At 39.7% G+C, this 144,179-nt stretch overlaps 9 protein-coding genes across 21 annotated transcripts in view; 4 read left to right on the top strand and 5 right to left on the bottom strand.

Moving 5' to 3' along the window:
* The window catches only part of LOC127007334 (heme oxygenase 1-like), a 7,482-nt gene extending 2,725 nt beyond the window's left edge, over positions 1-4,757 (bottom strand). The window contains exons 1-3 of the mRNA XM_050878156.1: positions 4,627-4,757; positions 2,236-2,339; positions 1,961-2,109 (exon numbers count right to left, since the gene is read on the bottom strand). Coding sequence (XP_050734113.1) covers positions 1,961-2,109; positions 2,236-2,338 — 252 coding nt within the window. The 5' untranslated portion in view covers position 2,339; positions 4,627-4,757. The remainder of the gene's footprint in view (positions 1-1,960; positions 2,110-2,235; positions 2,340-4,626) is intronic.
* A 145-nt stretch (positions 4,758-4,902) lies between these two features.
* Positions 4,903-11,525, top strand: LOC127007331 (uncharacterized). Of its 5 annotated transcripts, none has more exons than XM_050878150.1 (6): positions 4,903-5,112; positions 5,282-5,382; positions 7,819-8,066; positions 8,262-8,366; positions 8,732-8,901; positions 10,199-11,525. In XM_050878150.1, exons 3-6 carry the CDS (start codon positions 7,821-7,823, stop codon positions 10,905-10,907), a joined length of 1,230 nt encoding a protein of 409 aa, XP_050734107.1. In that variant the 5' UTR covers positions 4,903-5,112; positions 5,282-5,382; positions 7,819-7,820; the 3' UTR covers positions 10,908-11,525. The 5 variants fall into 5 exon arrangements, with proteins under 5 accessions (XP_050734107.1, XP_050734110.1, XP_050734109.1 ...); XM_050878153.1 differs by lacking the exon at positions 4,903-5,112 and adding an exon at positions 5,980-6,055 and having other exon boundaries at positions 5,289-5,382; XM_050878151.1 differs by lacking the exons at positions 4,903-5,112; positions 5,282-5,382 and adding exons at positions 5,732-6,048; positions 7,529-7,579.
* Positions 11,526-12,105: 580 nt separating this feature from the next.
* On the bottom strand, positions 12,106-17,464 carry LOC127007333 (cytosolic Fe-S cluster assembly factor NUBP2 homolog). Of its 2 annotated transcripts, none has more exons than XM_050878155.1 (6): positions 16,691-17,464; positions 15,696-15,900; positions 14,907-15,019; positions 14,441-14,549; positions 13,692-13,845; positions 12,106-12,748 (listed from the first exon to the last, which is right to left on the bottom strand). In XM_050878155.1, exons 1-6 carry the CDS (start codon positions 16,704-16,706, stop codon positions 12,524-12,526), a joined length of 822 nt encoding a protein of 273 aa, XP_050734112.1. In that variant the 5' UTR covers positions 16,707-17,464; the 3' UTR covers positions 12,106-12,523. The 2 variants fall into 2 exon arrangements, with proteins under 2 accessions (XP_050734112.1, XP_050734111.1); XM_050878154.1 differs by having other exon boundaries at positions 15,696-15,903; positions 16,691-17,459.
* Positions 17,465-19,795: 2,331 nt separating this feature from the next.
* Positions 19,796-37,676, bottom strand: LOC127007330 (uncharacterized). Of its 7 annotated transcripts, none has more exons than XM_050878148.1 (16): positions 37,518-37,676; positions 35,398-35,458; positions 34,809-34,979; positions 32,632-32,676; positions 32,351-32,508; positions 31,525-31,683; positions 30,980-31,150; positions 30,735-30,846; positions 30,323-30,546; positions 29,845-30,027; positions 29,008-29,176; positions 28,258-28,401; positions 27,132-27,235; positions 25,669-25,855; positions 21,215-23,295; positions 19,796-20,019 (listed from the first exon to the last, which is right to left on the bottom strand). In XM_050878148.1, exons 2-16 carry the CDS (start codon positions 35,447-35,449, stop codon positions 19,870-19,872), a joined length of 4,110 nt encoding a protein of 1,369 aa, XP_050734105.1. In that variant the 5' UTR covers positions 35,450-35,458; positions 37,518-37,676; the 3' UTR covers positions 19,796-19,869. The 7 variants fall into 7 exon arrangements, with proteins under 7 accessions (XP_050734105.1, XP_050734101.1, XP_050734099.1 ...); XM_050878144.1 differs by having other exon boundaries at positions 35,264-35,458; positions 37,518-37,624; XM_050878142.1 differs by lacking the exon at positions 37,518-37,676 and adding an exon at positions 37,240-37,448.
* A 2,071-nt stretch (positions 37,677-39,747) lies between these two features.
* Positions 39,748-43,649, bottom strand: LOC127007329 (ATP synthase subunit delta, mitochondrial-like). Its single transcript, XM_050878140.1, has 4 exons — positions 43,512-43,649; positions 42,289-42,396; positions 41,682-41,874; positions 39,748-40,666 (listed from the first exon to the last, which is right to left on the bottom strand). Exons 2-4 carry the CDS (start codon positions 42,391-42,393, stop codon positions 40,488-40,490), a joined length of 477 nt encoding a protein of 158 aa, XP_050734097.1. The 5' UTR covers positions 42,394-42,396; positions 43,512-43,649; the 3' UTR covers positions 39,748-40,487.
* Positions 43,650-44,887: 1,238 nt separating this feature from the next.
* Positions 44,888-49,000, top strand: LOC127007328 (proteasome subunit beta type-5-like). The gene is made up of 6 exons (XM_050878139.1): positions 44,888-45,126; positions 45,518-45,668; positions 47,442-47,568; positions 47,691-47,805; positions 47,973-48,177; positions 48,712-49,000. The coding sequence occupies exons 1-6, from the start codon at positions 44,995-44,997 to the stop codon at positions 48,795-48,797; spliced, it is 816 nt and encodes a 271-aa protein (XP_050734096.1). The 5' UTR covers positions 44,888-44,994; the 3' UTR covers positions 48,798-49,000.
* Positions 49,001-50,311: 1,311 nt separating this feature from the next.
* LOC127007549 (E3 ubiquitin-protein ligase MYCBP2-like) lies at positions 50,312-138,034 on the bottom strand. The gene is made up of 76 exons (XM_050878719.1): positions 137,870-138,034; positions 135,108-135,337; positions 134,178-134,250; positions 130,850-131,080; positions 129,730-129,883; positions 129,030-129,229; positions 128,774-128,909; positions 128,390-128,547; positions 126,903-127,073; positions 126,157-126,249; positions 125,625-125,735; positions 125,055-125,445; positions 124,335-124,502; positions 122,607-122,765; positions 121,730-121,943; positions 120,975-121,144; positions 120,234-120,353; positions 116,302-116,523; positions 115,315-115,443; positions 114,627-114,829; positions 113,857-114,091; positions 113,407-113,566; positions 113,023-113,179; positions 112,506-112,650; positions 111,946-112,073; positions 111,670-111,804; positions 110,476-110,567; positions 110,000-110,183; positions 109,330-109,398; positions 108,821-108,953; positions 108,558-108,695; positions 108,094-108,242; positions 107,080-107,304; positions 106,672-106,866; positions 105,884-106,249; positions 105,143-105,321; positions 103,978-104,215; positions 103,451-103,641; positions 103,236-103,320; positions 102,775-102,967; positions 102,375-102,587; positions 101,783-101,927; positions 84,044-84,266; positions 83,649-83,831; positions 82,438-82,614; positions 80,947-81,153; positions 80,564-80,722; positions 80,046-80,280; positions 79,178-79,324; positions 77,516-77,632; positions 76,800-77,005; positions 73,296-73,594; positions 72,528-72,796; positions 70,777-71,024; positions 68,991-70,379; positions 68,425-68,599; positions 67,951-68,154; positions 67,493-67,719; positions 66,778-66,954; positions 66,009-66,172; positions 65,455-65,605; positions 64,375-64,653; positions 64,028-64,142; positions 63,711-63,907; positions 63,105-63,278; positions 62,005-62,277; positions 61,384-61,529; positions 60,452-60,692; positions 59,796-60,035; positions 59,336-59,497; positions 57,648-57,857; positions 56,816-57,001; positions 55,870-55,977; positions 55,066-55,275; positions 54,405-54,678; positions 50,312-54,148 (listed from the first exon to the last, which is right to left on the bottom strand). Exons 2-76 carry the CDS (start codon positions 135,290-135,292, stop codon positions 54,033-54,035), a joined length of 14,931 nt encoding a protein of 4,976 aa, XP_050734676.1. The 5' UTR covers positions 135,293-135,337; positions 137,870-138,034; the 3' UTR covers positions 50,312-54,032.
* On the top strand, positions 85,697-94,000 carry LOC127007325 (uncharacterized). The gene is made up of 7 exons (XM_050878136.1): positions 85,697-86,445; positions 87,675-87,784; positions 88,128-88,327; positions 89,272-89,418; positions 90,425-90,500; positions 91,039-91,224; positions 91,352-94,000. The coding sequence occupies exons 1-7, from the start codon at positions 85,938-85,940 to the stop codon at positions 92,129-92,131; spliced, it is 2,007 nt and encodes a 668-aa protein (XP_050734093.1). The 5' UTR covers positions 85,697-85,937; the 3' UTR covers positions 92,132-94,000.
* On the top strand, positions 93,848-100,360 carry LOC127007327 (uncharacterized). 2 transcript variants are annotated; one of them, XM_050878137.1, is made up of 6 exons: positions 93,848-93,997; positions 94,271-94,823; positions 95,681-95,926; positions 96,183-96,370; positions 96,666-96,945; positions 98,154-100,360. In XM_050878137.1, exons 1-6 carry the CDS (start codon positions 93,848-93,850, stop codon positions 98,393-98,395), a joined length of 1,659 nt encoding a protein of 552 aa, XP_050734094.1. In that variant the 3' UTR covers positions 98,396-100,360. The 2 variants fall into 2 exon arrangements, with proteins under 2 accessions (XP_050734094.1, XP_050734095.1); XM_050878138.1 differs by lacking the exon at positions 94,271-94,823 and having other exon boundaries at positions 93,855-93,997; positions 95,685-95,926.
* Positions 138,035-144,179: the final 6,145 nt, after the last annotated feature.

Raw genomic sequence — 144,179 nt, 5'->3', positions numbered from 1 at the left:
TACTTATCTTTCTGGAAAAAGTTGTATTTTGATGTCTAGTGGTATTAAATGTAACTACTGTGAACTTAGAAAATGTTATGAATATATAAAACTTCCCAGTCATATGAACATAAAATATTTATATATGGATTTACGTACATAAATTGCAGAATTTCATTAAATATTTTATATACAGTCATACCTCGGTTAATTCGTTTCAGAATCTTGCTCGCACACCAAAACACTCGTAAACCAAAACGAACTTCGCCATTGAAATTAATGTAAATTCCATTAATGCGTCCCATATCTCAAAAGAAATATTCATATAAATATCATTTTATATGTTATTTTATACAGAATTAACCCCTTGACTGCAGATTTCCTACAAGAAGACCTCACCAAGCTACAGGAATGGAACAAAAAGTGGCTGCTACAATTCAATGAAGAAAAATGTAAAGTCATGCACCTTGGGAGGGGATATCCAACATACCAATACCACATGGGAAACACTCAACTATCCACCAAAGAGGCAGAGAATGACCTGGGAGTATATGTCACCAGGCTACCAGTGAAAGCCAAATCTGTGCCAGTCGCAGTGGACGTGTTAAAGTACTTTTACTAAGAAATAGCAATGATAAATAATATGAAACACAAATCAATGTGTTATGGTTGTTACAGAGACTCCTGCAACCACTAATTATGCTCGAGGTGTAGGCTTCGCACCGGGTATTAGCAGCAGCAGTTTCCCCATTCTCAAGGCTCCGGAACTACATTTGACCACCAACGTGAAGCTAATCCATCATATCGTCTGAGATGGAGGGTGAACGGGAGTCAGTCACGGCCAGGAGGGCATACAAGCTGCCGAGGCTCGCCCCCCCGTTCCTAGTGCGAGCATAATATCTGCCGTTCCTGTTTTCTTCTTTGCTGCATCATCCCTTTTAACCAACTTTCTGGGGGACATTGTTAAAGCACAAAGAACGCACACTGTAGTGCTGAAAACACACTGTAGTCCTGAAAATATGACGCGAGCGCACAGATGCTATTTCTACGGGTTGCAAACTTGCCGCCTTTTCCTTGAAATACTGAATACTATTTGTTCTGTATTTGGCTGTCTGAATGGTTAAGCAGATAAAATTCAGTACGTATTTTAAAACTGTAGTGAGCGCATTTTTCGGTGAACCACAAAATCACTCCATAAAGTTATGTTTGTTAAGGGTTGTCCTGAAATACATGTAAAATACGCATCATAACATCTCTCCCTTCTTCCTCAAGCCAGCAGCGGGCAGCGGCTGTCAGTCACAGCAGGCTAGAGAAATTTTATGTTTGCCATCCGTTCCTTAAAATATGGATTTGTTCTGTATTGGAAAGGGGATGTTGCTTTCCTTATTTTTTTAGATCAAGGTGTCAGCCCCAATTGAGACTCTATTCCCACTGTTTTCTACTTAGAGCACTCTCATCTTGCAGCGAAAAAAGGGAATCCACGCTCACGTCTTCGACTTGTACAAAGAGACACGCCAGTTCTCGTCGAAAGACTGACTTGGTCGACTAAGCGTAAGTCGATAGAGTTGGTCTATCGGCATCCTCCCCTCCCCTTCATGAGCCGTCACCCAGCAAGGGTTTGCGATCCCTCCTCAGAGTGACATACGCGCTTGACCCTGACAGCCTCCATATAGCCTGTGTCCGGGGGATGACGACAAAAAAAAAAAAAAAAAAAAAAAAAAAAAAAAAAAAAGGAAGGAACAAACAGGATGTTCGTTTAAATTCACTGCTCGTGAACCTAGGCATTTTTTGAGAGATTTTTTTGCTTGCAAATCAAAACGCTCGTAAACTATGGCAATTGTAAACCGAGGTTTGACTGTATAATGGAAGAATTTTCAACATAAAAATATGCTGAATGTATCATAATAAAATTTTAGCAACAAAAAATGATCATACAATGTAGACGTGTCAAAAGAATTCAACACAATAAAAAATGTCATACTTTCTCAAAAGCTTCTTTTCTCCTAATGCCAGCAATGTCCATTTCCCCGACTAGTGTGTGAGAATAGCGATCCAGGGCTCCCTCCAGGAACTGGAACACCTCATAGAAGACTAGGAGACCTTCTGCCCACACACTATCAGCTGTCATGGCTGATGGCAGGTAAATGAATACGGTTAATACATTTATATACATCTCCCTCTTCTTGTATTACACAAATGAAGATTTCATTCATACCATAGATATATACTAGAGAGGAGGAAATTAGCATCACTTACCAAAACCAATTTTAGCATTAATCAGTGCATCACTGACACCGTGAATTTCCCTGGTAGCATTTCGCATTCTTTTGGTGAAAAGAATTTCTTCTTTGCAATCCATTCTGGAAATAAAAATTGTTATCAGTCATGGAAATAACTTCACATCTAAGTATGTATCTTCAGATGCTAGGTGACACTGACGGTATGCAAATATTTCTCCCTCTCAAAAAGATACAATACTTTCATTCTTATCTTTTGACCAGTTTTAGTCAGATGAATATGACCATCCAAGAATGACGACTTATTGTTGAAAATGTTATGGTGAATATGTGTGAATATACATTTATCATGTGAAAAATGAAAATTTCTCAATGATTTAAAAGATAGTATTACAAATATGTAGGTCATTTAGAAACCTATCACAGTAAATTTCCTGCAAACGGTGTCCTCTAACTTTATAGAATTTTTTTCTAGTAAGCTTTGATGCATTTTGATTACATCTGTTGACCATTCCTGGGGCAAATCACTATTTCTTTTGTCTCCTCCTCCCACATCCTCATATCCAAAAATTTGTGATTTCCATGAAACAAATAACACAAATTAATAGTAAACAAATTAAAACAACTAAAATAAGACTCATTTGCACAATATACAGAAATGAAGAAAAATCAGCACTCAAGTTCTCCCCTCACAAGACAACGATGATGGTGGACTCTGCTGGCACCAGAGTTGAGCCACTGTCTCGACTGCATGACAATAACAAAACGGCATGATGTGAAGCATATGAGACGTCTAGTGCTCAAGGGGTGAACAAGCCAATTACGTTGTTTTGAGCTAAAGGCCTTCAAAGTCAAGCATAGCAAAAACAAAATGAAAAACACACTGAGAGTTTTCAGCTAGACAAATTTGATGGAATCAGTGTTTGTGTGAAATTGTGTTAATTATAAAAAAACACAAACACATATGGGTGTTTTTTATTAATGCATGTTTATTATCTGATTTAATTCAAACGGAAAATTAAGAGAACATGATGTAACTAACAGCCAGCTTAAATTTCAAAACAAAATTTCCATATTTATGTGTTTAAAGAAGTTTACTAGTGCTTTTCGCCCTTAGAGCCCTTATACAACCGACTACATACAATCTGCAGACAGGCAAAAACACGCCACCTCACCACCCTTCTACTGGGCCATAAAGACCGATTTCCCATTTTCACGTTCACAGAGGGTTGCATGATGCTTCCATCGAGCGGAAACAGTCGAAAACTCAAAATCCTCCATGTTGACTTGTTCGTCCCTCGAGTTCTAGACACCTATCACAGACTTATTGTAAACAGTTAAAAATCAACTAATCTAAACAATTTACATCTAACCTTGCCTGACTTAACAACTAAATCTAACTAAACCTGACCTGTGGCCAGCTGCCATAGTGTGGCAAGCAGAAATAAATCAAATTAAATTCAGAATGACAAAATCTACACTATAAGCCAGATTAGAATTATCTAGCTAAATAACACCCTAATCACAGCTAAATAAGCTATTCAAATCTCAGAAACTAGCAATTTGCGATGGAACTGATGACTGAGGTATGGGGGGACTCCCGTGGTCCCGTGGTAGCGTCTCAGCCTTCCGCTTCGGCAGGGTGCCTGCTGGTGCGTATGGGTTCAAGACCTATCAGTTACCATGGGGGTGGAAAGGTGGGCTCTTTCCGACACCCTCAGCCCCGTTGTTGGGCCTCCTCCTTGTAAGAATTGGGTATCTCTCTACCAGCTGTCTGGGTGGTTGCGCGGCATGCTCCGCCTTCCTCCATTGGGGTATATCCCCAACGAACTACCAAAAAAAAAAAAAAAAAAAAAAAAAAAAAAGACCAAGGTGATGATTCGCACATTAAAATCCATCATTAAAAAAATTTGTAAACCACCTGAGTTGTGTAATTCTGCAGAGATGCTTTTCATAATAACCCTAAAATATTCATCTGCAATATATGTGCTGGTTTTTAAAGGACAAAGACATACATATGTAATGCCCCGACGAGCTTATTTTCTATCCTTCCTATTTCTCAACACGGCCTCTGCGTGTATCGAAATAACACGAGAAATTAATCAAGATCAGGGTATTCGCCGGCTGCCAGGGATTGAACCCGCGACCAGCGTGACGGGAGAGCCACTCCTTATCGAGTCGGCCAAAGAGGTACCCCACTGGCTTAGTGGGTTATGGGAGGCTCGCTCATCAGGCCGTCGCCGCACAACACATATATTACGTAACACTAGTACGCACCGTCATCTCCCATAAAGAATTGTCTTATATTTTGGGAAATACGCGCCTTTCTGCCAATAGTCCATGAGCTTCAATAGTATTCTTAATTCTGTGAAGGTGCATACTATTATTACTGTCAATACTACTAAACTACCTGTTAATGCTTCAAGGTTGAGGTCGAGAGGATGAGTTTGCTCTGCTGCGGGTCGTCCCTTTGTTTGTTTACATCTGCCGAGCATTGACTTTGCAACGGCACTTTTTTTTTAGTCAATGTAGGACTATATATGACTTTAAGGAGGAAGCAGTGAAGTTAATACCTTTCACAAAAATTTTCTTGGCGTGTTGTTGGGAAAAGAGAACTGAACGATGAAAGTGGAGTGAAAAGAAAAGTGTAATAGTGGAAACTAACAAAAGGACATATAAAAGCAAAGTCAGGGGAAGAAAAGACCAGAAAAAACACCTCAGTTCAGGGTGAAGTGTATAAGTGTGCACTGTGAAGTAACTAAGTGCATGGTGTGAAGTATAGAAGTGTTGAGAAGAAGGCCCTAAGAAGCGTTATACAAAGCGGAACAGGTTAAGAAGAAGAAGAAGAAGAAACGATGCCAACTTTTATTTCCCGATGACTTTTATTGAAAATTTGGTAATGAAAAATAACACTAAGCTAGAAATAGAGACTGACAAAAAATAGATGGCTCTCTCGTACGTACTGAAAAAGAGTTTTGACTGACTGATATTGTTTCTATTTTGCTGATAGATTTAGATTTACACTTTCTCTATCCGTTTCTTGTATTTATTTGATTCATCATAAGACAAACGAAGTGGAGGAGGAGGAGAGGAAAGAAAAAGGACAAAACAGGACCCGTTGAAAATTGGAAAACTTCGACATTTTCAGCGGCTGAACTTCAAGGAGGTGAGGAATTTTTACCTCCCAGACACCACTTGTCGGCAACCATTAGCTAATTTACTAACATCAAACTACACTGAAGCATCTTGAAGTATTAGGCTTTCATGTTGTAGCTAAATAGGCAGCCAAGCGATGCACTGGTGACTATAAAAAGAAATTATACCGACTATAAGACATCTTCTATTTATCTCATATTTGCTCTTAGATTGTAGCTTGTGGTTGCAGCCCCTTGTGCCTGGCCCCTACCTTTGTACCTTTTTTATTTTTATTTTCAAGGTGCTACCTACATATATGTCTCACTAGTTGTGTAAGTATCCCACATTTACTCCTAGATTGTAGTTTCTGGGTGCAGTTGCACAATCACATTATGTACTGCCTGGGAGTTGAAATGGCAGGTTCCTCCTTTCTCCTTTGTTGTATACCTCCAACAATAAACAATCAATCAGCACTGGAGCCAACGTCTTCACAAAGTTGAGAGTTTATGTATCTATTTGTCTACTTGTCTCTAGGTAGGCATTCAAACCCTTTATTTCCGCGAAAGATATTAAAAGTTCTTCTAATCCTTATAGGGAAAACCCGCTACAATAATGGGTATTTATTCAGAATTCACCCAGTTCATGCTGTGGTGGACAGAAGCAACATACAGGAGCAGGGCCTGAAACCTCATCAATGGTAAATGGTTGGAGGCTTTTTTTGTTTTTTGCCCTTAAGCTGCTTCCTCTACTGTGGGAGTGAGTGAGTGGTCGTGATCGGATGTGTTGTGTCTTGCTCCACGTGCAAAGTGCTTTGTCGACATGGCTGACAGGGCCAAGGGCATGAGGGATTTGTGTTACGATTGTGAGGATTTCACAGGTGAGAAATGGATTGGATGCTGTCTGTGTTCTAAATGGTGTCATGTGAAGTGTGCTCATTTGTCTGGAATTAAGCAGGATAATATACCTAAAATTAATTGGATTTGCACCCCATGCCTCCATAAAGCATCTCTGGCTACCAAAATTGTGGATAAATTGGATAAATTCAAGCAAGAATTATCTAAAGAAATATCTGTGGTTAAAGATGAAGTTGAATCAAGGGCTGAGAAGGTGCAAGAGGAGCTGGGATCAGTTACTGATGTGGTTTGTGCAGACAATGCAAATCTTAGGTGGGCTGAGGTGGTGAAGAGAGACAGGAAAGCGAAGAAGAATCTCCTAGTTGTGAAAGCTTCTACCCAGGAAAATAAGGCAACAGATATGAAGGATGAAGTCTCCCAGGTATTGAATGGCATTCAAATAACTGATTCAAGATTCACAAATGGAGATAATATTGTCATGAGCTTTGATAATGAGAACATAAGGGCTGAGGCTGCTCAAAAATTGGAGTCTGTTGAGCAAATTAGTAACAAGAGTGTTGGAAAGATGAAACCAAAGATCATGATATGCAATGTGCATAAAGAGGAGACCAAGGAAAAAATAAAGGAGACCATCTTGGACCGCAATAAGTTCTTATGCACAATTCAGGGTGTTGAGCATAAGATTGAGCTGATTTTTAGTAAGCCTGCAGCTGGCGGCACAATGCACTACATGTTGAGGTGTGACCCAACTGTGAGAGAGCTGATTTACAAGAATCATGACAAGTTGAAATTATGTAGAATGGGGAATATACACAGTGAGAGACAGGTACCATGCATATATGTTACTATTGTCAGAGATATGGCCATCTTGAGGCCAACTGTACTGCCAAGACCAATGGAGAAGCCCCAAAATGTTTCAAATGCGCTAGCGATCATAAATCAAAGGAGTGCTCCGTGGCTGAGAAGAAATGCATAAATTATGTAAGGTACGAGAAGCCTGAAATCTACCACTCAGCGAATGACCAGTGTTGTGTAGTACTTTTGACTGAAATTGAAAGAATTCGTAACATTACCGATCATGGCTATTAATTGGTGTTTATACTCAAAGACAAAGTGTGTGTTTTATGTTCAGTGAGTTGGAAATAATTTAGTGCAGACCCAAACACGGCCAAGTGAGTATGATGATGCCAAGTTTATTAAAAGGACATCAGTAGGCTATTCATGAAAGCAATCAAGACTCACTCACTCAATACAACGTTTTGAATTAAGTACATCAAGGATTATTATCAAGGCTAACATCGTAATTGTTGATGGCCCTTGCAGAACGCTGCACTAGCAGTGGAGCGGGGCCTGAAACCTCATCAACATTAAATGGTAAAAAAATAATAAGGTTAATGGTCAGCAACCTCTTCAACACAATGAAGTTTCTTTTCATTTGTACATCCCTTCTGCTACTATAAGAGGAACACAATGAAGTTTTCTTTCGTTTGTACATCCTTTCAGCTACTATAAATTTTGTTATGCCAGTTACTGTCACACATGCAGATTATGATGTTTGAATAAGCCTCTGAAACTTGGAACACATCATAACCGAGCTGCCCTTGCTCCCCCAGACATGGAACCACCAACTGCAATGCCACAAAGGAGGAGGAAGACTAAGGAGCCTATTACTATAAATGTGAAAGCAGACACAGTTCTCTCAGTTTCATCATGCATGGGGATAATAGAGGACTTGATGAAGTATATTTTGTATCAGCGCTGTCAGATTCCTGTCCCCTTTGATGCTCTGGTGCGTGAGGTAAGGATGCAGAGCCAAGCCCACCAGGAAGAGGCTGCTGACACCCCACCACCCCAAGACATGGTAATCATCTGTATTTAAAACCTAAGCTGTTGTTGGCAAACAAGTTCAGACATGAGACATGGAGGAAATTTAATATATAACTGTTTTAAAACCTACAGATCAGTGTTTTTTAAACATGAATTTGGTATGCTTTTCCTCAGGTATACATTCCTACTCTTCTAAATATATGTAGCAGAACATTTTGCTCTTTTTCAGGTATCCAGAAAGAAAGAGATACTGAAACAAAAGTTACGGAGAAAGAGACAACAGTGGCTTAATAAAGCAGAAAAGTTTCTGCAGAATTTCAATTCTATAAAAGAGGTAAGTGACCATATACTTATTGCATACAACAGTTCTAAGTGGCACTTAATATGGATATATACTGTAGTCAAGAAGGATTTATCACTTTCATGTATCAAGGTAGAAATAGAATGTGATTTTATACTCATTATATCAGTTACAATTCTAATTTACAAACATGTAACATTTGTCTTCTCATCTGTCTGTAATAAGAAGCTAATTAGTGAGATATTACAAATGTATCTGGAGAGAGCAAACACTGAGTTGATTATGTAGCCAGTCAGTCCAGAAGTGCCACAAGCTCAGCTAGCCAGTTTGATGTGTGTTTTGGTGGTCCCCACAGGTTGATTATCTTATTCATTGCTGTCAATGTGGTATTGTTACAGAGTATATGCAATGAACTCAAAAGTGGTGCTGTTCAAGGGCTCAACATAATTCTTGGAAGCTCAGTGATGACAGGCCGAGAGATATTTTTCATCAGGCTACCTGATAGCTTCAGTACTCAGTCTAGTACACAGCTTCCCAGGGGACAACAGACTGGAGTACAACTTTTCAGGTAAGGCATTGCTGCATCTTCCCTCCAACTGGACTTGCCTACACATAATGTAACCCACACAAAAAATAAGCCCCATATTAGGTGTTGTCTTCAATACTGGGTATAAAATCCCAACCTCTACATTTTAAGGTTTAAGACTCCTTGGGGATGATGGAGAACACTGTCAAACAATCACCATTCCCCTTTAGTTTCCTTGAATATTTTTTCAAATAATTAAAATTACTGACCACAGCATCAGACAACTGATGTTCTATAATTTATATGATGGCAAGCAAAAAATATAATATATCTCCAGTTTCTGCAAGGGCATGAGAAAGGTGCGTAGGTAAGTGAGTGCATGGCACAATCAGCACCTTTAGTCTGAAAGCAACTAGTTTTGTTGCTTGCAAAAGGGCATAGTGCTAGGTTGCCAAATCTGAAACTTATCATGAGCTTTTAACCAAACATTAAAAGCTCTTTATCTCATCAACTCACCTCATACTGACAGTCTTCTGACTCTCAAATTCCACTGCAATGTTACCTCTCTATCTTCTAATGATATCATGCTGACTGCTCTTCTGAACTTGTTAACTGCATACTTCCACCACTCCTACGGTCCCATTGTACACAGCTCTCTACTCTAGCTCATCCCCATACTATATATCCAGTCTTAATGCAAGATTTAACCAATATCTTCATTCCTTCATCACTTTCACTAGTAAACTTTTGTCTGTATTTCCTCCTACCTATAACTTGAACTCTTTCAATAGGGGAGTATCAAGACACCTCTTCTTTCCAAAGCAAACCGTCCTACTCACTCCAATGGTAATGACTCTACTCTGCATTAATCAACATCTTTTAACAGAAGACCCTCCCAAAAGGAATTACAAGACTCTAGGCTACCCCCCTCCCCCCTGCACATATGTTCACTGTTAGTTAATTTTTTTTTTTTTTCCATCAAAGATAGCCTAAAAAAGTGGGGTGTATCTTATACAATCTTACACATCAAAATATACAGTTCTACCTTTGAAAGCCAGAGAAGCTGGTTAAAGGTAAAACTTAACCAAAAGCCTGTGTTACTGTGGCTGCAAGCTCAAAGTGACTCTCAGCCCACATTTCAAAGGGAATTTTTAGAGGTAATTTTATGTTATTCACCTTATAGGTTTATTGTATGCTGTAGTCCTTGAATATCTTATAGTCTTCTTTTATTAGTTTACAAAGAGTTGCCCATTTATTGTTTTATTTGGTTTACCTCTAGGCAGTTTACTGGTTTCACATAACAAAAGTAACTTCAGCCTTGTTTTTCCTCCCATTTCAGGACACTTGTTACAAATGAGGCCCTTTTAAAAGTTATGAATCGCCCTTGTGGTGTTCAGCGAATATGGGTGATGATGCAGAAATCTTGCAGTTCACAGCCTGACACCCAAACCACCACAGCAAGAGGAAATGATAGCCCTGCCACCAGCCTGATTCCCCGCCCTGAGTATTTTCAAAATCACAGAGCAACAGTAGTGGAAATAAATGTTCAGCACTCAAGATTAACTGCCTCAATGGACCTTACTCCCACTGTGGGTTCTGGTATTACATTACAGTGCAATACATTGCATAAGCTTGGAATAAAAAGGTCCTTGTACCTCAACTCTCCAAGCATACCCCAGTTTTATTCTGGTAACCAAGATTCAATGCATTCCACCTTCCAAGAGTACAAGGAATCTGATTCTGGAGTCATGGCATTAAAAGACTATGGCAAAAATAACATGTTTCCTATTAGTTTGATCAGGAATTCTGAGTCTGCTTATAACAGACCCATTTTAGAAACTCCTGTCAAAATATTCAAGGAAGATATAATTCCAATTGTTGAAACACCAGTACATTCCTCTGTCTTAAAGATGGAGTCTTTTACACCGAGTAAGCAATTAGCAAGTCAGCTTGGAACTTTTAATCTTTCAGACAGTCCCTCTGACACACACTGGTACCAGATTGATTGCATGATGAGTGGATTCAGAGATATCTGCATGAGATCCTAATATTAGGTGTGTAAGAGGTAGATTTTAGTAAGTAGGAGAGCATTATGATGTTGCACACAAAGGTACTACAGGAATACATGTAAAAAAATAGATGATGTTTCTATACTTTTAAACTATTGTTATTATCTAGATTGTAGGTGTAAATTAGACTGCATGAATGAATTGTGTAAGTGCATAATCTGTTAGCAAATTACTGTTGTTATTAATTCACTTCTGCTGCATACTCCAACCTGGGGTGGATCAGAGCTTATCATCTTGTCTATGTAGTGAAATGAGTGGATTGTTGAGTGGTTGAATGGATGAAACAGTACTCCTCAGATGGTTTGGACATGTGATAAAAATGAATGGAGATGACTTTGAAGAGTGTATAGGGGCAGGATAGAAAGAGAGCATATCAGGGAAGTGGATCAGTAGTGTACGAGTGTTGGAGAGAAAGATAGTTGGCAGGCAGGGGATTGAATGTGTTGAGAGGGAGTGCCAGAACTGGGAAAATTAGAGATACTTATGCTGTGGTCACCACTTTTGAGGAACGTTCTGGTGAGGGGACAAGGCATTGGAGATAAAGATAGGTTAAAATAAAGGTGGGGGCAAACACTACAGCTGTGCATTGCATTAGTGCTCATCTGTTTCATTGACCCTTGAGCCTATGGTGATTAAGAACCCATTGCCTACGAAGATATGGCAGATGTGACATCCAGGTTACCGCAGTTTTCCCTTCCCTAGGTACCCATAATCAACCGACCCAACAACTTGATACAGGACTTATAGACATAAGAATCACAACTGAGTCTAGGTCAAAGCAGCTGTCACCCTTCTCTCTCATCATTACAGGCTAGGGAGTTTAATAAATGTTTAATAATTTTTTGGAGAAATTAGTGGTGGAAGCTGAAATTTCATACATTTTGGGGAATTTTCAAAAATTCCCCAAATGCAGATTGTGGCACATTAATTTAGGACATATCCAGATAAATCACATTTAACAACCCCAAGGATGGTGTTCTCAGATGGTTCAGACATGTGATGAAAATGAATGAAGGCAGGATTGAGAGAGGTAGTGTCAGGGTGAAACCACCAGTGAATGGGTCAATAGAGTGAACTAGTATTGGAGAGTTGAAAGGCTAGGGGATGCTGAAACAGAGAAAATTGGAGACTGCCATGGCCACCCCTTTGGGGGAAAATTTATAAGAAAACGATCAGATTATAGATCATTTCATATTTTTATATTCAAATACCATAGCCACAATATAAGAGCTTGTAACAATAATCCATTATCTATAGAAAGCATCTTCAGCAGAACAACTTCTTGGCATGTACAATAAAAGCTCCAAACAATGGTGATGCCTACTCATGACAATTATTTCTCGGTGACTGAAAGTGGAAGTAAAAAGACCAATTTTCTAAGTACCTTCACAACACCAAGGATGCCTTAAACATCATAAGGATAAGGAGCTCAAGAAAAGATTTTTTTTTTATATGCATAATGATTTAAAGTATTCAGGCATGTGATAGACTGATTGCTAAATTTTCAAATAACATGAGTGATGAAAATATACATAAAAATATAAGCAAAAAGTAGATCACCTGATGGTCTCTTCTACAAAAGAAAATACTTCTTGTTATTTTTCCACCTCCATTTCTTCATCTGTTTGTCTTGTCAGTTTTGTGACAATAGTGTGATATATCTGGCTGATTGGAGAGTTTGCAAATTTATCAATGTAGTTTAATCCCTCCTCAGTGCAGCGAGAAAGTGTTGGGTCAATAGGGATGCTCCCCAAGAAGGTGATGCCAGACTTTTCAGCAAGCTGCTGCCCGCCCCCACTGGCCAGGATGTTACTGCACTCCTAGCCCAAAAGAATGATTCATTAGCCTATTTACATAAAGTCTGACAACTAAACACTGACTAAATATTTTCAAAGATTTCATATATCTATTTGCCTTTTCTGTTAACTCACAGCCTAAAAGAATTATTCATTAGCCTAGTTTAATACATTCTGACAAACACTGACTAAATATTTCCAAAGCTCTTGTATATCTATTTGCCTTTTCTTTTAACTCTCAAAGTCTATTCAGTAGCCTGTTTTAATGCATTCTGACAAGTAAATGAGTAAATATTTTTAAAACTTTCATATATCTTGTCTATACATTCGATCCCCTGCCTTTCTATAAACTCTCACAAGGGTGAAGACAAAATCGTTCTCCGTGTATCTCAGTCTAGGGATATGTTACTTATATTTAAGTGTTTATGATTAAAAGTTGTTTGATTTATTCCATGACTATCAGTTTTACTCTTCCTCTTGTGATCTTTATGAAATATGTGCATAATCTGAACCACAAATCATAAAGAAGCTAATCAGAAAGGTGAAAAGTAAACACAGTAAGAATCAGGCCATATAACATAGTCTCAGCACAGGTGACATTTTGTCACCTTCAATTTTTCTCCCTCATTGCTTGCTGCAAACACGACTTAACATGTAACTGATCCACCCCCTTCAATACAGTATATATAAGAAAAAATCATCCACCATAGTAAGAAGAGGGTAAAAAAGAGTAGCATGTAAAAAAAGAGATTCTACTAGAGTAATGACATGAGTCTGTAAAAATAAATTATATTTAAAAAGAAGAAAAAAAAAGTTAAAATAATCATACAGACAAAGGAAAGGTGTATGAGACTGGCAAGGAATTGTTAGGTTTTAATGCCCTCTCTGGAAGAAATTCCTGGATGAAGAAACAGGCAAAATTTGGTAATAAACATGCAGATAAATAAAAGGGCTGCAACCAACTCACAGAACAAGTAGGACAGATGAAGCCTGACATGTTTTCAATAATGCCAAGGACATTGATCCCTGTTCGTTTGCAGAAAGTGAGTTCCCTTGTGACATCATCCACTGCGACCATTTGAGGTGTAGTGATCAGCACAGCACCCATCACAGGTGCTTCCCTGTGGCAAGGACAGAGATGAACCTTCTTAACTCTTCCCAAAGGAAGAAATGCATGGTTTGAAAGATTAACAAAGATTGCATAGCAAAGAACCTAATATATGATCCAAACCAGGTGTTTTGCCTTTGAACCTGTAACAAATGCAAGTGGAGTAATTTCTAACAAGTGTATGTGTAACTGACGGTAATGACAACACAAATGACTGCTAAGGAATTGAGTCAAGTCCTTAAGAAACATCTTGCTGGAGGTGGAGGAATTTGTTTTAAATTACTCTATAGGACTATATACCAAACAATAGGAAGTGCAACCTTATTCCACTTTTATGATGCCACCAGTTGTAGTTACTTTCAGTAAATTACTTCTTCATAAGGCATCAGAGGAACAATTCATATACACTGACATACATAAGCCCCTTAAGGACTTTATAGTATTATATGTAAGCCCCTTAAATACAGTACTGTACAGCAGCTTCAAGCAAGGAGCATTCATGAGCTTAAGGATAAAATTGATAAATATGAATATAGAAGTGGGATACAATGTATATGATTCAAAGCCTGTACACTATGAATTATAATCACACACACACACACATTTACCTTATGTTCTCCATGAGTGAGATGTGCTCATCGGATGTGCCTGGGGGGGTGTCAATAATCAGGTAGTCGACATTCCAAGCAACACTTGTCAGCAACTGTTTGATCATAGCTGTTCAGGGTGAGGGAAGGGGAAGATTTCTCAGTACATGAGAGAAAAGAATTTACTACTTACTCAAAACTGGCTTGTGAAATAAGTGTATTTTTTTAATTGTAATAACAAGGAATAGATGAAAACATGAAAAGTGAAGACATAAAAAGCCACTGCTGTCTGGTAGGTGTTAATAGAATAACTAAAAAAAAAGAAAGAAAAGAAGAAAATAAAATGTATGAATATAATAATTATAAGAATAAATAAGTAAATATTTGGATAAGACTTTTTTTTCTTTTAACAGAGAAATAAATTTAAAAAATCTTGAACATGAAGACACATTTTTATTTATTCTGCACTAGGGTACAAATATCTCACCATTTTTCTTTGGTCCTCTCCAGATGATGGCATCACTCTTGGAGTCCAAAAAGAAAGCAATGGATATGACACTTAATCGTTTTTCTTCATCTATGGTCACTGGAATCCATTTTCTGAAATATTATGTTATGAAATATTATGCTTAATTGCCTACACAACATTTTCTGATTAATTTTTATAACACAAGGAATAAAAATACAATGTTAACAATTTCTTTTTAGTTTTCACAACAGTTACTTATCTCCAAGATATGGAGATTCAGTGTACATTTCTGTTTCTCACAAGAGGCAATCCAGATACATAGCTCCATTTATACATGAGGCTGAGTGTGAACTGGGACCTCCATCAACTATTTTTTGTATAGAATAAGTCATAATAGTCATATGGATGGAGTCAGTAATAGTAGGGATAACAAAAATGATGCCCACTAATAATGTCACAGTTTAATTACAGCTATTTTCCCTTTTAATGAGTGTTGATTTTCCTATCTCCTCACTTCTTCCTTCTATCATGGAAACATTTTTATCCTTTCATGAGGTGAACAGACATGGTAATTTCTTACATTCAGTATTTTTTATTTTTACTTTATGATCTCTTGCAATTTACCTCAAACATTCTCAAAGCCTTTCAAGACACTTTCTTTTACTGAACCTTTCAGTCACCTTCCATCTAAAATGTTTACCCACTTTCTCTACTTTACATTATCGATACTGAGGGTTAGTTAAGCATGAGTCATGTTATATAGCACTTTCATTTCCATCTCATAATTATTACCCAGCAATGTCTCACCCTTCAGGAGTGGTCAGCACATCCCGTCCCTCAGCACCCAGCATGCGGGGTATTGAGGGGCCGCACAGGTCAATGTCCAGCACCCCGACAGAGTGACCCTTTGCCCTGAGGGTGGCAGCAAGCTGAACTGTGGCTGTGCTCTTTCCAACACCACCTTTCCCAGATAGCACCAATATTGTGTGCCCCACACCAGCCAGCACAGGCTCTGCTGGAGTACAGGGAGAGTAAAGTAGCTTTTAAAATTAAAGGTATGCAGTTTTATAATCCAATTGATTGATTAATTAACAGCTTACTAAAGCATGGATGATTCATCAGAATGCTTATCTCTAGACTATTGATATTATTTATACTATTATGCCACAGAAGATAATGTTTTGTCTTTGAGTAAGAATTTTTCTTTAATTTTTTTTTGAGTAGATCATTGACATTGAGGCAGGCATTAGGATCAAGTTAGATCATTATGAAGCCCATGGAAGTCTATAGTACGGTAACTAATATATAGTGCTAAATTATATCAAACCTTTAATGAATTAAAGGATATTATGCAGCAGAAGTAGGCATGTTAGTATTATGACACTATTTTTTTTGGTATATTAGAAGCAGTAGTTAGCTAGATTAACCATAATTTTTTTGGGGGGTAATTATATTGGAAGTATAATCCCTGCGGCAGACCCTGCCCCCTTCAACCCCCCACACTTTGTAACAGGGGGCTCCACCCCCTTAACCCCCAGATAGTAGCCTATCACTTCTTAATATGGTGAATTATATCTTGGTAATTATGCAGCAGAATATTTGTGATACTGAGTGAATTTGCCTTAACACACTTCAAAAACCATGCCTACTCCTGCATATTAACTGGAATAACTAAGACTCTATATTAGTGCTGGTTGATGACATTGAAAGGATCAGATTGAGCGTGGCTTCAGCAGACACGATGTCAAGGGGCCTGTGAACATTTCCGTACAGCAAAGTAACTTAACCATAATCACACTAACCTGCTTGATTTGCCATCGTTCACGCAAATTGCACAATAAAAAAAAATATATAGTCGTGGGGGATATCGACGTAGGTAAGTTTTCTTGTGGGGTATATATTAGTTTTCCTTGATTCACGTAACTATGTGAAGTCCTTCTTCAGTGTTTTCGTGGGCTTGGCAGTCTACGGAACCGCGGCGGCGGTCTCTAGACCTAGACGATCTCTCTCTCTTCTGGAGTGTTTTAGAGGGCCAGTCAGACTGTGGGACCACGGACTCTGGAGCCCCGTCAGTGGTAGATGCTATCAGTTGTTTTGAGCTTGTCGTTCAGTCATCACGGTAGGGATTAGTTACGGCTGAGCGCCGTTGCAGCCACGGATGGTCATGATGATGAGGCAGTCGTTCGTAAACATTACAAATATCTGGAGATCGCAAGATAAATCTGGATCATCGACACAACATTCTGGGGTGTAGCAAAAAATGTTTGAATCTCTGGTCCATGCAGAGCCATAATTTCTGGAGGGGCTAGAGGAACTATACCTCCCCCCTTTTCTGTTGATTTCTCCGGTATTTTTGCTTGCCTTGTCAAAATACGCTAGCATAAATACCTATAGCAGCGATCGATCTGCTTTGTTCTCTAGCTGCCTCCTTGATTGTTGGTGGCACGATTGTTGTATGCAATATCATGCATTTGCATTTCATACCATTTCATGGGAAAATATAATGACATTAGAGGGAGTAGCAAGGGATGTTAATTTGGGGACGTCTTTGTTTCTCGTGTCATGCATTGATCTCTAACATAATCATATCTCTTAATAATTTGAGATCAATCTATGGTGTCAGCTCATCAATCACTCCCGTTTTGTGTGCATTTCGTGGATATACTAAGAAAACGGAAAACCTAAATCCGCGGGCAAGATCCATGAAAAGGCAGCAAGGGAAAGAAAGAATATATATATATATATATATATATATATATATATATATATATATATATATATATATATATATATATATATATATATATATATATATATATATATATATATATATATATATATATATATATATATATATATATATATATATATATATATATATATATATATATATATATATGCAACTGAGGTCGGAAAAAGTTATTTTCGTAAGTTACATCCTTTAAGGGAAAATATCAGAAACCATTCTTAACAATTAAATCTGATATGGATGATTATTTTGTTGATACTACACCTGTCTAATGACAAGAAAAAATAAAAGTTTTACTTATATATTCATAGATTTTACATTAAAACATGTAAAATTGATATAAGAATTCATTATAGTAATGAATCTTGCATTACCTTCAATTAGTCATACTTGTATTTTAATCCTTAACATAAGTATTGCACCACTAACATTAACTTTGCATAACCAAATGAATAAAAAGGGAAATTCATTAGCATTTCTCATGCTAACAAATAATCAGCTCATAAATGTGTAGAGCCACCAAATGTTAATTTTATATGCTCTGATGCCAGCACCACAACTTTCCTTTAGTATTCACGTTGTCTGTAGTTCTTGTGGCTGAAAGCAAATCTTCTCCCAAGGGTAAATTGTTAATCTTACATCATACACCAATAATGCAGTTCATTCTTTTGTTTCATTACTTGAGCAACCAGAATCTCATTCAAGATTTTACATAGTGTAACCTTTGCCTGTGGATTTCTCTAAAGTTCTTTCTTTCATGGATTTATTTGGACCTGGTTGTAAATATGAAATTATTTTGGTGATTCTTTCATTTTCTTCTATTTAATGCCTGGATCCTTTCTTAGAATAATGAAATTAGTGGTCTGATCGGCCAATTACCAACACATTATTTTAATACTAAAAACTGTGAGTGGTTTCCATACTGCTACTTAAATTATTTGTTACTCAACCCTGATTTTCATTATTTAAGAGTTCAGATTCTTTCTATGGTTGAAGAAGATTAGGCACCTACCCCTTCTTCTCAACATCAACATCAAGATCATATGAGTTTCAGGTGTATGGTAATGACCAAAATTTTTTCAGTAATACGTGATTTCCACAATGTATTAGCATTCACAGCCTTCATGTCAGATTGCCCAATTCACTCAATAGTCACATTGGAGGTAGTAGTGGTGGTAGTAGCAGTAGCCGAAGGAGGAGAAAGAGGAAGTAGTATCTGCCTTGTTCGCTTGGTGTAATGTGTTCTGATTCTAACTTCAATGTACCCCAGTTTCTCTATGTAGAAAATCTATGTACCCCAAATTTGGTAAAAAAATGATAAAAATAACATTGGCAAAATTCACAATCTAAAACATTCTATTTTACAATCTTAATCATATAAAAAATAGCAGTTTTCTCCTGAATATCTTTTAAGTCTGTCACAGCACTGCAAACAGTCTTGTTTGCACAATGGTATTTAATCATTCTGTATATGTCTGTGTGCTCTGCTGGTTAGTCTATTTTCACCTCTACGGTTCATTTACAAGGTCTTAACTTGTCATGGATTCCAGGCATCTTCAACAGAGTATGCACTGTAGGTAGGTGTCTTGATATTTCATACTCAACTATTTCACCATAGGATTTCACTGTTAGTCACCGTAGCGGGGTATTTGTTGCTTTTTGAAAGTCATGAGAAATTGGTTAGCTTTGGAGAAGCCAAAAGGGATTGAAATGATTTTACATTTGTAGGAACAACAACCTTAACTTGGGGAATTCAAACCTATGACTAGGGAAGTGGGAAGGCCAACGTTGACAATGAGCCAAAGAGACGTCCCCTTGGCCCAAAGGAATTTAGGGCCTTTTCAGCAACTGAATGGCCACTCCATTGCTACTGTTTCTTTTGTCTTTAGTCCTGTAGAATTATTCTATGAGCACAGGACCTACACAGTATTGTCATTGGAGTATCAATCTTTGTCTGTTCCTTACTCCATGAAACTAGCTCCATATCTCTCCATGTTACATTCAACTTTTTTCTTCAAAGTAAAAATGCATGTCATTAGTTGATGGATTAGAACTTAGTCACTCCTATTTTCTCACTGAGGTGAGTATTCTTTATATGCAATTTTACATCATGTGAGGTTTTTGCAGAATGTAACTTACATATAATAAGACCCTGATGTACTTAAATTATTTATATAAAAATACTGTACAAGGAACCCCTTTCAGTTGGAGTGCATAGCAGGTAGACTCTTGTTATGCCAACTGGTGCAGTCCAATGCGTTTGAGGAAGCTTTTAGCCCACGTTGGATTCAATCTGACCGGACCACCATGCTCCTCCAAGAGGCAAGGCTCATACTGCATCAACACTTGCTTGGCTGTGGCAATGGCCAAGAAGGACGAAACCTATGGTGATGGGTGAAAAAGAAAAAAAAGATGAGAATTTCAAGAATCATTACTACAATAAACTCAATTAATTGGAGTCTAAGTGAATTGATATGAGCAACCCCATTCCAATTAACAGAAATTTTCACTAAACTGAACTTCTGTTATTTACACTCAAATTTTGGAATATCAAACAAAATCAAATACAATTCCATTTTATGATTTTTCCATTATGATTCCTATTTCAGCAAGAGATAGGTAGGGGATAGGGGAGCTTAAAATGGTTAAAATGGGTAAGAGTCCTGAAGTGGCAGCACTAATAACCCTTTATAAAAAATCCTTGGCCACAACCAGGGCATTACTCTGACACCTACAAAATTAAGATGGTGACAAACAAACACTATCCAAGATGCTCCAAGATACTTCCTTGCAGTGTAATATCCATTATTCCAGAGAATCCACACATTATTGAGGAAACTTGGTATAAGTGATTTTTGCTATTTGTAGGGGTTTTGTAATGAATCCACCCTCAACTAAGGAAACTGCAAATAAGCCTAACATGCCTCCCCAAACCACTATTTCTACTTTTTAATTTATTCCTATTACAGACATGTCCTCTACAAGACAAGTACAGCACCCACCACAAAACAACTCTGGCCAACAACAGATCACATATATGGTGGTGATTCCATGTTGCACTAAACTGTGCAAAAATCCCCCCAAAAAAAAAAAAAAAAAAAAAAATCTGCTGATTTGAGAGTACAATAAATCTAGAGTTCATTGCACATGCAGCATGATGCTACCTTTAAAGCCTATAGAATAAGCACTAGTGGCATTAGGAAGTACAATCGTTTCCCAATTGTACTATACAGAATTACTAAATAAATTATTATATACAAACAATCTTAATAGTGAAGAAAATAGGAGTATTCAGCTGTAACTGCAAAAGATCCTCCTAATCCACACTATTTTCTTTATCTACTTTCCTCTATATTCAATTTCCATTAAGTAAGCAGAGGAAAGGAGACTAACGTTCTGATTGTGGTTAGCTAAGGGTTCAAACCTTGGACATCTTGACTGTGAGATAAACATCCTACTTAATACACCACCAATCTACTAAGAGATGATGCAAAAAATAAACAAATATCAATGTCATTCATGAATCAATGTCATTCATGAATAAATAAAATTTCTTATGAATAATTATATTCCTTACCTTCTCTCCATCTTTGATCAGTTGCCTTATGCAATCTTGAACAATTTCGTCATACTTTCCCAGCCTCATTGGACGGCCGCGTTGTGCAAACCCAATGGATACCACTTCTTTCTTGTTTCTTGCCTGCTTAATCAGGTACTTGTCCTTCAGGCCACGCACTGTACTCTCTGGAATTTCAAACCCAAGCTGCTCCTTGAAGTGTTGTACGGCTGCCAAGTTGCCATGTTTGGTTGCATACTTCCCAATCTCTGCTCGGAGCTCTGGACTGTATGAAGCATAGTTACCTCGCTTGCTCATACCCAAAATCCTTGTCTTGTTCTTGATACGGCCAGTTTTTCCTTTCTCTTTCATGGGAGTCAGGGGCTCAGTGAAGTCATCTTCATATTCCATGGCAAGAATAGGGTCCTGATGATTTGAGGTGCTAGGTTGCTCCCCTCCCATGTGGGGCAAGCCAGAATGTGTTGCACCACCATCCCCACTAGGGCCATGGAGACTGTCATCACCCTGGCCAAGTGCTACACCAGCTGGCTGTTCATGTGTCTCTTTCATGAGGCTAAGTGGCTCCCTGTTGACACTAGTCTGGCCATGGGCTGGAAGTGCAGTGCCCTCAAAGCTCAGTGAGCCAGCCAATGGCTGATGGAAGGAAGTGATGAGTTGGTGATGTGTAGGATGTTGTCCACCCCCACCACCACTCACTGTATGTGGTACAGTAGGTGCCTGGGCAAGATGGGCTTGACTGGCAGGAGTGGCAACACCATGGTGGCTCAGTTGAGATATATGAGTGGCTGGAGTTCCTGCCATGGTAAGAGGCAGAGGAGAGTGGGCCATAGTGGTCGCAGCAACACTTGCATGGGTCATAGCAAGAGGTGCTATCTGTCCTCCATGAGCCACTGAGCCTCCACCACCACTTCCCTGAGAGAAACCTCCCACATAGCCTTGCTGAAATCCTGTTGGGGTTTGGTGAGTAAAACTCTGGTTCATAATAACGGATGGACCAGGGGGGGCACCTGTTTGTTGGTAAGACAGAGAGGCTGTCATTCCCTGGTTAATCACACCACCCTGATGGAATGCAATGGAATTATGATTCATGGGAAGAACTGTGTTTGTCTGAGGTCCTGGAGCCATGTTTAGGTGATAAGGGTGCTGGTATACAAAATTATTTGCAGTACTAACATTGACCGTTCCAGAGACAGCTGGAGTGTTCAATACAGATAGTGATGGATGAAGAACGTCGATGGTTTGAGGAGCAGTGGCCTGATGATCTGTCAGTACAGTGGTGCCACTGCCCCCACCACCTGCACCTGCACCACCTCCCCCATCTACCACACCACTGTTTTCACTAGCACTGCTGGTCACAGTAACAACACTGTTTTCACTGTTACCTCGGTCAGTGTACTGCTTCTTGAATTTGCGCACAGTAGATTCCTTTACAGAGAACTGAAGCTTTTCAGTATAATGCTGGACGGCTGCATTGATGCCATACTGCATGGCATATCGCCCAATTTCATCTTTCATCTGCAGAGAGTATAATCGTTTTGGGCGAGCTGATGTGCTTGGCAAGTTAGCTCCACGTTTTCCAGAGGTTCCTCCTGGTAGCTCTCCTCCCATCTCACTAATGTCTGGAAACTTTTTCAGGTAATTCTTTTTAAATTTTCGCACCAATCCCTTTCTAACCTCATAGCCAAGTTTCTCAGAAAAGTGTTTGGAGGCTTCATCAATTCCATACTGAAATGCAAATTTACCTATCTCCTCTTTCACTTCTATAGTAAAGTTCTTGTAGGTCTTGATGAAGTTTCTTATGGTACTTTCACTGACGGTGCCACCTAAGCGATGTGACCAGTGGATGGTGGCCTCATGATTGCCGTGAGTCAAAGCATACTGGGCAATCTCATCCCTTAACTCAGGGGTGTACTTGATGTACTTCCCACGTTTGCTTCGCTCATCCTTGGTGGCATTGAGGAGTGCCTTTACTGCCATCACAGTATTTTGAGTCAGCTGTTGACGATTTTCATCATTTGGTACACTCTCTTTTTGCTGGTCTGACCAATCACACGAAGCAAGGGTTAGGAGACGCTCTGGACCTGAAAAGAGAGAAAAAAGAAGGTTCTGCATTGATGTGAAAAAATCATGGTGTAGGCATCATTACATTACTAGCCCTTTCAATTGAGAGAGAGAGAGAGAGAGAGAGAGAGAGAGAGAGAGAGAGAGAGAGAGAGAGAGAGAGAGAGAGAGAGAGAGAGAGAGAGAGAGAGAGAGAGAGAGAGAGAGAGAGAGAGAGAGAGAGAGAGAGAGAGAGAGAGAGAGATATTTACATAGATTTACACAGAAAATCAGACCACACAGACCCCATGGTCTAGACTTGGTGGTCTGTCCTTAAACCTAAGTGATTTTACATTAATCAGAAGACTCCAAAACGTTGCATTTCTACTCTAGTTGATATTAAGTTGAAGGAAGTGACGGTCGAGCTTGTTTTTGAAGGAGTCAATCGTGTTACACTGGACCACTGATGGTGGAAGCTTATTCCATTTTCGCACTACGTTGGTGAAGAAAAATTTGGTGCAGTCTGAATTTACTTGTCTACATCTGAGTTTTACGCCATTGTTCCTCGTGCGCAGAGTGTCATCGATCATAAACAATGTTGATCTGTCTACATTCGTGAAACCATTAAGTATTTTAAAACATTCGATCAGTTTTCCTCGGAGGCGACGTTTCTCAAGAGAGAACGTTAAGGGTAGAAAGCCTTTCTTCAGAGGATTTGTTGCGCAAGGAAGGGATCATTTTCGTGCCTGACGCTGAACACCTTCTAATTTAGCAATATCCTTTGCATGGTGGGGACCAAAACTGTACCGCATATTCCAAGTGGGGTCTGACTAAACTGTTGTAGAGCGAGTATTACATCTTTATTCTTGAATACAAAGTTTCTTTTAATGAAGCCCAACATTCTGTTCGCTTTATTTGCTGCATCGATGCATTGCTGTGAGAATTTGAGGTTTGACGCGATTTTGACCCCCAAGTCTTTGACGCATTGAACGCTTTTGAGTTTAACGCCGCGCATTTCGTATTCGAACTTCTTATTCCTCGTTCCAACTTGAAGGACCTGGCACTTGTCTTCGTTAAAGGGCATCTCCCATCTATCCGACCAAGCTGAAATTTTGTGCAAATCCTCGTGGAGGCTTTGCCTGTCTTCGTCAGTGAGAACCGAGTTACCAATCTTTGTGTCGTCTGCAAATTTACTAATGCGGTTATTGAGTCCAACATCCACGTCGTTGATGTAAATAATGAAGAGAGAGAGAGAGAGAGAGAGAGAGAGAGAGAGAGAGAGAGAGAGAGAGAGAGAGAGAGAGAGAGAGAGAGAGAGAGAGAGAGAGAGAGAGAGAGAGAAGAGAGAGGAGAGAGAGGAGAGAGGAGAGAGGAGAGGAGAGGAGAGAGAGAGGAGAGAGAGGAGAGAGAGAGAGAGAAAAAAAAATCAGCGATGTGAACCACACAGCTCTTCACACAAGCATGTAAATCTGTTTATCTATACTGAACTACAACAAGGCATGAGGTTTAACTTAAGAGTTTTCTGACATGATGTACAAATCAAAGCAGTGGAATAACCAACACTGCAAAGAAATAAGCAGTGCCCAAGAAAAACTTTCAAAATCAGAAATGAAAACTGCAATAACATCCCTTGCTTTGGGTAACTCACCAGCAATTGATGAAATACTTAAGGAGTTGGGTGACTTAATTGTCTCACCATCTGTGTCAGATTAACTTTGATGGAGATACAGTACTGAAAGACTGAACTCTAACAGAAATTTTAATGCTACTATGAATGGATGTTACTATAAATTATACAAAAGATTTTTTTTTTTAATTAGATGCTACAATGAATAAAGATCTACACATGGAGGAATATCAGCTGTGGGACAAATTGAGCCCTTGATGTGCTGCGAAGGGTTTTCAAATATTTATGAGGCACCTGTAACCTGTGTCACCTGTACCCTTGCAGGCTTGCACATTTCATTGCTATTTTTACATTTGTTTTTAGCTCTATGCTGCTCTCTACAGTTCCTAAAGAAGTTTCATGGTTAATAGAAGACATTATAACAGTAGAAGAGTAGTTAGTAAAGTAGGAAATGAGATACGTGTATGTTGAATAAATCTTTAACATGTTGGGTGGTAAATTTAATCTTGGCTGTGGGCCTGGAATTAATAATCATAAATATGAATCTCAATGTATGATACAATGGATAAATGCTATTACAAATTTCATTCTATGATTATATTAACTTTACTGCACTGAATAGTCTACCCTTCATACCATCCATACACAGTACCTTCACATAACTTTTCCATCTTAACTCTTTTACACTTTTTCAGGATCTGTGAATGCCAATAATAACTGTCTTTTTCTCTTTTACCTTTGTAAGACAATTCATACCAGCTCATAAAGTCTAGATGGACTTCCTCACCTCTTCCAAATGGCCGCCTTCTCTTGCGAGTGAGAATCTTACGTGGTTGAGACTTTTTCTCCTGAAGGATAGGCCGCAAGGGCTCCTCCCCATCCATTGTGCCTCTTTTACGTGCCTCTTCTGTGTGCTTGCGCTGGTGGATGCGGAAACTAATCTTGCTGGTAAAGGTCTCATGACAATGACGGCACTGAAAGAAAAGTAGAAATTTGACTCAAGGACTCATGAGTTCAAGGATATTTGATGCAATAAAGCTTTGACACCATATTGTGGCACCCTCTATTTGCTGTATAGAAGGTCTTATTAGTAAGGAAGCATATATGAATTTTCTGAGTTACGACATAGTAAGGTTTTGTTAGGTTAGGTTAAGTTAAGGGTATTTTCAAACACATGATAGGCAACACCTTATGGTATAAATAAACAAAAAATGACCTCACTTTGTTGTATAGAAAGTCTCATTAGTAAGGAAGCAACTGAGTCAAGACCTATACTCCTTATAGTAACAGTTTGGGGTTTTGTTAGGTTAGGTTAAGTTTAGGGTATCTTGAAACACATGATAGCCAGCACCTTATGGTGTAAATCAAAAAGGAATGACCTCACTTTGTTGCATAGAAAGTCTCATTAATAAGAAAGTATGGTATAGTCCGACAGATCTAAAGTGGCGTCTCTGACACAGACAGCCCTCTATACACTGTTGTCACGTCTCCAACTGACCTCGCTTACGGTGACCCTCATACCTTTCTCTCTCTCTCTCTCTCTCTCTCTCTCTCTCTCTCGTCCAAAAGCGGCCGTGAAAGAATTTTGACAGTCAGTACTCCGCCTACTTGACTTTCCCGAATTCGAGGGAAAGATTTAAACCGCTTTTAGCCCCATATTTTATCAAAATTATGCCATATGACAGACAGTGTATGGCAGATGGCAGACACACACCAAAATATGGCAGAAATGCTGTAACTAAGGCAGGCAGTGCAACTTTGGTGTGTTGGGTTGGGAGGAACATGACCCTGACCTTAGCTCACAACGCCGTGGAGGGAACGGTGCCAAGTGTTGTACAAATTTCTTTGTATTCACTCACAAATTGAGAATTATTCATAAAAAAACATCTTTTTTAGTATGAGAGAGAGAGAGAGAGACAGAGAGAGAGGGAAGGGTGTGAGGGGCCCAGTTCAGGAGGCGAGTTGGAGACATGACACCACTGTATGGGGAGCTACGCCAGAGGCGCCACTTCAGTTGTGTTGGACTATAGTGAGTATTGGGGTTACGATTTGACCCTCTACATGTGGACTGGTTTTCATGGAAAACTTCGGAGTATTTTGTTTAAATTATTAGTCTCCTATTGTAAACATGTTATAACATAAACAACAATGAATAAATAGAGCTTTAATTTACTGTAATTGCTAAATCATATATAATTTCACATCAGGATTCTGCTGAAACTGAGGAATCAGAATGAGGTGACTGTTAACCTGAAGTGTGGAGCTTTGCAGTGGCCTCCTTTTGGATGGTACTTCCAAGGCCTTCTCCTCTTCCAAGATATTGATGTTTTCCTTTTCCTCTTTGCTGACGTAACCTGGTGAGCACATATTTAGTTAGTTATTGGAACCAGTCTCAGCTCATTAATGTCTGAATGTATTAGAAAAAGCAAGAGCAAGTGTAGGTTTAACAGTGCAAAACTGAACATCACTGGAGTGAAGTTCTAAGTGGCAAGTTTGTTTGCAGATAACACTGTCATGCTGGCTGACAGTGAGTGATCAGCAAAAAAAAAAAAAAATAATAATAATAATAATAATAATAATAAATAAATAAATAAATAAAAAAAAAAAAAAAATAAATAAATAAATTAAATAAATAAATAAAAAAGACTTGAAAGTTGAAGAAGGAACAAGAGTGGGCACTGTAAAAGAGTACAATGCTTTTTTGAAAGAAAATAGACTGAAAGAACATTTTAACAAATTTGTAAGCATGAAAGGAGAAATGAAGTAAAGATCAGTGATGGAGGGGCTAGTCCTAAAGTCACTTCAGAAAATCATGAGGTAAAGGGGGTTAAGAATGGTAAGGTTTTGCCAGAACTGACCTATGCCTCAGAATCATGGTTATAGAATAAATCACAATAGGCAAGGACATGTGCAATATATATGAATTAGTTGAGAAGAGAATGTAAATTGAAATGATAGGATAGAGTGAGAACTAATATGTGTATGTGAGATATGGTAAAGATGTACGAGCAAAAGGATGTAAGGCTGAGTGGTGACTTTATACAGGTTGTTGTTTTTCATTTTATGAGGATGCAGAATAGTTATTTTGTGAAGAGGATAAATGATAACCAAATATGAGGGCAAGTGGAGCCATGGTAAATTATCAATAGGACTGAAGAATATATACAGTAAACAAATAAGAGAGGGGGAAAACAGGGTAAATTGGATTGATAGGGCTAAATAATACACATGGAAATGGGAGAAGAGATGTGAGTGTTGTTATAAATGTTGTCTATGAGCATGAAGAACTGGATTCTTTTATCATGGTTACCCCTCAAGAGAAGTTACAAGAAGAAACAGAGAATATCACCACCCTCCACAGCTCCAAACTCAGCACCTGTTGGGTTGCGGGCAAACATCAGGTTGAAGGGAGAGACACCGCCTGTGTATGGAGCAATGGTACGGAACTGGAAGAGGAAGCGATTCACCTCCTGGTCCCACGTGTTTGGATTCTCAGCACAGAAATCATCCAACATTTCACCTGAAAAAGTTGAATTACATGTGATCATTATGAATAGAACCAAAACTACATAAGTGTAGTTTTAGCACTGTACCTTTTTGTGTAACTGATGAACTCGTTGAGTCCCCCATGGCTAGAGGACTAACCCTCATCTCGCTTCACAATGTTTAGCTCAGGCTTTTCTGCGACTCTTAGAAGCCATCACTGACTATACAAAACGATCACTAATATATTTTTTCAATGGTGAAATACCCCATGGGTGGACAATGACACTCACATTGCAGGTCAACTATAGTATGTGAGTCACAGCAATCACAAATAAAAAATGGGTAGTTATATGGGATGAATCAGTGAACATACTTGTAGGAATTCCTTAAGACAGTATGAGCTTGAAGTATTTCTTAGATTAGGAATATTAATAGAAGGCTTTCCATGGTAAAAAGGGTTAGAAACCCTGGGCATGGCATGGCAGGAGAGCCATCCAATCAGTCTTCATCTAGCCAAAGACATAGACAAAGAGGTCCCCAAAATAATGCAAATGCATATGCACATGAAGCCTATGATGCAGTAATAATGATAAACCATAATTCAAATCTAAATATCCCTATTATAGCTTGAGTCCCTCACCTGCCCATGCACACTCTCGTGACTCCTCCTGCAAAGTGAAGAGGAAGCTGTTCTGGGCATCTTCAGAGTCAAAGGGCACAAGGGTTCGCAGAACATCCTGAGAGCGATCAAACTTCTCCTTGTAACAGGCCTGCATTTGTTCAAACATCTCGGAGCTCATTCCCACTACCTGTGGAAGTATATACTTGTCACTAAAACAAAAATGAAGACATGCATAAACCAAAATGTTTGTTAAGCTACGCCTGTCATTTTCAATCTTTTCACTCCTTCAACAATTTTTCACATTTAAATGAATCCTTGCAACCACTCATTTTTTCATGTCAAAAAGAATCCCTATAAATGTATCTGCTTATTGGCTTTAAGAAACTTACCAGCCAAGTCTGAATTTATTTATTTACATCCTGAAACTTGAGTGGGAATCACTGTGTTTGCCAACACTGTGATTCAAGGTTTTACATTTTGATATTCAATTCAAGGCTATCTGAGGAGGCATATATGGTGTGAAAACAGTAGAGTTGGGTAAGATATTTGTGATGTATATCTATACACATCTGAAACAGCTTCTCTAGGTATGGTTGAGTTAACAATAATGATCTACAGATGTATGCCTTTCTATAGAAGCACAGTTTCTTTCATACCCAATAATTCTTACTAACATCTTCCCTTTTGTATCCTACAATTATTTCTGTGCTATATGCCTTACTGTTTCTTGTGAAGAGAAGCTATGCCATGAAGAAATATAATAACAAAGGTAACACATTACACACTATATCTGTTGAGTAACATGTTATATGCTAGACAGCTAGATGTGCATTCACAGCAAGACAAACTACTCACATGGCACTGGGCAAAGCCAAAATGGCAGAAGGCATCATATATAAAGTTGGCACACTGGATCTCAACCCCAGCTTCAGGGCTTGGATTGGCCATAACCCACTTGGAAAAGGGGTCAACAATGGTGATGAGCATTTCATTGCCATATACTGTCCTGTTGTAGGGTCCATAGATTTTCACTTGCACCTGAGACAAAAAAAGTTATTTTATATTTTATATTTTGTAAAATCCTTCAATAACACACTGCCTCTATGCATCATCATCATTAAAAATTTCCTGTATTTCTAGAGTGTAAAAAAAAGTATTCAAATGGTAGTAGGTCTACTGCACTTTCTTGCTTCTCAGAGACTTTTGTGATGTGGCACTGAGGATAGTACTGCAAATGATTCTTCTTCTTTCTTTTTTTAGAGATGCAGACCTAATTCTCTAACAATCACCTCAAATAAAATCTAACCATGAAATGAAAAGCATTCAAACCAACCTTTTTCCACACTCTAATGACCCGGTCTGTGGGTAGTGTGGTGACCTTCTGGGTATCGTCATCTCCCTGCTCCTCTTTGCTCTCCTGGGACAGGCTATCTCGGTAAGCCACCTCAGTGCACTTCTCGCAGTGGCGGCAGAAATTGCCGATATCAACGTACAATGTGCGCCAATAAAACTTGCTGGTAATACTATTGTACATTTTCTTCACTCCAAAGTGTACACCTACAGAAATTATTACAATTAATCAATAGGTCTGTCAATCAGAGGTGCAAATATTGTGACTGATCATTTAAATTAATAAATAAACCAAATGTTTGGCTAATTATTCAGTGTGGACAGTATGTCCTATGACTTGGGGAATATTCAAGAATGTCTGTAGTCTTTACTCACAGCATGAAGTAGGTATTTACCTGAGACTCGATCAACATGCTCTGTTTCAATGATGCGGTGTTGCTCCTCAACACTCGTTATCACTTCCTTGGGAATCTTATGTCCATATGACAACCTTCCTTCTTCAGTGATCTGTTATGTAAATTGTCATCTATCAGACACCTTAGAAAGCCATGTCCCTTTAGTGAGGAAGAGTTCTGAGCACAAATGACCTGCTTTTCTTATGGGAGAAACCAGAAACTAGACACAAGAGTAAAGTGCTCACCATGTAATTAGTCGAACGTTTTCTGATGACCTTCTTGTCTACCTCTGAGGAGCCCTCTGGGAAGACACCAGCACGCAAGTAGTGATACACCTCATTATAGAATGTAACATCAGGATCATTCGGATTAAGGAAGGGTGCCAGTGGGAAGGAATTCAGGGAATGTACCTTGTCCTGAAAACAAGAGCAGATCATGTCACTGCATAGCATAACTTACATCAAAGGTAGGAGAAATAAAATCAGACAGGGTAATATGAACATCATGGTATATCTCCTTACAATTATTTCTTATCAAACTTTGCTGCCTGATAATATAAGAAACAATTTAAGATATCAATTTCAATCATATCTTATCTCTTGTTAATTAAATCAGTTTCCTCGAGGTTAGATCTTTTGCATTCTTACGAATGTTTTCCTCTAATTGCCTTCACTCTCTTTCACAAGTACTCATCTTCAATGAAAATTTATACTCACACAGACCAATATTTTGATTTTTTTTTAAAACAGCATAAAGTTGAAAGGAACAAAACGTCATTATATTTTCTTACCTCCATCTGCAAGTTCACCACTACACCAGGATGAAGTCCGTCTGGATCCTCAGTCATCACTGCCACACCCCGCTGGTGCTGTTGCTGCTGTTGGTGATCAGGACCTCCAAGTTCTCCTGCTAGGTGGCTATATTTGGTCTCTTCCATCATGTGTTCAACCTGTCAAATAATGTGCAAGAATGTCTAAACATTTATCATTAAAGTGAAAAACTACTGCAAGTATGAATGAAGTCAAAGAATGCACATACAAAAAGACATATAAAGCAATGGATGAACGTCACCATCAGACAGGTTGTAAAAACAGATTCAGTGGACCCTTCAATCAACAAGATTCTATTTATGAATCTGCATATAGAAAAAGACCTGGCTTTGGGACACACCAGTATAGCACAATTATCTTCTAACTAGCACAAATCGTATTAGAAGCATGATAAAAAGACAGTCAAACAAAAAACTGAGAAACAAGCAGCAAAAAATATAACAAACACAATAACACCTTGGGTGACACCAGAAAGCAAGCAACAGGTGGAAAATTGAGTTGCTCCCTGGCCCTAATTGCCTATGTGGAAGAGCAATGCAGCAACTACTTGGCAGCATCAGCTTCTAAGTGTCTGAGTACATCCTGGCTCCTCAATGGCTGAGGACAAGGTAAATTGTGGTAACCCAGATGCTACACTTGCCCTGTGTCCTGGTGTCATGTGTTCTGATCTACTACAGGCTCAAGGACCAATGGGACAGGTGAGCACAGAGACCTATGCCTCCAACTTTATCATACTATGAAAACAAGTAAATATCCTAAAACAGAAAAGGTTTGACTGGCACTTACTACAGCAACATCACTCCGCACTTGATCAAGCTCTGCAGCAGCGGCCAAGGCTGAAAGTGGGTCCTTCACATGTGGTGCTCCAGTCTCATCCTGTCTCACTAGCCCACCATTGGCTGTCACCTCACTAAGTGCTGTTGCCAAAGCATCATTGGGTTGGTCTGTAAGTAAAGGCAGTATAGTATAGATTGTGAAGAAAACTAGCAAGCAATTAATACAGTAATTGCCAATTAAAGAAACTCGCATTTATTACATATGAGCAGAATTACAAATTTATACTATACCATTTACTGCCACAGCTGTGTAACGGCCATAATAGGAAGGTGCAGCTAAGAAAAGGCATTTAATGCATATACTTTGACTCATACGCAGATTTCTGAGGCTACAGACAGGCATCTCTACTCTGTTCCCTCCTAATATCTCTATTAAAAATTTTAGTCTAAAACTGGATGCTGCATCTATGTATGCAATGATAATACTTACTCTTAGGCTCACAACCTTGATTCTTCAGACTTTACCACTATCAAGCTAAGACTTAGTTGTCATTCAATTACTGCTCATGTATGTACTGTTTATCTTTCACTTAATTCTTCCAGTTATGTAAACATTTATTTTTATTTTAGAATTCCAAAGTAGAGCACATCTTGACACACTCTCCTTTTGCTGAAATCTCCATGCTAAAATATTTCAATATTCACCACAAGCTTAGGCTTTCACCCTTAATTTATCATCCAAGTGGAAAAGCCTCTGACTTTGCCCAGCATAATGGTCTAAGAGTATCTGCTTTAACACTTACACATATCCCTGACCACTTAGGAGACATGCCTAAGAGTCTAAACCAGGAATAGAGTATTCAGATTTGGTATTTGTATTTGAATACATTCGAATACCGTTTTTGGATGTATTTGTATACGTATTTGAATAACTATTGATAAAAATCAAAGTATTCTCATTCGTATTCGAATACAAGGAAAAAGTATTTGTATTCTGCGAATAATCTGACGAATACTTCAAAGGTCATTATCAGAAATAACAGCAGTTGTTCCTTACAACTGTAGTCTCCTGGGCTGTATTTAAGGTAAGTGTGATATCCCTGTATTGAATACTGGCATCAGTCATAAGTCATCATTCATTAGCTCATTTTACAGTTATATAACATTAGAACAGAGCTATACCCAGTTATGTTAAGAAAGTATTTTTTTATGAAAAATATTCATGAATACTTTCAAGAGGTATTCGTATTTGTATTTGAATTAAAACCAGTGCAGTGTATTCTAATTCGTATTTGTTGTAATTGGAAGTATTCGTATTCATATTCGAATACACAGCTCTTGTATTCACTCCATCCCTGGTCTAAACCTCTTTCTTTTATGTTTCTTTATTCTAAAATAAATTGTACATTAACTTATGGCTAGCTGATATTTTTTATCTGACACCAAAAAAAACTTATATATATATATATATATATATATATATATATATATATATATATATATATATATATATATATATATATATATATATATATATATATATATATATATATATATATATATATATATATATATATATATATATATATATATATATATATATACACACACACACACATATATATATATATATATATATATATATATATATATATATATATATATATATATATATATATATATATATATATATATATATATATATATATATATATATATATAGTTACTTTATATTGTTAATGCTTAAAGTTTCTACTGATATTCCAATCCTTAAAAACAATGACATTTGCTAACTGAATAAATTAAATCTATTAAATAAAATAAATCAGATTATTTTTAAACTGCCAACCTCAGATTGATTAGAGCAAGTAGGTAAGGTTGAAGGGGTTTAAGTTCTGTTGGTATGATGAATAGCAAGATCTGAGACAGGGAAGAATCCACACATATACGCAGATGTGTGCATAGTGACTGCATACCCTATGAATGCACATTTAATATACAAGGAAAAAGTGGAAAAATTTGGACTGCCATCCCTTGAAGAAAGAAAAGAGAGGTGACATGATTGCAGTGTTTAAGGTGAAGGGACAACATAGATTTGATAGGTAAGATGTTTGGATAGGATGAGGGAGAAACTAGATTTGATATGAACTTTAAAAAGGCAAGATGTTTGAAAGACATCAAGAAACGAAGCTTTCCCAACACATACAGCAAACTGTGAAACAGCCTGGAGATGGAGGTTGTCTATTCCAAAAACTTAAAGAGTCTAAGAAGAGACTCATTGACGGTACACCATAAATGTAGCTAATTTCCTTTATCACAAGTATATAATTACAACTAGATAAATACACACAAACTTTATCAGATAGATACAAGTAAGAACTGTTAGGCTTGGAAAGGAGAAGGTTGAATCAATCTGAGGTTAGTAACGGCAAGAGGGAAGAACAAAGTAAGTGCTGACACACACTTACTCTGGGGAATGCAGGTGAGGTCAGGAACAATTATGTGGACCACATTGCTTAGCTCTCCTGTCTGGTAAGTGGCAGTGGTCCAGGCTCCTGCAGCTGCGGCTGCTGCTGCTGCCGCCGCCGCTGCCCTGAGGCCCTCCTCCCCACTCTCCCCTTCCCCATCCATCCTTCCTCCTGTAAAAAATAAAGCACATACAATTTATTTCACTCCTTATGCACTAGTCATCATTTATTTATCTTTCATGGCTGTAAGGACACTGCAAGCATCCCTTGCTATGCTGGGCTACATTCCTTAAATACTGATCATCTATTAATAACATTATAACATATGTTCCCCCAAACTCAAAATAATCAATTACCGGAGAACAAACTCAAAACCATTTCTTTGGAATATTAACAATATTTGACAGCATATGAGATCCATTTCCCCCCAGAGAAACAAGCCTCTGAAAAATAACCTTATTATTTATCTTCAAGATCTGGGTCAAGGTTGCCTGCCAATGGTGGTTTGGCCCTATAGAACAAAATGAGCTAAATGCCAGCACTCAGCAGAAGAGACAGGTGAATGGAGGCAGGGTAGTGGTTAGCTTGCCTAGCCATGAATCTGTGGGCCCAGGTTCCATCCCAGCCTGGGCAGTCAGCATGCAGTCCACCTGGGGAAGGTACTACTGTACAAATTTGGATATCACACTGCTCCTGTGTCCTAGGGTAATGGGTTCTTATAAAATAGACTCAAGGACCAAGGAGACAGAGTTGAATGCTGTTACAATGTGCATCAATGTCATTTGCCCCAACTCTACCTTAACTACTGCATGGGAGGTCCTTTCATAGGCCTCCAAAATAACAATGATGACTCACCAGACACTTGTTTTACTCATTACATTATTCTTAACTGTATATATATATATAAAAAAATATATATATATATATATATATATATATATATATATATATATATATATATATATATATATATATATATATATATATATATATATATATATATATATATATATATATATATATATAAATATATATATATATATATATATATATATATAAATATATATATATATATATATATATATATATATATATTTATATATATATATAATATGTATGTGTGTGTATTTACTGACTTGATTTACAACTTCTTATAGAAAAGAACTGAACAAAAAGCATCAATAAAAGTATATAGTATATAAAAATAATTGTTCCTTTAAAATAATTATCAGGCATTACTTTATAAGTGTTAATAATCATAATAATAATAATAACAATTATGGTAGGTAATACTAATCAGATAATTATGATTATCATTATTAAAATTATTTCATTGATATATAGTATTATGTAATATTATATACTCTGCATAAGGTACGTGTACATAACATGAAACCTTTTTATTTTTCTTATGCTTTGCCTATAGCACCAGTAGGCTGTCATGGTGGGGCCTAGTGGTCGGCCCCAGCCTGTTATAGGGCAGGCAGGTTATCCTATGCTATGGAGGAAACCTTCAGTTTTCTCCTAAGGAATATCCAAGCCATACAATACAAAGTTAGAATATATTTTCCTTTTAGAAAATAAAACAAATTCCTTGGGAATACCTCATTTAATATCCACAATTGATTATAGGTAAAGCTTGAGGCCTACGTAATAGCTGCGCGTGGCCTCGGTCCTTATCTCCGTCTCATTGGCCCTAGAGTCGTGCGCTGAGGACCCACTACTACCTCGGGGAAGTGACATCCGGGTTACTATAATAGCTGACCCTCCCCAGATTTGAAACATTAAAAAAATCCTAATTTCCATTCGGCTGACGTCTGGCCATGTTATAAATGCGGGGAGGTAAATTAGTAACCACGTAACAATAACGAAAATCAGCATCCTTTCGAATCACGCATTTCCGCATTACTAAGGTGTTTGCGGTTTTGGCGGATACCGCGAGTCGCGCTTGAAAGCTTGAGATTTACTTTCAACTTAATGATTATCAAGAGCCGCAAGAGGTCCACAGCCGATGATCAACATGTAGCTCGTTTTGTTTCTCCCTCCTCAGCATGACACTTCCCGAACGCCCAATCAGCTGTTCGTGACACACACACACACACACACACACATTTTGCTGCCTTAATAACCCGCCACAAATTTCTCACATTAGCGAATTTCACGATATTTTTCCTCGACAGACATCGGCGTTCAGGTTGCATGTCATCCCTTCCTGCCCCCTCTGCAGCATGTGCCGAACACGCTCGTCTCGGCAATGCAAAATTAAACTCCATGCGGGACGGGCACGCAGAGGCAGCATTTTAAAAGCGAAAATAATATCCCGTCACCCGTGTGGGCAGGTTCAATATTCGCGACGCAGCCTGAGCGGGGCTCCATTTTACGAGATTATTTTATTCGCTGTCGCATTGAAACACTCGACTAAGCAACGCACCAATGGATCTCAGAGGCCCTGCACCCAGCCCACGTCTTTCTAGTCCACTGCCGCAGAAAGTCCAGCCATGGGTCGCAGCTGTGGCGGGGATAAAGGCCCCCGCTTAGGATATCTCGGGCCAAGGTTTGGCTTCCCCGACGCCATCTTGAGCCAAAATAAGATCCCTTCAATCCCGACCCTCGGCGTGCTGCTAAAACGCCCTCCAGCCCACGGCGCGGCCACCACCACGACGCCGACACCTGCCCGCCCTGGTGACGAGTAAACAGCATCGTTCTTACCTTCTTCACGGCCGAGAAAGAGGAGGGTGGACGGCAATCCTTCAATGCTTTTGGCGAGAAGAAATGTTCACCCGCCGCCGCTGCCGCCTGGCCGGGACGCCGCCGCCGCGCCCCGCCCCGCCCACAGCCCGCTGGTGTAGGAAATAACTCCCACCCGTATAATAGCTCGCAGGGAGAGGTTCAACTTGCTTACTTATTCTATATTTCACTCACCGCTATCGTTTACTTGTCCTGTTTCGTCCCCAATACATGGCGCAAACATCAGAGAAAGACTTTTAATCAAGAGAAGACTTTATAACAAACGAATAGGGAAGATTTTAAAAAGAATTGTCCCACGTTGATATTCACTCAGTTCTTGCTTGTTTTGTCTGTTGATTTGGTGTGTTGTTTACTTGGGGACAATGCCAATAATTACAAAGATCACAAGTGGAAAAAAGTAGGACGAAACCAGCCAAATTAATAGATTTTCTTGCCGTGTATTCCCTAGTTCGCATGCGAGGTGGACATCAGAGCGACTTATTTCTGCGAGGAGGTATTTCTCGCAACACCGGGTCTTGGTGCCACGCAGAGCACCAAACACCTTCATATCGAGGGATTTACTGTTTGCTTCATTCAGGATTTATTATTTCTGTCAGTAATGATGCATTTTACTGTTAAATACACATGTTTCAAATACAGTAACATATATTACTGAAAAGCGAGTGTAGTAATGGAAACGCACACTTTAGTGCTGCTAAAATGGAAATTGTTTAATTCATATTTTAAAACCCGTAAAATTTCAGACATGAGCATTCATATGAACTTATATTCTTGGTAAAGTTGGGGGCATACGCTAAAGCTGCGCGCGACCTTGGTGCTCCTCTCCGTCACATATTGGCCCTTACAGTTGTCTGGAAAATAATTATTCCATTATCCGGGGACACAGTGTCAGTGTGAAATTCGGGTTACCAGTTACCTTTACCAGGTTTACTTAGATAGGTACTCATTTATCTGCTTGCCCGAGAGGGTGGATGAACAGGTGGGTGGACTGCGCGCCAAATCCCAAGGCCGGGATTCGAACCCAGGCCCACTTACACCACGGAGGCCGGAACTGTGAATGTTTCTTGCATAGCCTTCAATTTTGTTACGAACTGTTATGAATCTTCAATGACTATGCAAGTAGGCAACTCAGAAAATTCCTTTAACTTACATAATTTACATTTTACATTAATTTTGACTTTCATCCCAATATAATCAGGCGGTTTATTTCCTTGCTTAAAAACAATCTCAAAGTCTATTGGGGCTGTTTCCAATTGATCTGCTTGGGCATGGACAGCACAGGAATCCTGATAACATCATGTATTAGTTCTATAAATAATGGGAGATATTGACCAAAAACTTTATTCTGATGATGGCCTTCATCATTCATTGCCGGGTTTCACAATATTCTCCAGCTGTTGAGACTATATTATTCTTCATTAGACTGCCCTGGCTTATTTTGAAGGCAGTTGTCCAACATGTGTATTCCTCTCCTGATGCTATTCATTGTTTAATGTCTTGCAACCTTTGTGTCCATATTTGTCTGAAGAACTACTTTGACTTAACTATTTATTGACCTAACAATTTGTAGTTCCTCAAACATTGTAAGTTTCTTGAGAATTACTTGGCAAGACTGCAAATCTCAAGTTGTTATAGTTAATTTTTTACCTGTGTCCTGCCTAATAAGTGCATGTATGACTGATGGTTATAAAAGTGAGTGGATATGTGTGGTTCAGCTTACCCTGACTCAAGGCATATCACACTAAAGAAGGAACATCTGAGGCTTGCATTGCAAGAGATGTTTTTCGTTCTAGTGTCGCCGTGTGGAGAAAAACTGCCCGCTGTAACACTTCCCACCCCTTACCGGTTCCCACTCAAGAACTCAGTCTGCTCTCAAAGCACAGGCAGGGTTTTCCACATGATCACATAATTCAGTTTTATCATTTCTCATTTGGGGAGGTGGTGGCATTGTGGTCAGTGTGCGTGGTGAGCTCAAGTACCACATTCAAGTGGAAACACTATAAGCTAGAAATTTTTCAGCCATTACTTTTCCTTTGCACCATTTACTTTATTACCAACTCAATGCGGTTCTTTAATTTTTCCAGTGCTTGCATACTGATTCAACAATTTTGTTGCTTAATTTCTACATTAATTACATAGTGCACAATCCAAGATACAAGGACTTAAATGGAAGATAATTTCCACACAACACTCAAACCTTACTATTTTATTTACAGGCTTTACATGCACAATACATTGCCATACACACAGGTGGGGTGGCTGATGGAACAGAAGTGCCCTTCCTTTAGTTTTGCCCCAGAAGTATAGGTTGTTTATGAGTGGAATGAGGGCATGGCCACTGTGTACAACTTGTACATGAAGAGCAGGTGCTGCCACCACAGGCCCACACCTCAAAACATTAGGAAATAATTGTTGGGTCACTGGGTTTTGCTTTTCTGTTCTCACTCAGCAGCATAATTATAAAAAATTTTCCTCCATCAGTATGCTATATAAACATTTTTATGTTTATCTTTATGACATAGCTAAACATCCAAGATTTTCTTTAGGTTTGGAGAAGATAAAACATGAATGACTGAGTTACTTTACAGCATAACTATTAGAAGAAAGCACTACAGGTGATAAATGTAAACAAGAACAGAAGCAGTGCTAAAGGTTCTTGATCCTTCCTTCACTTTCATGTACTTCAGAGTTTATACAGTTAGTATTCTTATGCTTCCTTGTTTTGGGACAACTGAAAGTTCTCACAAGTTTTCCTGGCAACATTGGAATGAATTAAATTGAGTAAATTTTTAAAAGGACAAAAACTAATGACAAACATACCAAACCACTGCTAAGAAGTGCAAGGGCAGGTGGTGGCACTGTAGTACAATAATTACTTTATCTCTTCTGCCTCCTTATTAATTTATCTTGTGTAAGAGGATTGCTGAACTGCTAACCAGACTCAACAGCCTTGACCAGCTCCTCTGCCACCTCGACTGAAATGAGTGCCTCTGCCTTGGCCTCTTCTGTGGCCGCCGTGGATGCTGCTGACTGAGCTTTGGAAAGAACGTCTCGCGCTGCAGCTAGGTCAAGGTCCTCCAGCGCTGCTGCCTCTTCTGCCAGGATTTGGACTGTAGGGAGAGGTATAGAGGTGAATCCTCGATAATAGCAAAGGTTACAAAATTTTAGAAATCAATGCTAAAAATAACATGAACCTGCTGACATTCTTCAAGAAGTGAATAAAGATATGTAGTAGTACGATGAAGTAGAATGTGAACTAAGAAAACAGGGATGACATGAGAAGTGTGGATTAGTGATGATAAGAGGTGTGAAAGGAGACAGGAGATTGGCATATATCTGTTAATGTTGGTTTGGTTGTATAACAGCAGGAAGTGTCAGGACTTGGAGACAAAATGAAATTAAAGAGGTATCATAATCACCTGTGTTAAATTTAATATGAGAATAGTGACAGAGAGGTAATGAATGTTAAGGGTTATTGTGGTCAATAGCTTACTCTTTTTATACATACATCGTAAAAGACTGTTAATCTGGTTTGCAGGGGATCAGTCTTGTGCCAACTTATTGAAAATGCCAGACAATAAGATGGTACTATGATTTTTTTGTCTGCATCCCCTCTGCCAGCAGAGTGATGAGGAGAAAAGAAGTGCAGAAGGAAGTTGGAATGAAATGTAGGATGTGAGGGTGGACAAACCATTGCTGACAGGTTAAAGACACAGATGGCAATGTTCAGGCCACCCAGACTTTCAACTAGTTTTGCACTCAAGGTGTACCACAAGTTGTATGTATCACATCCTCAAATATCAGAGATAATCTTATTTTTGGAGAGAGAGAAAAAAAAAAAAATAAAAAAAAAAAATCCGATACCAGACTAATTCCTCCTAAACTCTTTTCATATCAGTCTGACAAAGCCTACGGAATAGTAACTTAACTCCACCAAAACAGAAACTAGCCTCAGTAGAACATTAACTTATCTCAAATACAATAGTAAAAATTTGTTGAGGTGGGAAGATACAGATGTTGGAAATTGGGATTTAGTCTGAGAACGATGCAGCCCATTATCTAGCATGACCCAGTTGAGTAGTCCTTGATGACAAGAAAGCTTATTACCCATCCTTCCCTTCATACCTGAGGAATCTTCATTGATGGTGACAATGCCTGAGCTAACAAAGTATTTCTTGCTGGTGCCAGCATCTTCAAACACAGTCAAAACTCCTGGCTTGAGGACAGCAAGGGATGGAACATGTTGGGGAAGGATGCCGAAGCTCCCAGAGAAGGAAGGGACATCCACTTGCCTCACATTGATATTGTTGTAATAGACCTGCAAAGACAAGTTTTTATAGAAAATTTGTTGTTTTAGAGTTGAAACTTCATACAGCTGGTACAGTTTTGATGACAGTTCAAATTATCATAAATGCAAAGTTCAGTCAGTACAATTCCTGTCTCCAATAGAATTAAATCCACATTTGAGTTTAGATTAACTTGTATCTATACTGTTTATTAGTTATATCAAGCAAGTGGCAGAAAGAAAATATTAATCTTGGCTGCAGTATATACCATATTACTTGACAGTAAATTACTCTGGAAATTCTTGATCTATCCCTGTGAAAGTGAACAGCATTGAACACAAGCAATTCCAAGTACGAAATACATCTACCAACAGCTGTACATAATTAATCACAAACCTTAAACTTTTGCCAGACATTTAACTGCTGGCTCAGTTGGGTGTGTTTACCTGGCTCTGGGAGGCAAAGGTGAAGGCCATGGGTGCATCAGAGTATGCCCTGGTGCCGGCACGGGCCACATGGCGCGCTAAAGTATGTGCTGTGCGGGCAAACATCCTCTGGAAATATCAAAAGTTAAACTCAAAGATTTATCTCATATACCAACTCACCTAAATACATACATATTCTAATTCCAGTTCACTAAAGCTCTCTCACCATAGAATAATTTCCAAGTTTGTGAATAAATTCAGAAAAAAATAAGCTTAGAATGACTACAAAGCTTATTACATGACTGCTAGGGCAAGTCAGGTGCCTAAGCTCTTTCTATGACTTTTCAAAAGGTTAGAATAATGGCATCTAAAAATTCAGAGGAATATTGTACATTTTTGTAGCAGCAGCACATACATAATAGTTTTCTTTTACCTTTAGTCTATCTTCTTTTCACATAAAAAGATCTGCTATCTTTCCTCTGACTTCAGAAAACAAAACGTTTAGAATCACAATGTAAGGTGGAGCTAAATCTGATTTTCTCAGTTGTTGACTGAGTGAGGAAAGGGGACAGGTATACATCTAGATGTAGCAAACAAATGGATTTGGTATTATACAATCCTGTCTATTTTTATTCATCTTAGCTTTTAAGTCATTGATATTCCTTCCCTGCACCTCCTCCTTCTCTTTAAATCAATTCTAAACATCAATAATGCTGGAATAATACACATCAAATGAGCATGATGGGCATAGGGGTAAGTGCCCCCAAAAGATACCTCTTCTGTCTCATACCAGTAATAATGATGCACATCAGTGCTGCATAATAAAAGCCAAGCACTTAAGCAAATAGTGAGATAAAAATTTATTGCTTCACCGTCTCCTAAGCTAACCAAACTCAGCAGTGCCACGGGTGAAAAACTAGATACGTATATACCAGGTTGGCACTCGTCTGCTGGCTGGTTACCACAAATGTCCTTAACTCTTGGCCAATCCACTTTCATCTACACCTCAAAACCACGACTGTCCACTAGAAAACATGGGAAAATCATCTCAAACTTAAGCAACATAAAAACTGGCGTTGTCAACCTCAAAATATGTGCAGCCGGCTCAGCTGATTTGGCGGCGGTGATTCTCCTCTCCAATAAAGGCAACTCCGCTTTTCCTAGGCACGGCGCCACCCAACCACCGCATGCTGGGACTTAAGTCTTAGTAACTGTCTAATAATGGCTCTAAAATTGTGCCTTACGTGTTATGGAGAGACAGAAGGCAGAAAGATGAGCCTCGGCGACGTCCTCAGTTCCTCTCGGCAGGTCCAGGGGGCAGCACGGTGTTGCCAGATGGTGCAGATTTCAGTAGATTATTGCGAGAAAATTCAGTAGATAGGTAAAAATTCGTCGGACGCAGTTTAATATATATGTAGTGGTTCTTGTAATACGTTATGTAGATAAAATTAAGTTAAGAAGCATTATATCAGTATCTTTTTATAACTATTTGGTGAAAATTTGGAAAAGCAATATACAAATTATTCATGAGATTGATAAATTGTTTCTGAGATGCATCAAAATTTCAGTAAATCTCATGATATTTCGGTAGATCTGGCACCACACAGGGGAAGCACGGCCAGCACCTTCTGATGATGATGATGATACGATGAAGAAGGGAAACAGCAGCACCACCCTGATGATGATAACGATTATAAAGAAGGGATTAATTGAAAAATATAGTGCCATATAGTATGTTAAAGTGAAGAAAGTTAAAGGGCAACAAGATCACCACAGAACTGAAAAAAATATAGTGCCATAGTATGTTAAAGTGAAGGAAGTTACCCTTGTTGTTTACCTGCAACAATAAACTATCAATCAATCAATCAATCAATATTATAATGCCGTTGAAAAGCATTGATTGATTGATAGTTTATTGTTGCAGGAATAAACAAGAAGGAGAACATGCGATCCTACCCCAGGCAGGACAGAGTGAGATTATACAACTATTAATACATGTGTAGGTAGCACCATGAAATTAAAAAGATACAATGATAGGAAGGAAGATAAGTGTAACAGTGGGGAACCAACAAAAGAACAGAAAAGATAAATGCAGCGAGAAAGGTCAGGAGTAAGCGTTAAGTGAAGAAAAAAGGAAAAGAAGATAGAAAAGCAAAATCAGTGGAAGCAATTGTACAGAGACAAACAGAGCTCAGGGCAGAGTGAAAAAAAAGTAACTAAGAGTGTGTAGTATTGAAGTATAGAAGTGTGAAGAAGCGAGGACCTAAGATGCGATACAAAGCGGAACAGTGAAAAAGAAGAAGAAGAAGAAGAAGAAGAAGAAGAAGAAGAAGAAGAAGAATCATTGGCTGATCTTGATTTTACAGTGTCGTATTTTCTATTTTTTTTTACAGTAAAGGAAGGGAAGCTTAAGGGCAGAAAAAATAAAATAAAAGCTAAAAAGCCCATTATACGCTGCTCCTGTAAAAAAAAAAAAATGTACTTATAGAGATGGGATCTGAATTTTTGTGAGATTCTACTAATTTGCCTTAAGTGTTTGATTATGCTATTTATTTCTGCAACACATAATTTCGAATGAGAGGGAAATAAATGCTGTGAATGTAAAACCCGAGATGGAGATGAGACATTGTACCGGTGGCGGCGAGCAAAAGTAAACAGTCATCATCATCGCGGAGGATTGAGGAGGACTGCTGGACGCTTCACCTCACAACATTTCCCCAGTAAACCATGGCGCTTGAGTCCCTGCACGGCGTGGAGAGGTATCAGCACAAATGGAATGGCGTGGAGGAGGAGGCCACCATCCCAGAGGTCGGGAACTTCACCAACCAGTTCCAGCTCATGATGCCGCCGCTGCCCAAGGTGGGGGACGAAGCCTTTACGAACACCCCAGAAATTGATACTCCTAGAATGGGATAGATTAGTGATTTCTCTTTGCTTATCAGTAAAGCTAGAAGTTAGATATTCCTCTTACTAGAGAGAAATGCTATAAAAAAATAGGTTCTGAGGTAAAGAGACGGGTGAACTGCTTATTTTACGAGTCATTGATTGATATGTTTAATGAATCCTAGCAAAATGCATGTGTCCTTTGTAATTTGATTGGTGCACCACTGAAATAATATACATGTAATTCATGTCAGGGCAATCAACATTTTTTCCCATTGTATTTGATGGCTAATTACCCAGTCATGAATAGGTATATTGTATTACAAGGTAGTAAATCTCACCCAAAATCTATTTACAATTATTTTAGGCTGAGTGTCAGGTGGGAGAATTCCTGGTAGATGAGACTGGCCGCAAACTGAAGCTCAACTATGCGCACGGCACTACCACACTCGGCTTCAAGTTCAAGGGTGGGACAGTGCTGGCAGCTGACTCACGTGCCACCTCTGGCCAATACATTGGTGAGATATTTAATACATTCTGGACTGATATATGTTTAGCTACATTTTTCTTTTAGTCACTTGTCAGAAAAAGATTTCTCCATATTCATGTATCAATAAGGCTTTGATAGTAATTTGGGCAAAACTTAAGAATAACCACTCCAAACCAATATTCATAGTAATTTAGCACATGAAAGAATTATCATTATAATGCATTTTCGTATACGTTTTACCTTGGGGAGGGGTCAGGGGGGCAAGCCTCTTTAATATAGAGTTAGGTGGCTTGGATTTTCTAAGTCCATTGTTATTGTTTCACAACCGTCTCTATACACAGACTGAGCCTCATACCTGCCTTGCAGTGCACCCTACAAACTAGTTCCTAAGTCAGTAATATCCAAAATGCGCATGGATTATAACGATTTCGGACAAAAAAACGGTCTTTTAAGAGTTTTACGTTATTTTTCTCTCTATATTAAAGCAATTAATGCCGCAGCTATTTGTATTTTCTAATACATTCATAAAATATTACTACGCGAGGGTATCAGCGGCGGCACCTAACGGCGGGTTCCTGAAGTCAGTTGTTTTCAAGCCGCCATAATGGATGGAAGGCCCGACACTCACTCTCTTAAAATATCAGTCTACTTTACCTTTCGGTAAGTGTTAACTGAATATTTAACCTCTTTATTGGTGTGCATGTAGGTTGACAAAAGGACCGATTACTATCCCAGTACCGGGTCCAACAAAGACACGGGTGTGCCAAGTGTCACATGGTGTGACAAGCACGTGTCAAAAAACAAACGGATATTGTTCAATGCACGATACTTATAGTGGAGTTTGAGTAAAATGGAGGCCAGGGTCATACGTAGCAGTCGGTAGGTCACTCCCGCGTCAGTTAACAGCAGGAGCGTCAGTTCGATCTGGATGACAGCTGTCACAAATCTGTTTTATTTTGTACCTTAAACTACTTGGTAAAAAATTATCTAGCATCAACTTACAAGAAGTGGATGGGTTAACTGTCAGTATTGTACCATATGTAATTATGAAACATGACATTTCCCAAGAGTTGCTCGACTACGATTGGGGTGGTGGGGTGGGGGTTCAACTACGCTGACCATCCAATTACACGCCCTACACTCGTCAACAGACCCGCTGCGGTGGCTGCTACTTTATATAGGAATAGATTACAAGAGTATACGTTAGGGAATTTTCTTTCTTTAGAGACTTGGGATTTTTCCCGATTTTGGGGATTTTTGTTGGGACATTTTGAAAGCCCATTTTTCAGTGATTTGGTTGTCCACCACCAAAACCACTGTTCCCTACAGGGATTAATCGAGCCAACGACCACCAAAACCACAGCTCCCTAAAGGGATTAATCGAGCTAACGCCGCCGCCGCAAAATAGCTCGCATTCATTACCTACTGTATGAAGCATCACTAGGTCTTCATATACTTTTTTTCTACAAACGTTTGGTTAGCGACGGTACGCTTGGTTAGCAACGGTACGCTTGGTTAGCGATGGTACGCTTGGTTAGCGATGGTACGCTTGGTTAGTGATGGTATGCTTGGTTAGTGACTAGCCCACGCATGTGAAACCAGGTCCACCACGCGTGGTTATTTATTTTTTTAGAACACGCAGCCCAACGGCTGCCGTGCTGAGGGCCATAGCCCGGGCCTGTTCAGCCCGAGTCCCAATTTTCCTTTCAAATTGAGTTTTCTTGCAGTTAGAATCTTGTTAAATTCTAACTAGGTATGGTGATTATACATATCATTCAATGTTAAAAACTTGTACCCTCAGGCTCAGGCAATGTTAGGAAGATTATTGAGATCAGCCCATACCTGTTGGGAACCATGGCTGGAGGGGCAGCTGACTGTACCTACTGGAACAGAGTCTTGGCCAAGCAGTGCCGTATCTATGAACTCAGGTAAGGAGATCCCATAGTGATGACTTCTCTTTAGGACACAAGTTTTGCCTTGCAAACAAAATTGAAGATACTTTTTACCATAATTTGCAATAATACATACCTATATAAAAAAATATTTCCAGAAATCGTGAGAGAATTTCTGTTGCTGCTGCCTCCAAACTCCTTGCCAATATGGTGTATCAGTACAAGGGTTATGGCCTCTCCATGGGTGTTATGGTGGCTGGCTGGGACAAGAAGGTAACTTATTGCAGAATTGTTTTGTGCTTTTATAAAGCTTTTTTTATATTGGGGAATTTCAGAGAGCAAGCAGCAGGTTGATATCTCTTTAAACAAGCCTCACCATATGAATAACACAATATTTTACCAATTATCTGCTTTTTATACATGTAAACACATTCCTGCAGGGTCCTGGCCTGTACTACGTTGACAGTGATGGCAACCGCATGTCTGGCAATGTGTTCAGTGTAGGCTCTGGCTCCTTGTATGCGTATGGTGTTATTGACTCTGGCTACCGCTGGGACATGACTGATGAGGAGGCACACGAGCTGGGGCGTCGTGCCATCTATCATGCCACCCACAGAGATGCATATTCTGGTGGCATTGTGCGAGGTAAGAGGCAACGTAGAGGGAGCACCTGATAATTTTTCTAGTATTACTTTTACACTTTTATTTATCCACTTCCATGTCATCTTTGTGATCTGTTAATGATGCATTCCTTGAAAACCTAAATGTGTAGTGACTTATTGCATAGCAAAGTGTTTATAACACGGATATGGTTTCCTAGGCATGGTAAATCACACAATATATGTGTAAGAGGAAAGACATTCATGGGCATAGTACCACATGTATTTAAACAAGTTACTGTTTGTACCAAGTTAACTTTCATACCTCATTGCTTGGAACTCAGGGGAGAACATAAAAAATTGTGTGATATTTGAATCTTAAAACTTGGGTAGTGTGCAAAATTTGTTACACTTTTGCTCAGTATCACATATGTGCATGTAAAATGAAAGTTAAGTTATTGTCATAATGTTGAACAAACATTTTTGGGCAAAAACATTCAAATGTTATGATAAAAAATGTGTTTGTTCTAAGATTCTTCAGCATTTGATCTCTAGTGATCTGGCTTTTTTTCTTCTACAGTTTACCATATCAAGGAAGAAGGTTGGACAAAGATTTCAGAGCAGGACAGCAAGGGTCTCCACTATAAGTATGCTGAAGAGAAGTAATGGACTATGTAGGTGTAAACTGTGGATGTTAACTGATGTGTCTTTGTTAAAAATAAATCATTAAATTTGAGACACTGGCTTACTTCATTGCCATCTTTACCTGCTTGTAAGTTCTGAATATTTGTATTTACATAATACACAATACTTTCAGCTCAGGCATAGATGATCACACTGTCATTTTTGAAGTAAAAATATTTATCAGATTGGCTTGTATTATTTACACTAATATTAACCCTTAGATTACAGCGATCGTATATATAAGTGCGCTACCACACGCCCCACCTGTACGGGTATCATATATATAATCATCACACTCTACGCTCCCTATGTTTCAAATATACCGCCAGTTCTTGACTCAGAAGAATGGTGGAGGCATCTGGCATCCATACACACTCATTCGTCTCCAGCGCACAGCCTACCGTACGCCACAGATCATTTTCCACTTTTGTTCGGAATACATCCGTCATGTCTCGTGACATGTTAAGCAGTTCCTCTGCTCCGGGCGGAAGTAGAACGCAGGCGAATCAAAGTGACAGTGACTGATGACTGCTATGGTAGTGATATTGACAGAGGAGGGAGGGGCAAGTAGGTAGGTATATATATATATATATATATATATATATATAGAGAGAGAGAGAGAGAGAGAGAGAGAGAGAGAGTGAAAGCAAGTGGGGTGCTTCCACGAAATGCATCACGGCCACGAGAAAATGCGCATTATTTTTGTCTGTCATAACTTTTTTTATTTCTATTAGGAGAGAAGTTTTATTAAACCACCATATGTACTATATGAATATACAATTATTGCAAAGAAGAAAAACACCATTTCCACCTCTTTTTAAATGCCTAAATTTTCCCTGTGCACTCCATCCAGAGAAATATATCACCACCCGTACTATAAGGGTTAAAGGTTTAAGTTAACCTATATTTACTTTCCAATGCTGTTCAGTACTGAAGGGCCTAGAATTCTATTTTGTTTTTAACTATGCACTATACACAACTTCTTTACTTTCTCCATTTTACTTATACACACCACATGCACCTTTTGTTTTGCTAATTTCCACTGTGCATGTCTGTGATTGCTGTGCTACATTCCACGTACATACCTCAGATGCATATGACAAGTGGGAGGATAATGCTCTTTTTTACACCCTTCTTACTCCATGCTCACACTTCTTTCTTTTGTAACTCAGGCACACCTATTACCTGTCTGCCCTCCAATACTCTCCCTCCATGCTTTCATCCTTAAACAAAATAGTCCCTAAGTACTTCAATTTCATCGTCCATCTTCTCTTTCCCCAACCAGATCTTACACTGTTGCTCTCTGTCACAATTCTCTATGGCTTTGCAAAATCAATGGTCCACTCTTTTGCCTTTCAAAATACCTTTAGTACCTTGTTTTATTAAATACACTTTCTACTCTTTCCTTTTACGCAGTCTGTCGAATTCATCCACAATTCCCTGCAGCATCCAGTTGACGTGAGCCTTTCAGTTAGCAGGAAATGAACACACTCATAGTTTTGAAAGTATTCACTTGAATCCATAAAGGTAAGTTGAGATTCATCTAGTACAATCAAATGCCATACTTGAGTTACTAAAAATGCTTTGAGATTCATTTTAAAATCACAAAGACAGGCTTTCCATTTCCAAAAATACAGATGTTTACACAGAAATCTACATATATTCTGTACACATATAAACATGGACATTGTTTAATAAGTGTAGGAAAGTCAATCTGAACAAGCAATAGATGGCCTTAAGACTATAAAATTGCCTCAAGCAGCTAATGCTTGTTTGAGCTAAATATGCTCAATGAAATAACAAGAAAGTTCCACATTTGTTATATACTTGGTGCAATTTAATTGGCTTTATCACATAATATGGAAATATTGGGAATATGGCCAAACTAAAGGACAGTTGCATAAATGCTGCTGAACATAGTTAAACATTTCTGGTAGGTGATATGCTGACCCATGTGTATTTTCAGGGATGACTACATTTACATTCATTTTTCAACAATTTGATCCTTTGAGATTTCATGCTATAAGACTTGCTTAACAATGGACATCTTGAAACACCCTACACCATACTGTACATAGTCTTTGTTTACACCACTTGTCATATGCACCGACACATCTTGCGCTCATGAAAGCCCAAGTCAAATCATACTCTTCTCTTCATGTACGCTTCTGCCTGTCAGACTTAAACTGTGCCCAATCACATGAGGATTGTAAAGACTGGTGCTATCACATTATGCATGCTGCTTGAACTAATATATCAAACCCATTTGGCTTTATTACAGAAAAATTTCCAAGAAATAAAGTAGATAATGCAAACTGAGCAACAAGCAGGATTAAGTTTATGGCTATATCATGGTCTCTGATACATACTGAAATCCCAGAATACATCACTAGAGGGCTGGAACTTTAATGGATAGAGGCAAAACATCATACTGAACTACTTAAAAACTGTGGAGTTTCAAACACGGCAAATAATGATTTGCATTTAATGAGATGTTGATCAGCAAAAGAGATATGCACTGTCCTACAAATGTATACAACTTTTACATTAACATAAATACTGGTAACAGCAGTCAGTCACCACCTTTAATAAAACATGTACAGGCATCACAACAGGAATGTTGCTACTCATGTGGAAAATACTGTTTATGAATTTCTACTTAAGCACAACCTCAGAGTGCTCCAGGGTTGTCCTGGAGATACTGCTGCCATCTAGGATGAGGGCAGTGCCATACAGCAGTCAGGTACAGGAACAGACACACATATGTACATTCATGCATTCCCATTTACAAGACAGGCACACTTCTGTAGTGTTCTTCAAGAACATTTTCTGGACAGCTTCTGAGTTGTGACATCAATATCATTAATAGAAAAAAAAAGGCTACAGTACACCACATGTGGATAAAACAGAGGACAACAAAACAAAGAGTATCATAAAATAAATATCACAAGCTTGTATCCAGCCCAGCCTAGCTCAGCCCCTGTACCCTGCCAATGACCCAGTCACAATATTTTGATGCTACCCCTTATTAAGTATTGCTAACTTATCATTACATTATCCCTACTGACTTGGGTAGGACTTAGCATGCCTTCTGTCACCTGCATTTACTATATCATGACTACATATCCTTGCTGACCCTCTCCACCTCTATTGGAATTACACCTTCCTTTGAAAATTTATGATCTTTGAAGTTTTTAAATTAGGTTGGAGAAAATATCAGATAAGTTTTTATTTATACAGAAGTGGAAGTTACTATTAACAAATTTCACTAATTCTTATCTGCATTTACAACCAATAATTTAATCTTAGAAAAGATCTTATTCTAAGACCTCCAACTCTGATGAAATTTTGATAGCAGACATCTGTTCCACTTAGCAAAGTAATCACAGCCAGGCCTGAATGAAAGGTCTTAAGAGTAAGGAAAATAAAAACTGGGCTCATTCCTGCAAATAATCAGAGCCAGTCATGCCACAGCTCCCCCTAAAAAGACAAACTGGTTGGTTAAAATCCCTTAAATTATGCACTGATGCACTTGTTATTGGTAGTATGTCACCGGGCATACATAATAATGTACTGCCTATTAAAAGCTGCAAGTATATGAACCAGTTTTTCATCACTACATATAAATCTAACTTCAATGATTGCCTTTTTAAACCAAAGTTCATGTGGTAATGCAGTAGCAGCAGCAGCAGCATGAGGGAAGGGTAATGCACATTAATTGTCAACATAATAGATATGAAAAGTGACATCATACCCCAGAGTGTTATTGGCATAAAATGCTTGATAGCTGTAAACATGAGATCCAAACTGCCTATTTCAGCAGCGGCATTGTAACTGGACTAAATTCTTGATATAAATTATTTTGTGCACTTGTATCTTTTGATGCATCGCTTGTTATGTCTGCCTACTGCTGGCTAAGAAGCAACATAGTCATGTGCTCACTGTGGTAAGCAGCACAAAGCCTTTGATCTTTGGGCAATGGTACTTTATATGACTATTTACAAAGTGCTCACTTTAACATTGTAGATGATATATGCAGTCTAATGCCTTGAGGATGAGAATGAAATTTATAGGATAAGTGAGGTTGCTGAAGTCGGGATAATTCCTAATGCTTGATACAAATACTTCTCCTGGCTCAGGATATGTTAATCACACAATACATAACCTTAACACTAAAATTACAAGGTGGGGTAGCATTGTAAGAAACAGAAATGCAAGAGAGGAAAGTGAACTGATGGAGCAGAAGGAAAATAACTTATAATACTTCAGATATGCAAATGTCTTTACACATTTTCTTGAGCAGCAGAATCAAAATACTAAGTATTTACAGGATAATAATGACTAAAAAATAAAACTATCAATATCTAATTGTAAGCTTAGTGACTTTTAAATTTTAATAAAATTATGTCCATTACCACTTATTAAAGAACAAGATGTAGCATATATTTTAATAAGAATAACTGATGACTTGAAATACTAATACATCATTAACTTAATGTGAATATGCAACAAATACTTCTGATGACAGGAGCAGAAATTACAAAATTGAGGAATGCATGTGGAGATAACCACATTGGGAGGGTGAGGAATGGTATGGGAAAGTGATGAGATGAATAAGTGAGTTGCAGATACTGGAATGGCTCAGTGGGATAGAGTAGATGTGGCACATGATTAGGTGTAGCACTGAGGTGAAATGAGGTGTATGGTGAAAAAGTAATACATAAATATTGACAAACAAAAATTAAATAAGGAAAAAAATATATATAGGTTATGTCAGGGCATGGTGAAATGATTGAATGCTGCTTAGGTCATCACTTCCTCTGGTAATAAACTCTTCCAAAGGTAACTGGCAGAGTGAGTAATGATGTATACTAACACCTGTGTGTTCATGTACACATGCACAAACAGACACAGCACCTGCATTACATTTACCAATATTTCATTCATTCCTGAGAAGTGGGAAAGTCCATGATCAATACAGTTCAATATTGTCACTTGCAAATATAGTCAGGCATCATCATATACAGCATAATGGTGCAGGAATATGATACAAACTGACAAAAATAAAGAGGGACATCCCTCCTTTACAGTGTTCTATTTACCATCGTGGCCACTCTCGTGCACACTTTATTGACTATTCACAGAGAAGGACATGTGATGGTGCCCAGAATGGTTTCTTGGCACTGAAGAATAAAAACCCAACAACACACAATTCCCTTAAAAGGTGTGAGCATTCCGGCAAACCCCACAGCCCAGGGCAAACTCCTCCCCTGTGGGTGGATGCTGGACGTGAAGCGGACACTCTTCCCCTTCCAGCTGCTGGGCACGGGGACCTGATGAAATAGTGGTGGTCTTAGTACTGTATACGTGATTAAATTAAATTAGTGAGTGAGTGGTGGCCCTGCCCAATATCAACAAAAACAAAATAGGAAAAATCTTTCAGACCATATATATCACGGTGGTAATTTTGCCTATGTAATAAACTGTTACCATGGCGGCGGGTGGCAGCAAGAAATTCTTTACATCTGAGAGAGAGAGAGAGAGAGAGAATCTTATTTAGGCAAACTCCCCTCCCCCTTCCATTCTTACCAGCAGGGCAGCGGGGGAGCTCGGCCTTAGGGATGTTGGTGACACGCTGGAAGTCGTCGTGGCAAGCGTTGCAGAAGTGGGTGGTGCCAAAGCAGAAAAAGACAGCCACTGAGCAGCAGTAGCGGCACTTGTACTCCAGGAAGTCAGTACCATGTTTGGGGCACATCTGAGCACGTGAGACATCTGAGCAAGCTCCACAGACCAATTCTCGAGGGTCATAGTCATCTCCCAAGCCTGCCTCAGCATCACATCTTGCCTCCCCACCATAGTAGGCCTGTTGAATAAAGGGTATGAAGTGTGAAAGGAGGATACATAGTCACCAATAAAAATCCTAAGATTACCACTGGGCAACACGATTAGTGATGCGAATGACACAACATTAAGTGCTGGGAGCATGTAAAGTACATTGACTGAGCTAGTTTTAACTATTTTTACAGCTTTTGTACCAACTATAATGTTTCTGAAGATAAACAAATGGAGTGTTTTTAAGGGGGTAGCAGATATTCCCAGAAATTTAACATTCGTGGGTGTCTGTTACACAACCCCCATGAATGTTAAAGGATGACTGTATAAACTAATTATCAATTACTCACCAGAAAACAAAGGAACCAAAATTGCTGACACACAGTAACCTGCACAATAGGACGTTAAGCTGTCTCACCTTATTGCACTTGTAGCAGACGTAGTATGCATATCTGTCCATGGCAAAGGCTGCTGGGTTGTTGTGGTAACGGGCCCCAGGGGTGGATATCGCCTCAGCCCGATGCAATCCCTCATACTCTAATCGCATGAGGGCCTTTCGTCGCACATCTTCATATAGGGCCAGAACTGGACTAAGCAGCTCCCCAAGCACCCCATGGGTCATCGCAACCTGTATGTGGATGGTGGTGCTGAAGTATGATATAAAATACCACATGAAATGCATTGATTTTTGTAGCATGAAAATGCCTAAACATGCCCTTGCTTTTTCTCTTCATGCCATGCAGAAATTTTGCATCTGCAGGGTAATGTTAGTATGAGTACACTCTTGTACAACCTCCTTGCTGCTTCCCCACTCAATATTTTTGTTCTCCAACTTCTTCCATCCTTTTGCCAGTCATGTTTACATCACATAATAATGCACAGAGATTGTGGAAAATGGAAGAAAAGCTAAATAGTGTCAAATAACTGTATTATCTGATTTTGGACACATATGTGAATGGGCCATACCATCCCTTTTACTGCCCACATCACTTTTTTCTATACTACCCTTTCCACATGAACATTTACATGTTTCTATTTCAATACACAATAATTTGGCTTCTTGGAATATTAAGATATATAAATTCACAGAAAGTTTCATGATAAAGCATTCATTTCCAAATGTTATAATGTGAACAATAACTAGCAAACTTTTTTTTCTGCCCCAGCAACAATAAAGATAAATACAAATTATCTTATTTGTATATAACAGTAAGTCACTCACCTTGCATATTGGACACATTGAGAAGGTGAAGGTGATGCGAGGGCCTGGCCATCGGCGCTTCAGCACATTGCGGCAGCAGTGAGCATGAAACACATGGCCACATTCCAGCTGTGTCAAGAAGAACAGCTTCCATTACACCACAGTTCCAAGTTTATTGATGTTCATTAAAGAGATCTGTATTAGCAAACAAGGAGTGCTTCTCAAATCATTAGTGATATTTCCTGACAGCTCTGAGAAGTTATATGCAATCACTGCAACTGCTGACCCCCTTTCTGGCAGAGGAAGGGTGAGGAAGTAAAAAAATGGAAGAAAGTAAATGCTATAAAACTATTTTATATAACATAATTGATGAGTCATACTCCCTGACTTCATACATTTATGCTGAAAGAGCTAGGTATATCCCTTTTAACTCTCTTACACTCTATGGCCTATTGATTTTGACACACTACACCTTTTTCTCACCTCACCATTCCTCCCCCTCCCTATCAAGTCACACCACCTACACACTCTTCAACATATCCACTGCCACAGCTCTCGCTCTCAACCTTTGCTCTTCATGCCACAGGTATCTGCAGAATAAAGTTGGTACCAGCAGCGTACACCTTTATGCAATCTCCTTGCTGCTTCTCTACTGAATCTTTTTGTTCTCACCAGTGTTTTCATGACTCCAAACAATTTCCTTTCTTTACTCAATTTCTTCTAAACACTTCTGTCTCTTCTTCACCGCTCCAAGGTACTTCTTCCAACCTTTTGTCGGTCACATTCATAACACACAGTGATGAACTTTCATCCTCCATTTAACACACCTTTTGGATTAAGGGCATTTCACCACTTGCCAGCTTCCAATGAATACAAAATCTGCTAAACATCAAGTGTTCACCATCCTTCTGTCATTAGGCAAGTCATCTCCCTTGAATTTGTTGCATAAATCAACCACTGTCCATACCTGAATAGCTGGAGCAGCTGAGAGAGCTTCAGAAAAGCAGATCATGCACATGTCATCTGCATCTTGCTTGAGAGAGGGATTATTAGAGCACCCATGGAGGCAGGGAAGGCAGGTGGTCTCCCCCTTCAGACCCCCACACAAGTGACCACAGTCACTGGTCCTCACACAGGCTTCTCGACTGTACTCCTAGTGGGGATTAAAAAAAATTATGTTTGTTAAGAGAGAAATATTTTAAAATGTCATGACTCCATGAAGAACAACTGTATGTACTTGTATAAAAACAATATTTTCAACTAGTTTTTAGGATTGCAGTAATAAAACCAATTATTACTTGAATAGTACTTAACAGAGGCTTAAATCTAGTAATGAATGATCATAACATCAGTAGCAGCACAAATGATTTTCAAATGAATAGAGGACAAAACAATAAAATTGTCAAATGGTTCAAGACATCAAAATGTTTAGAAGCATCATCATTCATCATTTCGTTTAACGTTCGTTTTCACTCTTCCTGAGTGGTTGGACGAAAATGTACTAATGTATATAAGTCATTATGAACCAAAAATCCTTAAACAAGCAAAATGTAATAGATGAAATACCTTGTCCACTCATTTTACTAAATCTAAGTATGAATTCATATATTTTGATTGGATAAAGAAGCAAGATATATGAGTGATTTGGCCAAAGCTATCAATGTCAATTTATTGTTGGCAAGTAATTGGATCAGATGTAGAGGGGTTTCAATCATTGGCTAAAAAAACAAGAAGCTTTATGGAGCTGATCGTGATAAACGGCACAAATCATCACTGAGGCTGTCAATGTCTAGGCTCACCTGGCAGTCTGGATCCTGACAGACAGGTGCTGGAGAGAGGAGAGATGGTTGGGCTGGAGCACCACAAAATCTACAGGTGGTAGCTGCAACAGAACCACGGGAACGCTGGTTTTCACCTCTCAGCTCTAGCATGGCCTTCAGGGTGGTGGAATCAGCCAAAGCCAACAACCAAAAGAGTTTTGTGCGGCCACATCCTTCATGAAGGTCCACCTAACATAAGGATGTATAGGAGGAAGATGAGTAGATATAATATAAATGGATGAGGGATGGAAAAATCTGATGAATAAACTGAGGGTGGATAATCTAGTACAGAAATTTAGATTTCCCTGTACACATAATACAGCGGGCATGATAGAATGAATAAAAGAAGAGTGATTCATCAGACACAAGAATAAGTCTTTAAAGACTGGATGACTGAAAAAAATCTAGACTAGGGCTGGGTTCACACGAGACACTTTTTAGTGGTCAGTGGCCGCCACAAAAAATGGTCGCCACGAAAAACGGTGAGTAGGTGCACCATGCACACGAGCCACTTGGTGGCGGCCACTAATGAGGTCAGTAGGTGGTGTTATGGATCTCGTAGAGGTAGCTGCTGTCTGTGCTCTCTTGGTGCAGATGAAGTGCAAAAAGCGCAGAAGAAAGTACTGGGTTCACCCTAGTTAGCGACAGACTACTCCGTGTAGCATTTCACACTTTATTTAGAGCTAAAAGAGCACCCTGATAAATTTTTTGACTACTTCAGAAAGTCACAGGACAGCTTTGATCATCTTATGACAGTAATTGTTCCATGTATAACACGGCAGGACACCAACATGAGGAAGTGTGTGCCAGTAGAAGAGAGACTTGTGATAATCTTAATGTAAGGCTGAACATGAAAAATATAAAGTCACATTAGATGTAATTTATTGACATAATTCAGCAGTCTGTGCGGTTACATAACATTTCCACTTTCTACTTCCTGATAAATAAAACTACCACATTCAGTAATTAATCCACACCAAAATCAATTAATATGCAAAACTGTGAAGTGATATGAAACATTAATCCTGAAAGCATACAAGAGCTTATCCATCATATCCTGAACACAAGTAATGCGTGAAGGTCATACTTATAAATCATTATGACATTTCAAATAGGTCAGTGTCAAGACAAAGGGAAAGCAGCGGGTGGTGGCAACCGATAATGGCTCGTGTGCACGCTGCCATTTGAAACAACGGTATCTATCGCTGGCCACAGTGGCGTGGTTGGATAAATGGATACGCCCGCCACAACTCGCCACTGTTTTGTGGCAACCACAAAAAAGTGGCCCGTGTGCAGGCAGCCATATAGATGTGTGTGTTCTATTTTGACCATTATTTTGTGGTGGCCACTGACCACTAAAAAGTGGCTTGTGTGAATCCAGCCTAATAGGTGATGAACCACAAAGTTGAAGACCCACGTAAAAACAAAAAGAAAAGTAAAGCAATCAGAATTAAGACTTTACTGAAGGATGTTGCTCTAACATCCAGAGCAGATGTCCCTCCCTTTCATCACATGCACAAGAGAGAGAAAAAGAGCAAATATATGGGAGAAAGACAATCACAGACTAGTAAGATTGAAAGTTTGATTGCCTTCTAGAAAAAAAAGCACAAGTAGAATGGCAGTGAGGAAAAGAAGAATGATCAATAAGAAAGATGTTAAAGCAATACCTTAATGGCCTCCTGCTCCTGCCTGAAGACAGTTCGATGGTGGTGTCGGGTGCGGCGATGCAGGTGGAGGATCCGGTCACACTCACCACATAAGTTGCTGCTGCACTCCTCACACAGGATCATGGCAAGTGTCTCCCCATCATCATGGTTTTCACAAGTGGGCTGAGTGTGGCAATGATGAAGAAAGGACATTAAGTATGACTACTAAGTTACTAATATATTATTTTTGAACATATTAAGCTGCAGTGATATGAGTAATTGGATGTTTAGATTGTTGAATTTGTTTGCAGTATGTCTGTTAAATCTATCATTAAATGTGCAATTTGGTTTCTCTTTATATTTGTGTGGACCTACACTGTGTATTTATTCTAATTAGTATATAGATCAACAACTTCAGTTCAAGAATGCTACGTCTATCATTTAAAAATCTGCATGAGGAGCATTGACTGAGGAGACGCACCCTGGGCTCAGGATTGTGTGGGTCCCCTGAGGAGGTGGTGGCCTGCCAGTGCTGGGAGGAGAGAGCGTCCACATGGTCTGGGTGCAGGACACACAGAGAAGCCAAAGCCAACCATAGTGTTGGGGTGGTCAGGCACGTTGCAGCACATGATCTGTCACTCTCATGTAGGCGGGTCAGGTTGATGATGTTTTCTGCTATTGATGCCTTGCTGACCTTTGCCCAGGCATCAGAGAGCTTGCCCTACAAAACAGCCAGATTCAGAGACATGTTATTTTTCTATTACCCTATCCTCTTTCAGTATCTTAATGTCTACTTCTATTGATACAACTTGTTGAAGGCATTATTTTCTTGGGCTGCCTTCCATGCAAGAAAAAAAATAATAGTCCTAAGTTTGTGTACTAACTTTTTTAATGTTTGTTTCAGGGCTTGCCTATACTAGTTTTACTAGCCCATAATTTATTTCACTCTACATTTTCTCTACTTTTCCTAATCAGGATTAGTTTTTTCCCTAACTTTTTCTTATCAAGGATCTATTTTTTTTTATTCCTTACTGCTTTATTTATATATGGTGTATATCTTTATCAACATTCTTCTTTATTCACTTAATTTTTTTTTTATCACTCATATATTTTCTTTTAGTGTATCGCATCTCTCACCATGGACATGTCTCTTATTAGATTTATAATGAGGTCAGCTTGCTTCTGTGTGGCATGTCCCCTGAGCCACCAGCGAGGGGAGTTGGCAGGTGGCGTGGGCATGGCTGTGGCCAGAGTCACTGAGGTAACACCACCCTTGCCTTGTGCCACTGCTATCTTGCCACCATCACTACCCTTGGTCTTGAGCTGAACTGTGAGGGCCTTGGAAATCACTGCTAAGAACACATCAAGGATACCCTGCCTGAAAGAAAAGTACCTTGACATCAGGAAGAAAGTCCAGGATAATCAGTATGTATAAAATACAAAGAATATGTAAATAATTCTCAATAATTTCATAGTGCTTTCTCTCTAAGAGGTAACTGATTCTTCTGCAAGACTATCGTATTTTTCAATGTGCAAGATGCATCTTTTCCCCACTAAATAGGGGTCTCAATTTACCCCTTCATCCTATAAACTGATTGTCAAAAAAATATTATGCCTCCCTAGGCATCCTGTATCTTATACAGTAAGGACTAAAATTTCATGTATTCCATTCTTACACTTCTATGGACTCATTTTCTTCTCTAATATGTGAAAAGAAAATGATTCATGAGAACTGACTGACTGATAACATGTGATATATGATAATGATAAAGGGTCTGTCTTTGACATGTCATCTATTGAACTAATAATATTAGCCGCCAGGATGGAATTGGGATGGGTAGGGCAGCTGTGTGGGAGTTTGCTCGGGGGAACCGTCAGGAGTGGAGGCGGTGAGTGAGTGAAGTGACATGCCCCCGGGCATATGTTCCCCATTAGTTAGTTCAGAATAGCTATTCTTAAACATTCTCTTGGAAAGGAACTTTGCCAGGTAGCAGATTAAAATACAATATAAAGTGTCAATTTCTGTCCTCTGTGAACTCCTAATTTCCAGTGAAATGGTAAAAACCTACTTTTGTGTATCAAAGGGAGTGTCCTGGTCCTGTGTGGCGGTGTGGAGGCTGGCATAGTCATAGACAGGGAGTACCTCCACCCCAAGGATCAAAGCCAGTGACTGAGGAGGCACGTCTACCAGCATGCGTCGAAACAGTGCCACAACCTGAGGTAAATTGACTAAAATTAGGACAAATCATGACCTACTTGAAGATGAAGTTTTTTATATATCTGACATATTTCAATCTCAACTATAATTTCTTTCTTTGTTGAAAAACAGCACTTAGTGGGCTTTTTTGTGTGTGCCCTTGAGCGGCTTCCCTAACTGAAAAAAATGTTATGTAATTGCTACCAATGTAATGTTTAAACAATTTTAGTTTGTTCCTCAGGTACTCTATAATAACCGTATTTATATTGAGCTGTTCATCCTGTAGGTAGGTTCAGATGCTTGGTGGAAAATGTTGAAGTGTAGGAAAACTTATGAACTGTTTTATATTGCCATATCAAAACCTGGGAGTATCAAGATAAAACTTGTGAAAATGATCAGTTTGTACAAGAGCTGGGCAAGTTAAGTATCTTTCCCATAGGTGTAATAAATATATCGCGCCTTCACCTGTCATAATCCTAATCCTGTGACCCACCTGCCGCTGAACTCTTGCTGAGCCTGTGTGGAGGAGGGAGAGGAGGTGGCGGAGAAGGTGGTCCTGCTGGGCAAGATGGGCACGTCCCACAGCTGAGCCACTCAGTGCAAGCACCATGGACAGCATCTCAAAGCAGTAGGTGTCTGGAGCACTATGTTGACCCTCTTCAGGGGTATTCGGAGTTCCCAGGGTCTCACAGCTAAGCCCTGACTCCCACTCTTCTCGGGCACGCACGGTCTCCTTGCGGATGGCCTGCACTATATGGGAGCACACCTGGGGGGGCAAAGGTACATGCTTACAGATGAGGCTACTAGAAAGAATGTCTGTCAAGCACCACTGCAGCATTTTCAAGATAAGCATACTACTGTCATCCCCAATCATTCCTCTATTGTGATGGAATGATTATTTATGTCATGTGAAAGAAAATTTCCTTTCTCAAGGAGAAGCAAACAAATGCCCTGAGGCAGAGTCAGCTATCATGGCCACTCAGCTGGCTAATCACACGCTGCAACACACAGCATCTAAGGCCTCTCTCAGCCATTCCCAGCATTACATCCCCACATCATCAGTGCTGTTCCTGATTTACATAAATGATACTGATGATGGGACAAACAGCTATGCAACCCTGTTTGCAAATGAGGCAAAGAATATGAGGAGAGTAGGGAGTAGAGAGAATTGTAAAATGCTGCAGGATGATCTAGATAGAATTTATGAATGAAGCCAGGTGTGGGAAATTTAATTTAATGAAAACAATGCAAAATATTTGAAATGGGTGAAAGTACTAGGTAAAATTACAAGGATTAGGGAAGAGCTAAAAGTAATGAAATGAAATTGAAAATGATAAGATGTTTAAAAGATCTGAAGAAATATAGCATAAAGATAAATTGATCATGGAACAGCCTGGACAAAGAGATTGTTCAGGTCAAAAACTTAAATGAGTTTAAAGCTAAATTTGACTGACTGAGGTTCTGAGATGGGACCCCAAAAGTGCAACTCCTTTTCTGTAAATCATCAAAACCAGGTAAATACAAGGTAAATACAACTGTGTAAACACACACACACACACATACATGCATGCACACATGCACATGTGCTCTTACCTGTTTCTGTAAGTGTGTTAATTTTGACCTGGAGAAAAGGATGCCAACCATGTGTTCCCTCAGATCATTATTGCGTTCCTGTGGTTCTACTGTTGCCAGGGGACCGCTGCCTACTTCCCGTCCTTCCATACCATGACTAGCACCCTCAGCTGTCCTGATGAGCCGACCAAAGACCTGCAGGGTATACAAGTTTTAACTTTTCTCATGTAAAGGCCACAGCCTAAATAAAATGTTGAGTATATAACATCTTTTGAATTTTAGTTGGACTGTTACTAAACATGTTATGTGTTAAGCTTTTATGAACCACAGAATCAGTTCAGTACACACTCCATCATATATCCTCCCCTCCCCCTATTCCCTAGGAACCCGCTTCTTCCTGAACCTTTTTGATGCTCCAGCCTGCTGCATGTATACTTGATACATAATTGTACACTTTTTGTGTGTGTTGTATGCCTGTGATTAATAATGGTATTATTTGTTGGCCTAATATGGCAAACATCTGACCATTTACTTTTATAATGGGTTTTTATCAAACATAATGTATTAGGGTATAGGGTTTCTGTCACCCATATTCTCACAAATTAGGAAACACTAGTGGTTAGTTACCTGTCCTGTGATGAGCCGGAAAACTTTGAGGGTCTCCTGCTCACAGGCTCGGTGTTGGATGGTGAGGGGTGAGTGCTGGCGGAGGGGTCTCACACCACTCCCCTCTCCCTCTCCACTACCCAGAACCCTCACCTGTCGCACCCTCACACTCTGGTCTGGCCCACGCAGCTCCACCACCAGGGATGTCACTGCCTCACCTGCCAACCAAGACACATAAGGATGGCAAATTACCTTCCACTTATTTGAGAACTGCTATCTGATAAGTGTATAAAGGAATAATAACTGAGTAAAGGCAAATGAAGAAAGTGAAGACTCACCCAGTAAGACAGCATGCAGCCAGCCTGTAAACCTGCTCTCAAGGTCAACTTTTCTTGCAATGGCCATATCATCACCACCACTGCCACACTTGAACACTACACTGGACACTTTGTTCTGTATGAATGACCCCAAAAAAGTTAGTGACATGTGCATAAACTGGTAGTTATATCACATATAAAACTCATTATCTACTATTTCAGGAATTTTACAGAATTTCTTACAGACAGTAAAGGGTTGTGGTAGTAAATTTCATTTATCTTCCTTTATATAATTTTTCCCAGCTAATTTATCCTGAATGCAGAAGAAAGATTAAATTTACATACGATAGAGAGACCCACACACTCACCCCAAGGTCTCTGCAGTTGTCTATGTGAATGTAGATGGCCTGAGGGTGGACAGAGGAAGGACAAGTGATGGTAAGGGTCTTAGTCTTGTTGCGATCCTCATCCCCTGACTCCCAGAAGGTCTCGGTGGAAGAGTCCGTAAGGGAGGGGACCATGGCCTGTCTGCTGGATGCCCGCATCTCACACTCAGCCATCAGGTCCCTCAGGCACTCCACAGTGCTGGTCACCTGCGCAGCGGACCATCGGAGGCGGTCAGGGCAGGGGGGGTGGGAGGGGGTCTGCTATTTTGGGGAGATTACACCTCAGGTATGCAGAAATTTTCAACTTTTGCACAAGACAGGAAAGGTATGCAAGATGCTTTAATATTTTTGTGTACTTAACTAAGAAAGTTTTTTGGGACCTATTTGGGGAAGATATAAATTGAGTTTTCTGGAGTTAAATTCAAGTAGTGTATCAGGAGTTTGAGCACTAACCCTTACTATGGCAGAGTACGCCATTATTCATAAAGATTAACTTACTATGTATGTACCAACTTAATGAATACATCAAATAAAAAAAATCATGGAGCAATATTCTTTAAGCTTAGAGTACAGTTATTTAAAACCAAAATTTGGGTGGCTGCAGAAATGAGCAAGTGAAAATGTATTTCTAAAGCCCCATCCACACTTAACATCAACTTGTATGCAACGTGATGTTAACTGTGGACAGGACTTAAAACTTCAAATAATAAATCCAAACAATTTTGTCTCATATGTAATGGACAAAATGTTATATTTCAAGAGCTTGAAAGGTAGATACAAGACTGGTTATCTATTTCATTAGGCTGATTTATCCCTTCTTGATTACTAATTCCTGCTCTCAACTTTGATTCCAAGTCTGCTCTGATTGGTAAAGGTGTCTGTCAAGATGAGTATCAAACCATAATAACAAATATTTATGCTTGCATTTAATTTATTAAAGGTGCCTTGGAAAATATATTTATTTATATAAGAATACATCAAATAATCAACTGCCATCAAAGAAGGACAATTTTTCCACCAACATCATCAGCCTACCACACTAAGCCACCCTCAAGGACTCACCGGGCCATGACTCTCATACATGGATGCCACACCCTCTTCCCCAGCCCCTAGCACCTCCTCAGAACGGGACAGGATCTTGGATATGTTGGAGAAGACATGGCTCTGGTGCAGGAAGTCATGGTCAGAAGGGGTAAAGCGCAAACCCCAGCACCTGTGAAGAAGAAGCATCATTAGTCTGAAGGATTCTGGATTAAAACAAGACAAGTATGGTTCTTCTATCTGATTTCATTGGGAACAAAAGTATTTAGAACAGGTAACAGAAAAAGTTTGAAGATATCCTAATAATGATGATTTAAAATAAAAAGTGGGCTTTGGTAGACTATATGCATAGAATGGATAACAGATAAGACTGCTAAGGTTGCAGAGTAGTGAGAACGCAAGAATATGAGGGCAAGTTAGGGCAGACAGAGAAACACAACCTTTGCTGGAGCAGGGTTGGGTGCATCAATACCAAACCTGGAGTAGTGAAAATGGGAAAGGACTTTGTTCTCCAGCAAACTAATGCTGCAGCTGCTGGTGATGATGATATGTGTGAATGTGAGTGTCTGGCTCACCTGACAGCCATCATCTGGAGGGGTGAGCCAGGTGGCAGCAGCATCATGAGATCAGCCACTGTCTGCAGCAGTTGATGGAAGGTCTGAGGCAGTGGGTGAACAGCATCACCTGCCAGCGTCACATCGCTCAGGGGATGTTCCAACACAACCATTTCTCCCTCCTGCTGGGAGTGGTTATGGAGATTAGCAGCATAATCCAATTCACTCTTTCTTATAAATATTTCTACTTGATTTGTGTTACTTTATTCATTTCACTCAATATTAATCAATAACTTTTTCTCAGTTTACAACATCAGCACTCATTGGACATGCTTATTTAGATTTTCAGAAGGCATTCAATAAAGTATCAAGAGTAACATACACAAATGAATATTAGACTGGATGAGCAACAGACAACAAAGGATGGTGATTAATGGAGCTGCCTAAGAGTAGGTGCCAGTTGTTAGTGGTGTCCCTTGGGGCTTTATTTTTGGGTCAGTACTGTTCATTATTTACATCAATGTTATCAATGTTGGACTTGATCATTATAGACAAGGAGAGGCAGAGCCTTGCCTTCAAGAAGATTTATGCAGATTTTAAGCTTGTCTGATATATGGTAGATGCCTTTTGGCATGGATAAGTACCAAATTCTTCAAATTGGAACTAAAAATAGGAATCTCTCTCTCCCCCTCTTGCTCCCTCTCCCTCTCCCACTATAGCATTTATTCATCTTTTTCCTTTGCCAACATTCAATCCACCGACTTGAGCTCCTCTTCCTCCCCATGCTCACCAGGTCATGGGCCTTTTCTCTTTGAACTTGTTGCTGATTCTGAGGGTTGATGTCTTCTGCAGGTGCAGCAGGGGTTCCTTGTTGGGGCCCTGTGGGGGTGAGTGCTGCCACAAAGCACCACAGAAGGTCATGAAGGCAAGTAGGCTGTGTGACACTTCGTAGCAGCCAATTTAGGGCCTGCAAGGATAAGAACACAAGTGATATGAAGGAATGCAAATAAATGTTTGTTTTCTTGCTGTTGTGGATTACTTGACAGATTAACATTTCTTTAACACAATTTTATCAAATAAGGTGCATTTCAAGTATGAAAGTTTACATATTTGTTAGAGACAATTTTGCATTATGAGTTAAGAGTGTATTCTTCATTTCACTGCATGGTGTGAGAGGCATTTAAAAGCAATATTGCTCTTACATTACAGAAAGTTGAGCCTGAAGACCAGTGTCTATTGAACTACATGTTTTCAAAATGCACCTGAAAATGGTCACTTAACTCTCTTTGATTTTTTTACCCAGCCTCTGTGGGAATTGACAATAAAAGTGAATTCAGTAGTCTATGAATTCTGTAGTTAAATAACATCTTGTTTTGAAAAGAAAATGAGATGAGACTCATATTATCAAACTTTTGGTGCTGAGACTGCTGCTACCAGCAACTAAAAGGACAAAAAATTAAAAACATTGGAAAAAGTAGGAGAAAAACATCCTTTACTTCACACACCTGCATGGCATACACTCTTGCTGCTGCCTTGCGTGTTGCATGTCTCATTGCAAATGCTAGAGTCTCCAGGTCATGATTTTGGAAGATAAAGGCCATGATAGGTCGGATGATGACTTGCCGCGCCCGGCCTCCTGGGTCACCACCAGGGCCACCTCCACGTTCAATGCAGGCAGCCAAACGCTCCAGGGCAGCAGAGGGATGAGCCAATAGGGAGCTGCCTCCATCTGCTGATGACAAGACAGGTTGGCCTCTACCCTATCTTTAGCCCAACATCCACTGTAGTTGCTCTCCAAGTTATCACAACATTTTTTCACAAAATGATATATTCAGTATTACTGTAAATACTGATGTGTAAGTTGAACTTTGAAACTCAAGAATTTTCATCCTAAAAGCATAAGACACTATGTGGAGTGAGTGCCACATCTGTCTATATGTCTAGTTCACAAATGGCCTCATACCTGCATTCTCGCCACTGCTGTTGTTACGTTTCCTTAGCACAACAATAGCTTTCTGTTCCTGCTCATGATGGGAGGCTGAAGCTGAGGCAGCAGCTGAGCTCCAGTCTTGACCAGAGGTGCCCACAGTGACTGATATGGAGCGGTGAAAGGGGCGTCCTCGTGGTAATTCACTGTCTGATGCTGGTGACTCTTGGTGTGAGGCTCCTGAGAAGGATGTAGGAAATATATATGCATACATTCATTACTTTGTCTCATTCCCATATAGCAGAAAAATTATTGCTCATCCCTGATGCCACGACCACCCACCTGTCAAAAACAATTTGGGTAATTTTGGGGTACCGCAGAAGTGAAATTCCCATTGATGAAAATAGTGTTGATGGAGAGCCAAATGTACTTGCTATACTCACATGGAGGCTAGTAATATTATAAACAGTTCAAAGAAACACACAACAGAAGTATGACACACACACACACCTGGAGGGGAAAATGGGGAATGTTCCCTGTGGTTGTTCTCCCGGGACTCTCCTGAGCTGCTCCTGTAGTCAGCATTTTCCCCAGTGTGGAAGGTGTGGTGGAGCAGCAGGTCCTCCCGCAGCTGATTGAGGTGCTGCTGCTGACAGTTGAGGGTGTGGAGGCACTGGAATGCAACCTGCAGCACACAATGTTCATGTATTGTAACAACTATGATGAGGTACCTGGTCAATTTGTGAGTGTCATTCTAATTTGAATTAACATGCTTTGAAAAAAAAAAAAAAAAAAAAAAAAAAAAAAAAAAATCTCTCTCTCTCTATATATACTGTATATCTATCTATCTATCTATCTATCTATCTATCTATCTATCTATCTATCTATCTATCTATCTATCTATCTATATATATATATATATATATATATATATATATATATATATATATATATATATATATATATATATATATATATATACTCAGAAAATTGATCCTGCATTTTCATTGCATAAAATCCTCTTTGAATTTTTTATATACCTTGAAGTAATCCATCTTTGCAATGTTCTGACTCACCTTGGGGAAAGGGCTGTTGTCTGGGCTGAGTTCTGATACACAAGGCATGACACAGGGGGAGCGTCTCAGCAGGTGGGTGCGGTTGAGCAATGCTGGCGCTGCTGCACTTGCCAGATCTAATAGGAACATGGCATTATTTCTCATAATTACATGGGCATCTAGTTGGGGTAATGGAGAGAGCAGTTTACTATTGGATTTTCTTTTTGACTTCCCATTGCTAGATTTGTTGCCAGCAAATTGACTAAATTGGCCTTTGTGTCTGTTGCGGCAGCTCCAGCACATGTGGAAGCAGCCCCGCACTGCCTCACCACAGGGCTGTGACACTCGGTCCTTGGTGGGGAACACTTTCCAGCGTGTACCCACATAGCCACAGCCCTTGGAGGATGCACCACACCCTGGATGGACTGTCCGGAAATGCTGTTCAGAGCTCTCTGAAGGAACATTGCAACCACACAGTTCACACACACCATCCTCTTCTTCCCCTGCTGCTGCAGCTGCTGCCTCAGCACCAAACATGGGTATGCTGCTGCTGGAGGAAGATTTTTTCTTGTGCTTCTTTTTCTCACGGTCACCTTTTTCTTTCACTTTGTCAGCTTTCTTGAGACGAGCAGGGACGGTGGGGGACGGGAGGATGATCTGCTGTGCCACAGCCTTCAGACAGCTGGAGGTGAGTTCCTCCCACAGCAGCACCACATGGCGCAAGACAGGTGGCAGGTCAGGGGGATCTGTGCCTGGCCCACCCTCCATAACTGTGGCAAGCTTTTGACCAGAAGATCCCTGAGCATAACTTGTAGAAGCTCGGCCTGATGTGTCTTCTCCACTGCTCTCAGTAAGGTGTGTCACTTCATTGATGTTGGCATTGGTGCCAGGCTTGAGCAGGTCATCAGTGTTCTGCAGTGTCACATTGTTGAGATAGCTGTAGGTGCTCACCTCTACAGAGTGACGCTGTCGTGCCTTTTGCTCCTTGGTCAATTTTTCAGTCTTTGCTCCTGATGCAGCTGGGGATTTCCAGTGGAAGGTGCCTTGCTTGGTCAAATCTGGATGAAACTTGATGTATGAGGCACATGCCATGGCATCATGGACAATGCCCTCATGCCATAAGAAGGCAGCAAAGATGGCCCTTAGACATTCAGCCACAGAGGGACTCATGGCTTCTTTCACCTTATCCCTGCTGGGTCCTGGCTTCTCACGCTGGGACGAGGCTGGAGATACCACATGTTCCCGCTTCCCCCTGTGAGGCTTCCCTGAGCGGTCCTTGCGGGTCATTTTGGGAGAAAGACGCATGTTTTCCTCTCTGGAGCCAGTGGAGCCAATGTTGAATTTCACTCCTTCAGGACTGGTTTGCGTGGCTGTCTGGGTTACTGTTTTGGATGTACTGCTAAATGGTTCCTAGAAAAAGAAGGCACATCTTTAAGATGGATGCTTTTCTTATGCCCTGTAAGTTTTAGAGATAAAGCCTAAGAGTTTCATAAACTGTTTCCTAGAGGTAATTTATTTAAATGGATATTCCTAAAGATGAACAAACCACTATCATAAACACTTATCAGTGAGAATTCATTGCAAAGTGAGATGCATGCCAGAAATAATATATAAAAATGGTCCATTCAGCTGAAGCAAGGGGTGGGCACCCTTTAAATGTGAGGATAATGTTTTAATGTTTGCAAGAGATGAAGGGTGGGAGAGTAGAAGGGCTAGATTATGTAAGGATGGTTTGCAAAACAGTAAATTAAATATTTTGGGTGCCAGCAGTAGTTAGATAAAAATGAGGACAAGCCAATGTGCTCACCCTTCTTGGAGTGCTGGGTGTGGAGGTGGGCAGGGAAGAAACACTGGGTGAGTGGGACATGTCTTGGGTGAGGCTAGACACAAAGACACTTGTGTCACTGAGGGAGTCATTAGCACTACGGATGGCTGAGGGGGGGCTGCTGGCTGCTCTCTCCCCAAGGGCACCCATCCCAGAAACCAAGGGAGACACTCCAGTGGCCCGAGGAGAGCTGTGGAGAGGAGAGCTGCTGGCACTCTCCCTTCCCCGGCCTGTTGAAAATGGTTATGTTAGTTGTTTTTTTAACTGGGATAAAAAATTGATCTGTGTCCTTTTATGTATGGATCAGCTTATGTATGCTGTCTATTGCATCATCACTTTTTTGTGCTCTTCAAAAGCAAATATGTACTGGACCATAAGGAAAAGACATAAGTTACTGATCAACTTAAGATATCTCTTTACAAGCATGTGTATGTGACCTATGCTACTCTCTACAACTGATGATGTAATTATAGTCTATCGATTTTAACTTGAGCCCTTGGGCGCTACTCAGGGATTCCCCACAAGACTGCGCTGGTGCCACATCACTCCATTACTCTCCTCAGAGGGGGTCTCTCTCTCTCTCTCTCTCTCTCTCTCTCTCTCTCTCTCTCTCTCTCTCTCTCTCTCTCTCTCTCTCTCTCTCTTTTTTTGCATGGCTGTGCAGGGCGCAAGAGTGAGATCTTCTTGAGTTGTCCATTGTGGGTGAACGCTGAATGGTGCGGCCTGGCGCCTGTTGCCAAGGTCCGTCTGGCAGTAACGTCGCATGAGCCATGTTGTCAAGTGATATGGAAGGTTTACTGAGTCATTGTTTTTCCTTCTAATCCAAAGCCATTCATAACACCATGCAGTCGTATTATGAGTATATATATATACAGTAAAACAATGGAAAATGAAAGGGGGAAGATAAGCTTCCTTTTTTTTTAATCCGGTTTATGGCCATTTCGCCATTTTGATCGCCATTTTTTTTTTCGCCGCTTTTTTTTTTTGAAACCAACAAAACACACGCCACGCTAAACAAAGTAGTACGCTTAAAACATGTGATATGTTGATACTGTGAGCGTTGCAGATCTGAATTGGTGCTGTGGTGAATGGTTGTGCAAGCTTGCAAGGCGACGTATGTTGGGGAAAGGGAATGGCATGTGAGGAGAGGGAGGTTTGTTGTGCTCGTTTGTTGAGAGAGTGTGAGAGTAGTCGTGCAGTAGTTGTCTAATACATTGATTATTTCGCAAACGTATTAGAAAGTATATTCATTTTTTAATTGCATTATCTAGATCAATTTCGGATAATCCTTTTTCGGATAATCCACTTTTGGATATATATATATATATATATATATATATATATATATATATATATATATATATATATATATATATATATATATATATATATATATATATTCCATAAATAGATAATGTACAGACTACCAGTGAGACAGATCGCCATGTGCAGGTCATCGCTAGATCTGTAAACCATGGGGGTTTCCCTGGGCCAAGCCACAGGGCTCAAGTTAGAGTCGATGGACTATAGCAGAATATGCTTTAGGGAAATAATCATTATACTTTTAACTCTATTCCTTCAAGTAATATTTAATTGGTAGCTGAATTTTATTTTCCAGATTTTCATGGATTCCTACACACATGCATGAAAAGTTAATAAAAAGGGGGAAAAAAGATAGCAGTAATTTATGAGATGACACATGAAGATGACATTACTATGTTTGGTGTCCTCACCTGGGATGGGTACAGGGCTAGAGGAGCGAGATATCTGGCGAGGTGATGTACCAGACGCAGAGATCATGGTGCTGCTCCCTGATGCCCCAACGCCAGCTGCACGAGGGCTGGAGGAACGAGAGAGTCGCTTTGGGGTGGCTGGGGGTGTACGGGGAGGCGTGGCTCCATTTCCATTGGCCCGGGACTCCCCTATAGCTTTGACTAGATCCTTAACTGACACTCCCTGTAGCTCCGGTGGGACGTCACGGGACAAGCTGCACTGGGGGGCACTGTTGGCAGAAAGGAAAGCACCGTGAGGATAATGCATTGCTGCAGCTCCATGGAAACATTAATGGTAGAACTTAACTGCTAGTGGATGAGGAACCTGTATACCATTCTGAGAGAGTGCAGATGGTATGCTCATATTCTCTGGGGATACATGGGATGATATGCTGATTTGGGAGAGTGTAGGGAATGATAAACTTACATTATTTGAGGTACTGTAGTGGGGTGGTACATTTGATATTTCATAAGGACTGTGTGAGGGGTTCTGTGCCTTAACTTTTATGGGTACAGGGAGGAGGGTACACTCATTATTCTGTGGGTGGTATGCAAAGGATGGTGCACTTACTAATGTCTGGTACTATGCAAAGGAGAGTACAATATTTTAAATGTAAAACTGGTATTAGGCTACAGTTATAACATAGCTATTCAGAAATACCAGAACCAGCTAACATGGAGACTTTATGGTATGCTTAAATTCTCGATTGTGAATTTTTTTTTCCTCACCTAACACTCAGCTGCTGTGTCTGCTGTGGCTTCTTCTCATGCTTCCTTTCCCCAAGCTGTGCAGACTGTGAAGGTGTCAGTTGATGTGCCTGCTGCTGCTGCTGTTGTGGAGGGTGGTAAGAGAGCTGCTGTCCCATCTGCTGCTGCTGCTGCTGCTGCCCTGCCTGCTGCCCTATCTGCTGCTGCTGCTGCTGCTGGGTAAGCTGTTGGCCATGTGGAGTGAGTAGTGAAGAGGATGATGAACCCTTGTGTTGTTCCTCCTTGAGCCACCGATGCAAAACAGAGAATTTCCCACGGTGCTGTGAGATGTGTAGGTCAACTTTGAACTAGCATTGGGGGGAGGGGAGGGCACTATGTACAGTGTATAAGATGACATATGGTTATGACATCAGTGATAGGGACAAGCTACATGGACTGTCACCCACATCTGATAGGTTTACCAGAGTAGTCTGACAAGACAACAAAGAATAGGGAGGAAAATGTAAATATTCTCATGTGTTTTGCTGTAAGTTTCAGGCAAAAATATTTTAACTTTATATAACTGTGGATATATGCACCAGTCCCCACAGTTACATTTACTACAAAATTGTGGAAGACATTAAACTGACTTACTAAGTAGAATGTGTAAAAGACTCAGGATTACAGATTTGACAAAATATAAAATGTTTGTCAAAATACTGTTAACTAAAAACATTAAGATTTAGTTTATAATTCAAGTACTGTAGGCAAAAAAAATGTACATATGTAAACATACTACTGACACAAATACTAGTGAGTGCCAAATAGAGATGACAGAAGACACACATACATATAAGCACACCCACCCCCGCTCACACACAGAGGATGAATGCTTAGCAGATGATAGCAGAGAAGACATCAGAAGGGAGATGTCACTTACCTACATTTTACATACAGTGGAACCTTGGTTCTTGAACTTAATTTGTTCCTAAAGGCTGTTTGAAAACTGATTAAAAAAAAAAAAAAAAAAAAAAAAACTGATACCATATTTAAGAATTCATGTTGAATGGATTAATGTGTTCCTGAACCCAATATGATTGCTTATTTAAGCCTTTATAACAGTACCTCATGCATAAATTCATATACAAAACAATTAAAATCATTAAATCTTTCACAAACAAAATAAACAAAATAAATAGGTAAAATGAAAGTTTAACTTCACTTTATCTGTACAGAAGAGTTGATGGCATAAGTGGAAGATGGTGAGGAAGAGAAGGGGAGAGATGTTATTGTTTGGAAGGGGAAGTCCATGTTATAAAAACATCAGCTCTTCATCCAGTTGACCCATGAGACATGCAACATTGTGCAACATTATGAAACATACCTGAAACAAGTTTTGCCAAGATAGTGGCATGAGCCAAACACCTAGCTGGCATTGAGTCATGGTGCAGGGGTTGAAGAGGGTGGGGTGGGGGATTGTAAACAAAGGGCATGTCAAAGGGCCGCTTTCATAGTCATTTTGTTTGTTTTGATTGTTACCAATGGTGCCGATCGACATTATAGCTTTCCACGTGAAACTAGCATATGGGGTAATGGCGGCTGCAGAGGAAGCGAGAGGTGTTGAGAGTGTGTGGTAAGGTGCGGGGCTAAGCTAACCCCACAGCCGCCACTACCCCATCGGCCAGTTTTAATAGGAAATTCTAAAGCGTCGATCGCCGCCATTGGCAACGATCGAAACAAATAAAACAACTGTGAAAGCGGCCCATAGTCAGATGAGTGCAGCCAGGGTCACCTCTGCTGCATCTCCTTACTTTCTATGAATGCTTCACTGAACGATTGCTGTTTCCAATAAAGGGTTGTCTGTGTGTGTGCCTAGAGGGGCATAAAAAATTGGAAAGAGTAGGGTGATGGCTAAGTCCTGTCTGGCTTACCACCTCTCGTATCCTCCCTGTCTTGTGTGTTTCACTTTGATCATAGGAGCCCTGTGGTGGCCTACACACCCCTTGATCATGTCAAGATTTTTGCATTTCCTTCAAGTTTCAGGATAGTGAGTGAAACATCCTAGTTATTGGGATTGATGTATGAGTTTGGTGTCAGCCACAAATTTGTGTGTTCAGGCTAGAGTTAGTTGGCCCAAATCTGTGGTGTGCAATATCATGCTCTGGCAGTCTGCTGTTACATGGCATGTCTGATTGTGGGGATAATATATGATAGCCTACGCATAGGAAACATTCATCAGTGTCAATAATAAGCAAGCAATAATAACAAATACTATCAATTATAGTCGATTTTGAGTTAAAAAATATTAGTACTGTCACAAACAGCTATTTCGTTAATATAAAGCCTGCTAATTTCCTCAGTGATGGACAACGCCATGGCTGTTTAATAATTATAATAAGTGATCTTGTATATGAGCAAAACAGCTGTTTGCAACAGTACAAATAATATTTAAATAAAAATCGACTATAATTGATTGCATCTGTTTTTGTTACCTGCATATTATTGATTCTGATGACTGTTTCCTATGCATAGTCTATCATACATTAACCACAAAATTGGACATGCTGTGGGACAGCAGGGTGCCAGAGCACAATAATCAGACTTGGGTGAACCAACTATTGTCCACATTAGTGGCAGGGAAGTGTTGCTGGTGTTGTCCCCAGTGGGTGTGAGGGTGACCACTGTGTCCAAGGGGGTGTGGCAGGGAAGCAGGAACTAGGCAGGGGGGCAGGGGGGTTAATCAGTGTCACCCCCAGCTACTCTTAGCGTAACCACATAGGCCACGTAGGCATTGAGTGAAGGTTGCAAAATAAACTGACTCTCTCTTGCTGTACACTTCAGCTCACAGAGCACATGGTTATTGGCTTGCCTGTTCAAGAATTGAGATTTTTTATTTATTTATTTATTTATTTTTTTTTTTTTTTAAGTATTCGCCTATGGTGCCGGTAGGCTTTCTTGATGAGGCCTGATGGTTGGCCTCAGCACGTCATGGCGCAGGCAAGTGTTTATAGTGGTGCCATCTTGCATTGGCTAATGCTGCCCCCCTAGAGCTCATCTTCGATCCTATGATCTAAAGTCTAGGTTGATAGGTGGTCTTCTGGACAGCATGTGGGTAGTCTTAGGCCACTCGGCAGAAACCAGTGCAGTTTTTGTTCAGAAAAATATGTTCAGAAACTGATTTATTGGAGATGAGTCGTTCAGCAACCAAGGTTCCACAGTATAAGAGGGAAGACGAAGAAGAAAATGAGTGAAGAAGACAAATGGAAGAGAAAAACTGTTGGAACAACAACAATAGTAATAATAATAATAATAATAAAAAAAAAATAATAATAACAATATTAATAATAATAATAATAATAATAATAATAATAATAATAATAAAAATAATAATAATAATAATAATAATAATAATAATAATAATAATAATAATAATAATAATAATAATAAGAGGAAGAGAAGAAGACGAAGACAAGGAAAAGGAAAAGGAAAAAGAAGAAGAAGGAAGAGGAAGAAAAAAGGAGAGGAGGAGGCAGCTTTCATCTTTACCTGCTGCTGTTTGGTGGATGTGTTGGAAGGAGCAGATGTGGAGGAAGAAGTGGTGGTGGTGGTTGAAGCTCCTGCCACCTCAGGCTCATCCGTCATGGTGTTTATGTCGACCATCTGGTGTTGGAGTGACTTGTGAGGGACGTCTCCTCCCCTCCCAATGGCCTGGCCTCCACCACTGCTGCTGCTGCCATCACCCCGGCCCCGAGCTGCAAGAAGTAGTTTACTCAGGACAAATGAACCTTACGACAAACTCTCAAGAAGGGAGTATCAAGACACCTCTCATTCTAAACTGGTATTAGCTTTCTGGCTCCCTCTATCACCTTTATATGAGCAGCACTCTTGCAGGCATGTATGAGATGTCTGTTTTGCCCTTTTACCTTCTACCAGTCTTTGTTGACAGTTTTATTCAAATTTACCATACTGTCGAAAACGAGTTGTAATATATAAAGAAATTAAAGTCATAAAGAAAGTGTTTGGCAATACTCTCCATTACCCCTTCAGGGCTATAACCACAGGGTGCAGAGGTTAGCTAGAGGCCGATTTTACATTTGCTGAATAAGATTCCCCCTAAACTCTAGCTTGCTTTTTGCACTGCTACTAGCTCATGAACACACCAAGGACCTGGAACATTTGGAAAAAAAAAGAGGAGTCACTGTTGTAATAGGAACACATGTTTTGGCTAAATTTAAATCAAACTGAGAAGAGAACACACTCACTTATGGCACCAAAGACAAATGGATCACCCCCTGCTGCTGGCTGCTGAAAGGGACGAAACACTGGGCTGGTTTGAGCTTGAGTGAAGTCAAAACCCTGACTGCCAAAATTGTTTGGGTCTGAAAAAGAAGAAGAAAAAGAAGAAAAAAAAAAGAGGTTCAGCATGTCTTTTAATGGAAAAGCATAAATATTTACCTAACTAATGTGGTATCTGCACCTATGTAGAGTGCTCCCCATCCAGTGGTGGGCGTTTCGAGTCAGTGTCTTTTTGGTGTAAGGACTTACATACTCTTGACCTGAGTCTCTTTTTTTTTCTTTGCCACTGATTTCTTCAACTTCTCAGGCTTTTTAACCCCTTCTGAGGATGCAGAGTGGGTTTACCCTCATTGTTACTAATGCTATGACTCATGGTGACATAAAAATTCACATAAATATGACTTTAAATTACAAAAATTAGAGAGCAGGAATCAACAACAGAGATGGCGAAAGAGTAGAGTGAGTGGCCTTGAGGCTTGTGCATGATTGGCTGGAGCAGGAGGCTGGAGGCTGGAGCTGAAGGGCAACAAGCACCTGCTGCAGTTTGAGATCCCTGAGGAGGTAGATGTTTTTTCCTAGTTTGTGTATAGTTTTTTGTTTGTTTCGTGTTTATTATATATTATATTAAAAAATACAATTTTTTTACTGTTTAAGACTTCCTATTTTAGGTAAACAACTGAGTAATAATGGTATTTTATGAAAGAATGGGTTAAAATATTATTTAGAAGCAAAAATGAGCATTATTTAAATTTTTTTGTTGTGTTCGTAGAAACTGCTAGTTATTGTTATCGTTATCACGTTATCGAAGTCACCGATTTGGTTATTGAAAGTTATTGAGTAATCGTTATCAAAGTCGCCGTAATCGAAAAAGGTTATTGAGGTATCGTTATCGAAGTCTGGGTCAAGTTATCGAGTGCCCACCACTGTCCCCATCAACTGAAAATTTTTCAATTTACAATTTTGATTATATTATTTTTATTTATTTAGATAAAAAATTCACCAACCACTAGACTGAATTGTGTACAAAAAGTATTACTGATATTTCAGTCTTTCAGAGTATGTACTTACTGCTGTATTCATTGTGGTGATTACTAAGTGCCCAAGTGTTTTCTCGATACTCAAACTGTCCTCACCTCCTTGGATTAAGTACTGTCTTGAAGGGAGCACCCTTTTACATTGTGGGAAGAGGTGTAGCTCTGTGAAATTGCCTATTCATCATTTTTATATACTAAAACAAAAAAACTGAACACTCTACATTTTCTATAAATAAGTTGTCAAATAATGTTACACTCTGACCAGGAAACAAAATGAGTCACCTTATTATTGTGTTGTTTTAAAGATGTAGAGATGTAGCTGTAAATTAAGGGTTAGGGAGTCATGAAATACGCAAATATTGAATCAGCTTCAGCAAAAAGAAGGTTCATAAGGGTGAATGGGGGAAAATAGGGGTCCTGGAACATTTCTCAGGAATGTAATCTGCTTGTAAAGCAATGTTCACCTGTTATGATAATCTTGTCTGAAACTAAGTTTTCTGGCCTATTTTTTTTCTTAAATGGAAAATAAATTTGAAATAATTAAAACAGTCAAATTATTTTCTATGAATCCCCACTGTCCCTAATATCACATACCTGAGACACATGACATGTATGGATGACTATGGGAGTGGGAACGCTGCAGGTAAAGAGTGTGGCCACGAGACACAGCTAAGGACCATGCCTCCCCATCAGTGAAGCAGTACTTGCGTGTGCTCTCTGAGTCTAGGCGAACCCATGTGCCTGCCAGAGAGGAATGTTTTGTGTTTGCTGGTGTTCATTTCCAATCATCAATTTGCAGAAGTTCCTCTAAATTTGTTTTTTTATCATGTGTGACACTAATCAGGAGGAAAGGTGAGGCAGGTGAGGTCCGATGGACATATCTAGTCCCACAAAGGTCTTGCAGATATAGGAAAGAACATGGAGTTGGATCCTTGATTACCACGAATCTAGCAAGGAATGTAGCAGAATTCTTAAGCATTAGTTATAGTATAGTGGGAATCATTACCATGCAGAATAGAATGATAAATAACTTCCTGATCAAATTACTGAACCATTAAGATTACACGATCTATATTTTTATAAATTTTTAAATAATAAAATTTATCATAAGCTAATTTACAAAGCATTTTACTTCTCTGACTGAGAAAGAACTTTAAGTCATGTTATGGAAAAAAAACATCCATGCATTAACCCCTTGACTGCAGATTTCCTACAAGAAGACATCTTCAAGCTACAGGACTGGAGCAAAAAGTGGCTGCTACAATTCAGTGAAGAAAAATGTAAAGTCATGCACCTTGGGATGGGAAATTCAGCATACCAATACAAAATGGGAAACACTCCACTACCCACCACAGAGGCAGAGAAAGACCTGGGAGTATATGTTACCAGGCTACCAGTGAAAGCCAAATCCGTGCCATGTGCAGTGGACAGGTAAAAGTACCACTTCTAGCCATGCCCTCACCATCAATGTTCTTGGTGTCACAGTCTGCAGTGATGATGTTCCCCAGCACCAACATCCCTACTGGGGGGGCCTTCAGGCTAGGCTGGCTGCGAATGTTGTGTCCTGAAGCACCACATTTCACCACTGTGTACATGCCAGCTCCCCCAACAGTCCCATCGGCCCCTTCCACCCCTGGCATGGATGTCTCTCGCCGTGAGCTGCCAGTGCGACGTCGACTGATAGTATCTGTTATCACCTATGAAAGGATAGAGGGGAGTTTTATATGCATTATGCTTTATGAAGAAAAAGATTAAACAAGATTTTTCCAAAGCAAAATAACATAACAGAAAAAAGGCTTACTTCCCCTTACTTTCTCTTTCTGGAATTCACTATCCAATGACTATGTATCTCAAATAATAATGTCTCCCTCCAAAAAGATAATATAATAAAAAAATCAAATTTCAACCAAAAGTAAACAAATGAAATGTGAAATCAAAGACAGATATCTACTACTTTCATGTTACTCCTTTGACCACTACCTGATCAAGTATGGTCTTGGGGTGGTCAAGTGGCACCAGTAAAGTCTTGCCAAGGTGCTGGTTGTACTGGAGACACCAGGCCTCAGAGTGGGATGTGATGCAGTACTGCCGCATGCTTTCAGGGCTCAGTCGCAGCCACACCCCATCACTGTTGTGGACCTAAAGAATAGGAAGAAATTAAGGAAAAAAGGTAATGAAGAGTGAAGGAATGAAGGAAAAGAAAAAATGTGTGAAGAGGAAGAATTTGCAAAGATAAAGAAACATAATGTGATATATGTCTCCTGGATAGAAAATCTGTTGAATGAATGTCCTTCGAACTTAGCACTTAAACAGAGAATCTATATGTGACAAACTACAAGAGGTTCACTACCGTAGCTCCTCACCTCATCCACGAAGGCAATGGTGCCATTCACGTGCACTGTCCCAACTTGCTCACTCTGTAGAGAAGGGTGGGTACGAATGCGCAGGCCAGCACTATTCTGCAAGACGAACTTACGGAGACGAGATGGTTGCTGGGAAGATCGGCGCACAGTACTTTGAACAGGTGGCGTCACTCCTTGAGGTGGTTCTTTCACCTCCATTTTATAAGTCTGGAGAAGATAATGGTGAACTATAAGTAATAATCATTATACAGTCAAACCTTATTTTTCGTATGCCCTAGTATTCATATGATTTGGTTTTCAATGAGTTTTTTTTGTCGAAATTTTGTCCCAGTTTTCGTACGTCCGCTCGGTTTTCGAGCAGTTGAAAATGGTCCATACCAAACTCGTCCGCCTGCCCACGTGACTCAGGCACCCATTTCTCGGAATCAAGCGCCCACACAAAGCATCCCATGCGTTCGTGACTCACAGCCATATGCTCGTCTCCCAACATCATCTTCGAAGGAAAACTTAGCATTTCCAAGGTATCTCCAGACCTCCCTTGAACCTTTCCCTTGGGACATAATTAGGAATTACATTGTCATTTATGCACGATGAAGTACTAGTATATTCTCATTGGCATAAAATACGTGAATTTCAGTCCACCTTGACCCGAATACGAGAAAAAAAATTACAGATACAAACACGTTTATAAGACTTTGGTTTTCAAGTGATAGGGAAGTAACCCCACACAGTGCCTTGATACATGAAGTGCTTATGGAGGGGGATTCCTTTTCCAAACAATAACTTCTCCTCCCTCTTCCCTCCTCGCCGTCTTTCACACGCCAACAAGAGTCTTCAGTAAAGGTAAAAGTGATGTTAAATGTTTATTTATCCATTTCATTAGTCATTTATATTTATTTCTCATTGTTTTATGTATGTAAAACTATAGTTATTCTCTATGATTGTATTTTTTGTTAATATTTATGGGTGTCTGGAACGGATTAATTGGCTTTACATTATTTCTTATGGGAAATATTGCTTCAGTTTTCGTACATTCGGTTTTCGTCAGACTTTTTTGAATGGTTAACCACGAAAACCGAGGTTCCACTGTACTACATTATGCTACAAAAATGCCTGTTTATCAAATTAAAACAAAGCCAATTTTCTTTATGCTTGTAGGTCTACTTTTTCCTACCTATCCATCTATAATTATCATGTCCCACCATTCCTTTGACACAAAATACCCTATTTGTCTTCTTTGTTTACACAAAATTGAGGCAGAATATTAATTACATCAACTGAAAATACAATAAAACCAATCAAACTGGGTACATACTATAATTAAGAAAAACATGCACACACATACAAAGAAGTCGGGGCTGCAATCCCTAAATGAAAAAGGGGAGGTGATATGACTGCAGTGTTCATGATGATGAAGAGTAGTCAGGAAATGAAATTAAAAAAAATACCTAGATCATATTTAAACCATCTGGCAACAAGTTGGAACCTCACCTCTTCAAGCTGATAGCTATCAATGGTTACATGAAGGGAGTACCAGCCAGTGGCACCCGGGGTCCAATTGCAGGAGTAAGTGCCATCATTATTACTGCGCACTAACATATTTTCGGTGGGTCGCCGCATGGCAGGAGACATATAACGAAGTTCCTCAAAGGAGTAATTTTCATAGGCCTGTTAAAAAATGTATATAGAATACTTGTAAAAATGGGTTGTTAGGGTGAGATGTCTGACATGAAAACACATACATGTATTAAATGACGGTCATTGGCAAAAGAACAAATAATAAATTCAGATGATGCTTTTAACCCCTTCCACACTGAAGTACTATCAAGGCTTGCAGGATTTATCTTCAGGCTTTACCATATGTCATATTCAAACTGTTAATTGCTAGGGATTTATTGTCAAAAAAAGTTTTTCGCCCTGTGATATTCTCCCAGGAACCCTGGACAAAGCACTACATAGTATGTCCTGAGATATTCTTCCAGACACCCAGGACAATACATAATGGGGCACAAGGAGTTGATTTATTCAAATTATTTGAAACCGTAGGGGAGAGGTCAAGAGGCAGAAGCATAGTATGGGGTGGTTTCCTGTCCGAGTCATACTGATGGCTGAACACTGTAGACTGCTGTCAATCTGACAATCACATATATGTTATTCAACAACCTTACCTATGACAACAATCTGGATATATGGAGTACAGGAGGGGTGGACAACAAATATGAGGTTTGATTCTGGGCTGGGGCAGTTAGGACCTAGCTTATCCAGCTGTTCATCCTCCCTTTGGGGCTGGTTGATATATGGTTACCTGAGAAAAACTGTGGTAACTTGTATGTCACACTAACTCTGTGTACCTAGGTAATGGGTTCTTACCCATCACAGGCTCAAGAGCTGAAGTGATGGAGATGAGTGCTGATGCAAGGCACAGCTACAGTGAGTCTCTAATTCTACTTTTATGTTATAATCCAAAAGCATGGGAAATACCTTAACAAAATGTTTGACAGTTTTCATGTTAGTAATGGAATACTTGAACATGTCAGGTTCCCATCATAAACAATTAATTATTGATCATTATGGTGTATCTATATATGATAAAGCCTGGTATATTTACATATAAATAAGACATAATGAAATCTCTGAAAAAAGGGAGGAAAGCACTTGCCAGCATAAACATGATCTCACACACAACAGTTACCCCAACTGACCTTGATCATAGTGATTGCACAGTAACACATCTTGTCCTTGATTGAAACTTGGTAGGGAACATCAAGGGAGGGCTGTGGGTGGCCCCCAAAAGTCATGTTGTCAGGCACATGCTGGCTCACTCTCCTTGGCTTTCCCTGGCTACCTTCCTCACCTGTGGTCACAGGCACAGCCACAACCTCCACCTGCAGGAGGTTGATACAATGTATTAATTAAAAATCTTACAATAACTTTAAATTTCAAATTTGGCTTTATCAATTGACCCTTTGGAGATTATATTAGGCTGCCCTATTAAGCTAGAAAGATTACTAATAATAAATAAAAGATAATTATGTGACTTTATAATAATATTTACCTCTAGATTTCTACTAAAGCTAGAGGATTGTCAAAGACTCACCTTGAGGGAGGGTACATGGACCATTTCATTGTACTGGTCTCGAGTAATGATTGTGACAATGGCAGGCCAGCCAGCACGCATGTCATCCCGGCTGTACAGCACCTCACAGGCCCGCACATCGACATATGAGTCTGGCTGCAGCCACCGTGCCAGCCGGCCACCACTAGTGCCACCAGCACAAGACACAAAATCGCGCAGGAACAGCCGTTCATTGGAGTGGCAACTGTGGATAAAACTCCTGCTATAGAGCATTTTTAAAAAAGAAAAAGCCTTTGAATGGTAATGAAAATATTCTTTTGCCAACTTTCTCTCAAGGAACAAATTAAATGACTGATTTTAATTGATGAAGTCTGTCAGACAAATTCAGAACAGAGAGTTTGATGGGAAGGAGAATTCCTTAAATTATTCCAGTAAAAGACTTGTATAAATATTCTAAAGAGCCAAATGGCATAGAATGCCTTTACGAGTTATAAGATAAAATCTCTCTTTATCACATAGAAGATAGGTATATATACATATTTATGCATTACTTATAGTATAGTATTTCACCATCCAGAGTAGGCTAAAAACCCAAAGGCAGAGCTAAACAGTTCCTTTTCCCTTATACCTCCTGTACAGTGGTGTGAGAACAAGCTGGATGAAGTATATAACCTTTGTTAAGACATCATACTGTATCTTTGTGGTGCATTTAAGCAATACAAAAACTTGTTTTTGTATGAGAGAGAGAGAGAGAGAGAGAGAGAGAGAGAGAGAGAGAGAGAGAGAGAGAGAGAGAGAGAGAGAGAGAGAGAGAGAGAGAGAGGAGAGGAGAGGAGAGGAGAGAGAGAGAGAGAGAGAGAGAGAGAGAGAGAGAGAGAGAGAGAGAGAGAGAGAGAGAGAGAGAGAGAGATACACAAGCACTATAAACAACTAAGGAAGGCCTCAAGGTATAAAGGAAACTTAGACTATTTTGTGGGGATGATAAATGCACAAAGACAGGACGTAGAAGTAGTACGTACATCCTTGACCGTTTCTACGCCTGGTCCAGGATGTAAACCCAACCAACCAGGATTTTACAGTTACACAAAGGTTCACACACAAAAAAGTAAAAACATCATTTTTAGCCTTCAGTTAAGTATTATTCAATAAATTTAAAGTATGAGAAAAACTAATATGAATCTGTTTTAAGTGATGGTCCATTTATTATCTCCAAGTGAGAGGCTCTTTCTTCTGGCCTTCAGAGGAAGGATGTTCTTGGTGTTGTAAGACAAAACGTTATCAAACAAAAGGAAGGGCTGGGTTAGCGGCACAAATACAGTTGACTCCTTTGTCCTGGGAATCCCCAAAGTGGATTTTTTTGTTTCTATTATTTGTTTATACATATATTTTCTATGAGCAAACACTAGCATTCTTTTTTTATAACCAAAAATACCTCGATGAGACAAGACATCTCTTTCCATAGAATCTAACATAACCAAAGTTAATTAACTCACACCTGTGTGTTAATGACCCACTTCAATGGATATTCAGTGTCGATATTTTATTCATTAAAACCTTGCTATTTTTCATTTAATACTTTACATTTTCATGCTTCATATAATATTACATCCCATATCTAACAAGATATACTAATATAAAGATTAAAGGCAACTACAATTAAAGTGAAATGTACACAAAGAGCTCCAAGAGGGAGGTGATGTCATTTCCTCTCCTACAGAAGGCTTTGGATGAAAAGAAAGGAAGATTTCCTGTGTTCACACAGGAACCTGTCATGTGGTGAGCAGTCTAACGTCACATGGTGCACTTAATGGAAGATCTTGAAAGACTGTGCTTCTCTAAGACCACTGTGAAAGATTCTCAGTCCAAAAACCATTTGTGTATATTACTTAAAAGTGATATGTTGAACTAAAAGACCATGGAAAAAATTATGCTAATTCTGTGTTGGTGGTGGTTGGGGCAGTGCTTGTGCCATGACCCTATGCCTTCTGGAGTCAGAACAAACCCTCCCGTGTCTTCAACTCGGCACAAAGTCACAGGACAGTGGCTTCCCTCCCTGAGCACTACACTGATAGGAGGAAGCGAATCATCAAGAAATACTTCTCAGCCAGTCCCCGGCATAAGTGAGAATACCTACCATAACAAAGAAAACATTCCTCCTAGTACCCTTCCTGTGAATAAGAGTGAAAAGGTGGACAATTCAAGTGAACATATGACCCCTTCAGTTAGGCCTCCATTGAACACCAACATTGATGATCATGAAAATGCTAGAACAAACACCTCTTCTAGTACTGATGCCACCACAGACAGCCAAAGCAGTCTACCAGAAGTCCTGCATTCAAATCATGAGATTCACACACATGCTCATGATCACAATCCAGTTTATGAGGTTGATCACCTTCCAGTCCCAGAAAGCTCTACAACAGGTGAGGAAATTAAAGGTTTGTTGCATATATGAAAAAGAAGATACATATTCTGAAGATTTCTGGTGATAATTTTCCTTTAGAAAATGACCATGTGTCTTATTATACTCCTTTCCCAGCATTAAAGTAGGAATATTAGTAGAGTCAGGGCACTCGGATGATCAGATGGAGAGATAAAATTAAAAGTATTTGCCAAACAGAGAGAGGTGGAGAATGCTGGGAAAGGACTTTGTCATACAATCGATCCCTCCCAGCAGTGGCTGGTTCCCTAGCAGAGTTAGTAAAGATGTTTCTGATTGGCTGTTGGTGGGCAGGATGTCTGATGTCTTTGCCACTGAACATAATCATGCAGGTTCAGAAAATATTAATACTTCTTTACTTAGCTCATTTGTTACACAAGAAGGTCAAATTTTGTTGACATCATTAGATTGCTCAGAATGATGTAATTTTCCAAACTCGATAGGGTAAAAAATAAAGTGCTTTTGGTAAGTATGTCAGAGAATAACATTTCATATTTATATCTCTTTTTACAAACTCTTCCTTGCCTCCTCTTATATCGCACTTTATCTATAATTCAAAAGTACCATCGTATTCAGAATGACTTTACGTATGAGAATATATGTTTTATTTTATAACTGATTCCATAATTGCTGCAAATATCAATAATAAGTAAAAGGTGGTTATAATATTTTACGTTATTTTTTTAATTCTACGTACTCACCCGAATTACTTTATTTATTTTTTTCTACTGAGTTTTGAAAACTGTGTTACAGTTATACAATCACTGTTTAAGCCAACAAAATTTCCCTATCTAGTATGACAGATGAGCTATGTAAAGAAATATGAATATTTTCTGAGCCTAGGCTAGCGTGTTGGGCACCAGAGACGTCAGACACCCTGTCCGCCAACAGCCAATCAGCAGCGTCCTTATTTACTTCGCTAGGAGCTAGAGAGTTAGCTTAAATTAATGGACCATAGTAATGGAAAAAAGTGATGATGATGGTGCTAATTTGTAATGCCACAGCTTGCCACTGTCACTGCTTCAACAAGCTTTTTCTTCTTCAGTCTCATCTAGTAGTCAATGGTCACATCACTCTAACCACTGTTTTCTGATAAATTTAATTTCATATTTTTTTCACAAGCTACTCTTGTCACTTTCTTTTTTTCCAATCAATTTAATTCCATTTTTTTATAACAATCAGCACATTCCTACAATCACTTCCCTGTTCTAGGAGGTGGACGTGACGGGCGGGTCACCACACCCTCCAAAGATCTGTGTTCCAACTGTCTCTGTGACACCACAAAGGAGAATGTGTTTTGCAAACATGACCATGTTGACCATGTAAGTAATATTTAGTAAACTGAGTGAAATTTCATTTAGTGCTGACAAAGTTGTATGGTAATAACGTGGCTATTTTCAGGAACTGGGGACAAAATATGATTGAAGTTTGAGTAATGTGTTGTATGTCATGTTTTACAGAAAACATTCCTCCTCCAACTAAAAATATCCAATTCATTGAGATCCCCTCTCCAAAAACATGTTCCTCATGGACACAGTGATGATAATAATTATTATTAAAATAATAATAATGATGACAAAAGTAATACTGCTAATACAGCAATATGAAACTGAACTTTCATAACAAATCCCCTTTTTCATATTGTAAAACAAATTTTCTTTCCAGAATGGCATTCACCACCTGACTCTGAATCGCCAAACCATTCCACCCTCAGCTAAAACACTGCATATTGTTGGCTTTGAGAAAGTGGTCGTTGTAAGCAACACCTTCTCCAGGGAAAATCTTGAGCTGCGCAGCATTCACTTTGAAAACATAGAGTTGATGGAGCTTCATACTAAATCCCTGCACTTCAGTCCCATTGCAGAGTGAGTTCAACTTATTCTAAAAAAAAAAAAAAAAAAAAAAAAAAGTAACCAGTTCATTCTGACATGGCTATTTTTTTTCTCTCCTTGAGGTATGAAGTTGTTATTTTCACTTGTTCAAATATCAGGTTTCATAATATGAGCTAAGGACAATGGGAACTGAAACTAAGAAATAACATATAGCAAATGAATCAGAAAGAAAAGATACAGGAATTTTGTTTGCCCTTTGGGGGTCAAATAAAATCAGGCATCCCTTAAGTTGTAAGACAACTAGACTTACTGACTTGCCTGATGGGCGAGCCTCACATAACACACTTTGCGAGTGGGGTACCTCTTTGGCCAACTGGTTAAGGAGTGGCTCTCCTGTCTCGCTGGTCGCGGGTTCGATCCCCGGCGCCGGCAAAACCTTTCCTTGTCTGGATTAATTTCTTGTGTATTTCGTTACATGCAGTGGTCGTGTGGGAGTGTAGTAAAGAGGAAATTCTGGCGTTTCACTAACTGCCTGACTATGGAAGACAAAATAACAAAGTCACTACAAGACAAGTGACAAGAGCATCATTACATTCCTGATAACTTTCCTTTTCCCTTTTCCTTCCTATTCTTATTTTTGCACAATTTTCATGATTTGGAATTCCAGTTGTAGGAGCTCAATAGTTTCATTATCTATTTTGGCCAAATTAAATTTAGTACTGGAGTGGTTTCTCTGAATGTTTCACAAAACATTTATAAAAGTTTGGAGGTGCTCTGAAGTCATGCCCCTTCATAACCCAATCCTACATTCAGTATGGAAGATAGGCCAACCATTAAGATATCAAGAGTGTGAGCCATATACCATAAGAAATTATCATTAGCCTATTAGCATTAGTATTTTACATGAGTAAATGAAAATATTAGCCAGTATATAAGGATAATGTCTAATAGTCACACTAAACATACTACCTCCACAGGCTAAACATGGAGGTGGCAGTCATATTTACAAACTGCAGCATCCCCAAAATGCCCCAGCATACGTTCACTCAGCTAACCAGAAGTGAGGACACAAGGCTGGACACAAAGCTTGAGAAGACAAGGTTCATGAGTCTAAAGATTGACAGGTGAGTTGTCCATGTAGTGCATACAAGTGCAAGATTAGTCACTGGTGTTTGGAGAACATAATCAATACCTGAACTATAGGATTCATTACTGGATTTGGAGAACATAATCAATATCTGAACAATAGGATTCATTACTGGATAAAGTTATTTAATTTGTATGATTAAGATACACATATAGTTAATTTCTAAGTAAGCAGAAAACAATGGTGATAAAAGCACGCAACTACAGACATTCCTCGCTATAAAATTTGGTTACTTTCCTGTAATAAATACTGCGAAGTTATCAATCACATACTGACAGCATTACAACATGGAGTAGGGAATGTTCCCCTTTGTGTGGCATAATGGTTATGTGAATGTACTGATTGTACCACCATTCTCTGGCACAGTGATCATGTGATTGCACTACTAATCACAGGCAGATAATATAAGTGGTCATATGGGAACGTGGGTAGATTTTTGGCAGGAAAAGTTCAAAATTATAAAAGCAATCATTCATTCATAGATTAAGAACATAAGACCACAGGGAGACTGCAAGAGGCCGAGTGGCCTACACAGGGCAGCTCCAGAATCCTCCCCTAATAGAGTCCCTAAATAGAGTCTGAGGATGACCTCTGCACTTTTGTTGGTTACCGTCCTGTTAATAAAGCCTAATACCCTGTTAGCCCTATTCCTCGCACTAATACATTGCTTCCTTAGTTTTAGGACAGAGTTCACTAACACTCCCAAATCCCTTTCACACTCTGATCTGCCTATTGCTGTGGAGTCTAAACTATACCCGTGTAATGGGTTGCGTGACTACCTGCAGAAGTTTAAGTTTTGAGACTGCTTGATGAATAATAAGGGATCAATGATAAATTTCTAACAAAATTTCTGTAACTTTGCGTCAAGAATGGCAGAAAAAATATCTGCATGATACTTTTCCATTTTTTGATGAAAGTTAGTCATGATTTTTTCCTGTTAAGAGGGATAACAATAACATTAAAATGTCTTATTGTTCTTACAGATGCATAATTGAAGAGATACACAGCTATGCACTCTACAATGCCAGAGTGATTTATTTTCACATGGTCGGGACAAAGGTAGGAAAGCCAAAGCACATGCACATACCTTTCCTTTTATGGCACTAAATTTTAGTAACAATTGCTGCAGCAGATTTGCATTTTTACATGAGGGAACATAGGAACATTTCATAAGTGAAAGAGGGCCATTCTATCATCACATCATTCTTTCCATTTCCAGTTTGCAGGTATTTTATAACATAACCATCACAAGCTATTGAAGTTCACTTCAGACTGACATACACATGTAAAAAAGCTTGTAACAGCATTTTCATCTATCAAACAGGAAACTGTATTTGTTCTGAGTGCTCTGAATAAACTCAGTGGAAAAAAAATGTAAAGTAATACTATACAGACAGTAAATGTGTAATTCAGCACTGCCAGTAATCTTAATCTGGAACCATATGCTCAACATTTTACTTGTAGTAACTGGAATGGCTCATAACGGAGGTTGCAATATTTCAACGTTTTAAAAATATTTCCAGCCTTCAATGTCATTTAATATGTAAATTAAGAAATGAGCAATGATTGAAATTCATATTAAAATGTTTCCTTACAGGTTAATCTCATGGAGGAGAACAGTGTCCACCTTGATTCCTTTGATGACTGGATCATAGAGAAAAGTCAGCTGCCAAACATGATACATAAGGCAGTGTGTCTTCGAGCCCAAGGCATTGTGGTCTTCTCTCACAACACTTTCATTGGAATTGGAAACAGGTCTTTGAATATCATATCCTCCAACCAGGTTAGTGGAATCAGATTTTTTTTTTTAAAGTTTATGATATAAAACTTAAGTATTGGTGAAATATGACCCTTGATGGACATGATCTGATAATGCCCTTTATAAAGACTAATGAAACATTCCTTTACAGGTCCTGTTTGAGTTCAACAAAGTCTCACATTTGGGGTCAGAAGCACTGCTGGGTATTCAGCCACAAAAAGATTCACGTGCTGCAAACATTGTCTTCCTCAACAACACCATACTCAAGGCTGATGAACGCTCCCTCCTCACTGACAGTCGATATCCTATGCATGAGCGCAAGATCATTAACAACATGTTCAACATTTCTTGTGATTGCCAGGTTATGACAGCCTTTGAGAGCCTACTAGGCATCACCAGCTCGAGTGACTATGAAGATATTAAGATGTTCCAAGTAGTGACACGAAGGTCCTTCTGCAAAGGGATTGGTAGTGTGAAGTCTTATATCAAAGTGCAGGCACACATGACTCACAACTGCACTGTGCCCATAACAATAATAGCAGCTGGCACTGCAGTGGGTGTTGTCATTTTGATTTTGGTGGTGGTTTGTGTAGTTTGTAACTATCGCGTAAGGAAGGCCCGAGAAGAGGCTAACTACCTTGGGGAATGTTGCTTCTCCCAAAGTTTTTCCACACTGCACTCCAACCCCCAACCCCTTATGTCCCCTATATCAGGACTCCCAGGCCAGCCCTGGGATCCCACCTCTCCCCTCCAACCCTGGGTAGTGGCTGTGCCTGAAGTAAAGACATACAAAGAGACGGAGCTCAATGTATCATATGAACACACTGAGCCCATGAATGTCAGTCTTCGGGAGAGCTTCCCTCTTGAGCCAGGGCAAATCCTTGACCTTCAACGGAGGACACAAATGCGGTCATCTTGTCCGTTCAACTGAGTGTGCAATAAATCCACAAGTATTTATATCTTGGACATACATGTGATTTTCAGATACTGAATATTTTGTGGAAAAATACTGGTGAAACATCCTTGATATGAGATGAAGTGCATCAGTATGCTAAACTTGCAACTTTGTAGCTTATCACATTTTATGACATAATTCCATTAACTTGTGTAAACTTCTTGCAAACACAATTTCATTTGATAAGTCATTTTATATGTCAAACACTTGGTTTGGTATATCAAACTCATGAACATCAGTAACACCCACTTTTTTCCCGAGTTTCCTTCCTCTGTTGTTCTAAAATCTCCCTTAGATTTACCATTCATTCCCCAGATTTTTTTTAACAGCCCTGATGATTTTCCTCACTTCCAATTATGTTTTCCTCTAGTTGTTTTGATTTGATAGGAGTTAGGTTAGCATGCCTAGCTACGAATAGGCGTGCCTGGGTTCAAATCCCGGCCTGGCCAGTCAGCGCACAGCCACATTTTCTACACCAATTATTCTTGATTGACGCAGTCCTGTATATCCGTCATCACAGGAAAATCCCTCAAAGTTACCTCCCTCAGATGTAAACACGGGAATGCTGCTGCCATACTCCGCCATGGTAAAGGTTCGGTACAAAGATCACACCACAACCACAATCTATACTCTATTTGACTGAGTCTTTTGACTTGTTTTCATTAATTTTGGATGGGACTGCCACTCATGCACTCATTTCACTTAGGTAATAACAAAGAGACAAGTCTTCTCTTCACAGGTAGATCCAGTATTTTTATTTATTTATAAAATAATGGAAAAGTCATAAAAATAATAAAACTTATTAAAACCTCATGTTATCATCTCCCATGTATCTCATAGTTAAATATACATGCTATTCAAAAATGAAAACAAGCATGACAGGATGGGAAGAAGAGCCATGTGGAAAGTTTAAAAAATGTGGCACAACAGGTTTTCTTTGAAGATAAATAAAGGCTTTTTGTAAAGAGATTGTTGTCTGTGTAAGTAGTACAATAAGCTAGTTTTGGAATTAGTGGGGGACTAGGAAAAGCATGTGTGCTTGTCTCCTTGGCTCTTCATCATACATATGGACGGGCATGTGAAAGAGATAATTAATTGAGAAATACATAAGGTAGAGGTGAAAGGAGGTTATGACTGTTGCAAGAAGAAAGTGTATGACTAGGGAAAACTGTAAACTCTTCTGCAAAGGCAACCTCTTCATAAAAAGTTCCCAGAAGAAAAAGGGCATCAGAGCTATCTTAGAAAAAAGTAAATAATGTTCATCAGAGAAACTATCAGCTAATATACAATACATCTCACATTAGTGACTAGTTTGGAGAATAAAGGTGAAGCCTCAGCTTTAGAGGGAGTGACTCACCCTCAGGAAGTACTACTGACACACTTGACAGAACAGGATTCTGGAAATCCCAGAAAGGACTCTGAAAAGTGTCAGGACCAAAGGAAATTGAACTCTGATAAGGAGTGGTCCTTCCTTTCCCACCTGGCTCAGGCTTTCATTATTTATATACTTGTAGTGAGAAGAGGAGGGACACTTGACTCCCAACATTGCTTAAAAAATCAAAATCTATTGCTAATGGACAATTCTGTTATATAGAATTCTGCTGGTATAAAAAAAGGTGTAGTGTGACAGTGTGCCACAAAGGAAGAGTGACATTTTGTAACACCGGATATCAAAAAATATTCCCTTGAAATATGAACCCATTTTACATGTTCGTTATTTGCATAGCTGTTAGTTATGCCAATACCAGTATTGAATTTAACACCACCAATGCAGCATGCCATGATGTGCCTGACTTCTGCAGCTGCTCTCACGTCTGGGTCACCTGTGACTGCCAAAATGGTGTAGGTCCCACTGATCCTTGTACCACTCTTTTTTTTTTTTGTAAGAGAAAAACAACTCTTCTAAAGTAAATACTTCTCTAAAATTATCTAATTAATCTTGCTTTGGCAGTGTAATGAAATGCCTGTGGTAAATGTTTTATGATTTTTAGTCTATGGGGTTTTCCGCATCTCATTCATTAGTTTAATAAGGTTTCTCCCCTGTTCGAATTATTATGGTAAAGGTCTTGAATTTTATTTAATGCTGGTAAGTAAATATAATTTTCTGGATTTCAGGTAAAAACAACTGGCAACTTATTAGGCAACAAGAGGTTTATCAAAATAAGGAACTGCCAGAAATTAACAGTTCCTCATGGGAGTTTCAAGTCTGGACCCCTGGTAGTTATATTTCAAGACATAAAAAATCTAAGCTTATCCACTGGCAGCTTTCAAGCTGGTAACAATGTACGCATAAACATCACTATTTTGAATTCTACTGTCATGGTATTTCCAAGTCAGATGTTTAGTGTGCCCGAGCCAGGAGGGCGGGTTCCCAATGACTCAATTCAGCCCTCAGGTCTTATATCAGCGACACCCTCCTTGGTGTTCAGTGTTATTAATAGTGATATAAAGAGGGTGGCATCTGGAGCTTTTGCAAATTTTACACTGCGAGAAGTGTACATCATTAGCACAATCATTCGACAAATTGACACGGAGGCCATCAACAACCAGGTGCTGAAAACCATCAATTTCTTCAACAACACATTTATATCCCTGGCCAAACGAGCGGTGGTCCTTCAAAGCTCACTGAGAACCATAGAGCTGATACTTGAGAGAAACAATTTCACAAGTAAGCATACAATTAATTTCAAGCAAATGCTTATTGACAATTTTTACATCCAGGTTCAGTAACCCTTAGAAGTGCTTGATTATCAAAATACCTTACAAAGTAGTCATAGTATTTTCACTGTTCTCAATAAGATTACTATCATTAACATAATCACCAAAGCCTTATTTCCCATAATATACTGGGTGGGATGGAGGTTATTGTAGCTTTGAAAACAGAACCTATCATGACAGTCAGAAAAGTTAGAGTAAAACTAAGACCAATACAACCCTTGCTTAGTTTGAAGCTGTTTGGTTCATTAATAACCATATAATTTTCATAATTTGTACTATGACTGCCCTCCCATGATCTTTCCATACCAGACTCAACAGGCTAGAACTAAGGTATTCCTATAATTATTACTGTCAATTGCTATACAACATATAGGTATTGTTACTTTTCAATCTTAAAGAAAATTCTCACTCTCATGCTACCTTACAGAGTACCTGCAAATACTGAAGAGTCCCTTTCTTATACCAATTTCTGAGTGTCTGCTATACTATTGGTGCTTTAATTTTCTGAGTTTCTTAGCTCTAGTTCACTTCTATTCCTCTTTCTTGCCATAACTAGATCTGTATTAATCTATATGCCTTCATTCTAACAAAAAAAATTACTCTAGCTTAACTCTGAAATCATTGTATAACAGACTCTAACATTCAGGATTTTATCACCTATATTTGCTCCATACATACTGACACATCAAACTTTTAAACCCATATTTTAGAAACTGCTTATTCATGACCTCTGACAGGAACCAGCTATATACTTGTAGGTGCAGACACCTTTCCCTAAAGGCAAAAAATGTTTAATCTTTCTCTTAGGTAGTGTCCCACAATTTCTGGTGGGGACCATCAAAGGAGATGTCTACATGCTCAACAACACCTTTCCCAAGCTAGAGGTCTCACCCTGGCAGCTCAGGGTGGAGGGGGACGTCTTTCTTAAAGGCAATAATTTTAGTTTCCTTCCTCGCCATGGGCTGGATATCACTGTCCAGCATCGCATCAATCTTGTGGAAAATGAGTTCCACCACCTTGGCCCCGAGGCTTTGCTGTACATCAAGCCAGAAGGTGAGGTCACATGAACCTCTACATGGGTTTGATGATTAGTCATTAATTCTTTCACGTTGTTTCTGTAAAGACCTTTTTTATATATACATTCATAAAACTTGTATTGTCCTCCAGTTGTACAATCAACACTGTAACCTTGTTTGGCTTGTAGTTTCATATGCTTCTTCAACTGGTTACTTTAAGGTGTAGATGTATAAAGAACTCTCTGGCAAAATATACATATAAAATTGATGAAACATTATTCTTTCTCTTACAGGAAAGAAAAGTATCTTTTTTATGGAGCGTAACTTGATATACAACCAAGCGCCCAAGTCTCTTTGTCTTAATGAGGAATTTGAACCTAACTCTGTTGTTATCAAGCAGGTCAGGTTCCAACAAAAGTGTACCTGCAACATCACTAACCTCCTTGCTCAAGCACTAGACATTGACAAGCCAACATTGCAGGTAATTGGCCTAATCAAAATCTATTACATATACTCAACTTCCATTGATTATGTATGCCTTCAGAAATTCCATCTCGACAAGACTTTCTTCAAATTTTCATATGTATTTCTCCAGCCATACTTTCCACTACTTTTATCTCTTTATTTTTAATTTCATTGCAGAGTACTTAAGTCTGGTGGTGTTGAAAGTTAAACTTGATTATATTCTCACTTTCTGTAGCCTTGTGTGTACTACACTAGATTCTGATCCAAGAAAGACTGCATATGCATAACAGTGTAATCCTCCTTGATTGTAGGACATATACAACAATGAAGTGCATGAACAATGGTTTAAGAATGGAGAGTGCATGCTCGAACCCCAAGGAGGGATCAGCCACATCTCTATCGATCAGTTTCTCATCCACTCCTGCCTCATACACAACCAGTATACCCTGGAAATCCTACTGTCCATTGCCCTGATTATGGCTGTCATTGCCATCTTGGTTATTTTGGGGTGGAGGAGGATGAAGAACACAGAACCTACTTCCTCCACTGCTGAATACCAATCTTACACTGAGCCCCTTCCACCCACTACAGGTGAGTGTTCCATGGGTGGGTAACTTTTATTGTGTTTGTGTTGCAATACTGTTCTGTTTAGTGAGTGGGTGGGGAGAACAGAATGGAGGATGGTGAGTGAATCTAAAGGCTCAGAGGGATATACGAATGGTAAGATATGGTTTTCAATTTGTACACATTAATTATATCAGAACAAAAACTACTATATAAGATTAAGCTGAGGTGTAAAAATAAACTATTGTCAATATAAAAAATGTTTATCAATCAAAAGTAATTGTTGTGGCTAAGTAAAAATATTAAGTTTATTTTTGTGATATCAGTACTATTTGGAATAGTGAAGGTAAAGTTGGGACACATGCTATAGCCGGGCATGGTGTCTGTGCTCATTTATGTCACCTCAGCCATCAAGTCTGTGGTGGGCAGAAAACTAAGAACCAATAACTCCAGGACACAGGGACATTGTGACATCCTGTGGGGGTTCATCAAGCCCCCTTCCTATACTAAATACCTCCCAGCAAGATCCACTGACTTGCTCAATCTATGAGCTTTGTAGGTGTCCCCTTGACCTGCTCCACTTGGGATTATTTTTTAGAGAAACAACCTGGTGAGCAGTGTCGACTGCTGGGTAGCATGCTACACATCCTTAAAGCTGAAATTGGTGTTCAGAGTGGTGCACATGAATTGGAAGGAAGAATAAAAAGAAAATGCAGTGAAGAAAATTGTGACAGTTGGGGAAATACATAGGAGGTATAGTGTAGTGAAATACATAGTTAAGTATACTATTGTGTGAAGGGAGATGGAGTGTCGAACATATATTTATAATTTTATGGACCATGGCAGTGGTACTTATGTTCCTCGACAATTTGAGAGGAGATAATGTGTTGTGAGGTTGAGATGAGTGAAGAATATTCAAAATGAAGAGGAGGGAAGATGCAACACGGGTTAAATTGTGCATGGATATTAAGGATTGACAGGAGGTAAAGCATGAAGAAATTTGAAATGGTAAGTGTGAGGGCCAGGAAACAACCGCAAAAAAAAGTGATGGGAGTTTGGTGAATGTTCAGCACAGGATGAGGGAAATAAGAATGGGCAAAAGAAAAGACAATCTTAAAGTTAGGGGAAGTTCATTTAGTGTGCATATGAAAATTTAACATCTCTCAGGAAATAGTATCAACTAAAACCCTATGATTAGCCTCAGCATCTTAAGTATAACTGTTTCCAAATTGCAGTTCCGGGATCATTGTTGGTGGTTCAGCCAGACACACGCACATACCAAGAGACTGAGATCCATGTTCTCTTTGACAAGGCCCAAGAGATTAAGGATAATGATGGTGAAGAAGTATATGAGAATGAGGAGGCCAAGGACATCAAAGAAAAGAAGAGGACTCCATCACCTTCTATTAGGCAATCATGTCCTGTTCTCCCTACCCACCAAAACAACCAAAAACATTGTGTAAAATTCATGCAGTGAGAAGATTTAACTTGTTCTTATCAAGGTATTTTCTCAGCTTCTTTAGTGCAAGTCTATAGTGAGGATCCTATCATCTTCTACTAGGCAATTATGTCATGTTTTCTATTGCTGTTCCCCAAAACAAGCCATGAGCAATTAATGAAGTGGCAATATTTAACTTGTCTCAAATAAGGTATTTCCTCAGAGTCCTTATTGGAAGCCTATGATTATAAGAACACTTTTGCACTGACTACAAATTCCCCTAAGACAGGAGACTGCTGAGACAGAAAAAGAATACTAGCTGAATGGGATGCATTAGAATTAAGTGTTTGGTGCTAAATTAAGGTGTGGATTCCAAAGGTTGATATGTGTCTGAAGCTCAATCAGTCAATCCAGAGAGCATCACCACCACTCTATCACCCTTTGAGCAAGTGTGGAATTTCAATTCGTATATGTGTGTGAGTGCGTGCGTGCGTATGTGCATGTGTGTGTGTGTGTATTTACCTATTTGTAGTCTACTGGGCCCGAGCTAAGCTCTAATAGTCCTGCCTCCATATATACATTCATCCAGCCTTTCCTTAATTTGTTGGACACTGCTTGCCTCCACCACCTCTTCCATGTGTTAACACTTCTATGTAGAAAACTATACTTTTTCAAGTCACTCAAACAGGTTCCTTTATTAAATTTCTTTTCCATGTCCTCTCACCTCCTGCATTCTTGCAGTTAAGAAGAGATCATCTCTATCCACCTCATCAAACTTATTTACCAACTTATACAGCATGATAAGATCTCCTCTCAGGAGATGTGTGTGTGTGTGTGTGTGTGTGTGTGTGTGTGTGTGTGTGTGTGTGTATTTACCAAGTTGTATTTACCTAGTTGTGAAATACAGGAAGAGAACTGTACTAGGTTCGTGCTGTCCCGTCTCCATAACGCTTATTATCCAGTTTGGCTTTAAATTTATGAATTGTTTTTACACACACAGTCTCCTCATCAAGTCTGTTCCATGTTGTTATGCTTCTGTATGGAAAACTGTATTTCTTGATGTCTCTCCTACAGTCGCTCTTTTTCAATTTCTTTACACTGCCTCTTGTCACACTTCTGTCATGTACCACTAGGTCTTCCCTGGCCAATTTCTCCAATCCCTCTTGTATCCTGTACAATGCTATTAGGTCCCCTCTCTCTCTTCTTCTCTCAGTGTTGTTAGTCCCAATTTCTCCAGTCTTTCTTCATAAGTATTTTCTCTCAGAGTTTCCAGTAATTTAGTCACTGCTCTTTGTATTCTTTCCAACTTTCTAATTTCTTTCTTCGATCTAGGTGACCACACTAATGCTGCATATTCCAGTCTTGGACGTATCATCGATGTTATTAGTTTCTTCACCATTTCTTCATCTAAATATGTAAATGTTGCTTTTATGTTTCTAAGAAGATTGTATGTTTCCCCAGTTATCTGGTCTATATGTTTTCCAAAGGATAACTTGTCTGTTATGATCGCTCCCAGATCTTTTTCTTCATATTTTTCATGATTTTTTCATTACTCAGAGAGTAGTTCCCCGATATTCGTCTACTGCTCTTACCAAACTCCATCATGCTACACTTCTCTGTATTGAATGTCATTTCCCATTTGCATGACCATTTGCTTATTTTATCGAGATCTTGGCTCAGGGCTACACAGTCTTCTTCATTAGCCACCCTCCTCATTATTTTAGCATCATCAGCAAACATATTCATATAGCTTGTCACCCCTTCTGTCATGTCATTAATATGACACGACAGAAGGGGTGACAAGCTATATGTGTGCGTGTGTGTGTGTGTAAATGGTGATGTGGGTTAGTTCACTTGATGAATTTTTCTCTTTTGACTCAAGGATTTTTTTTTCTTACTTAGATTAACTCAACTTTGCTTGGAATAATGAATAGGGTAAGCAATCATATAAATAAGTGTGCAAGACATCTTAAATGTAAAAACAATAAAACACATGTAATTATAGGTGTGAATGCTTTCCTTCCTATTTTAAAAAAAATAGCTGTAAAATAACAATAGAGGAAAATAAAATATCACAGATGACACCTTGAGCTACGATGACCCAGGCGAAGACTTTGAAAAATAAAGGAAAAAAAGGAAGGAGTAAATGTGTGTTGGAGGAATATTCTATGAAAAGTATACCCAGTGCTAATTTGTCTTCTGAAACAGAACAAAAGAACGGGCAAGACATCTCTAAAACAAATTCATAATAATAATAATAATAATAATAATAATAAAAAAATGTTATATGAAAGATAAGCCCTCATAAACACTGAGAATCACAGAAATGAACTCAAACTAAAGAAGGAACTATGACCCACGAGGAGCGAACAGCACTCAAAAAAAAAAAGGAATCGGAACCCTTCAGAAGGGATTAAGAAACACCATGTGGGACCAAGCCCTATAGCCACCACAATAAAAAGTCTTGCAACACACATTTTGTCTCCCATTTTCTGTGATATTCTAAAATTCACAGGAAAATCAAATTAATGACTTGTATTTTGTACTATACCTAATACTTGATGGTTCATCCTTTGTTTTGTTAACTATTAGCAGCCATATAAGCATGGGATTAGAAAATTTCTTGAAATAGTCAACACTCATGTCCTGGGTCCTTGTTCTCTTGAACAGATGCAATGAGATTTGTTACTGATGATGGATCCTGTGAATCAAGCTTTTGTTTCGTGTGCAACTGCTCTGGGGTCCAGTTTTAGTATTTATAGGCAAAGGTAAGATGAATTTTATGCATTTTTATGTTAAATGATATTCTGTGAAATGTTTTCCAAGATATCAGGATGATTCATTGTAATTCTGTTGCTGTTGTTGGGTATCTTGATTATATCTTCTGATAAGAACATCGGTAGCCCTTGATGTCTTTGGGCATCCACAGTGGGATATTGAAAGGGGTTACATTGGAGGGAGGGATAGCATATGCATCTGCTTCCAACAGCTGCTCAGATAGCACTGCAAGAAGACAGCTGCCTCAGGGAACACTTAAGAGTAGGAGCGTTTCCTGATGACAGAAGCTGAAAGTAAACAACTCTAGGGATGGAGAATGCTGACATTTATCCAATGCTCTGACCCTTGCTCAGTGGAGTAAATATTGCAAGACTTTTTATGGTAACTAGGAGGAACCAAGACCCCCCAGAAGAAAGTGAAACCTACAGAAGTAACCAGAACCTACTTGTATAAGGAAACAGGATCAACTAGGAGCCAGGACTCACTTGTAATAAATCGGGACCTATCGTAACTATGACCTACCATAAACAAAGGGAGTCCATATGAGGGAATTATACTTCTAGATACAAATAAGGAACCAGAATGAACTTGAAAGAACTTAGGTCCACCTTAGTGAACTGGAATGAGTCTAAAATACATAAGACTCACCTGAAGGGAATCACACCATCCAGAGTCTGATGTATGGTGGGTGGATGGGAGAGAGCAAACCCTCTAGAGAGCAGTGTTGGGTGTGCCCGGTACACCTGCAGAGCCAGTTCCTCCACCAACTCAAGGTCATCATCCAAATCATCACCTGAAGATACACGCACACACAGGAAATCAGTATGGGGAAAGCATTGGTAAAGGCTTAAGACGGATAGGGAAAGATATTGAATGTAAGCATCAATAACCATAATTTAACTGAAAATGAAGATAAATTCATGCAAAGGCAGAATGGGTGCTAAAAAAGAAGTGAAAATAACGAGGAAATTAATCACTGCATACTTTTTCTCATTCTAAGACACATTAAATCCCACATCATTATCAAGAATTGTTTATCCCATTGGCAAGGAGGACAGTATATTTTTACACATAGGAATGTGGTTTGTGAGTGAACTCAGTTAAACTCTAGTAAGCTTGGCAAAGGAATACTAGAGATTTTTAGAAGTGGTCATTTTGCAAGACATTCCTAATTGTTATTGATATACAAGTATGAATTATTAATAATTATCATTATTTACAGTACAAAATCAGTGCTGACCTGCAATGGGTGGAAGACAAAGGTCTTTTTTAATAAGGGAGGCAGCACACAGGCCTCCCAGGTATGATAGTTCCTTCTCCAGGTGCCGAATGGAATCTGCAGGTGATGGTGGCCACTCATAACCCACCAATAACACTCGGAAGCCATAGGTGTTGGCCCTCTCATCCTTCACATAGTCTGAGGCTGTCTCAAGTGAGAACACAACTTCATGCCCTGTGATGGAGGATGGAAGATAAAAGATATCAAGTATTAGTTATTATGCACAAACTTGTTTCCGTACATCTGAATATATAATGTGTATGACCATGATCCCAGTACTAAACTACTGTATCATATTAAAAGCAGTGTATCCTACATTTGGCTGAAGTTGATTTTCAGAGATGGGAATAAGTGAGTGTACCTGGCAAGACAATAGTTTGGTGGGGCCAGTTCTGTGTCCCAGAGAACTTGTTGAGCACAGCCCAGTAAGGGGGTGGGGCTCCCTCCTGGCCTTGGGAAATTTGGGTGGTGTGCTCTTGTGATTCTGAGGTTCCTCCAGTACCAGCAGGTGACAGACCTCTCACTTCCTTTATGCTCTGACTTGGTATGTAAATCTAAAAGCATAAATACCGTAACATTAAATAAGTCTGATCTGATAAACTGTCAGCTTAGATAAATATTGAAATTATTAGTTCCATTATCATCAATGCAATCAGATAACTGAAACTGCAATTTGGTGAGTCAGTAATAACAAATGCTAGCTACTTTGAAGCTTTATTTTATGTACCAAAGAAATAATGATTTTCATTTAAAAGAGAATATTTAATAAGTTCTTCAAACTTTTAAAGTGTAAATAAGGATTAATGTTCAATTCCTGCTAACCTGCAGTGAATCCTCTGGCTGGGCGGTGCCACATTGTGGGTCAAACTCCAACGTCATCCACTGGACACTGGATGGGAACGTCACTCTGGTGGAGGAAGATACACTGCTATGAGATACTAAAATTCCTTTTTAATACAAGTTAAGTAACCTATATCTGCAATGACTGGGTGTGGATGGATGATGGAATAAGGACAATATCAGAACAAGCGCCAAACCTAAAATTGGCAACAGCTGCTGGGCGGTATGGATGATCACTCTCCACCCAGGCATAGTGGTGACTGGTGGTGGTGTGGCAGTCCTCCATGGTTTCTGGGATGGCTGTCTGCTGGGTGACTAGACTTAGGTTGTTCAGGGCAGCCACATGTGGAAGAATTTCCTGAATCAGTCCCAAAACTGACACAGCGCTCTGCAACAAAACATAAGTTGAAGAGAATTTTTCCCCATTCACCATAAAAATGCATAACAAAGTATGCAGTAATAGAATGGTGCATGACCTATTTTATCAAAAGCCTATATTTACAGGGCCTATTTTAGCCATTATTTATATGTTAGTGAGTTTTAGCTGTAATATGGACAATGACTTTAATACATCACTCTGAAATCATAATTTTTACAGTAATTGCAAGTAAATAGCATTTGTCATGCCTCTGAATATCATTTGTCTGTTATTTCCAAAAATTTACTAAACAGTCAAAACTGTGACATAGGACAGCCTTGGATGTAATAATGCACCCATACACACCCTGGGATCTGATGTAGCCACAGGACCAATGTGTGACAGAACCAGAGGCAGCAGCATGGTGATGAGGGGAGCAGTGCCCAGGACTTCAATAGCAGATTCATCCCCAACACCAAGGCCCATGATCATGAGTTCTGTTGCCACACGAACTATGCTGCCTGCCATGGTGAGGGCAGACTTCCGGGCCTGCTGCTCTGCTATCTCCCTGGTGCTCCGCTGACTCTCAGGATCCTGGGGCATGCTGTAGGGAGTAATAGTGCAAATGTGAGAATAAAAAATATTTAATTTTTCATGTACAGGGTATGCTGCCAGAAGGAATTAATGCTATGATGAAAGAAAATGATCTACTTAATTTTCCCTGCCCTTCTGACCATACTGCATGGATGAAATAATATAGTTGTTCCATGCCTTCAACAAAATAATGTTTGAGACATTTATTATGACTCAAAAGAGTTATAAAGCAAAAACAACAATGATGGTCTTGATTTGATGACTTTTTAGCCTCAGGTTTGCTGTGAGTCATCTATAAGAAACCCTGCAACTTCCAAGAATTTGGCAACAGCCACAGGTCAGATTCACAGATCTCTCGGAGAATGGTGGTGATGTGTACATGTTAACATTTATAAATATCCTCAATCAATTAAGTAAACAATAGTTGTAAGAATTATACAATTTCTCATGCAATTTGAAATGAACATAGCTGTGAAAGCACTTTCTATATCCTCTAATTATCTAATGTCATGGTTACACACACACACACACACACATATATATATATATATATATATATATATATATATATATATATATATATATATATATATATATATATATATATATATATACATGTGACGCCGACGTCGGCATCATCGTCGGCATCACCGTATGGAAAGGGTTAATCATCTTCTAAACTTCTTAATCCTCTTCTAAACTTCTTAAGAGGAAATAGAAGAGGATTAAGAGGTTTTGAAGAGGATTAAGAGGTTTAGAAGAGGATTAATCCTCTTCCATTTCCTTTTAACCCTTTCCATACTGTGATGCCGACGTCTGCGTCACCGTATTGAAAGGGTTAACATTAGAAACAACTGCCTATATCTGTCTGATAATATGACTGAGAGATGAAGATCTACTAAATACTACAGATGCACTGATGACAAACAAGGCTGACCTGTAATACATAATGTGAGGTATCTGGCCTCGGATATGGTTGGTGCCGTTGACGGAGAGGCTGCAGGCAGAGAAGGTGAAAGTGGTGTTGTCAGGACCTTTGACAGAGGGCACCCCACCATCACCATTGCTTGTCCGGCCGCCATGGTTGCACAGGCGGATGGCATACTTTACTCCCTCCTGCACACAGACATTGATGACATTAGTCTCTCCTCCCTTATGTGACAATTCCAACAAAAACAAAAAATTTCTGCATTTATTCCAGAATAAGACTCTTTATAGAAGCTCCCCATCATACACATATGCTAATCTAAAGTATATCCTTACTGGCAAAAACAAAATAATAAACCAAAATAAAACAATTTATGTGAAAGGAAAATTAGAAATACTCAAACAAAAGAATGATGATGATTTTTTTTGACTGACTACATGTACATTTTTGCACTCAAGTAAAATGCTATGGCTTGATAATCCTTATAGCGGTGTCAATCTTCTCTTGTTGCTTGGCTCATGTTGCACCTGATGCTCTACAAGCCAAAAGTCACTGAAGATACTATATTGCCACCAGCTTTTGATCTCTAAACCTACTTCACATGAAAGAGTAGACTGCAAGACCTTTTGCCCTACAAAAGTGGTATGCACAGCAACCTTTATGTATTAATTACCCCACAAATCTTCTATATTTTGTATTTCTCTTGTCTTTATATCTTTATCTTGACTCAGTACTATGAACATCTCTCACCTTGATAGGAACAGGCCGCTCAAACTTGATCTCCACAATATCAGCTATTGAGTCATCTGGACCAAAGGTTCCCCGCGCCATCTCAATGACATTCCAGCGCTCCAGAGTGTGTGAGGGGTCCTGGGCTCCACCACTACCACCAGCATTTCCACCACCACCGCTCTCATCCAAGATCTCAACCTCATAGTCATAGGTACCCACGCCTCCAAACACACACACACCAGCCACCACAATTCCTGGTCGGTCCACAGAGAAGCATATGGCATCAGGTGAGCCATTACCAGTGTTCCAAGTGCGGCTCTGGGAGGTGCGAGTGAAGCGTGGTGGTGTGATGTGCAGCACTCGCCCACCCGCTGGTAACTCATCCTGCGAAAAAAGCATTTATGCAGGTGATACACAGTACAGTAATAATAAGGGCAAAGTACATCAACATAACCTAATGATTAATATAAATTATTGGGATTTTTTTTTTAAATAGAGCACAAAATACAATTCATTTCCTTTGATTTTCCATAAATATATAAATATCTAAGAAAATGGATGACAAAATGAGTGTTGAGACATTTATGGTGGCTGTAATATCATTGCATAAATAGATGCAGCATCCAACTTCAGACTAAAACTTTAAAAAAAAAAATGTAGGGGGAAAAGTAGCCTCAGAGAACTGTGTTTTGGTTGGGAAGAGAAGGTGAGGTTTGGAGCAAGAAAGATGGTGTTTCACAGGATGGAAATCAGAGCGAAGACTGAGAATGTTGCAGAAGAGAAAGTTGGAGGAACTATCAAGATACCTCAGCAGCATTAGTTTCAGCAGAGAGCTCAGCGACTGTGGCAGCAAGGAGAAGGCAGGTGTTGTGAACGAGGCCGGGCAGGGAGACGACACGCTCCCCTCGCAGCGCCTGCCTCACACTCCCACACACCACGCCCAGCAGCCGGTCCAGCACCTCACGAAATGTCCACACCACTCCTGCCCCATTGTCTGTCTGCTGTGGGGATAAGAAGGAAACAATATGAGTTGGTAAGTTCTTTCTCTCTCTCTCTCTCTCTCTCTCTCTCTCTCTCTCTCTCTCTCTCTCTCTCTCTCTCTCTCTCTCTCTCTCTCTCTCTTCCCTCTTCCCTCTCTCTCTCTCTCTCTCTCTCTCTCTCTCTCTCTCTCTCTCTCTCTCAGGAATAGGCGACACATATACTCGAACCCTTACATGGGTCTTGTAGGTCATGTGCTCCACCAGTAGAGGGTAGCGGTACAGGTCCCCAGGCTGCAGGGTGGAGAGAGCTGCATTGTCAGCGGGGGAGGGCCGATGAGTCACCTCTGCATCAGGGTCAGTCAGAATGGGGCAGGTTGCACGCAGCTTGACAGTTGGGGAGCATAAGGAGGCCAGCACAGCACTCAACAGACGGTCACTATCCCGGGTCTCCTCCTTCCCCTGATATGCAATAATAAGATGTAGTCTCTGTTGTACCTTCAGAATCTTAATTTAGATGACTTCACCATCTAACTACGTATAGAGATAGATGAAGTAGTCAAGGAAAGAAAACTTACTGCTATCTTAACAGTAAATACATAAATCTATTTATCTACTTAAATTTCTGATAACCTGTACTCTCATGGGAACATCTCTTGAGGGGCTGATCACAACAAAAGTGTCTCCAATTTTTGCTGTTCCAGCCCTCCCTCTCCACTATTTAAACCGTTATTTACAAACTCCCTCTTTTCAATATTCTTCTACTCTAGTAATTATTTTCACCAATGGCCTCACCCTGACACCGTCTCCCTCAATTCTGCCCCTATGAACTCTTCATAAATTCATCATACATTATTACCACATGTCCATACACCTTAAGAGTACCATGCTTCACCTATTCTTCTAAGTTCCTCTTTTATCCTCTACTGCCTCCTTAATATAATCTGTGCATTTTGCATTTTCTTTTTTCCTTTTCTGCATCCATTTTATCCAATTACTTTTGAGTTGCCCTAACTTCTTACAAATCCTGAACAACTTACTCCAGAATTGTGTCCTTTTACATATCAGCATGTGGTCACTGTCATACAATCTCTTACTTGCCAGTTTTTTACTCTCATTTTCCTTTTTTCCAATCCCTTCAGATTTCAATTCTTCTCTCATAACCTTTGCAATCAATACATCCTACTTCAATCTATCAACCACACTTGTATAATCTATGACTCCTCTCATAAATCTTGTTGGTTATCTGACCTTGGTGATGGCATCCCTAGAGAGGAGTAGGTCACAGAGGCAGGACCACTTGAGCTGCCCAGTGGGGTAGAAAGCATGGAAGCAAGACACAAAGGTTTTGTGGCACTCATCCAGTACCACCACCACCATCTTGCTTAGAGGCCCCAGGTCTGAGGACAAATAGCATAACTTTCAGTTCTTAATTTTGTACAATTTATGCAATTTCATTTCGGGTTTTGCCACCCAAAAAGTTCACCAGATATACTTCTGTCTTATCTGTATGAAGGGTAAATTTATGACAATGCATTTCTAATCATAAATTATTTAGAAAATGCTGTGTAAAACATCTTTGTTTACAATATGAGTACATGTGACTAATGTCACTCAAATTAAAAATAATAAATAATTTATTATCTGATAATTCAAAAGACTGAAATGTATGAGGATCAAGAGAATGAAAAAATTGTTAATGAATGTTCTCTTACCTCTTCCATTGCGCATCTTCCCTTTCCTGGAGTAGAGTGAGGGTATGGGGTCAGAGAGCATCTGTCGCAAGAGCCCTCGGACATCAGCCACACTCTCCGCCAAACAACCCTTTTCACCATTGTTGCGCAGCGTCCGCACTGCAGCAAACACATTAAAGGTATATATTGACCATAAAAGTCTGTAAACTCTTATTTTTATACTGATTCTAGGTTTAGCCTCACCTCAATCACTCTGTTACTATATCAAAGGTTCTTGAACTGACCTGAGTTAGGATAGACTTCATTGATGTAAATCCTGAAGAGCCGCAGACAGGCACAGCAGATGTAGACAAGCCGTTGCAGGTCTAACATGGCCACAGTTGGACTAGCACCACTACTGCTGACATGACTAACATGCTGAATGGGACACAAACACACAGCAATATTTAGTTCCATGATTTGTAAAAGGGGACTGTATACCAAGGAGGTACACTTGTCTTTTGAAACTATGTAGTTGTGGATCTGATTAATTGCACCAATACTGCCAAAGTGATTAACATGCTGGAAGGAACACAAAAAATATAACCCTACTTGAGTCTGTGAACTGGGACTCTGAACATCTAGAAAGTGCACTTGCTTTTTAATAATGTAGAAACAGAGCTAGTAAAAATATTGTAATAATGAAAATTCAGTGATGATCTGAGTTGATCTCAACGCCATGTCTTGACTGATATAAATTTACAGCACCGAAAACTTGGTTGGCAGAGGCAATAATAATAATAATCCAACTCACCTCTCCAACACAAGTCCTCAGGGTAGCCCATGCCCATCCCAGGAGGTCCAACAGTGACTGAAACACATCCTGAAACATAAAAAAAAAAAAAAAAATTATTATAGAGCAGGGGCAAGTTGCCTTGAATTGAAAGGAATGAAGAATATACGGCACGCATGATGAACTCACGCACACACACGAATGCACACACAAGCATGTGCACACAGACATGCACACATGCACGCATGCATGTACACACACACACGCACGCACGTGCGACGATGATAATGAGCATGCACTTGCTCGTGTCGGGAGGGTACCTGCTGGTGAAAGTGAGTCCAACTCGTGATCAGGCCGTGGTGAGTTACATGCACACACACACACACACACACACACACACACTGGAGAATGTTTTAGGTTGCTGACAAATATCATATTAGCATTTAACTACATGGTTAAAGAATGTTGATAACATCTATAAGCCCAAGACTAGAATATACAGCCATGGTGTGGTTACCTCACCTGAAAAAAAACACATACACTAGTTGGAAAGAGTGCAGTGCCAACCAAAATTATTCCAAATATAAGAGAACTGCAATGCAATGAGATGCTACACACACTGAACTGCCTACATTGCACTATTAGTGTGTTGACTCACCATATTATAATAACAACAACTGAGTTTACTTACATTGCGCACAGTTATGTAGAAGGACTTGGAGAGGATGGGCACAGGCTCAGTGGCATCATGTAGTGGCTTGGGAGCCACAGAGCCCTCATGGGCCATGACTCGGTAAAGCAACTGCGGGATCTGGCCAGCGTTGACATCTGTACCATTGTTTGACTTCTTTGAGGACTTGAAGTAGAAGATTACCCTGAAAAATGCAAAGATGCTGTTACGGAAAGTTTCCTGTTGATTTTAAAATTTTCTCGCATAAGTATTAGTCTGAGTATGGAGAATATGTAAAGTGTTGGCATTCATGAATCAAATATATTTCTAAACCATGCCCATCAATGAAATATTTGTCATCACCAGAAGATACTAAAAGAAGGGAAAATATACTACTAACACAAAAAATAATTATAATATGGTTCCACCTGAATCTTTGAAAAATAGCAGTACACATACAAAAATGGACGTTTGTGGAAGACTGCTGAGGTACTCACTGGTCTTCTGTGGTAACCATGCTTTGCCCAGAGGAGCCACAGTCACTGCTTGGACCACTCACTCTTGCCCATGCCACATACCACTTGTTACCCTGGAAAAAAAGGTACAAGCTAGACCTAACCCTGTGACAATATAAAAGAACAAATACATTGAATAACACACACACACACACACACACACACACACACACACACACACACACACACATATGCACTCAAGATAATCTTGTCATGGACTCAAAGAGGCTGACCAGCCAATCAGAGGCCCATTTCCCACAGGGGCAGTGTAGGGAGTCATTTAGTCCATGAGATGGAACCTAGTTCATAACCTCAACCTTCTGTTAGGTACATCCCATTTATCCTTTTATGTTACCTTTCCTAGCACACACAGTGGAAAGAAATGCATGTATTCTTAATCCTCATGTCTCAGATAGATCTTTAACCCTTAGAGTGCCAGGTCCATATATATATATATATATATATATATATATATATATATATATATATATATATATATATATATATATATATATATATATATATATATATATATATATATATATACCAACCACTACCCTCCTTACTCACCCCTCCCAGCTTTGCTCCCTCAGAACAAAATTTGTTAAAGATTCTCAGTACAAGCATAAGGAGTGTGGTGTGGGTCTGTGGTGTCACTTCTGAGTGTGTCTTGCAACACTCTATTATAATTATGAGTTTGTGAACACTGGATATTGCATATTATCTGAATAAAAAAATGAAAAAAATCAAAATTAATGAAAAAATTATACATAACAGTAATTAATGTACTCATGGTTCTTTCTGCATAAATATACACCAAAAATATTTGGGGTATGAAAAGTGTCCCTTACTCAATCCTGTAATACTTCAAACATGTTACTGAAATTTATTGCAAATACCCCAGAAAGGCTGAAACTCTATGGAAATGGTGTGTAATATTTCATTTCACACTTCCCATCATTATTATTCCATATCTACACAAAACTTGTCAAGGTGAATGCTGTTATGGTCACTGACATGCATTATTTCCCAAAGAATATTGATTTAAAAAGTAAGTTACACTGGGAATGACACAAGATCTGAATCATACTCTGTAGCACTTAAAGAGTTACAATTTACTTCACACAGTTCACTATGCAAGGATACATTTGAGTGGAGCCAAGAGGGAATAATCACCTGCACAGGCACTGGGTCATCAAACAACATTGGGTACTTCTGCCTGATACCACATTCATATGGCATTTCCTCTGTCTCAGCAAGCAGCTCCCCATCTGTCTCTTGATCTCCTCCCTCTGCTCCAAGCTCAAATAACTGTAACACATACAAGAAAGAGTAAAACATACTTCTTACTATATGTTCTGAGTTTATTGTGTAATTTCTTCCTAAACATGTCAGGAGATAGATAGACAGATTTCTCCTATATTATTTGTTTTATTGACATCAGAATCTTACCTTAATTTTTCCCATGTATTCTCCTCTGCCTCCAAATAAACCAAAGCCGCCAATAAGGACATCTGTGTCACACATAAACCGCACAGCCTCTATGGAGTATCCAGAGTAGCCCCAGCCGCCACCATGACCTTAAAAGGATGAGGATTATCTTGGTTTTCTACAAGGCTCTCAGAGCAAATTGAGAATTAGGAAGCTATGAACTTAAAAAAGGAATAAGTGGCAGGGAATCCTGGCTACTCTGAGATGCAGTTGAAACTGTTGACAATTTTTATCAGCAAGACGGGGTGGAATTTCCTGCACCTATCCTTTGTTTCTACATTATGAAGGAACAAAAATCTGCTTGCATTATTAAACAACAGTAGATATTAATGCTTTTTTACTACACTGTTTAAGCAGCATGGTAAACTGGAAAATTTCTTCATATTACCTGCCAGAGAAGGCAACTAAATAAATTAGGATGAAAACTACCAGGCATGGATGGATAAAACATGTTATACAAGAAGAATTATTTCATTCATGAGGAGTTATGAGTTTTAAGTGTCTTGTTAATCATGACATACTTTCAAACCGGTTGACAGGTGTGAAGTCCTCTCTAGTGTAGACGCGCACAGTAGCCACAGTCTGCAAATCAGTCTCCACCACTGTGAGACCATATTCATGGGCCCATGTCACTGTGTCTATGCAAGAAAGCATGTGGAGGGCAACCTGGGGGTGAAAGTGATAATGTATAGGTGACCTAGAACTGAATTAAGAGTGAAGTGAGAAAGAAAGTTGAGAAGCAACAAGAAAAAGAGAGAAATATTAAAAGTCTTGAGGAAAGAAGAATAATGAAAAATAAGGACGACTATCCAAAGGAGAAATATGATGACAGAAACATAAGCTAAAGAAGTAGAATTAAAACCAGCAGGAGAAATTCAAATATATCAGGTGACACCACTGGGTTTTGAACTGCCCTGCCTTGACTTGTTTTGAACTCTCCCTCCACGGCCACATGCAACTGCCTTATCTCCACTGCTCTAAGACTTGCACTGCTCACAGACACACCACCCACCTACTCTCTTCCTCACTTTCACATACCTGTGCCCTAGACACCTGAAATTCAGGCAAGATAGGAAGAGAGAGTTCTGGGGAGAGGAGGTCTCTAAGACCATCTGGGGGCCCCCCATTGGGCATGCGTTGAGCCTCAGCTGCGATAATATTGTAGCAGTGAACCTCTTGACACTGGTTGTCATAACTGGTCGGGAGAGACAGAGAGGGTTACAAGGTTAGAGGTGAAGGTAAGATGGTGGGGGCTTTGTTGAAAATATTACATACGCCACTGTCTCTATCTGTGTGTCTGTTTCTCTCTTAAGCTTGACTACTCATTTATGCTCTTACTCTCTCTCATTTGAAATTGACAGCCACAAGTCATATGACAAAAATAGTGAAAATAAACTATTCCATGACTTCTAAGTCACTCACCTCCACAGGACATTGTACACAGGGTCCAGGCAGACAGTGTGGCCTGAGAAGCAGATCTGGTCTGGTGTGGAGAAGCTGCGGCACTGCCCATCACTACGACTGATCACAAGACATCGCCAACTCTCCTCTTCTTCTCTCTTGCCTCCCACTGGCAGCAGCACTGGAAATGTATAGGTTTCATTATAAATCTCAAGGGGTTTGGAATTTGAGAGAGGATTTTAAAAGTAGGATAGGTCTTGACTGTACATACATTGTGCTGATGAAGATTAGGCTGAAGTGGTTTGAGAATGTTGAGAGGATGAATCACGGTAGTGGGATGAGAGAGAGATAGCAGTTGAAGATAGAGTGGGTAGATGTAAACCAAAGAAAGCTGATGAAATATTGCAGGATTATTATGACAATGTTCATGAATATGATGATGATGATGACAGTTATCACCCAGCTCCTCACCCAGGCAGTTGCTGTTGGCCACCACAGCTGAGGCACTCAGGTTGTGAGTGTTAATCAGTGACTGATCCAGCTTGATGTATGTCACATCAGCTGAAGCACCAACCCATGTGGCCCTGCGGCCCAACCTGGGCCCCACACCCGGCACCAAACCTGGCACTGAGTACCATGGACACCGGCCTCTGCTACTACCTTCGCCTGCGTCACTCTGAGGTGCCACACGGCCCAGCTGACCCTTCTGCATGGCAAGATAATTATTTGTTAGAAATATCCATGAAAAGGCAGAACATAAAAATATAAGCAAGACAATGAGACTACTGAGGCAGGCAAGGGCTGTGAATATTATATACTTAATGGGACAGAAAAAGAAAAAAGTCTTGTTATAGATATATAAATATGAATTGAACAGTAGAACAGCCTGGACAAAGACATTATCCAATCCAAAAACCTCAAGGAGTTCAAAGCTAAATTTAAGCAAGTGAGGCTCATATGGGACCTCACAAGCAAGACTAATTTCATGCATATCACAACTAGGTAAAGCAGCTTTCAAAAGTATAAGGAAGAGTAGGATAAATTAATATGGATATGGAGGAAGGACAATTCAAGCATGGTTCAAACCCTACAAACTAGAACTGGGTAGAAACAGATGGGATATATACACAAAGAGATATGCTTATTAATATCTGTAAACAATAATGTGCATAAGAAGCATGTTGATGATAAAAACATTAAATGATTAATAGAAAAAATCACAACAGGAAGGAGAGCATCACCTGAAAGTCCCCACAGCTGTAGATTTGTCCATTGGAGGTGAGGAAAATGGTGTGATTACTGCCAGCTGCCACCTGAACAACTCTCACACTGGGGGGCAAACGGGGCATGGATGGGGCACCACGCGAGAGCAGGTCCCCAACCCCTAACTGGCCATAGCTGTTGCTGCCCCATGTGTATGCCTCCCCATTGGCACACACCACCACTGCAGGAGGAGGGGAAAGCTAGTAGAGTAAACCTATTAACAATGCATATTCATGTTTATGTTTGCTACTCCAGTCACTGATCGTTCAGTATGCCTGAGTATCCGTTTTTTGGCCAAGCCACAGATAATCTGGCGCCACATTCATCTTATCATACAAATAACCATTTGAATAATAATGGCATTTTTGAGGACAAATTAAATGTTACTGGTGAGATCCTAATGTGTGTGTGTGAACAAATATTACTTAATTAGGAATAACAAATCCTATGAAGTTGCAAATACTGAGATGCTGAAAATTATTTACAACGAGCAAAGAACAAATTTGACTAAACTTTTATCATTTAATTAATGCATGTGTTACATATTCACATCCACAAATTAAATGGTAACTACAAGAACATCATATAACAAGTGTAGTACAGCTAATATTACAACAGTGATGTAAGGACATGTGAATTCCTGTGGTGCATGATGGTTCCCCTCACCTGAGTGATGAAGACCACAGGCAACTTGTATCACAGGTATGGAGCCAGGAAGATGAACTCTTGCAGGTGACAGGGAGGAAATCTTACTGGCATCCCTCTCTTGATCACTTCCAATGCCATCCTCTGTAACTGCAAGCACAATCCCTCACCTTGACACAGTCCCTCATCTAGGAATAATAATGCTCATCCTCTTTGTGCTTTTACTCAAAAATATTTCTCAAAAATTTAACCCCAAAATTCTCATGAGTTTGGGTGTGTGTTTTGCTTAGTTAGTAGCTACCAAGAGCTTGTGGTAAAAGTGAATACAAGAAGTCAATATGCAAAAAAAGCATATGCAGCACTGTTGTTGAGATGACTTTAGAATTGCTGCATGTGGTTGTTGCAGTTACATAATGGACTAGGGAAAATGGGGTAAGTGCACTGGTTTAACTAGGCTTTAGTTACAATGGATGACTGGGTGGTGCAAATTAAAGTAGGTGACTTTATGGTGTGCAAAGTTACACTTTTAGGGGTTATTCAGTTTCATAAATATAGTGAAAAATATGAGGTAAAGAGGAGTAGTCTGAAAAATCATAAGCTGTGCAAATGTTTTCCTGATAACATACTAAACACATTCTATACACTTTTTCTTCCACGGCAAAACAAAGGAACTTGTAAAATTGAGTAATACATTATAAAAGATCATGTTTACTTAGACTACAGCATTTGAGAAAATCATTAAAAGTTTCATCTCAGCAAATATGAAGCCTGAGTGTAAAGCAAACTAAAACTGTACCAGATTTGCCAAGCAAGTATAAAAATACAAAATACATATGTAGCTTCAAATTACCCCACTTGAATTGCAGGTCAGGCTACATAAAAGGGGAAAGAGTACTTGCAAAAATCAAAAAGACCGAATAAAGTGTTTAAAAACAATACATAGTGGATATATCTGCATCATCTGCAGCACTGACTGTAGAACTGAATATAAAAGCAGCCAAAACAAACCTAGGATGTTACTGGTAGCAAGAGGATCAAGGGCAGCAGCAGCAGCTAGGGCTGCAGGGTCGGGACTGGCAGGAGTGGGGACAGGACTACTGGAGCCGGCCACAGCCCCCTCATCACTCGGTGGGTTAGAGGACGGAGCCAGGAGGCGGAGCAGCCGAGCCTCAAATTGGCCCAGGTTACCTGTGTGACCATTCCGGCCTGAGGTGTGGCCATCATCTGGCCCTATTAGCACACTAGTAGGTGGGCTACTCTGGCCACAGACTGCATGAACTACTTCAAGCCAAGTGGATTTATAAGAAACCAAAAAAATGTGGATGACTTTTCCATTACTGAAAATACTTTTTCACAAACAAGTCCAAAAATGTTCATGTAATAAACCAAATTCGTATTCATTCACGTGGCAAACTACCAAGGAAAATTCACCCTTATCTAGATCATCCCTAAAAAAGTAGTCACTTGGGTAATCAAGCATGAAAATTGTGGGTGTAAGTTAAAATATATCTCAGAGTAGGAAAAGGATAGCAAAGCTGACTAGCAGCTAGGCAAAATTATCTGACAGAATTTAGATACATTTCTTTCATTAAAGGTTTCCTCATTAAAGTTCTGAAAGTATTTTATTGAAACATCTAGAGAAAAAATATAATAGCATTTTGTGCCCCAACATGTCCCCTGAGTGACCACACAGTATCTGAAGTCAAGTCCTGTGAGGGAGGGTGAGTGGGCTTTCCTGGCCCACATCATGTCTGGACCAGCTAACACGAGGTACAGGGGGGAAGCAGTTTTACTCTGATGGAGGACGGCTGTTGTAAACCTAAATTCACACTTTGGTCAAATCATAAGTACAAGGAAGGATGGGAACAACAAAAGCAAATATATTTATGATGTATTCTGGACACATACACACAGGCACTTCATGCAGTCTTCTGAAATCAAGGGGCTTTTATATATCATCCCATTGGTACTGCATCTCCAGGTTCTGAGGCATACTTTCAAGACCATTAGCACAACATGCAGAGCATAGAATATGTCTTTCCTTTCTGAAGCCTGACGAAGAAAATACACAAGTCCACAACTCACTCTCATCAGCTTTTACATGTAAGAAGAGAATTGTGTAAAGAAGGCAGGAACAGCAGCAGCAAAAGGTTGAGAATGCCAAATCCTTGTTAAAAGAAAAAAAAATCATATGACTATATGTACCGATTAAAAACTTTTACAAATGATAACAGAATATCTGGCCAGTAAAAGTATTCTCAAAACTGGATATAGTATTTTTTATGTATAAGGCACACCTTCACCCCCTTCCAAAACTGGTGTCTCAAAAACTTCCCTCCATGTCGTCAGTGTCCTATGCAACCAAGTGGTTTGAACTACTCCACCCAAGCCCACCTCCTGACTCATCAGGCTATAGTGTGGACAGACACCATGATTCAGTGTCACAATCCTGGCTCTAATCCTCTCATGTGGCACTGATGGTCAACCCTAGTGTGTACATGGCTAAAGATTCAATACAGCACCTGAGCAAATACCTGAATCTCTTCATTGGTCTGCCACTGATCATCAGCTTACAGAAGTACACAAAGAAAGATTAAGAAACTGACACAAAGAATAAATCATTACTACACACACAATCACACCTCTAACACTGCTCTCTAACACACTAACTCACTGCTATGCACCACCACTCCACTACATACATCATACTGATGCCAGTATTTTACTCTTTGTGCCATTCTCTGATTCTATCTTTGTTTACTTCTGTTAACTGATGAGAATACTCAATCTCATGGATCATTACCAACTCTGATTCAGAGTTCCCCATCTTAAAACAGTAAAGTTGCAAAGTTCAACAGCCTATATAAACCAATGAAGATGGAACAAAATTGTGAAGATAAGTGAAACAGTGATTGATAGTTTATATCTTTTTTTAAATAAAATCAGCATAAGGTAAGGAATTAATAAAGACCAACCATATATCTAAATAGGGTTATAAAGAGGAAGACAATCAGCAGTCCACTACAAAAATACATCATTCACTCCAGTCATCAAATAACAGCACTGCTAAAATAACATACAAACACATTGTTTCAAATTAGTGCTGATAATATCCTGGGATCTTGGGATGGTAAATGTCACCATCAAAATTTGTAGTCATGGGTTGTCATTCATCTCCCCTGCTCGTTCAATATTTTAGTTCTCTACTAAACACTATTCAATCAACTTTTTTCAATGTAGTTCATTCTCTTATCTCTTTTGGTTTCATTTTTCATTCCTGATGTGCCAAAGTGCCAACCTATTCCATCCATTGCAAGTTGTGCTTTACCAGCATCCACCTGAAGTCAGATTACCTTGATTTTATGTTTCCTCCCTAGTTCATGTGCCCTTTCCTTTGTGGTTTTGAGGGATTAATTCTGCGGCAACTCAAACCATCTCGGCAGACTTAGAATCAGTCAGATTGCAGGAGGGGAGTGTCGGGTTGTGAGGCATAACTTGTGAGAACTAGGTTGTGGTGAGACAGAAAAGTGTGAGGCTATTCTTGGTAATTTCTGGGATGGCGACATACATAGGGGAGAGAGCATGGAATATGTAAGGGTTGAACTCATCCCTCATACTATAATTTGTTCTTTGGCATAATTATAAGTGGTCCTGAATAGCTTAAAAACACTGAACCAACCTAGTCCCTCTATCTATCAGGCTCCTACCAACTCTTCCCCTATCAACCCATCCCTTCACAAAGTTTCCCCTACCAATCAGGCCATCCACTAACCTCCCTTTTATCCATCAATCCATTCACCAAGCCTCCCCTTAACTACTATTCAAACCATCAACACTCCCCTGCCAGTCAGCCCCCTCACCAATCTACTCGTTCATTTCCTAACCTTCCCCTATCCCCTAGTCAATCTACCAATCTCTCTTCTATCTGCCATTCCATCCAGCAATCATCTCCTATCCACCAGTTCATTCACCAAGTTTGTCCCTACCTACTAATTCTCCCATGAACCCTTACCCTTTCCCTCAGTAAATCCACCAACATCAACCCATCCACCAATCCTTCTGCCACACCTAAATTATCCAACAGTCCCTTCCACCAGATCTCCATTATCCACCAGTTGATCCACTAATGCTCCCCCTATCAATTACTCCATCCGACAAGGCTTTCCTTATAACTGGTCAATCCCTCAATCCTCCCCCTATCCCCCAGTCCATCAAGCAATCATACTTTTAGTTTAAACATGAAATAACACTTTGAAATATACACCACTGAGTGCCGGTGTGGTGTCATGAGACATCCCAAGATTGTGAGACATCTCATCCTGAGTACATACATGAATTTTGACACGGTACCGTGTCTTTTGTCGACTGCTTGTCGGGATCTGTCCCACCCAAGTTTATTTATATTATTATGAAAACAAATGATGATGTATGTATGTATATAACTAGGATATCAACAATCACTCTTCTTCTTCTTGTGACCTGTTCTGCTTTGCGTAGTTTTTTAGGACCTCCTTGGTACTTTTTTACACTTAGATGCTTCATTTAGTTACTCTGTGATAGTTAATCTTGGGTTCCGCGATGCGAAATTAAGGATGGGATGTCTTAGGATACCGGATGACAAATGACACCACACCGGTACTTGAACCTGGGCCGTCAAAAAAGAAGCCACTGATGAAATAAAAGGTCACCATGTCAGCGACCACTTCTGCGCCACGTAACCTGACACCTCAGTGCCACACTATGAACATGAACCTTTGAGTGTTGGGAATCAAATTTGAGCTTTCAGAATAGAAATCCCGGCAGCAAACCAAGTGAGCCGCCGATGATACTGCTCCTGATGAAACCCCCTCAAATTAGTTTCTATGTACAACCCTAGGAGAGAGACCTGGATAAAAAGACATTGTTGGTGAGGAATTTAGGGAGCACCAGAACCTACTTACCTTTCCTGAAGGGCATGGGAGCATATCTGGAGTGCCTGTGTCTTGGCCGGTGCCTTCGTTCATCCAGCCTCCTCTGCAGTTGGTCCTGGAGGCGACCACATGCTCGCCCAAAGATGTTCCCTGAAAGGAAGGCGTAATTAGGTACACTTTGGAGGGTAGGGTCGAATTCAGCACATGCAGTGTAAAAATTCTAGAAAGCAAAGGGTGAAATTCCAGAAAAGAATGTTTTCTTTCAGATTCCAGAAAACTTGGAAATAGAGTTATAACTGAGGGAGAACTGAAGACCTGTGAAAGAACATGTCTGTCTGTTGTGTTCAAACTATGTAAAAATGCTAGAACATGATAATGGGAAGGATAAATATAAAACTAATTTGAGTTTTTATCTTCATTCTCTTCCTTTCTTAATTTGTTTCTCCCTTTTCATCTCTTGTTCCACTATTCTCCTCATAATCTCTTGCCTCCTCCCTCCCTCCTCACCTATTTCCACTCCTAGCTCCTCCTTTCTTTACCATCCTTATCTTTCCATTGCATTATTACCCTTATCATTCTGTTTCCTCACTTCTCCCTCCCTTAACTTTCTCATATCTACTTTTCCTCTTCATTACCTCCCCCCTGGAGTTCTTCTCTTACCTCTCCCTTGTCTACCCTCCTTCCTTCACTTTCCACCCTACTTCCTCACATCTACTTTTCTCTTATTTACCTCATATCCTCCCTTGCTTCTCTCTTGCTTTCCCTTCTTACCTCCTAGGTTAGCCCCCTCATGGAAGCAGAAGAGCCCTGAGTGTTGCTCCTGCATAAGGGAGAAAGGGTCCTGGTCGCTGTCTCCCTCCACCTCATCTGCACAGGCTCGGCAGCAACCACACTCTGCACATCCAGAGTCTCCCGACCCACACCCACATGGCCTGAACAATCCAAGAGGAGGAGAAGTCAGGGAAGGCAGTCAATATTCCTACCACTAAATATTTTGTTGGATCTTTTTTACATTAAGAAAGATGGACCAATGCAAAACAAAGAAGGATAAAAACAAAACACCATGCTCCCACAAAAGACTACAGATGCCACAGAAGAATAATCAAACTTAGTTCCTTGAGTGCCTTGATACTCCACCCTTAATGAAATTCAAGTTGTAGGAAAGAGAAAATACAGTAAAAGGCAGAAATGCAAATTGTGGTGAGAATGATACTACCCAATTCACAAGGCATCATTAAAAACAACCCCCACCAAAAGCAAGACCAATCATAGCTATTTCTTGAAGGGTGTAGTCTATATCACTGCAATTCCATTTTGTGGTGAAACAGTCCATGTGTTATGTGGGGTTGCTTTTTACTCTGGTTCTACTGAGAATTTTGTATGAGCATCATATACAATCCAAAGACAGTCATTTGAACATTTGTCAAACAAGTATGTATGTAATTTACAAAACTAGTAACAAATCAGTAAATAAATAAAAGATTAATATAAATAAATCATAAACGCACCACACAAATGTAACTCACTGTCCCGAGTTCCTGTTTGGTCGGCCACTGGAGACGCAGGCAGCTCCATAGCCAGTACACTCATGGCAGACGGTGCAGATGAGACAGTGTTCTCGGACCCAGCGATGGCGGCCAGGAGGACACATGCCACCCTCTCCGCCCTCATCACCACTCTCCGCACCCTCCTCATCCTCCAGTTCCTCTTCCCCTGCAGGCCCGACTGACATAGACATGCCTGAAGGTGGTGAGACAACCTCGTGCTCTGTGATTTGCTTCGCCTACTTCCATCTGGCTCTCCCAGGTGTCTCTTTTAACATTTCTGGATGTTCTCCTTTCCAACAATGTGTTATTCCTATTCAGCAAGCACACTTCCTGAGTGACCTTGCTCACAAGTGATGGAACTCTGGGTACAGCTGAAGCCTCACACCCAGGAGGCGGGAAACAACCCCTGACTGACACCTGGTACCCATTCACTGCTGGGAGGACAATGCCAAAGATTAAAGGAGACTGACCATCTGCCCAAACTCAACCCAGGGGACCTCTCAGCTGTGAGGCAAGCACACTAACCACTGCACTATAGAGCCCCCTGCAGTATTTAAGCTAAACTCATATTTTATTTTATTTTTACCTTTAATATCCCTTCCTATTTTCTGTTCAAACAGACCCTGTTCTGTGGAAGCTTACTGCAGATGGATGATCTGAATGCTAATGATGAATGAATGTTTATAGCTAACTACATTATGATGCTATCACTGGCCATAGCACTTCATGTCAAATCAATACATTTTCTCTACCTTTTCATATTAAATACTTTTTGGGGGGAAGGGGAATTAGCAGTTCAGCAAAGAGAAGGTACATAGTAAGGACAAGGTTGGGTGGCATACAAAGCAGTACTCACCAGTTCCTTCCTTGGTCTGTGGGGTAAAGTCCCGGCCACATTGTCCCTTGTTGTTGATGCCAAAGCTGTGCACATGACCCTTGTTGGTGAGGGCTAAAGCATGTGCCTTGCCTAGTGCCACAGTACTCACATGAACATCCCTGAGCTCTGTTACCAAACCTGGAAAGATAACACAGGGCTGGTTATGTGATTCTAGGTTAGAGAGAAGTCAAATTGGGGCGGAGGGTTAGAGTAAGAGATTGCAATAACATTATGGTCTCACATTTTAACTTAATGAGGATTTATTTCACTGAGATTTTGTATGCTATACATAGAGCTGTCTTACCTGAAGCTGTGACTAATATTAATGCTGATACTTTTGTTGCAGGCAATGATGTCACTTCATTTACTACATCTTGTTACTACTACTACTACTACTGTTATTACTACTACTACTACCACTACAGTAAACCCTATATAATTAAACCTCTACATTCCAAATACTAGATAAATCATACTCTTTTGGAGCTCTGAAAACCGGGATATATAGCATTTGTCTGGAAAGTGTCTGGATGGATGATGCAAAGTAGATGAAGATCTGGTTTATAGCTAGGATTTTGGTGCAACTCCAGACGATATTCTTTTCAAAACAAAGGCTGCCTGCCTCTCACATGCTGTCCCTCCTGAACCCTCAACGGCATAGGGCAAGAGGAATGTGGCTGCTCATTGGTTGATTTTATGATTTGATCATATATACACACAGGGAATAGTCAAATTAATATCTAAATTCAATGATAGTTCAGATTTATGTGCACCAAATGCAACTCTTAACTTATTCACCTGAAACTAGCTTTCCTGATTTGCATAATGCTCCTTATACTTTTCTGTGTGGTGGTTGGTTAACAAGCATCATTTCATCGACGCCTGCTCTTAGGAGCTCCCACCAGGGGATGGCTACGGCAGAAGAGCTTCCAACTTTAATAATCAGCACTGGCTCATTGCACAAAACTGTACTCTAGGGCCATATAAAATTATACTTATAGGACTGCTCTACTCGAACTTTCCAATGATGTCTTAATCATATATGCAAAAAATGATTAGGATCTCTGGTAAACTCTAAAAGTCTTGCTTGGGTATGCATGAGTTTTTAACCCGGTAGCTGTGGAGATCATGTTTCTTAAAGGCCCCTCTAAGCGAGAATAATGAGAAAAAATCATCACTCACACAAACCATTTCATAATATATATCAACGCATTTGTGATGCATCATCTATTTTGGGAGGGTTTATATCATGGCAAAAATTTGGCCTGTTGCTGGTACACGGTAAAGCCACAAATTTGGCCCGTCGCTGGTACCGAGTTAAACTTTGGATATTTCAGATTGTTGGTTATTCCAGATAAGGTCTTCCCTCAAATTAGTCTGATTTATGGAGGGTTTACTGTACTAATACTAATATTATTACTTCTATTACTACTACTACTACTACTACTACCTATACTACTACTTCTATTACTACAACTACTACTACTACTACTACAACCTATACTACTACTACCACTACTTCTATTACTACTACTACTAAAACTACAGCTACCATTTCTACTCTTCTACTACTACTACTACTACTACTAATAATAATAATATGACTATGTACTAATACTACTATAGCAGCCATTACTTTATAAACATTAATACCATTACTCCTTCTACTACTAGTATCATTAATACCATTACTACAACTGTTCCTACCAGTGCTGGCATCACAGTGTGAGGTGTCTTTTCCAAATATGTAGAGCTCGCCATCACGTGTGACAAGGGCTGAGGTGCCGTTGTTGCAGCCACTGCTCACAACAAACTGGCCATCCATCTTGATCATCTTCTTAGGTTTTACTGGCTTAGGCTGCCTTCGTCCTTTACCTCCACGGAAAGTGGAGAAGCAGATAAGATTATTTTTAGGAATAAGAGGTGCTGATACCTTTCGAAGAAGAAAATGATGCTGATGGAGAGATTCATGTGGATGGAAAAATAAGGTGATGGTCTCTACTCCAATGGATAGAAATATACATGTGCATAATAAGCACATGCATGGACACAGCGTAACTATCTAATGAAGAGACGTTGGAGGAAATGAACCAAATTGGTGGCCAGAAGTCTTGATAGCTTTTAGATCACCTAAGGGGTTAGAAAATCTGGACAGGGAAGATCATCTAATCAGAAACAATGAAAGAACAAGAGGTCATGAGTACAAGTTTAGGAAGATTAGGTGCAGCAGCATTAAAAAAAAAATAGTTTTTCATATATATAGAAATCTTGATGCTGGGAACAAGTTACTAGTGAAGGTGGTGCAGGCAATGAACAAATATGACTTTAACTCTGAGATAAAAGTAGTTATGAGACAGGTCAATAAGAGATTAACTCATATCTCGTATGCAGGAACATTAAAACAAACACACATACACACACACTTACTGGCATCTCCATCTTCCCCACGTCGTGCAGTACCCACAAAAAAAGCAGCCCCCTCATCAGACACTAGCACACCATGTTGTCCCTCATGTCCCACAGACAGATGGATGATACGTGGAGACTTGGTGATGGTGAGCTCAGGCCACCTTCCCCCAGAGCCACTACTATTGCTGCCACTGGGACCAGTCACAGGTGCCCCACTGGGTTTGCTTCCACTGGGCCCAGCCCCTGAGCTAATTCCAGCACCATTCCCACTGGCACCTGCACCGCTGTTACCACCTCCTCCTGCTATTCCACTGCTGCTGCCTGCCATTGCTGCTGCTGCAGCTGCAGCTGCCGCACTGGCACTGCCCTGCTTCATGCCAACTGATGATGCCTTCCCACTGTAGTAAATCTGATGAAATGCAGAGGTGTTTGAGGGAGTGTGTTTGTGTGTACACAACAGTGAATTATGATTTGGTGAGAAATATCAAGGAAGAGGATTAATGAGCTTGAGACTTCCTGTATTAAGCATAAATACAAACATGCTTAAAAAAATAATACAATATGAAGACATTACAGTCATGGACTTACCTTTCCACCAACTGTTCTGACAAGGGTAAAGTCCTTCCCAGCTGCTACTGTAAGAATATCCTCATCAAGCCCAGTTGAAAGTGAGGTTGGTGGCTCTAGACCACCCAGTGTCTGTGGGTAACCAAAAAAAGGAAAATGTCTTATAACTTTCAACATATGATAACTAACTACAATATTAAACACAAGAAACTCCTTCAGTGTGACTCTTGAAAGGAAAATATGAACAACTGTAAATTCATCACCCTAAGCAAAGAAGAGTATTCAAGAGCTATGAGCAAGAGGATGCTTCCTTTGTAACTTCTTAATAAGTCTACTAATGATTTGATGCTGAATTCATTTGATTCATTTGTTTCACTCTAAAACACAAAAATGAATTAAAAAATTAAGCTAATGATTCAGACATCATAGTCAATAATTTATTAATATTCTCCTTTTATTAATGATTAGTGGTGCCTCTTGATTACCACTACTTATCTATTTCAATCCACATTTATAAAACCTCCCTAAGTGAGTGGTAATGATAATAATTCACCTGAATGCATCTTATGGCCAGACTCAGGTTCAGTTCATTGACAAGAGGCATCGGCTTCACCAACGGGTTGTATGTTCTCACCACAAAACCATCCTGAGGGTGGGGGAGACAAGATTTTACCACAGTGACACCTTAAACTGCTGTGAGAACACATTAAATCAACTTCATTAGGGCAGAAATTGTTTCCAAAGAATTAGTATCTTAATATTAAAATGAAAAGATATGGGTAGGCCACAGAGATATCATCTGAATACTAATTCATACATTTTTGGATTTAGATTACACAGTTGTCTAAAATCAAATCTTCAATTTTAGATGTACAGAGTGATCCTTAAGACAATAAGTTATACTGAAGGAAATACAGTAAATAACAAGGAAGTTCAGTAACCCATCTCAGTCATTATCATCAAACAACCACTCATCAAGCATTAGTAAAGGTAGTGATAAAGATCAATTAAAAGAAAATGATCTCATGAAAGATATCGGGAAAAGCCTGTAAGTTTTGTTTCTCAATTACTACAAGGTAGATACACTCTTCCATATTTATGAAAATATCTTGGTAACTACACTAAATATTGTTCTGGGGAAATTTAGCTCACCTAAGACTATTTCAGTAATTTCATATATCTAATTCACTGACTTGAAAATATAAGTATAAATGAATTAATAAATAAATAAATAAATCACAAACCCAATCAAAAACAATTGCAGAATCTGCTTGATACCAGAGGACATGTTGGTTTTACCTCTCTGTCAGGGGAGATGTGTCCTATGTTGATGCCGTCACTGAAGGGCAGGCCACGGGACCAGCCAGGGGCCGAGCACTGGTACACCTCGGCCACCTTCAGCACCTCTCGGTCAATTACCACCAGTTCTCCACTGCTTCCCTCCGGCCGGTAGAAGACGTCTCCCTGTGATTAAAGCATTAAATTAAAGGAGCCATGAGGTATTCATGAATATATTTTGCTTGTAAATAGCTCTCTCACAATTCACATGTAACTGGTGTCAAAAATATTTGTAAAATATGACTTGCAATATGTGATGTGAATATTCAATTGGAAAAATATAAGTATTCCAACCTTGCAGATCAGGACCAATTTTTCTCTAATATTTACTTTTTTTTTCTTTCTTCCCAACTGCTCTGCAGTTTAACTACCTCCACACTCTAAGGCTGATGTGTGTAATCAGGATTTGGCAAGGAGTGAAGCTCGAACAAAATTAACACTCTTTCTGGTAGTGCAGAGATGTCTTAAAGTACAATCGCTTCCCTACTCATAACCATTATTGTTTCTTGAGATTTGTTGGTAACTTGAAATGTTTGTACGTGCAACATTTCTCATCAGTAACGAATATGGTGCACAAGTAAAGGTATATGCTATAACTGCACATGGCCTCAGTGGTCATCTCTATTTCATTGGTCCTTGAGCCTATGGTGGGTAAGAACCCATTACCCTGGGACACAGGGTCAATGTGACATCCAGGTAACCACAGTTTACCTTCTAAGTTTCCCCAGGTACCCATTCATAGGCAAGCCCAAAAGGGAGGATGAACAGCTGGGTGTGCTGCACGTCAACTGTCCAGGCTGGGATTCGAACCCAGGCCCACAGATTCATAGCTAGGCATATTAACCACTGCACAAGAGGTGTATACTATACACAGCATTGTAAAAAAAGATTTATACAGTATAGCTATACCCCAACAATACTCAACAGTATACTAAACTAATGCACTGTATTATATTCCATGAGTTCCAAACTGCTGTAAAAATACGGTTACATGTTACAAAGAAAGTTCTTCTGAGCATGATTGTGTTATTTGATAACACTAAAGACAGGCCAACAATCTCTCTCTCTCTCTCTCTCTCCCTTCCCCCCCTTCCCTTCTCTCCCTCCAAAGCTCCCCTACCCACACCTTTATTCCCTCTTGTTTCAGCATTCCTCCCTTTCCCTTTCCTCCTCCTCTCTCTCTCTCTGGAACTCATGGAATATAATACAGTGCATTAGTTTAGTATACTGTTGAGTATTGTTGGGGTATAGATAATCTGTATAAATCTTTTTTTACAATGCTGTGTATAGTATACACCTCTTGTGCAGTGGTTAGTATGCCTAGCTATGAATCTGTGGGCCTGGGTTCGAATCCCAGCCTGGACAGTTCTCTCTCTCTCTCTCTCTCTTTTCTTTTCTTTCTTTATTTTTACATATTACATCTCTCTCTCTCTCTCTCTCTCTCTCTCTCTCTGCTTGGGATAGAAGTCCGGCCGGTGGATGTAAACATGACCCTTGATGGTGCCGCCAAAGCCTGAACCAATTTTGAAGAGTCCATGGGCATTGTGCACAAAGAGGTAGTGTCCATCACAAGTCATCGTGCTGTCCTCCTTAGACTCCTCTCCATCTAGAGCAAGAAAAGTGTTATTAGTATAGATATGGATATAGATATAGATATAGATTAGTATAGATGCACAACTTTAAGGAAAAACTTGACAAGTACAGATACGGAGACAGGACCACATGAGCGTAAGCCCAGGCCCTGTAAAATTACAACTAGGTAAATACACTCATAACACAACACAGCATAATATACAACATAATATACACACATGCAGTAGCATTGGCCTCACCTGTCATAATTTTGAAAGTAAACCTGTCTATGAGTGAAGACTTGGGCACGCCACAGGACAACCAGTCTGGCCGTGATGTCTTGCCCAGCAGCACCGCGTGGACGCTGCGTTGGAGGTACGTGAGGATCACCGGCACCTGCAAGACAATAAAAACATACTCAGTGGCTTTTCTTATGTGTCTCCTGCTTGGAAATGGCTCTAACGTACTGTAGTTTATGGCACATCCCACTTTCTCTCTCTCAGACCCACAACCCACCTGGATACTCTGACTAGCCAGCTGGCGTGAGGTCATAAGGATGTCTGCAGTTGCTCGTAGGAACTTGCCAGTCTCTCCTCGTGCCACCACCAGGGAGAGGAGGCAGGCACAGGCCACACCCACAAGAGGTGATGAGGGGCAGGTCAGCACATCACCGTTGCTTGCTGTTGCCAGTCTCAGCAGTAAGTTAAACAGGGTATCTATGAAAAAGGACAAAAAATAAAATAAAAATTATAGAATCTTTATTTTGTTATAAAAATAATTCATAATTTTTAAAATTTATCACTTCAGATAAGTGGAATTTTGATTAACAGACTTTTACTGTGTATTAGAATTTGAAAGAGAGAATATTACCAGTTACGAAGAGCTTCAGTGTCCTGAATGTATACTAATGACACACACACACACACACACACACACACACAAAAAAAAAAAAAAAAAAAAAAAAAAAAAAAAAAAATCAGGAAAATGCAAAGCTAACCTAATAATTATTGCTTCATATATGGCTGATTTATGTTTGTACTGAGATAAATATGAGCAATAATCTCCAAGGCTCCAGAGCTCTAATCTCTAATAAGTTTGTCTATCATCAATCAGCAGTAGTTCTGGTAAGTTGAAGCGGAGGATCCTTCTCTTTTTTATTAGATAATTGTGTCAATCAGGATTCATTATTTTATTCTGTGAACACCACTACACTCACCTATGACCTCCTGAGGCTCATTACGCAGGGCATCTGGCTGCTGCCCTTGAAGAATGTCCAGCAGAGCCTCAAGAGCCCGGATGCAGAGGGCTGGGTAGGCTGACACAGAGCCACGGATGAGCTCATACACGCTTACCAGGCCCAGACCAACCATCTAAGGGAGAGCACCAAACACAGTGTTAAGAATCATAAAACATAAAATAAGATGAACACTTATTTGATGCCCATTGTTCTGCCATTCAATCTTATCTCTTTGTCCTTTGAGTGTGTTCAATGACACCCAACTTGGGAGACAGGGTCTAAAATGAGTAACAGACTTATAATTTGTCTTTCACAAGTATCATCAGCAAATATATATTGACAAAGGTAAATTAATAAACAAATAAAGGAGTGGTTTATGCCTTCACTGCCCTAGTAAGGAGTTAAATTGAGATCAGTAGATTTGCAGTTGTGTTATGCTTTGTTTGGGAGCTAAGAATTCAATTAAGTTTATAACATCACAAAGTGGTGAACAAGAGAATCAAGTGGCAAGGCTGAAATTGAGTAATGAAACAGCCATAAATTAGTTAAAACAGATCAAGTAAGAAAACAGATAGCTGGAAGAGGAACGGGATAAGATGAAAAGACAATTAGAAGAGAGTTCTATTAAATCTAAACAACATGAACAATAAAATCGAGGTTGAGCACCTTGGATGGAAAGAAAAAATCCAGGTAGCAGAAACTGTAAACAAGGGAGATTCTGGAACAGAAAAGGAGGGGAGTCCAAGAAAAGTGAAGTACGGTAAGTGATTGAAGTTCTAAACACAAGAGAATCCCCTGTGTGAGATGCAGCAGAGAAGAAAAGGTGTGTGATAATCACAGGGCTAAAAGAAAACAAAATGCCAATGAGAACAAACAGGGAAAGAGAAGAACTGATACTAGCTACAGAAACAGTGCCTACAGCCTAGTCACAAAGTTAAAAAAGAGACAGAGGTGTTTATGCTGGAAAGATATGTGGATAGTTTCTTGTTTCATTGTGACGTTCTTTTGTAAATTATGATCATTATATTTTCAGCACAGCTACAAACTTTCAACAAACCATTAATCATTATTATTCATTTTTACTCCCTCCAATACACACCTTGGGAATTGGGACAGCTGCCTCTCTGCCTCGCTCCTGCTCATCTTCAGTGTCCGAGTCTGAAGGCAGTGGCTGTGTGGTGGCAAGGTACACACCCTGGGCCTGGCGTGCAGCATTTTCCAGCACGAGGCCACGGACGTGAGCATACACGGCAAAGGATGAGGGATTGCCAGGCAACTCCAGTACTGGCATGAGGGTGTTGCAGGCATTGTTCCCGGCTGCCATGTCTCCCTGGTGAAGGCACAAATAAGAGATATTACATTACTTTTCTATTAATGCATATATTCCACAACTACTACTGCTACAATAAGGCAAACTAACCTAACTATAACCCAAACAGTCACCATAATAATATACTCAATAAATTCATATATGCTTCTTCAGTAATGAGTATCAAAAAGACCTGAGGATAAACTATATGCAATGATTTCCCATGGAATAGCTACTGTATACATGTTAGGATCCTTCCATGTGTGTCTAGCATATTACTGAGATGAATGTCACTTGGATGGAGATGCAGTCATATTCTCTCTGGTTAAGCCCAAAAGCTCAAGTTCAGTTTAGTTTGTTCTTAAGCTAACAAAAACAGAGACGGCTTAAAATAATATTCAAGATTTCCACCTTTTGAGAAAGAATACTCTGATTTGCCCAGAATCAAGTAACATCTACACATCAGCTCAGTAAAAATTCATCCATTAATAGGAAATGTGCAATCTTACCAATTTTAATTCTTTGTATTATTCCTGGCACCAAACCAAAATGTTTCTCCATCTTTCCCACCTCTTTCATCCTCATGGCACCATTGCTGCCACTTCAATGGGTGATGCATAATTCAATTTGCTGAAATATTCTGCTCCAGATAATTTAGAAGCCACCCTCTTCCACCTCCTTCTGACTTCAGTATGACTTATAAAAATTCTCCCCTGGCATAAATTTTGTAATGGGTTGCAATCTCACTGTAACTTATAAAAAAAATCAGTGATATTAGGATCCATACCATCAATGCACTAATGCAGCTTTGTTGTGGTGCAGGGTGCAGGAGGATCAGATGGAAGGATGTATCCATTAAGAAAAGGTTCACTGGATCTTCAGTAAATTCATCATCAATTAATGACGATGTAGTGCTGCTGCTGTCACTGCTGTTTATTTTTTCTCCAAAATCTTGTCCTAGAAACTGTGAGTCTTCCTGGCTGGCTACGCGATAGTCCTCCGCTGACACTGTCGGGCACTCAACGATGGGATAATTCTCACTGGAATAACTCACTGCAGTTTTTCTCTGTCTACTTACTGATGGTAGACAGAAAGAGGCAGACCTAGTTTTCTTCTTTTGTGCTTCCATCTCAACTTGTTCTAAAGACATGAAGGAGGCAGATTTGGGTAGCCCCCTCCATGCACTATCAAAGTCTGAGTTCTCACAATTTACTGACTGGTCTGGCACGCTCTGTATACTTCTCTTTGCCTCCAATCCATGACCTAACTTCTTACCAGCCTCTGGAAAAATCTCAGTTTCAGGTGGTGACAACACAGGTGTCCCATGACAAGAATCTCTTCCTTCATCTAATTCCTGGAGTGCTGCTTGAGAGGCAAACATGCTCCTCAGGTCCATGGGTCCCAGTGTTGTGCATGGTGCTGTGAGACCATCAGCTGCCAGGCTAACCATGGACCTCCTCCTGTATTTGGATGACAATTTGCTTCCCATGCCACAGCTTATCACACTAGGAACAGAGGGTATTCCAGCATGTGAGTGCCTCCTCTTTCCCTGGGAAGTAGTAGGAAGATTGTTTGAAGTACTTGGGATCCTTGGGAGGATCATGCTGGGGCTACATGAGGCCCTTCTAGCTGCAGAACCCTTGATCAAGCCACGTTTCAGCATCCAGCTATCCACAGAGTATTTACGGTTCTTCTCTGATATAGATACAGTCTGTTTCGGCTGCTGTGCCTCTTGCAGTGTGTTTAGGTTACCACCCTGAACCAGATGCCTGAAGGTCTCATTGTTCACATTACGAATACAGTCATCAAGGTTTTCATTCTTGTTTACTGATGCCATTCTGCATGAAGCCTCTTCACCGAGTCACAAACCTTTCAGGACTGTCTGTTGGCTTCCCAGACACACTCAGGACAAACAGTGACAGGGAGGAGTCACAAACTCTTACAAAAATAAACTTTAACTGATAAGATTCACTGGATACAAAAACACATGCTATACAATTGCAAAGAAAAGCTTTCAGTCCATGAAATAGACTTGAATTCCTTGGAAAGACTTGTCACTAATTATAATTTAGCAGGGTTCATTGTAATTTTTACATTATTTATTTAATAAACTGCAGCCTCCCTTAAAATTGCCCACATCATTTACAAAAACAAATCCATGATACATAAAAAACAGGTAGTCTTTTATATATGATGTGATTAAAGAAATATATTATTTCCTTTTTGGTAACTATACCAACCAACCAACCAACACATAGATCCTTTACAACAATGCCTGTAAGTTATCTGTCTTCATCACATCCTTTGTTGCCTGAGTTATGTTTAGAGGTGAGCAAAAACAAGTTCTTTCTTATGTCATGTTTCATGTATAAGGAATTCAAAGTATACTACTACTTACCTTCCATGTATTCCATGCTTACAACTATAGGTAGTAATATCTGATGTTGCTAAATTCTTTATTTTCTGCTCCAATTCATCCTTCACCTCCCCTACATCCACAGGAGGGAGTGGAGATGGGTGAAATAGAGGAGGCAATAAAGAACTTGAAGGTAAGGAAGGCCCTGGCATTGATGGTATAACAACAGAAATGCTGAAGTATGGATATGTAGTTGTGGAGTGGATGTTGTGGATATGTAATCTAGTATGGCAGCAGGGTGAGGTGATGGAAGACTGAAGAAAGGCCAAACAAAGGAAAAGGAAGTTAGGATCACAGTAACAGTTATACAGGAATAAGTTTACTTAGTGTGCCAGGAAAGGTATATGGAAAGGTTTTAAAAGAAAGGATGATAAAAATAACACATAAAAGTAGGCGATGAATAAAGATATTTGAGGAAATGGAGGGGATCTGTGGATCAAATTTTTTATTAAGTAGTACTTTGAGAAGGTGAAGGATGGGAAGCTGTTTGCTACTTTCATGGATCCAGAGATGGTTTCTGACAGGGTTGAAAGGAAAGGTTTATGGAAATACCTGAGGATATATATATGGTGTGGAAAGGCAATTACTGGAAATGACCAGCTCTTCTTAAAAGGATGTGAGTGCTTCTGTATGCTTGAATGGTGAGCTGAGCAAGAGTGGTGGTGGTGGTGTGAGTGTCAGAGGGGTTTGTGATGTACGTACCTTTTTCTTTTTATCCTTGTGATGCTTGTTAGATTTTGTCTTCCGTCTCAGCTTTCTGCGATCTTTCTTCTTTCTGTTTTTGCGAAAGATTACATTTTAATCTCACACACAAAAAAATATACACAAGCTAAATTGTGAGAAAATATGAAAAGACAAGACAAAATATCTGGAAGAGATGAGAGATGGACCTTTGACTGAAAGCTAGTTTGGATTCATATAGTACTTGCTGAAAAATTCCATGCAGAATAAACACAACTAGTAAAGAACTTTCTGCTTAATCTTGAAAGCTTATAACTGTAGCGTGTTATGGTCAAGATTCCTATTCATCTTATTGATTGTGTTCTGTATCTGACTCAACAGATATTTCACAGAGTTCTGTTATCTATCTCTTGGTAAGAGTAATGATGATCAATGACTCAAAGGATTGGAGAGGCTAAGCCGATAACAGAAAAAGTTGGAACCGTATCATCAACCATCTAATCTCACAAGAAATTATGGGTAAACCTGACTTTAAACAGATGATGATGGTGACTCAGTCTAAGTGGTATGAAAACAGCCAATCTAAAAGCAAAAATATGAGATTGATAAATGACTCGGCTGAAAGCAAACAATTAATCTAAACACAAAGATCTGAGATAAGATAATAATCCTAGACCAACAATGTGGCAGGCAGGCAGACAAAAAGCCCTAATACAACAGTCTGAGAAGCAAACACCATCGACCCTAAAGCAAAAGTTTGAGAGGCACACAAAGAAGTAATTAGAAACAGATGGCTAAAGAAGTAAACCCAGAATTGTATGATCATAAAGAAACAGGGTGGAGCTGTACAAAAGTAATTCTGCTAACCATCACCATCACCAGAATAAACAGTCCTACAGCAGCCCTTAGGAAGGTAAGTAGCTACACAAACAGTGGAGGGACAAGACTCACCTGAGGTCTGGCAAGGCTCTGTAAAGGGCATGGAAATCAGCACGCAGCCTCTCTCCATCTTTCATGTAGAGGCCTACCCTGGCCCGCACATTGTTCTCCTTGGCACAGATCTTCTCAATGGTACCTTGACTGGATGCTGAGCCCTCAGAGGAGCCAGAGCCATCAGATTTATCCTCAGCAGTCATGGTCTTGTGGGGGAAAGGTCCCCACCCTCTACCTGCACCTCACACCTGAGGACAGAGATGAGTATATAATGGTACTCTGAGGCACAAATACTGTTCATAATTCAGATTCCTCTCATGTATCTACAGGCACAATAGGTTAGTGTGGTGAAAGATTGCTATAATTAAAGAAGAAACAAATGACTATCACTCTTCAAGTTACGGCAAAATTTATTTCTTGAAATAAATATAAAATGTGAATCAGTTCTTCAGAACAGTGCTTTAGGTTCCTAAATCATAACATTTCTGAGTGCATCTTGAGTAATGACTACTTTTTATTATTATTATTATTATTATTATTATTATTATTATCATTATTGAGATCCATAAAAAGGCATCAAAAGAAAAAAATATATATAGACTCAAACAAATCCTCTTCACGAGGACACATGAATATGAAAATTAACAGAGTGACAGTAAAGTAAGGAGAAGAATGAATAAAAGGAGGGAGACAAAAACAATGCCTAATGAGTAAACAGGTGGGTGGTGACTTGTTTCAAACTAATCAATGTCAACAAGAAAAACAATCTCATCCAGAAGCACATACCACATTTCATTCAAAATGGGGCTAAATGAACGAGAAAACTGGTTAGAGGCTCCAAGAAGTGGTTGAAAATCATGCTTACTGAATTGTAAATTATGGTGTGTACTGCAGATAGGCTGGAATTGAGCCAGTAATATGTTGTGAAGAGTACTCATTATTATTATATATATAATCTTTAAAAAAAGGCCACACCAACCATTCAATGATGGCATAGTTTCATGTTGAGGTTGGATAGTAGAAACTTTAAAAGAGCAATCTAAAAGGATGAAATGTGATGAATCTGCTGACATCAAAACTGGATCACAGTATTCAAAAAAAGGGTTAGATGAAGGGAAAAAATGTCTAAACAAAATTATCATTATAAAAAATAGCCTTGAATTTCCTTAACAGACCAGCCTTCTGGGAAATTAAAGAAGCAATTTTCATAATGTGATTCTCAAAAGTCAACTTGGAATCTAATGCTACCCCAAGTAACTTTAAAACTACCAGGATGTGGTAAACTGGCAGTCCTTGAGTGACTAAATATGATAATGTTAGTCTTGGCAGGATTTAATTTCATGCCCAATACTAATAACAAGAAATTAAATCAAGATCCGCATTCAACTGAGTGGCCACAAGACCTACTTTTAGGATCAGGAATAGAACAGAATAAAGTAGCATCAGCATAGGTCATATAGATAAAAGGAAATGCAATGCCACATATCACTAGTATAGAAAATAAATAGAACTGAACTGAGAACACTGCCCTGAGGCACACCAAACTTGACTTGAGTAAACCAACTAAAATATCCATCAATGGCAATTCATTGGTGATTGTCAGATAAAAAGTCAGATGAAATATTGGAAAATTAAATATTGTACTATGTTAAAATGTTTCCTGCCATCTTGATAATAGAGGTCATAGCAAAGCTGAGCCAAGGCCCACTCGCTCACCTGCAAGCCTCGGAACAATCATCATGATTAACATCTCATTAACTCTTTTATGGTGAGTAATGTATTATTCATGTTGATTTAATTTTGACTCTTAAATTAAGCTAAAATTAGAGATAAGAGGGCTTAAAATGTGAAAAAATAGGGAAAGTCATGAGGTTGTAGGAACAATAAATCTTTATACTTGCAGTTTGTCACACAGGTAAAAATTTTGTTAATAACAGCACCAATTGGATGTTACTGCAATATTCTACTGTATATGCATACTGTTTTAAAAGATGGGATACAACTAGCTTGACTCAATCCTGTAAAAACACAAATACCTAACTATGAACACACACACACACACACACACACTACACACACACACACACACACACACACACACACACTACACACACACACACACACATACATATATATATATATATATATATATATATATATATATATATATATATATATATATATATATATATATATATATATATACCAGGTAACACTTGCTTTATGCCTTCACAACATGAACCGACACACAACACTGGCTGTACACACACAATTTGTCCAAAATGTTTGGCACTGATCTCCTGTGCAGTGCCTCAGCAGCCACCCCCCAGTGGCCACACACAAGCTTCACCTCTCACTGAGGCCTCACTCAACTGTTAACTAGATCTGTTTTAGTGTAAGGTGGCCTTCCTTGTCCTGCAGACGACCACGAGACAGGGCTGTATGTGATGCATGGGGGGGAGAGGTGAGGGGCAAGAAAAGGCCAGCTGATTCACCCCCGCACACTGACACCCGCGGGGGAATCCTGCACATCTCTTACCACCACCAGCCTGTGCCTGGCCGCGATGCTGCAGCCCCGCTACGTGGAAGTGGTCATGACCTGGGGGGGGGGGAGGGAATTCTCGCTAAAGCACGAGCAGTGGCCAGCATCACACGGTAAGTCACGGAAAAAAACTGCTCACTTCTCGTCGACGAGTCCTTCCCCTCCCACCCTCCTCCCCCGCCGACAGATAACTTCCCTCGACAGTGTCGCAGCAAGACGCCTCTCCGCCCCAACCCACCTGGTTCTCTCCTCTCCTCATCCCCGGGGCTGGCCTCTGTGCGTCCATTCGCCTGTCGAGGTGGTCCCAGGCGAGAAAAGTGAAGGATGGCAGTGCGGCGACTCGTCCCTCTCGCTCTGTTTTCATCTAGCAGAAGACATGGCGGTGTTCGATTCCCTCAACCTCCTCCACTGGATAGTTTTCATTAAACAGAGGCTAATTTATGGATCAAAACAGTTTACACTCACTCTAAAATTATGTTACTCTTGAATGGGTTTTGTGTATATTTGCTGCGTGTCTTGTATATTTACCTTTGACCCTTCTGACTGGAGTATTAGTGCCATGGGGGCTCATAACTCATATGGTCTGCTTTTTACATGACAGATTGATTATACTTTTACTATCTAAAGAGATCAAATCAAAGTCATTATCCTAAAATAGGCCATAAACTGTCTACTTATTACCGCTAAGCCTAGGTAGGATGTAAAACCTATCAGCAGGTATAATAGGATTGTCATATCAAAACACCCTTCTCTTAATTTTAATGTTACGTGAATAATCCGTAAGATACAAACTAAGGAAAAAATAAAACATAAACTGAAGAAAAAACAACTCAACTGTCAGAAATAAAGAACGAACACGCGAACTGTCAGTCGATGGCGCGGGGGAAGTGAAGAGAATCGGACGAAGTACACAAAAGCGATGCCACACTAGCATTAAATGGCCAGACGAATAAAAGGGGAGAGCAAGTGTGTAAATAGGTGCATCAGGGAATCCACAACAAAGGAGTAAGAGAAAAAGATGGGCCCAGGAAGCACGGCAGAGGTCACAGTAAGAAAACAGAGAAGACTGCATGGCTGGCTCCTCTCTCCCCCCGTCGATCACGCGTCTTTTCATGTTTCTTATCACCTCATACTAGACTATAATGGGTCATACTGATTAGCTATGCGTGCTTACTCTCGTGGAATCGGTGACTAGACGCCGGCTCTAAATTAAGCAAATATTCAAATAAACAAAATAAGCGGAGCGAAAAAAAAATAATCAAATGGACGAATTAAAATGCGTTGTAACAATCTGTTTATTACCTTGCAAGAGAGAGAGAGAGAGAGAGAGAGAGAGAGAGAGAGAGAGAGAGAGAGAGAGAGAGAGAGAGAGAGAGAGAGAGAGATCTTTGCCCTCCCTAAATAATTTAATATGTTTACCCTTCTTTTCTTATCAGCCATTCAACCGGAGTGTCAGTAGCACAGAGTTATATATAACTCTGTGGTCAGTAGTAACCAGCACACACACACACACGCACACACACACACAGAGAGAAAAGGAGGATGTGGAAAATTCAGCCTTCCAGTTATAACAATAAATCAATGGAGTATAGGCCTATGCTACCGAAAGAGGTTTCGTGTGCTAAAAACCGTACGGTTCAGAAAATAATTTGTATAATAGTTGAAAAGCCGGAGGATCACGAGCTTGATTCTGGTATGTAAAAACAAAATTGATAAGAACACACACACACACACACACACACACACACACACACACACACTTTTAGATTTTTCTTGACACCGAAGGGTTGCACTGACGTCACACCGCTTCGCGTTTGTTTTCGGAAAAACAACTGTCAGCCATTTTGAGAGGCACGAGCGATCAACTGAGCCTTTGCCTCCTGATGATGGCTGGCCCGTGCCTCCCGTCTTCATATCATAATCTAAGTGAATATGCAAAAAATCTGGACAGTGAGGCTAGGCTTCGTTATATAACTATCCATGAGGCTGCCAAATGATGATGGACATACAGTATATACATTTATTATCAAACTTCAAGATATATTTGATGATAAGAATAATCAATATATGACTAATATAACCCCGGGCATCCCCGGGCGGTGTTTAGTAAGCGCATAAAAACGTAAGGGGTTCGCAAAAAGCCCACTGATCTATACTTGGCAGCCCCTGTCTACCTACCGCGAGTGGCAGTGTAGCACCTATCAGTAACAGTAATAGATGGGCCATTAACACCCACACCAGCACAGTAATAAATGGACATTAACACCCACACCCACACAGTAATAGATGGACACTAACACCCACACCCACACAGTAACAGATGGACATTAACACCCACACTCACACAGTAATAGATGGACACTAACACCCACACCCACACAGTAACAGATGGACATTAACACCCACACTCACACAGTAATAGATGGACACTAACACCCACACCCACACAGTAATAGATGGACATTAACACCCACACTCACACAGTAATAGATGGACATTAACACCCACACTCACACAGTAATAGATGGACACTAACACCCACACTCACACAGTAATAGATGGACATTAACACCCACACTCACACAGTAATAGATGGACATTAACACCCACACTCACACAGTAATAGATGGACATTAACACCCACACTCACACAGTAACAGATGGACATTAACACCCACACTCACACAGTAATAGATGGACACTAACACCCACACTCACACAGTAACAGATGGACATTAACACCCACACCCACACAGTAATAGATGGACAGTAACACCCACACCCACACAGTAATAGATGGACACTAATACCCACACCCACACAGTAACAGATGGACACTAACACCCAGACAGTAATAGATGGACACTAACACCCACACCCACACAGTAATAGATGGACACTAACACCCACACCCACACAGTAATAGATGGACACTAACACCCACACCCACACAGTAACAGATGGACACTAACACCCACACCCACACAGTAATAGATGGACACTAACACCCACACCCACACAGTAACAGATGGACACTAACACCCACACCCACACAGTAACAGATGGACATTAACACCCACACTCACACAGTAATAGATGGACACTAACACCCACACCCACACAGTAACAGATGGACATTAACACCCACACTCACACAGTAATAGATGGACACTAACACACACACAAACACACAGTAATAGATGGGCCACTATCACAAACGCCAACACAGTAGCTGACGAGCTCTCGTGCGGTAAATATGTGCCTCCCAAAATGGCAGGACTTTGCGGGGCAGCTGAGAAGTGATCAGCTAATCGCTGCTGATGACGTCAAGTGCAACCCCTCTATAGGCCTACGGATAAATAGATTGTTATAATTAGATGGATAGATAGATAAAGATAATGTATAAAATATAGTTTTAGGAAACTGATAAACGGTGGCTGATTTAACACACCTGGATAGTTATTGACGGTAAGCAATATTTTATAATGAGGCAGCCTTTACCCCAGCGCGCTGTCTTGCCCACAATGCAATGGCGGACGGAAGACAGATCGAGGCGGCTTGCAGCACCTGACAACTTATCATCATAATAAATTATATTCTTCTTCGTGAGTTATCTTGCTTATTCTCAAAGATATCGAATGTATGAGTATCCTACTTATCACATGACTACTGAGCCTGTCTGCATTCATTTTTGACATCCTCCACTGAGTTGGTGTCTCTTGCTGCACCTGAACCTATCGCCATTCATTATCCTCCTCCTCACACAACAGATGAGCCTGCCTGTATTCATCTCTGACATTCTCAAACGAGTTGATGTCCCTTTAAACCAGAGGACAACTGCACGGCCTGACTATGTTGGAGTAATTAATGTCGACATACAATAAACATCCCTTTGGGCTTCTAAGGAGGACGCGAAGCCTTTTCCATTCTACGACGCCAAACACGAAGGGGAGAGAGAGAGAGAGAGAGAGAGAGAGAGAGAGAGAGAGAGAGAGAGAGAGAGAGAGAGAGAGAGAGAGAGAGAATCCATCGACTTACTGAAAAATTGCAACTGCAAAAACATGCGTACGGTGTCTGCAGTTAGCGAATAGACTAGATGCTTCTTGAGACTCAAACCTTCACATTCTTAGTGGAGTATACTGGAAATACTGTTTCTTATTACATTCCAGTTTAGCGCTCTGAATGATGATGGCGGTGAGGGTGCAGGTCAAAGATTCTAGGTTGGTATTCTCAAACATTTACGGCACTCACATCAACTATTTCCAAAGGCCAATAAGGAGACCAATCGAGTTCTTATGAGTGTTTCTATGATTCATGGTACAGATGGGTCAAATTACCACCGGGGCCATTAAACCAACCCTGAAAATACCCAAAACTCCTATGAAAACCTTGTCAAATATGTATGTTTTGGCGCTGAAATGTTTAAAGAATATGACCCCCAGACTCTTCAGTGCAGGCAGTGGCGAAGCAGACGGCCTTGAGAAACATAGACGTAGTGAAAGAGGGTGGGGTTGGAGGTAGTAAAGAAAATAAAAGAGATAGCTATGAGGGGAGGGAAGGAAGGGCAGGAGGGCGGGGAAGGGAAGGGAAAGAGACCGCAAGAGGGAGGAGTAAAAGGAGTGAAGAAAGGACAAGGGAGGGGAGGGCGGAGAAGCGAACGGAAGAAAAGTGACCGCAGGAGGAGCGCGGAATGAAAGCAGGATAGGAGGGAGGAGAAGCAACAGGGATTGGGCGGTTGGGAGTGGGATAAATGAATGAGTAGGAGGGGCAGTGAAGATAAAGTGAGGTCACGGTCAGGATTTTCACGGTAATTAAGTATGCTGGTAGGAAAAAAGTGGCAGGTGTCCGCTTCTTCCACACCCACCTTTGTGATCTGACCTAACCTGACCCTACTTCTGAGAAAGCCACTGAACCGTGATAAATATGGAAGAACACCTGAACAACTCTATAGTATAGTATATTAGCGTATGCCATTTTCTGCAGTTTACATTAAAAGCACACACAATAATGATGGAAGATGGCTTAGTAGAAATTATTGATCTTGTAAACTGCATCCAATATTCAATGTTTCAAGCAAGTGTTGGAAGAGAAGTAAAATCTCTGTTGAAGTCTCTATATAGGGTGGTTAAACAAGTCGCTCGCAATCTGCTGTAAGAAAATCCTCGTGTAAGTTTAAAGCAATAGTCAGCACTCACCTGTTAAATTATTAGGTAAGGAAGAGGAGGAGAAGAATGAAAAAGGGGACATGACGATGACGAAGAAGAACGATGATAATGAGAATGATGAAGAGGAGAAATTACGGGGAAGAGGAGGGAGAGAAATGAAAAAAATGAAGAGAAGTGATGTTGAGGCTGAGGATGAGGAATGAGAACGATGATAAGGAGGAAAATGAAGAGGAAAAAATATTATGAGGAGGAGTGAGGACGAATTTGAGAGAGTGGAGGAGGAAAATGAAAAGGAGGAGGAGGAAGAGGAAGAAAAAAAAAAAAGAAATCGAGAAATTATAACTTACCAGCCACAGTTCAAACTCCGTACCGAATAATATAGCTTCTGTTGAGTTTTTTTTAATATATGCTTATCTTACTTTAGTTATAAGGTTAGTTGTTCGAAAGTTATGTTGAATTATAATAGTTTACGATAACAAAGCTTCAGTAGGTGAGTTCCAGAAAGGTTTGGGTGTGATAGGGTAGCCGTATATATAGCCTACTGTATAGCCCCTCACAGCCGCAGTGGATTGTTCTAGCAGTTCTTGGTTCGCCGGAAAATTGAACAGAGAACGTCCGGCACAGTGATCCTTCCTTGCTCACTTCCGCATTCATCAACACAAAATATAGGCTTCACGACTTCCAAGGAAACTAAATCAAAGCACGAGGAGTTTGTTGTGAAAAACAAGTGACCAAAAACTTCAAAACTTGTACTCGCTTACGGGGTTTGATTTAGGTTAAATTTATGATTAGGGGAAGTTTGAATATCGGAAAGGACGGAGTTGTAGGAGGTTGACGGAAGAGGTGGGATGAGAGTGTGGAGAAGAGAGGGAGACGCTTTGTACTTTTTTGCCGGGAGATACACTGAGAATAATTAAAGAAGTTTACATGGTTCGATCGTGTGCTGCGACCCGCGCTTTCACCCACGGCTGAAACCAAAGTTTCCTGCTCGGTCAAATTTTTTTTTATACCCTGTGCTACGTCACTTGGTCAGAGGGAGAAGCCTCGAGAGGATGCTGAATGGGACGAGTTTTGAGCCGACCTTGAGTTGACCTCCCTTTCTTTAGATCTTGGGCAGGTGGCAGTCATGCGTACGCTTCAAAATATCAACACGTCTCGACCATTGAGTGACGAAATTTCTCATATAGGCCTACTCTGCCATCGAAACCCATATACTTCCCTCTGAAGCTTAATACTAAACAGCACACAATCTATCATAATAAAAAACGGCTAAATAGTACGTACTGAGCGTTGATGAAAAAAATACGAGAATGGAGAAAATAATGAGAAATCTGCGTACTACAGCAGATCATGGAATGGAGGGAACAGGGAGTGGGAAATAGG

This window comes from Eriocheir sinensis, chromosome 35 (assembly GCF_024679095.1).
Source record: "Eriocheir sinensis breed Jianghai 21 chromosome 35, ASM2467909v1, whole genome shotgun sequence".
In the NCBI taxonomy this organism is placed as follows: domain Eukaryota; kingdom Metazoa; phylum Arthropoda; class Malacostraca; order Decapoda; family Varunidae; genus Eriocheir; species Eriocheir sinensis.
This window is presented reverse-complemented; position numbering and strand designations above follow the sequence as displayed.

Coding starts and splice junctions, on each gene's coding strand:
- LOC127007331 (XM_050878153.1), top strand. Junction 8,067..8,261: donor CCCCACCACCCCAAGACATG/GTAATCATCTGT, acceptor GCTCTTTTTCAG/GTATCCAGAAAGAAAGAGAT. Junction 8,367..8,731: donor ATTTCAATTCTATAAAAGAG/GTAAGTGACCAT, acceptor GTATTGTTACAG/AGTATATGCAATGAACTCAA.
- LOC127007328 (XM_050878139.1), top strand. CDS start 44,995: ATGGCGCTTGAGTCCCTGCACGGCGTGGAGAGGTATCAGCACAAATGG. Junction 45,127..45,517: donor TGATGCCGCCGCTGCCCAAG/GTGGGGGACGAA, acceptor CAATTATTTTAG/GCTGAGTGTCAGGTGGGAGA. Junction 47,806..47,972: donor TGGCTGGCTGGGACAAGAAG/GTAACTTATTGC, acceptor ACATTCCTGCAG/GGTCCTGGCCTGTACTACGT.
- LOC127007549 (XM_050878719.1), bottom strand. CDS start 135,292: ATGACTGCTGAGGATAAATCTGATGGCTCTGGCTCCTCTGAGGGCTCA. Junction 105,322..105,883: donor AGCGGCCTGTTCCTATCAAG/GTGAGAGATGTT, acceptor GTCTGTGTGCAG/GAGGGAGTAAAGTATGCCAT. Junction 54,149..54,404: donor GCTCCCCCGCTGCCCTGCTG/GTAAGAATGGAA, acceptor CTATTTCATCAG/GTCCCCGTGCCCAGCAGCTG.
- LOC127007330 (XM_050878148.1), bottom strand. CDS start 35,449: ATGCTGACTGCCCAGGCTGGGATGGAACCTGGGCCCACAGATTCATGG. Junction 30,028..30,322: donor TCATTAGAGTGTGGAAAAAG/GTTGGTTTGAAT, acceptor TTTTTGTCTCAG/GTGCAAGTGAAAATCTATGG. Junction 27,236..28,257: donor GTTTGCCCGCAACCCAACAG/GTGCTGAGTTTG, acceptor TGTGCTCACCAG/GTTACGTCAGCAAAGAGGAA.
- LOC127007325 (XM_050878136.1), top strand. CDS start 85,938: ATGGAAAAAATTATGCTAATTCTGTGTTGGTGGTGGTTGGGGCAGTGC. Junction 87,785..88,127: donor AACATGACCATGTTGACCAT/GTAAGTAATATT, acceptor TTTTCTTTCCAG/AATGGCATTCACCACCTGAC. Junction 90,501..91,038: donor TTCACATGGTCGGGACAAAG/GTAGGAAAGCCA, acceptor GTTTCCTTACAG/GTTAATCTCATGGAGGAGAA.
- LOC127007327 (XM_050878137.1), top strand. CDS start 93,848: ATGAACCCATTTTACATGTTCGTTATTTGCATAGCTGTTAGTTATGCC. Junction 94,824..95,680: donor TGAGAGAAACAATTTCACAA/GTAAGCATACAA, acceptor TCTTTCTCTTAG/GTAGTGTCCCACAATTTCTG. Junction 96,371..96,665: donor TTGACAAGCCAACATTGCAG/GTAATTGGCCTA, acceptor CCTTGATTGTAG/GACATATACAACAATGAAGT.
- LOC127007329 (XM_050878140.1), bottom strand. CDS start 42,393: ATGTTTGCCCGCACAGCACATACTTTAGCGCGCCATGTGGCCCGTGCC. Junction 41,875..42,288: donor CCTTTGCCTCCCAGAGCCAG/GTAAACACACCC, acceptor TTGTCTTTGCAG/GTCTATTACAACAATATCAA. Junction 40,667..41,681: donor CATCAATGAAGATTCCTCAG/GTATGAAGGGAA, acceptor CTCTCCCTACAG/TCCAAATCCTGGCAGAAGAG.
- LOC127007333 (XM_050878154.1), bottom strand. Junction 15,020..15,695: donor GTGCTGACCACTCCTGAAGG/GTGAGACATTGC, acceptor ATAATATTTCAG/AAAATGGATTCCAGTGACCA. Junction 14,550..14,906: donor GAGAGGACCAAAGAAAAATG/GTGAGATATTTG, acceptor CACCCTGAACAG/CTATGATCAAACAGTTGCTG.